The 144,179-nt window shown below is 42.2% G+C and overlaps 1 protein-coding gene across 1 annotated transcript; it reads left to right on the forward strand.

The window, feature by feature from the left end:
- Window positions 1-41,362: 41,362 nt before the first annotated feature.
- Window positions 41,363-114,785, forward strand: TXLNB (taxilin beta). The gene is made up of 10 exons (XM_072141385.1): window positions 41,363-41,488; window positions 54,961-55,395; window positions 67,143-67,234; window positions 77,936-78,106; window positions 82,597-82,791; window positions 85,174-85,293; window positions 95,063-95,137; window positions 96,868-96,960; window positions 103,115-103,210; window positions 112,960-114,785. The coding sequence occupies exons 2-10, from the start codon at window positions 54,969-54,971 to the stop codon at window positions 113,416-113,418; spliced, it is 1,728 nt and encodes a 575-aa protein (XP_071997486.1). The 5' UTR covers window positions 41,363-41,488; window positions 54,961-54,968; the 3' UTR covers window positions 113,419-114,785.
- Window positions 114,786-144,179: the final 29,394 nt, after the last annotated feature.

A 144,179-nucleotide genomic window follows, 5' to 3' on the forward strand; every position in this document is an offset into this window, starting at 1 on the left:
AACAAATCTCAAGAGCATCTAGTTTTTCAGTTAGATGCTTCACTTCAATGGTTACTTCTTTCTCATTGCCTGTCTTAAGTCTAAATAATACCACACAAAGATGTTTAGTCCCCCATGAGCACTGATCTTACCATACTTGATCTTGGGACCATGTCTATACTTTTTCTTGTCTGGCTATGGTTATTTCTCATATGTGTTTTTTGTGTATAACTTGGCCTGCAAGCCAACTGTTTCTCTTATAAAAGTGTAAAATAAAGAAAAAAAAATCACCTGTTCTAGATTGAATTATTCCACTCCATATGTACTTAGCATAAAAAACAGACAGACATCTCTTTATATAATGTATAGATAGCCAGTGATTTAACAATTGATCATACATTGATGCCTAGAACGAATGCCGAGTTGTGCTAGCAGCAAAGAGGACCACTTGGCTTTTCTTTTAGAGTATCAATGTTGATCTGTTGCCTTTATAATGACTGCAAAACCGTGCCATTAACTGTAAGGAAGCTGTTCTACAGTACTCAATACAGTGTATCATTGTGCAAATAAATACCAAACGGCTTTGGCAAGGTAATAGCATATTTCAGAGTCCTTTATACCACTCAGCAAAAATATTGATTTATTATTATTTGTTATAAAACAAAACCAGAACAATTTTATATAGCACTAGCTGTAGCTCCTGGCGTTGCCCGGGTTAGTAAATAACCGCTCTTAGCTACAACAAAATAGAATGGGTTAACAAAACATATTTCTCTCAGTGACTGTCTGCCTTTCAGCAGCAGTCTCTTTTAGTGACTGTTTGCCTGTTGGCGGCAGTCTCTTTCAGTGACTGTCTGCGTGTCGGCGCAGTCTCAGTGACTGTCTTTCAGTGACTGTCTGCCTGTCGCCAGCAGTCTCTTTCTGTGACTGTCTGCCTGTCGCCAGCAGTATCTTTATGTGACTGTCTGTCGACTGACTGTCTGAGAGGTCAAGTTTCATTTTTGCACAGCTGTTTATAAAATTACAGCTGATCTCTGATTGGTTTCCATGGGCAACTGGAACAGTTTTACCTCATGCATTTCTGATAAACCTCCCCCTATCTCTGTATCCCCATCCACCTTACCTCACACTTAAGCATCTTATGCTTATTGCCTATAGTAACCAAACACAGCTCAGATCTCATATTAATGACCTGTGGCAGAACAGCAACCAATCACGGCTCAGCTTCCAACTGCCGCAGCAGCAGACAATGGCTTCTGTATATGGTGGTTAATAAGTGGGTTTTAGAAAGCACGGGGTGAAAACTTCGGCTCTAAATCCTGGTTTAAGACAGGACATACATACATACACACACACATACACTCATCTTTTTAAATTAGATTTTGGTTAGGTTCGAATGGGAAGGGGGGGATATTTCTGATGTAATAGTTATAAGAAAAAATGTAATTTGTTTTTTCTTTTTCCTTTAGTGAACATTTCTACATTGCTTCTATTTCTTTAAAACAAGATAAAATACAAATCTTCTATATGTGTTTTGATCTGTCTGGTGGTTATAGTGTCAGGGAGATGCAATGTTCTATAAGAGAGTCTCTGAGTATTTAATTAGCAGCAGCAATTCCCATTGGAGAATATTATTAGAATCACAAGATAAACATATGTACAAAATAGCAATGAGAATATTATTATGGTATTAGAGGCTAATAAATCTAGGAAAAGCTTAACAGCGCAAATATAATTGCTTCAGCGTCTGACCTTCTTTTAATTGTTTTGTGTGTGTATGTAGATGATACTGCTATGTGTGGTTATTCTAATTCTCATATGATTCTTTATATGTTTAGAACTATTTAGCTGCCTTAAATCTACAGATTGTGCTTTTAGTATATTTTACTTATCTACTTTGTAGATGTTATTAATATACATCATTTGTGTCTAAGTCTACTCTAACCAGGGGTATGCCATAGTATAATACTATGTAATACTATACAATAAGTTTTTTAACTTGTTTTATTCTAAGTGTACAACAAATACAGTAATAAACATTAAAAACAGAAGTCCCACTGGCCTCATTACTTGTGCATAATCAATATTGAATAGCAAACTCAACAACGTAGTGCTACAAGTAAATCACATATACATCCAACTATAAGAAAAAAAAGAATAACATACAACCCACAATGACATGAGGACACAAAGTATAATGCAATTGTTATTGGAAATAAGACTCATAGATTTATTTTAGTATACAGGCAGTCCCCTACTTAAGAACACCCGACTTACAGACAACCCCTAGTTACAAACGAACCTCTGGATGTTTGGAATTTACTGTACTTTAGCTCCAGGCTACAATAAACAGCTGTAAGAGGTGCAAAGGTGTCTGCATTTAAGCTTTATTGTTAATCCTGATTCTTATGACAATCCAACAGTTTTAAAATCCAATTGTCACAGAGACCAAAACAATTTTGTCTGAGGTTACAATTATAAAATATACAGTTCTGACTCACATACAAATTCAACTTAAGAACAAACTTAAAGAACCTATCTTGGACGTAACCTGGGGACTACCTATAGTTAAAATAATAGTGTTAAGATAAATAATGTAAACATACATCTTTAACCCCTTACCAACGCACAACGTACTGATACGGCGTGCCTCGGGTCCCGTTGCATGGAGAGGACTCGCGGGCTGAGCCCTCTCCATAGCCGGTAAGTCTTTGCTGCATATCGCGGGTGTTTTCCTGCCGATCGCCGCGAGAAATCAAAGCTTACAAGAAAACGGCGCAAATGCGTTTTTTCACCATTTTTACTGCATTTCATATACATCAAAGACAGAACTACTTAAACTATAGTTAGATTTCCTGTTTTTGTCCTCAGCTGTAATAAAGAGGTTTTTTCATTAATTACCTCAACTTTTCAGGACCAGCACACCTTGAGCAAAAACAACAAATAGTATAATAGACACAAGCTTATATAAGGTAATTTGTCTTCTACATCAGTTTTTTCTTAAATGTCCTAGGTACAGTTTTTAACTTGGTATGCATGTTGTACCATGTACCATGTTACACAGCTGCAGAAAAATAGAGAATCCTGGCACTCTTCAAAACAACTTTTTTATAATAGCAGTTAAAAATTACATATCTATGCAGTACTGAAGTCAGCTCACACGTTTCGACCCATAGTCATGACTAAAGGTATTTGAATGCTCAAAACGCATAAGCTGGCTTAAGTACTGCATTAATATGTCATTTTAAGTTGTTTTAAAGAGTGCCAGGATTTTCAGTTTTTCTGCAACCGAATACCGCTAGAGGTTCAAAATGCTGCACCTTTAGGACACCACTTACAGGACAATCGGATCTATACTGTCAAACCTTGAAACATTGAAGGGGCTTGCAATATCTTACCTCATTTTTCTTTTTTGTGTGGATTTCTTAGGCAGCCTAGTGCCTATGGGGGTTCTGAGCCCTACCCAGGTATTTTTGTACAACAAACTGGCTTGTGACATCAGAGAGGTATAAAAGGCTGTCAGACTTTTCTACCAACTACTTGGCCTGTGGTTATAGTATGGAGGTTACTCCCAAGGGTGTTAAAGAAGTGAACCCTGGTACGGATAACTGGACTTTGCTGTGCCTGGGTCAAGAGATGCCTATGTAAGGTGGTAGGGGTTAGATAGAGAGTGGTCATTAGTTCTATGGTAGTTAAGAATCAGGTTAAAGGGGAGGACAGGCAACACTAATTCATAGTCTAGAGAAGCCAAGGTCATCACAAAAATAAAGGTCAGGAATTAGCCAAATATCAGAAACACCAGCAGTCAGGAATGGGGTAGTACAAAGTATCCTTGCAGCATCTAGAACATAAGGAACGTGTATGGTCATGTAACTTTCTGTGAAGGTCCTTTAATGGTATCCACATGGATTTAATATACTTACAAGCTGTTTTGTGCCCCCTGAAACAGGTTCCTTTCTTCATTTAGCTGTTAATGCCCTTTTTTTAATGAAAAAGATTTTTAATATGCAAATGATCCACGGTACGCGCCAGGGCTGCCCACTCTCTCCTCTCCTGTTTATACTTTGCATTGAACCTTTGGCCTCCATCATCCGGCAGGACCCTAATACCCATGGTATTATGGTTAGAGATAAGGAATTTAAATTGTCTTTATTCGCAGCTGATATCCTACTCACTATAACTCAGCCCCTAATCTCTCTACCCAATCTACAGGCGCGGCTACAACAGTTTGGCCGCCTCTCTGGATACAAGGTGAACACTTCAAAGACGGAGGCCCTACCTCTTAACCTTGCACAACCACTGGTAGACCAACTAAAAGCCACCTTCAAATACAATTGGAAAGCCGATGCCATTAAGTATCTAGGGATACTCTTAACCCCCTCATACAATACACTGTATGGGCAGAACTTCCCTAGCAGCTCTACTCGATAACTGGAATAGTCTCCCCCTCTCCCTTTTTGGAAGGATAGCAGCGGTTAAAATGACCATCCTAACATGGGGAGAGAAAAAGAACTGGACCGCACATCCACACATCACACAATGATCTAATGCCGCTAGGCTACATTATATAACGAACTCGAGGTTCTTAGTTACATTTTGATCAAATTGTATAAGCCCACCAACCACTTCACGGTGACCTCTTTATGGTGGGTCCCTACGCTATTTTGTGCAGCATCACATGGCGTCCACCCCCGCTGCAGCACAGCGCCGGCAGGGACCAAGACCCGGTTGCCCCCCAGTACCCATATTGGCGGGCATAGCCCCTATGGCTCCGGGCCCAGGCCCCCACCAGCACCGCACCACAGAAGCGGCGGACGCCATGCAACACCGCACCATGTGAACAGGAAAAAAGGCTCACCATGTGTGAACAGTTGTTAAACTCACCGTTCCATGTGGTCTCAGACACTGGCTGAGAGGAAGTAGGCGGCCCCTAAATGCAGTCTCCTGCTAATTTAAAAACACCTGGGTCGAATGGGGCGGAGTGCTGGTACCAGGAAAAACAAAATAAATGAAGGGATAGAATGTACTAAACCAACATGGGGAGAGAAAAAGAACTGGACCGCACATCCACACATCACACAATGATCTAATGCCGCTAGGCTACATTATATAACGAACTCGAGGTTCTTAGTTACATTTTGATCAAATTGTATAAGCCCACCAACCACTTCACGGTGACCTCTTAATGGTGGGTCCCTACGCTATTTTGTGCAGCATCACATGGCGTCCACCCCCGCTGCAGCACAGCGCCGGCAGGGACCAAGACCCGGTTGCCCCCCAGTACCCATACTGGCGGGCATAGCCCCCATGGCTCCGGGCCCAGGCCCCCACCAGCACCGCACCACAGAAGCGGCGGACGCCATGCAACACCGCACCATGTGAACAGGAAAAAAGGCTCACCATGTGTGAACAGGTGTTAAACTCACCGTTCCATGTGGTCTCAGACACTGGCTGAGAGGAAGTAGGCGGCCCCTAAATGCAGTCTCCTGCTAATTTAAAAACACCTGGGTCGAATGGGGCGGAGTGCTGGTACCAGGAAAAACAAAATAAATGAAGGGATAGAATGACCATCCTGCCTAAGCTGCTATACCTTTTTGAAACGCTGCCAGTGCTGGTTCCGTTGGGTGCTTTGAAGTCCCTACAAGCATCCATACTACATTTTATTTGGGCAAAAAAGAGACACAGGATCTCTAAGACAGTCTTAATCTCCCACAAATCTAAGGGTGGACTTTCGGTGCCAGATATAACTAGGTATTGCTGGGCAACTCATTTACGGCGTATTCCAGCATGGTCCACCTAGTTGGCATTTTCTAAGTGGATGGAGATAGGGTGAAAAGGGGCCAACCACAATTTCTCTAACTCCTATCTCTGGCCTAAAGAGGCGCCCGCGTTGCCCAATCCTCAATTAGGCCCAATTTCATTCACGATAAAAATATGGAGGGCCTGTTTGGCCAGGTTTCCACTGGTATCTCAGTGTTCTCCTCTGCAATCTTTCTTACACACCCCCTATATGCAACAGGCTGGAGTTGGACAGGAAATCAAGCCCTGGCATGAAAAGGGATTATTTAGGTTTGCAGATATCGTAGACTACCGATATAGGAAAATTTTGCCCTTTGCCGCTTTACAAGATAAATTTCACCTTCCGCATACGGCCAATCTCCACTTTATTCGCATTAGACACTTCTTACAATCTTTGGAGAGTACTGAAACGGTCTCTGTGCCCACCATGTTTGAGCATATATGTAAAACCGATACCCACACTTCTGGCCTTATTTCAGATATCTATATGATACTACTGCACCCAAGCTCAGATGAGCCTATCGCACACCTATACATGGCCAAGTGGGAGAGCATATTGGGGGGACCAATAACACAGGACACATGGCAATTGATCTGGCATAGGGCGGCGAAAACCTCCTTATGTGCTACACATAAGGAGAATCAGTACAAGCTGATGTTGCAGTGGTACCATACCCCATCTTTGCTGCACAGGTTATTTCCAGAGACGCCGGACATATGCTGGCGATGTGGCTCAGCTGGGGGAACTCTTCAACACATCTTCTGGACATGTCCACTGGTGCAGCCCTTTTGGCAGGAGGTGAAGACTCTCCTCCGGGAGGTCGTAGCGGTGGATATTTCACTCTCTCCATTGTTTTATCTATTGAATGTCTCTCCTCAACCCATGGCCAAGACAGCTACTAAACTGAGCCTGCATATACTTACAGCTGCGAGGTGCTTGATAGCGCAATTCTGGAAAAGGCAAGCCCCCCCTTCCCGAATGGACCTATTCTCTAGGGTAAGGGAGACCCGCAGTATGGAATATTTGACTGCCTCCTTGAATAATCGTATCCCATTATTTGACAAAACCTGGGAACAATGGGATCGCTTCTGGATAGAAGAGCGGGCAGGAGGGGGAGAATGATCTGGTTACCCCCTTTTGTTTTTTACCTAAGTGTTAATTGTTGTCGTGGTGAGTACGTTTGGGCGTCTTTTGTCTGTACCCCCCCCCCCACTCCCCTAGACCGAGTAGGCATATTGTTGATGCCTCCTTTGTTTATTGTTTTCATATTATGTACATATCATACTGTCAGGTCTGACCTCCTGGTACGCTAATGGATAGTTTAATCTGTTAATACCCTACGGGACAAACCTTGTCTTACAGTTGTATTATTCCTGAAAAATTTTAATGCATAATATGTACTTGACAATTTCCTGTTATGTCTTTTTTTGAAAAATAATAATAAAAATACAATTATATTAAAAAAAATATATGCAAATGATCCTTACGGGCTCCTGTGTACATTACAGATGTTCTACTGGTTCAGTCTGCTGTCACCAACTCTCTGGCAGGGGATGTGAGGGAGAAAATGGGCATAAGGAAGGTGTGAACAATTTGCAGCCGACAGAGCCAGAAGGCTCATTTGCATATTTGTAAAAGTCCTTTTTCATGAAAAATAATCCATTCACAGCTAAATGAAGAATGGATCGGATTTCAGGGAGCACACATCATAGTGTAATTATGCTTTGGTTAGAACCATTGAATCCACGTGGTTGCTTTCTTTTAGGTTAGTTTTTCACACACATCCTTGACAGGTAAGGGAGGAGGCAGAGCAAACGTGGCCATGGCAGGAGGCAGAAATACAGGAAGAGAAGGTAACTCAGCTCTGTATTTCATTTGCTCTCTATATACAATTTACTTTGGTTTTTATTTGGATTTGATTTAATAAATGAGATATTAATTTTAAAGGAAATCTACCATAAAAATCAAGCATGATAAACAAGGGACTCTTACTCATAGATCCAGGTACCACAAGTGTGGTAATCGTCTTATATTTGTTATCCATGGCCCCCTTCTAAAATCAACTTTTACAATTATGGTAATGAGACAGAAGGGCTTTGGTGGGTGTTACCAGAGCCCGTCAGTCCTCTGGATTCACTGGCTCCTTCCATGTCTCCCCTTCCCCCTCTGCTCTTTCAGCACTGCAATCCCTCCCTTAGCCTTATTTAATATCACTGCAGCTCAGGAAATTTCAGCATATAGTGGGAGGTGGTAACTCCTTGCTCACTGTAACAACCTGTGACTCATTAGCATAATTGTAAAGGTTGATTTTAGAAAGAAGGAGGCCACAGATAACAAATATAAGAAGATTTCAACAGTCATTGTGCCTGAATCAATAATAAGGTGCCCCTGGTTTATCATCCTTGATTTTGAAGTTAGATTTCCTTTAATATGCCAGGAAGGTCTGGATAAGTTGAGTGACAAAATACAGTTGATTTCACAATCAAACTGTTAACTGGCCCATTACATCTTACTCCCCATTTCTGGATTTTTCTTGATGTCCTTGCATTAAAATGCAAACCCACTATTATGTAACTAAGGCCCCTTATAATAAATTATAAAATATTATATTGTACTTCATTATGAGGGCTTTTTTATATTATAATTAATTATTGAGTTGATATACATTATGGTTGTACTATGTAAGAATAATATATACATGATGTCAAACAATTATAATATTACTATATAGTTTATTAAGGGAGTGTTATAAAGTGTATTCAGAGGGAGTATGTTGTGTTGTGTGATGGATACCTGATATTTGCTAGAGCACAGGACAGTCAGTTGTGTTTAGTAGCGCAGCGTGGGCACGTGCTACAAGGAGATAAGGTATTCTGCAGTGATAAAGCCAGTAGAAGCCACTATGAAGTTGTGGACTGGATGGAACAGATTGTTACTTATGAGTTACCCAATGCCACATCTACCTGTGTCTGATCACTGACTAACCTTCTAGTGTTAGACAATTGAATTGTGAATTGTTGATGGGCCAAGCCTGTCTTCAGAATTTTGGCCAATGACACCAGAGTGGCAGGTGTTATTAATGTTGTCAGTTTAGTTTTTGTTGGATTTTGGACTTTTTTGTGGCCTGGTAAAAATAGTTGACATGATTCAGCATCACATAAAATTATATAAGTATAGCAATCTAATGCACCCGTTATATTCATGTGGGTGGAAAGACCACTGTCCCTAATTAGCCACTTCTTTGGAAAATCTTTCCAGGACCCATGTACAAATCTATTTAATTCTTCTCTGAGCCTTTGGTTCTCTAGGTAGGAGTCCTGTACCCTTTCAACATGTCAATTAAATGGATAACAATCTGATTTACTCACTAACCGATCAGCAATCTCGCTAGAAACATTCTTATCCTTTCCAATTCCCTGAGGGAGAGTAGATTTTATGCAAAATTATAGAAATGTCTAATCAAGAGATCTTTTGCTCTTCCTTGACTTTAGAATTTTCTTAACCCTGCTAATGCTGTTACCAATTCTGGAGGTGGCAGTGAGATGCCTAAGATTATTGCACATATTGCCCAAATGCTTTATCTTCTATCTGTATCCAATGTTTAGGCAGGGCCTGCAACAACCACTGTCTGAATTGTTCCCATATGACTGCTTCATAATGTGTAGATAAACATGGTAAACCTAAATCACATTCCAATTGTGAGCCATACAAATTTTTTGCCCCTACTTGAGGTCTACCGGGAAGTCAAAATATAAGTAATTTTTGAAAGCAGCATTATTCTTTATTCCTGCTACCCTGCAAACCCAGGATATATGGGCCTTGGCATAGAGACTTAGGTCATGTTCTGCTTGGGCTAAAAGAGGGGTGTAGTTAAGCTGATAAAGCATATATGTGGGAAAAGTAAGCTGTTTACCCAAATATGGAATAGATTCAGAAGACCACTGAAAAGGGAACTACGATTTCATTTGTCCCGTTTTAGGGACCGAGATATGAATTCCCAAGTTTAGTGACTTACCTGCATTAAGATTTTAAAATGAAATTTTTCTTAACTGGTCTAAAAATGAGGAGATAGCCTCTAAAGAAGGCTGTGGGTCTGTTAATGCGATACTCACATCATCTGCAAATAAACCGATTTTATGTTCTCAGGGGCCTATTGTAATTCCATAGATATCTACAGAAGACCTAATAGCCACAAGTAGTAGTTCCATAATTAGCGGGAAACTCAAAGGCGATAATGGATACCCTTGACGGATCCCATTAGATATAGAAAAGGACTTAGAGGAGTATCCAGACATTGAGACAAAAGCGGAAGGTATGGTACATTATGCCAAAATTCCCCTCATAGCCGATGCTGAAAATCCAAATTTCTTCAAGGTAACCCCAATAAACTCGATTGAACACCTTCTCTGCATACAAAGACAGAAGCAGAGAAGGCATTTAAATATTCTCCACAAAGTTCACTAAATTGATAAAACAACGCGTCCCATCCGAGGAAACCCTCCTGACAAGCCCCACCTGATTTTCTTGTATGAGCCTAGAAAGAAGAAGGGTCCCTCTGTCTGCAATAATTTTAGAGTATAAATTAAGATCAGTATTTAGCAGAGATATAGGACAAAAGTTGGGGGGGAGCCTTACCCGTTTTTGGCAGTGTACTGATGGATGTCATAAGCATCTCCCTTGGAATTATGCCAGTAGTTTTGAGTATCTGCATGTACCTTGTAGTAACCATTGGTAAGGCCATCTGGTCCAGGGGCTTTATTATTTTTTAAAGCCTTTATTGCTTTAGAAATTTCAAAACCTATAATTAATAAAGAAAGTTATTCAGATTGCTCTATTGAGCAGGCAGATTGACCGACTCCGAGAATGCATTAATGGCTTGTTGGGAGAGTTAGGGTAAGCTAAAATAATAGTTAGCAATTACTTCAGTTGTTTGTTGAGGTTCAAATACTTTTTCATTCATGTTATTCACTACATATTTTACTCTGCACCTCTTTTTGCCCTATTGCCTAATGCGTAATGAATCGCTTTTATTTTACGAAGTGCCCTTTCAAATTTATATGCATCCAATTCTTTCCGTTAGTTCTGCAACTCATTTATCATGCTTATTTTTGTTGAGTGCATGTAAGAGAGTAAATCCCGACAGTATATACAATCTCTTATCCACTTTGTTTTTTACTAGCTGATGCTACGCTCTTAAAATGGTGGATACAGCTTTTAATACAAATATCATTGGATAATTATGGAGTGCCTTATCTCAGGACTGGATAGCTCATCATTTGGACACCCAGATCCAAGGCAGGTGGAGTACCCTATACAATCTCCAGTCATCCAACAGATTTAGGATTGATGAAAATAAAAGCATCCTTGAATACAAAGGTGCAGCTTCTGAGCCAGATAGTAATACTTCATTCAAAAAGGTAGCTCAATCAGAAGAAGTTAGGTTCAATGGCAACCTGGTCCACTTTAAAGCTCCAAATTGTTTTTCACTGAATCACCTTTACTGTGCTTCTCTGTTTGTTGACTGTTGCCTTCTCAAGCACCCAAAAGAGCAAGTTTATGTAGGGTTTTCTGCCAGTAGCAATCATTCACAGGCTAATGGCTCCATCCAGTCCCTGTAGGACTTGGAGAGGATAATGAGTTTTCCACCTCAAAGCGGCACAAGTCTTCCAACTTTGGACAGAGTTTAGCTGATGGCCTGGCAGCCAAGAGAGAGAGAGACTATTGGACAGGTTTATCTTCAGAGTCTTTTAGGGCTCTGTTCTCTGGCATTTTAGGGTCAGAAAGCCTGCAGAGGATTTCTATTACTATTACTATTCTCAAACCTTGAAAGTAGAAAGAAGATACGATTTTCTGTTTCTTCTACATATTAAACAAGGTCTAAAGCCTCCTGGGCTGTGTCTAATAAAGTGTCCTGTAGAGATTTCACCAATGTTGCTTCAAGGTTCCGATCATCTACATTTATCAAACGTTTAACTTTAGCTTAATACAAATTATGAGTACTTCAAATGTAATCTGCTTGGTATACTACTATATGTATTCATGTAAGGAACAAGTGAAGACATCTGAAAGAGGTTGTCATAAAAAAAAAGAATATATGGCGAGGGCTTAACAACTATAATCCTTTTACGCCCTCGATCTCCTGCGATAGTGCTGTCCTGACCACTGGCGCATGTCTGCTACTGCTTGAACTCTTGTTGGAGGCTTGCGCCAATGGCTGGGACTGGTCCTTTGGCCTTTCTACACAACAGAGTCCAACAGTGATGGGCCGCACCACTGGAGGAGGTGAGTATAAGTAGTTTATTACTTTTTAAAACGTCTCCCAGATATATATTAGCCATTTACAAGACCTATAATTTAAACCCCGTATGGCTTATGGCTCTGATTGAAGAGGACCATTGCCTGCCTCCACCAATCCGACAAACGGGAATTTCATTGGTTGAGTGTCAATAGTTTTGACATCAAATATGCTAATTAGTCTATCTAGCAAGAATACAACTACCACAATAGCAGTCATAACCACAGCCACAATGGGTCCCAGTATGTCAGGTGAAGGATAATGAGCAATGCTTATTTCTGGGCAATGCTTCCTTCTCAGCATAAATACTTTCTTCCAGAATAAACATCTGTTAAGGAGGGATTAGGAGGCCAACATTGTATGTGTCCTTTAACACCTAACAGTGGCCTTACACAATACGACCTTATGGAGCTGAGTTACTACTAGTTGTCAGGCTTCGCTCATTACTTGTTGTCATATAAATAACAGACACAGGCAGGCAGTTAATAGCAATTGCACACCGTGCAGCAGACATATCACAATGTACATCTCAGCCTGTGATGGAAATGCTTAGCAATGGGAGAGCCAAACAACAATATTCCTAGTTACACCACTGCTCTCTACTGTTATGCGAGTTCATCTGGGCTGTAGCAGTTAGTTTGGCACCTCCCACCTGGCTATAAATACCATGAAAGGAGTTGTCCGAGTTTAAAAATATACATATATCCAGCCAAAGGGGCTATAAACAAAACAAAATGCCTATGCTAACCTTCTCAGACGCTCCCATTGTCCTGCTCCACCACCAAAAGGTGCCGTGCCTCTATTTGTTGGCAGAGGCAGTCGCTTACATCCGACTACTTCTGGACACGAGATACAGCATTGAATCTAATGTACTGTCCAGCGTCCAGCAGTGGGCTGGTGTGTATGCCTGCCTCTGTATAAAAACAGTGGCATGGCACCGATGGGCTGTGGTGCGGGACAATGGGAATGCTGGAGACGGTAAATATCCGTTTTTTATTTTTTATAGCCACCCTGTCTGATATATATACTGTATATTTAAAACACTTTTAACATATTCAAACCAGCACAATAACTGAATTACACACAAAAATAGTGCATATGTAATGTATTTCTAATGTGTTTCTTTGTGCTTTATTCACTGGCAGGGAGTGCATCTTAAGCAAATCTCAGTATATCTGTTTTGTCCACATTTGTCTTTGTTTTCAAGACCTAGGAGGACTAAAAATAGAAATAATTGTATATATAGATAGCCTAGTTTATTTCCATTTTTATTGGTATCTCTATGGGAAAGGAGAGGTAGATTATTATGGCAGAGAAATGGGACAAGCAGCTGGGAGGAATGTATGTGCACATGTAAGTAGACACATGCACCCGACCAAGTACATCACTACAACACAAGACGTCAATTGACTCTTTGTTTGTTTGTAGGTTCAAGCTTCTGCTTTAAAAGTCTTTAGAGCACAAATATAGAATTTGCATCCGAAAACATGTTGAACAGATCAGTCTTCCCACTGATTTGCAAATCTATTGTATTGCATCACAATTAACCTGTGAGAGAGAGTTGTCTGTGACAGGGTAAACACAGTTAAGTAATGAGGCACTGCCAATCTCCAGCCTTATCCTCCCACTTGCAAATTTTCTCATTTACAGGCACTCATGGTATCCAGATGTTAGTAATGTTACACCAGTGCGACACTTCCTTAAAAGGGCATATGGTGCCAGGCACAAGTATAATAACTGCAATTATGTCTGAGCTTACTGCAGTCCCAGTCTTTTGTATGGGAATCCAGACACAATTCCCACCAGCGACTTGGCTAATATCAAATAACGGGCTTTGTTCACAGCAAAGATAACTGTCTCATTAAGCTGACCCAATGAATGAATATTGATACATGTGTATATATATATATATATATATATATATATATATATATATATATTTATATAAATTAGAGAACAACACACAATTTCCTAAAAGGTCATGGTGTAGTCTTTTGTGAATATATTCAACATGAGTAAAATAACAGCATTTTAAGCTTAATTCATAAATTTATCCTAAAGCCTAGAATAAAAATGTAAATGTGGTAATTGAAAAAAAAAGACTGATTAAAATTAGAGAACACTTTCAGATACCTGAAGGTTTTTTGGTATTAATCTGGCACTTTCATAATTTCCTAAATTATCTGACAAACCCTATTTAACTGGCGCCTATGTTCGAGTATTCATTGAGTTTGTAAAAATATTAAAATATTTGTCAACAAACTGGGGAATAGACCGATCCCAAAGTGAGTAAAGAAGTCAGTGAAAGGTGGTGGTGGAAGTGATTTGAGAAAAGTTTTCTGCAACATTAATCGGACTCATACAGCTACATAGCAGAGTAAATGCAAGTGTGTATCAGAACTACATGTGGTTCCTTCCCTGTGTTCTTCTGTCAATCAGCCAGCAATTTTCAAGCAGGACAATGGCGCCTGTCACACAGCAATATAGGTGAGGCCATTCCTTCAAACAGAAAACATTCAAACAATGAATTGGCCAGCCCAGAGTCTACACCAATTAATAAACCTCTGGAAAATCCTTGGTGACAACGTTAAGGCCACAAACTCACAACAGTTACAGAACTGTGGACCAAATATACCCTAGAGCAGTGTGAGAGACTAGTGATGTCCTGTTGTATGCATTTATACTCTACAGCCCCTCCAATCCTAATCCCCCTTGGACGGTACTTTTTGGGTGTCTTCTGACACACCCATAAACCATTGACCAATTGTCGGATAAGTGGCCTACTCTTCCTGGTATGTCGGAGAGCACCTAGGAATTGCAGAGGTGAAGAGTAAGACCAGAGCTGGTAGGTGCATTCCATGCTTGATGTGTCTTCTTATATCTCTAATATAATTTGGATTCATTCAGATTGTTTATTTCCTTAAGCAGTCTGTGCCATATAGTCAGGTGTTATAGCTAAAATATTAAAATTGATTATTTTGTTTTTCAGTTGCTGAGGGAAGGAGAATTAACTTGTTATTGATTAGACTGGAACCACCACTGAAATAAACATGTCAATGAGTAGCTTAGGCAAAGACAAACAAGACTATGTAGCAACAATCAGATGTCCTGGTGGGCTCCCTGTAGCTGCAAACCTGGAATCACCTAATACCTGAGTAATCAAAACAGATAACTCTGGTAGAAGAACAACTGTATAGGACCCTCATGTTTGACAACAGTTCAAAGCGTTTTCTGGTTATTGATAAATTTGGTTCTTTCCATGTTAAAAGAGATACTTTAGTGATCGTCATGGACCGACTGTTATCACAGGGGGGTCCATGGGGATCCTTTGTATATTTGAATGAACAAAGTGGTTGGTCATTCATATGAAGCATTCTCTAAGTGTCTACTAAAGCTATGCACTGATTTGTTAATTTATTAAATTTGTTAAATAAAAATGTACAATTTCAAATTAACCAAACCCTGGCTCATTTCTTTCAACAGTCATATCAACTTTCTTCTCTCTGAAGTAAACGAGTCAATGCACCTTCAATCACTTTTAACATCTACCCACCCCCACCCCTAACACATGCTGTCAAAAGACAAGCTGCCCTCATTCAAAATAGATTGCTATCCATTGCTACTTAGATAGGTGGGTTGGCCAACTAACCATAAAGGGTATGCTCATCTTTAAACAGATTATATAAGTACATTTGGAAAGACAACTAAATATTTCCTTCACTCTACATAAAACTATTAGATATATTGTGGCAGAATAACAAATCAATTCCTCATGAGATTGAAAGATCAACATTCAAAATAAATACATAAAGATGCATAGTTGGCAACCATTAATTGGTAAAAGTTAGGGCATTTAAATCCCACCCAAAAGTAAAGAGAAATGCCCTCCCTTAGTTGGGTTTACCTTTTTGTTTAAGGAATGAAAGCCAAAATTTGATGTGGCACAGTTTGAAAATATGCAAGAAACATAAGTAGTAAAGCTACATTCACATCTTGTTTTTTATGTATATGCTGAGTGTATGGATAGATATATAACCTTTTGCACAGTAGATGTTGTATACTGTGTAAAACACAGCATGGAAAAATGTAGTAATCTACATCTTTCCATCCTACTTCCTCCTGTTGAGCTACATATGTGTTCAAGGGAGGCCATTAGATGCATTAGATTGCATTCCTCCCCCAGCATCCCCTGAGTGTATACTAAGGGAGGTCCCCATAGATGCCACTCTCCACATAAGGACAGTGACATCAATGTGGGTAATACCCTGAACATCGGCAGCAACCAATCACTGGCTGCTTCTGATGTTCTATAAATACCTATGAATCAGAGCACCAAAATACTTCTGCAAAAACCTATCAACCTATGAGAATATACTACCTATATGTAGGAAAATGCACTTATAAACCAAACACTCAAAACAATCTTTGAGGGTACAAAAACAACAATATTTTTTATTCAATTCTTAAACTAAAAAATCACAGACTACACAGGGACAGTTTAAAATCATTTAAAAAACATACATACACAAAATCTTAAACAGGTGGACATGTGGCCGAGGGAATCAAAATAAGTATAGCACACAAATGGTCAATTTGTGTGTGAAGTGTGAAAAGCCTAATATTGTATAATCACAGCTAGCAAAACAACGTATTGTAACTTAATAGTACAAATGTGTAAACATCATTTGTAAACATCATTTGTAAACATCACTTGTAAACATCACTTGTAAACATCATTTGTAAGCATCTACACAGGATACCAGCTAGCAAAGCATATATTACAACTTAGTATTATCAAAGAGTAAACAAAACTATATAGGCATACACACCCGGCTGCATCATGGAACCAAGTCAACGGCAGCCTCCAGATAAGGATGTTAATTAGTATATCCCGGTCCACATGGCCACCAAAACCCCGACGCGCGTTTCGCCTCTTCTTCAAGGGGTGCTTCTGATGTTCACTCCTCCAATTTGTATGTGCATACAGTGGAATACGTCGTAACCTACTGGATGTTAGGATGCATTGGGAATCCTTTGATGTATCCTTACAACTTAGAGCCAAAATGATGTGAACATAACCTAACACAACTGACAACTAGCAATTAACATTATAAGGCTACATGCACACTAACCTATGCCTGCATGGCTTCGGCTGGGTGGGCATAAGTCAGCCACTATGGAGCAGAGGATGGGTGACCCGTCCCTCTCCATAGCGATCCATTGTGCACAGCCTGTAATGTGGGGATGGAAAGGACATGTCCTATCTTTTTCCCATGAATGGAGCGGTACATATCACTGCCATTGCTTTCTATGGGGGACGTATGTACGGCCGCACGCACGTACAGTCGTGTGAAAGCGGCCTATGTAAGTAACTTGCACAAGAGACTGAGCTCTACACATTTCAGTTACATTATATGACCTATAAGGATATAATCTTACAGATCTGCAGAACTGGTTCCAATGATATATAAAGAATCCGTTAACACTCAAATAACACATCACTATATGAAAGAAAATATCTTTTTAGATTTACACAATTTCCCTAACCTCCGAGCTACTTTAATAAGACCCAGAACCAATAAAGCTGTAACCTGTTATCTTTGTTAAATTGTTATCAAGGACAAGGGAAGCCTTTCCATATTATTTCATTGATTTTGCATTTGCTTATTGAAGGTTAAAATTATTGACAGGACTTCATTTACACTTAGTACTCAGCTATATTAGATCAATATAAATCCCAGAAGTTACATTGTATGTCTAACATTGATACATTAAATCAACATTGGCTATCTGATTGCTCAAGGTCTTTTTCTTTATCCCGAAGCCTGCTTTTTTTTCTTGGCACAGTTTGATTTTCTAAAGCTCAGTCAATAGAAAGCTCCAATATATTATTTGCAGGGCTGCAAGTCATTCATGAAGGCCTGTCAGCATAATCCACAGTGCGCGTGTGGGGAAAAGGATAGCGCTAATTAATCATTGTGTGACACCGCCGGGCTTCTGATGAAGTGTATGATATAGACCCTAAGAATGAGATTACATAAAGGTCTGCAGATTACATGTGCCGTTACCTGATCAGTCCTTTCTATGGGCTCTGTGCTAGCACTTAGCAGCTCTGCACAATAAGCCTCAGTGACTTTTACTGCCCTGGAAGCCATACAGTGATATAAATTGCTGTCAACAGTAAAGGCCAGCTCTTATAAAGCAAAATATTTATTCAATAATCTATTTCTGGTTACAAGACTTGGCAACAAACATATTGGACTTGAAATGTTTGATGCGTGTGCACCCCCCAGTGGATTATACAATAAAGCAAGCCATCCAGGCACACAGGAACATATGTGCAATTACAGAAATGGGATTTATCTATTGTCAAGCAAGTGTGCTGAACAAAGACATAGGAAAATATAGCAGTTAGGACATTAGACGAGCATCAAAGATAATATCGGAGAAGTCTCCAGGTTTATTCCCTCCTATAAAGGATTACAGGCTAGAGAAATCTATTTCAGGCTGACTGAGCCAATGCAAGAAGAATGCTGTGAGTGACATTACATGGCTTGTAGGCAGCTAATGTTTGGATGAAAGTGGTTAGCACATGAATATCCTGGCCTGTATTGCTGACAGCGGTTCATGGTTTAACACTAAAAACACTTATAAAAAAACAATGTCACCCAGTATGTTTAATAGAGCTTGTTTAGATTATAGTCTACAATAAACCCTTTCCCCATTGTGATACCGATCCTGTATTTCATCTAAGAAATGATTACAGCACTACAGAACTGTTTGTAGTACTGTAATCTGCAATTCTTCAAAAAAAAAAAAAAAGCTTTTGTATTATCCACTTTAATTATCAGTTTTATCCATGAATGAATCTAAAATGCCTGTGGAGATCCAGAGAAAAAAATAATCAGATCAATCCATTACCATGAATACAATAGATGAGACACATGAGTGCTCAGTCATCAGATACAATGAATGAGCGATGATTAATCAATTCAGTGGATCATCTACTGTAATAGATCCAATTGGACAGAAATCCAATAATAAAAGATACATTCGTTGATTTTAGTTAAACAATGATACAATTAACCATTTCATAAAATAGCTCTCAATAGCTCACAATCCACTCACATTTTCCACCATTGGTGTCAACTAGGTTACATATCGGAGGTCTTTAGCAGAACAGAACAAAATACTAGTCTGAACAGTATGCAGGAAGCTCCCATGCCCCATCTAGTGGCAGTATTAGGTAAACAACAAGTGTTATTTTAAAGAACTTGAGTATAATCCTTAGGATAAGTCATCAGTATCAGATTTTGGCAATATCATACTTATCACCTACACTGATCTATGTTCATAGTAGCCTCAGGTGAGGGAACTACAAAGTGGACAGAGCAGGAAAAGGAAGGCTCCATCCTCTGTGTAGTGACTTGCAGGGTAATGCAGTTCAGCATCCATTTACCTGAACACATATCCAATAATTAAAGGAAATCTCCACATTTTAAAATTACATTGGGGTTAATTTATTATGGCCTTTCAAATGGAAAACTGGCAGTGTCTTTTTTTTTCTTTGTGCGCCTCTTGCGCCTTAATTTATGAAGTGTCAGCGCCACAATATTGGTGTTTCCTGACTCTCTCGACTGGTTCTATTTTTGGGTGCAAAAGTTTGGTGCCACTTGTGAATCCAACAATTTTCTGGTGCTTCTATATATACAGTCTAGGGACTTACATCCAATTGAAAAATATAGCAGGGTTCCAATGCCGCCCTGCGCCAAAATTAATAAATGCCCATCATTGTGTCTAGATCCAAAATAATCCATCCTCATAGAGATCTGAATTTTGTGCTGTGGATCTCCAGCATAGAGAGATACTTGCCTAAGGAAAATAACAGTATGCTCCATATACCCATGCTCTCTCTACTGGCTGTTTTAGATAGAGAGACTATATAATTCTGATTATTCTTTTGGAACAGCTATTCCTAAGAACCGTCAGGTTATGGTTTCATTAAGAGTGGTTGTATTCTTTTTAATGGTGATTACAAAGCAACCTTCTTCAAATATGCACTGACAGTGGCTGTTCTGATCTTCTAACAAGAGCATTAGACTTTAAATTTCAACACGCACAACCCTTCTTATACCCAGGAGGAGATTCAAGAGGCCAAGACTTGGAGGTTTAGAGGATTTGTGTAGTTAATATATACGGGGGACTAGTTATAAAATCATTAATAGCACAGATTCAGGTCTATGGCAAGTCATACACATAAGTTTGGTATTTCTCCTGAATTCTCTATGAACATTGGCCCTTTGTTTTAATATTCTGTTTCTCTTTTCTGAAAAGAAGAAAAAAGTACATATTACATATGAAAAGGATGCCATCATTACTCTAATGTGTTTAGTTAGTATAAGGCACCATGCTCAAGAATGCCATTTTTGGATGTGTCCTTGTTACAATGTCTATGGGAATGGTTGCACACATTCCCAGTTATGTACCATATAGTTACATACATACAGCTATGGTTTCCATGTCCCTATGAATGAGCCGCAAATTATATATAGCAGGTCCTATCATGTAAGCGGACCTCATGCCAATGACAAATGGGCAATAAACAAGGGAGAGGTTTGTGTGCATTTGGGTTCTGGACACCCCTGGCCAATCACAGTTATGACTAGTAGGTAAGAGTGTCAACTTGCCTGATTGGTTGCACAGCCCCCAATCTGGCAATATATTGTGTGGCATGCACCCAAACCCCGGACCCGAACTTAAAAAGCAATCTCGGGTGCTGTCACATGTACCACTAGCGCTGCGTCTACAAACGCAGCGCTTGCATACAGGGAAGGACCTCTGTCTGATCACATTTGCGTTTCTATGAACATTTCCATAGGCACACAAATAGAACTGGGCTAATGGCCGCCTCATACACAAGCACTATATACAAACGCAGAGCTGGCAATATGTGTGACCACACCATTAAATGGGTTTTTATAGCCATAAAAAAACTGCTTAGCATGGTGTGAAAAGGTAAAAGCCATAACCTTTACTCACCCTTACCTGCTTCTATTCCAATGCAGTCCTGTCCTCTTCCAGTTTCTGCTATCTGATCCAGAGATTTGTCAACAAAGGGATCTAGTAATTATTTGTGGTCGCACCCCCTATTCTTTAAGCTTGTCACTGGGCTTGTATCAGCAATTGTAAATGGAGTGTACCTGCCTTGGATAAAGAGTTGCTTTATTGAACCAATGTTACAGAAAATAATCAAACTGTTGTTGGGCACTGTACAACCTACAGTAATTGGTACATTATCATGCTAAAGACTTTCTTAGTAGTATTATTCAAGGATTGTCAGTAAATGACATATACCTGATTTCCTAATTTTAGAAATCACAGCATGTTATCTTCTTCCTATTATATCCATCAGTTCTTTGATTGATGCTATTGAATGTATTATATGCTAATATAAAACAAATGTATTTGGCAGTGTCACTATATCTTTATTAAGTGGTACCTAATGTTCCCATAATATGCTTTATATGTGGCAAAACATAGCATTTGCTGGGTTAATCAAGTTCATTCACCCTTGAGTCATTCTATATTATTATTACAGGGAAAACTGGCAAAATTGAACATATTCATTTTCTATACCACTTAGAAGTGACATGATAATTATCATATGAGCCTCAACATGTAGAGAGCAAAATCCCATGTGAAGGCAGAGATGCAATTTAAAAATGCATAAAGCAAAATGAGCTGTTTACTAAAGACAAGAAGAGTGATCATCACGCAAGAACGCTTATTTTAATATGTGGCTTAGTATACTTAATAATGCAGGTTAACTAGCGCCACAACATACATCTTCATTACACGCACTGTATGTTCCAGCCCATTGATTCCCAATCGGTTGGTCTGGAATCACCATTAGTTTATCAAAATACCAGACTTAAGTGGGTGACACAATTCAGTGCAGATATACGAGAGGATTTGTTACAGAGGGAAAAGGTCTTTTAGAGGTCATCTGGAAACAGAGGGGGATAGCAACTGAAATATACATTACATTAGCACAGAGTATCTGCAGTTGCAATCCATATGCTTCCCTGATAGATTTTTCTAAACGAAAACAATGTTTGTCTGGTATGTTAACATTTTCTTCAATTGGATGAAAATAAATAAGCCACTGAAAAGGAGTTATATTCTGTAAAAAATATTCATCCATAGTAATTACATTGCGAATGCAGCTTTCTATCGAGCCAAATCCCTATCCTAAACTTTTCCAATTGTTTACATGTGCATCGTTTTCACAGATCCGTTTTCCATGCTATATTCTTCTCTCATTAGCTTCATGGACATAGAAGTAAACGGATCTGCAAAAAAAAAAACAGCACAATAATATCATCTGTGTGCTGTTAATTTTTTTCTCAGGTGATACTGGAGAACCAGATGTTTTGCCATTTGATTTTAGCCAACCCTTTGTTTTTTTTATGTGAAAGAAAAACATGACATAAAAAAATCCAGACTCGGATACAAAGCTGGTTTGGGGCGCCTAACTGGATACCTATTGCTCCCACTCCGCCTGAAAAAATATGTTTTCCATTATGTATACCAAGGGCCATGCCCTCTCAGTGTATGGATATTCCCAGTGCATACCCCTTCAGTACATACATAGTCCCAGAGCATGCCCCCTCAGTACATAGCTAGTTCTGGGACAGTAACATTTTTTTTAACAATAATACTCACCTTCCATTTGGCAGAGCGCAGTGTGGCATCCTCCTGTCTGTGACCCAGGCACCATCACCTAAGGAACGTTGGTTGCACTTTGGTCGTACAAAGGGTGCAGGCAGTGGAAACATTGCTGCCTGCATCCAGTGATCAGCGCTGTGTGCACCTAAAAGACGCACACAGTGTTGATCACTATTTTGGGCAGGGATGGAACAGGTGTAGTGTGACTCCTACAGGCTTGTCTTTTGATTGCAAAATGGGGGTGCCCCATAAGCACAGTCCCACTAGCCCCCCATGATGGCAGCCCTGATGTCAGTGGGTGGCAAGGGGAGTTTGGAGAGGACTCATGGGCTGAGCCCTCTCCAAGAATCCTGGTTGTTTGCTGCTGCAAACATCTATGGCTTACAACTGTAGACACGTTAAATGCTGCTGGCAAACCTTTTAGATCTCTGGATCATGTACAAGGTTGCCCTATAGTGCAATACTGTAGTATTGCAGTATATGGTAGGAGTCATCAGAACCCCACGGTTAAAGTAGAAAATGAAATTTAAAAATCATAAAAATGTTAGGTATCGATGCATCCCAAAAGTCCTGATCTATCAAAATATTTGATAAATATAATAATTTATATTTAATAATAAATATAAATGTTTGAAAAGGTCACATGGAGAAGCTGTTTCCCAAGGGTGGGGGGAAACTGCTCCTTTCCAGTTGCTCCCAAAAGGCAACTGCCTAGTCACACAGCAGATGCTAATGAAAGGTACAATATAACATATCTTTTTTTTCTGCAAAACCTATTTTTTATACAAAAACACTTTGGCAGTGTATGTACTATGCTCTGTGGGGACTGGGGGAGTGCTAAAAATGGGTCTCCTGGTGACAGGTTCCCTTTAAGAGGGCCAATACGGGTGCAATTAAATCCTCTTAGATGCTGTGGTTGCTACTGCTGATGACATTTGAATGGTTGATGACAGAGATTGCTACTCTTATCCTGCTCTCCAGCGGTGTTTGTACTTGTGGCTAATAGTCAGCAGAGTAAAACATTTTTTTTTTAAAATTAACATGAAAACACCAAGAGGATAATCAGGATATTTGTTAATGCTATTTGACAAAGAAGCAGATTTATCACGCCTTGGCTTACATGGCATGAACAAAGTCGATCCTAGGTCCTAATGTACAGAACACAGAAATATCAAAGAACACCCATTGTCTACACAACAATAAACAACTAGTAGCTATAGATAAACATCTCAACTCTTAGGTTAACGCTCTACCAGCTGTACATGTAAATACTCTTTGTTACTAACAGAGTCACAATGGTGGGTAATAATAATGAACTCTACATAGAATTTTATCTGATAGGGATAACTGGTACAGCAGCAGTCAGAAGTCAGCACTCACAAACCACACATATGTTTAATCTGGAATAAAAGTAACAAAGAGGTTATTATTTATGTAAGTTAACTTTAAATATGACTATGTACTAGTTTTGTTATATAAGCAATTATTATTATTTGTAACTTTACCATGTCTTTCTGTGTACATTTATGTAATATAGTAATAAATTATCATATAAATAAATAATAGCATACACAGTATTAGTCCTATCTAGCAGATAGTGTATGTATGTTAACTATATATGGTTAATTTTACATTTTTTTTTTTACCTCTTGAATATATTAAAACCATCATTTCTAAATGAATATTTGATCATACTGAAAGTTATATATCTGACCTAATATTCCCTGATTATTTATATGTGGCACAATCCATCACATATTTTAATCATTTTATAATATATATATTATTTGTAAGTAAATATTTTACTAAAAATATAATTTACTTATTGTGTGTTTTTTTTTTTCATTATGTAGTTACTATCCATAGGTTTATGTTGTTTTGCAATATAACTAATAATTTTTTCTCAATAAACTGACATTGTTTAGTTTTTTTAATTTTTTCTCAGCTAAATTTAAGAGACATATTATATAGTTCCAGCTACACATTCTTATGTGTCCTATGACCTGACACAAGGTTGAACTGAAAATATTATTACATAAATAAAAAAAATGAAATGCTATACAAGCGTAAAAATGTGACTTACACTTGCCTCACAATTGTTCATTTTAGGTTCAGTAAATCCTATCATACCAATGTCAATTAGCCAGCAACGCTTCATATGATTCTTGATGGTAATGATAGGTAATGATTTGTGCTGATGGCTAAAAAAACGACTCTCTGCTTTTCTCTCCTGTAACATAGGAAAATAATGTAATGTTCTTTACATACATCCGTGAATTATTGTAAAGCAATGAAATATGCTTGAATTTTACTCATTGTGAAGAAAACTGTTATGTTTTCAATACATTCTTATGTTTTTGGCATAATAAATCTTGCTATGAATTCTAGATCAATAGAAGTCCTGTCAAACATATCAAACATAAAGTTACAGTATAATTTATATTAGTATAACAAAAATAAAATTATATTGTATAACAAATGTTCTAAGCGAAAAATATTCAGATCATTTACCACTTTATACTGACCTGGTCAGTAATTTGCACTCAGTCTACAAACTGACCAACAGCAAAAAAAGGATAGTTAAACACTAGATGGCGATACACAACTAGTTTTGTAAACAAGATAATTGTTTAATAACAGATATAATTAGGGTATCAACTTAAAATTATACAAAGTTGTTTTATACACCAATTAAAATGATATATTACTATTAGAGATGAGCGAACATGCTCGTCCGAGCTTGATGCTCGGTCGAGCATTAGGGTACTCGAAACTGCTCGTTACTCGGACGAATACTTCGCCCGCTCGAGAAAATGGCAGCTCCCGCCGTTTTGCTTTTTGGCGGCCAGAAACAGAGCCAATCACAAGCCAGGAGACTCTGCACTCCACCCAGCATGACGTGGTACCCTTACACGTCGATAGCAGTGGTTGGCTGGCCAGATCAGGTGACCCTGGGATAGACTAGCCGCTGGCCGCGCTGCTCGGATCATTCTGTCTCTGGATGCCGCTAGGGAGAGAGCTGCTGCTGGTCAGGGAAAGCGTTAGGGTGTTCTATTAGCTTACTGTTAGGCAGGAGTGATTTTTAAAGAACCCAACAGCCCTTCTTAGGGCTACAATAACGTTCTACTTTTTTTATTTTAATTTGCATCTTTTACCATTTTGTGAGGAATTAGCAGGGGGACTTGCTACCGTTGTGTTTAGCTCTTAGTGGCACACATATCCATAGCAAAGACCGAAGTGGGAAAATTCAGTAGGGGTTGGATTTCTATTAGGCAATAACTCAGTGTCATCTCATCTGGCATAGTAGTGTGCTTCCTTTGATACTTGGCTAGAAAATAGCCATAGGAGAATACAAACAGCTTCTTGAAGCCTACAGTAGCGTTCTATATATTTGATTTCTGGTTGATCTGCTGGTGGCTGTAGTTTCTGCAGTGCATGTACTTGCCAATTCTGAGCAATTTGTAGTGAGACTTGCGACCGCTGTGTTCTGCGCTTAGTGGCGCACATATCCATAGCAAAGGCCGAAGTGGCAAAATTCAGTAGGGGTTGGATTTCTATTAGGCAATAACTCAGTGTCATCTCATCTGGCATAGTAGTGTGCTTCCTTTGATACTTGGCTAGAAAATAGCCATAGGAGAATACAAACAGCTTCTTGAAGCCTACAGTAGCGTTCTATATATTTGATTTCTGGTTGATCTGCTGGTGGCTGTAGTTTCTGCAGTGCATGTACTTGCCAATTCTGAGCAATTTGTAGTGAGACTTGCGACCGCTGTGTTCTGCGCTTAGTGGCGCACATATCCATAGCAAAGGCCGAAGTGGCAAAATTCAGTAGGGGTTGGATTTCTATTAGGCAATAACTCAGTGTCATCTCATCTGGCATAGTAGTGTGCTTCCTTTGATACTTGGCTAGAAAATAGCCATAGGAGAATACAAACAGCTTCTTGAAGCCTACAGTAGCGTTCTATATATTTGATTTCTGGTTGATCTGCTGGTGGCTGTAGTTTCTGCAGTGCATGTACTTGCCAATTCTGAGCAATTTGTAGTGAGACTTGCGACCGCTGTGTTCTGCGCTTAGTGGCGCACATATCCATAGCAAAGGCCGAAGTGGCAAAATTCAGTAGGGGTTGGATTTCTATTAGGCAATAACTCAGTGTCATCTCATCTGGCATAGTAGTGTGCTTCCTTTGATACTTGGCTAGAAAATAGCCATAGGAGAATACAAACAGCTTCTTGAAGCCTACAGTAGCGTTCTATATATTTGATTTCTGGTTGATCTGCTGGTGGCTGTAGTTTCTGCAGTGCATGTACTTGCCAATTCTGAGCAATTTGTAGTGAGACTTGCGACCGCTGTGTTCTGCGCTTAGTGGCGCACATATCCATAGCAAAGGCCGAAGTGGCAAAATTCAGTAGGGGTTGGATTTCTATTAGGCAATAACTCAGTGTCATCTCATCTGGCATAGTAGTGTGCTTCCTTTGATACTTGGCTAGAAAATAGCCATAGCAATAGGATAGGATTGTTTGGTTTTAAAAACTCAAAAAAAAACAAAAAACACAAAAAAAAAAAAAACACACAAAAAAACACCAAAAAAAACAAAAAGAAGTAAAAAAAAAAAAAAAGTTATAACTCTCATTTTAAAAATGTTTAACCCGAGGGCTAGGGGTAGAGGACGAGGGCGGGGACGTGGGCGTCCAACTACTGCAGGGGTCAGAGGCCGTGGTCCTGGGCGGGGTGAGACACCACCTGCTGATGAGGGAGCAGGGGAACGCCGCAGAGCTACACTCCCTAGGTTCATGTCTGAAGTTACTGGGACTCGTGGTAGAGCACTGTTGAGGCCAGAACAGTGCGAACAGGTGATGTCGTGGATTGCTGACAATGCTTCGAGCAATTTGTCCACCACCAGTCAGTCTTCCACGCAGTCCACCCATGTCACCGAAATCCCCACTCCTCCAGCTCCTGCACCTCAGCCTCCTCCCCCCCAGTCTGCCCCCTCCCAGGAAAATTTGGCATTTGAACCGGCATACTCTGAGGAACTGTTTTCTGGACCCTTCCCACAGTCACAAACCACTTGTCCGGTTGCTGCTGAGCAATTTTCCGATGCCCAGGTTTTCCAACAGTCACAGTCTGTGGGTGATGATGACCTTCTTGACGTAGTGGAAGTGTGTAAAGAGGTGTCCGACGATGAGGAGACACGGTTGTCAGACAGTGGGGAAGTTGTTGTCAGGGCAGGAAGTCCGAGGGGGGAGCAGACTGAGGGATCGGAGGATGATGAGGTGACAGACCCAAGCTGGGTTGAGAGGCCGGGTGAACACAGTGCTTCTGAGACGGAGGAGAGTCCTCGACCTGAACAGGTTGGAAGAGGCAGTGGTGGGGCCAGACGGAGAGGCAGGGCCAGAGCTGGTGCATCAGCGCCACTGTCAACTAGTGAAGCTCCCGTGGTGAGGGCTCTTGCGGCGAGGGCTAGATCTTCAGAACTGTGGAGGTTCTTTAAGGAAACACCGGATGACCGACGGACTGTGGTGTGCAACATTTGCCAAACCAGGCTCAGCAGGGGTTCCACCACTACTAGCTTAACTACCACCAGTATGCGCAGGCATATGAATGCTAAGCACCCCACTCAGTGGCAACAAGCCCGTTCACCTCCGGCCGTGCACACCACTGCTCCTTCCCCTGTGTCAGCTGCTAGTCAGCCCCCTGCCCAGGACCCTGGCACAAAAACCCCATCGTCGCCTCCACGATCCTCCACAGCATCCACCAGCGTTCAGCTCTCCATACCCCAGACGCTGGAGCGGAAACGCAAATATAGTGCAACCCACCCGCACGCCCAAGCCCTTAATGTGCACATCTCCAGATTGCTTAGCCTGGAGATGCTGCCCTATAGGCTAGTAGAGACCGAGGCCTTTCGCAACCTCATGGCGGCAGCCGCCCCTCGGTATTCGGTCCCCAGCCGCCACTACTTTTCCCGATGTGCCGTCCCAGCCCTGCACCAGCACGTGTCAGACAACATCATCCGTGCCCTGACCAACGCCGTTTCTGACAAGGTCCACCTGACCACGGACACGTGGACGAGTGCTGCCGGGCAGGGCCACTATATATCGCTGACGGCACATTGGGTTAACTTGGTGGAGGCTGGGACCGAGTCTGACCCTGGGGCTGCTCATATACTGCCGACGCCGAGGATTGCGGGGCCTACCTCGGTCCAGGTGTTTCAGGCCTACTATGCCTCCTCCTCCTCCCACCCCTCCTCCACCTCCTCCTCCGAACTACCATCCGTGGGCACGGCGCCATCAGTCGGTAGCTCTAGGCACAGCAGCAGTGCCGTCGCTAAGCGACAGCAGGCGGTGCTCAAACTGCTGAGCCTAGGCGACAAAAGGCACACCGCCCAAGAGCTATTACAGGGCATCACGGCGCAGACTGATCTGTGGCTGGCACCGCTGAACCTCAAGCCGGGAATGGTTGTGTGTGACAACGGCCGTAACCTGGTGGCGGCTCTGCAACTCGGCAGACTGACACATGTGCCATGCCTGGCCCATGTGTTAAATCTGATAGTGCAGCGTTTCCTCAAGACATACCCCAATCTGTCTGATTTGCTCACGAAGGTGCGCCGCATCTGTGCGCATTTCAGGAAGTCCAGCCCAGATGCTGCCACTCTCAGGGCAGCGCAGCGCCGCCTCCAACTGCCCGCTCACCGACTGTTGTGCGACGTGCCCACGAGGTGGAATTCAACACTGACCATGTTATCCAGAGTTTACCAGCAGCGCAGAGCGATTGTAGACTGCCAGATGTCAACTTCCACCAGAACTGGTAGTCAGGTCAGTCAGCTTCCTCAAGTCTACAATGAGGAGTGGACGTGGATGTCTGATATCTGTCAGGTGCTGAGTAACTTTGAGGAGTCAACACAGATGGTCAGTGGCGATGCCGCCATCATCAGCCTCACCATCCCGCTGCTTGGCCTGTTGAAAAACTCTCTGGTCAGCATGAAGTCGGAAGCTTTGCGCTCGTCACAAGAGACGGGGGAAGAATATTCCCTTGTTGATAGCCAAAGCACCCTGAGGTCTGTTTCTCAGCGCATATCGGAGGAGGTGGAGGTGGAGGAGGATGAGGAGGAAGAGGAGGAGAATGTTGGCGAGACACAAGAGGGGACCATTGTTGAGTCCTTCACTGTTCAGCGTGTATGGGCAGAAGAAGAGGAGTTGGAGGAGTTGGAGGAGGAGGAAATGGACAGTCAGGCCAGTGAGGGGAGTGAATTCTTACGCGTTGGTACTCTGGCGCATATGGCAGATTTCATGCTAGGCTGCCTATCCCGTGACCCTCGCGTTCAAAGAATTTATTCCAGCACCGATTACTGGGTGTTCACTCTCCTGGACCCACGGTACAAGCAAAATCTTCCCACTCTCATCCCTGGAGAGGAAAGGAGTGTGAGAATGCATGAATACCAGCAGGCCCTGGTGCACAAGCTGAAACAGTATTTCCCTTCTGACAGCGCTAGCGGCAGAGTGCGTAGTTCTGCGGGACAAGTAGCGAGGGAGAGTAGGCGAGCAGGCAGCTTGTCCAGCACTGGCAAGGGTACGCTTTACAAGGCTTTTGCCAGCTTTATGTCACCCCAGCAAGACACTGTCACCTGTCCCCAGTCTCGGCAGAGTAGGGCTGATCTTTACAGAAAGATGGTGAGGGAGTACGTAGCTGACCATACCATCGTCCTAAATGATCACACAGCTCCCTACAACTACTGGGTTTCAAAGCTGGACATGTGGCACGAACTGGCGCTGTACGCCTTGGAGGTTCTTGCCTGCCCTGCCGCTAGCGTCTTGTCCGAGCGGGTTTTCAGTGCAGCTGGTGGCATCATCACCGATAAGCGTACACGCCTGTCGACTGACAGCGCTGACAGGCTGACGCTTATTAAAATGAATAAAGGCTGGATTTCTCAGAATTTCCAATCTCCACCAGGTGAAGGAAGCTCAACCTGAATAATTGATCCACTCCTCCTCCTCCTCCTCATTTTCCTCCTTCTCCTCCTCTTTGTACAGTAAAGCAGAGGAAAATGGCTATTTTTTGACAGGGCCCACTGGCTCTTGCTATAGTACTTCATGCATTTAATTTTTCTGGAGGGCCACCTACCCGGTCCTCTGTTTGAAACAATTTTTGTGAGTGCCACATACAGGCACTCAATCTATTCCATTTTTCTGGAGGGCCACCTACCCGGTCCTCTGTTTTAAAAAATTTTTGGGACTGCCACATACAGGCACTCAATCTATTCCATTTTACTGGAGGGCCACCTACCTGCTCCTCTGGTTTGAAACATTTTTGGGACTGCCACATACAGGCACTCAATCTATTCCATTTTACTGCAGGGCCACCTACCTGCTCCTCTGGTTTGAACAATTTTTGGGACTGCCACATACAGGCACTCAATCTATTCCATTTTACTGGAGGGCCACCTACCTGCTCCTCTGGTTTGAAACATTTTTGGGACTGCCACATACAGGCACTCAATCTATTCCATTTTACTGCAGGGCCACCTACCTGCTCCTCTGGTTTGAACAATTTTTGGGACTGCCACATACAGGCACTCAATCTATTCCATTTTACTGCAGGGCCACCTACCTGCTCCTCTGGTTTGAACAATTTTTGGGACTGCCACATACAGGCACTCAATCTATTCCATTTTACTGGAGGGCCACCTACCTGCTCCTCTGGTTTGAAACATTTTTGGGACTGCCACATACAGGCACTCAATCTATCCCATTTTACTGGAGGGCCACCTACCTGCTCCTCTGGTTTGAAAAATGTTTGGGACTGCCACATACAGGCACTATCCAAATTAAATTGTCTCCATAGCAGCCTCCACACGTTGTCTCCATTGCTACCTCCAAAAGTCGTCCATATAGCTGCCTCCATACATCGTCCCTTTATCAAACGAGGTGTGTCAGGCAGAAATTTGGGTTGTTTTCATGGATTCCACATCAAAGTTGTTAACTTTGTCGCCACCCTGCTGTGTTATCCACAAAATATACTGGCAAACTTTTACCATTTAGGGATATTATTTCAGCGCTTCTTGCGCATCTGTTTACATTCCCCTCACCCGGCATATCCTAAACTTATAAGAACGCTACTACACTTGATCTTATACAAAAGGTTCTTAGAAGTGCTGTTTGGGGAGTAGCCTAGAGACAGGGGCTTGGATTGGCGAAAGCTCGCCTGGCAGCGGAACGCCAGCTCCATGCGCATCATGCGCTTCTTGCGCATCTGTTTACATTCCCCTCACCCGCCATATCCCAAACTTATAAGAACGCTACTACACTTAACTTGGTGCAGGCTGGGACCGAGTCTGACCCTGGGGCTGGTCATATACTGCCGACGCAGAGAATTGCGGGGCCTACCTCGGTCCAGGTCTCAAAGGCCTACTATACCTCCTCCCACCCCTCCTCCACCTCCTCCTCCTCCGAATTACCATCCGTGGGCATGGCGCCATCAGTCGGTAGCTCTAGGCACAGCAGCAGTGCCGTCGCTAAGCGACAGCAGGCGGTGCTGAAACTGCTGAGCCTAGGCGATAAAAGGCACACCGCCCAAGAGCTATTACAGGGCATTCCACATCAAAGTTGTTAACTTTGTCGCCACCCTGCTGTGTAATCCCCAAAATATACTTGCAAACTTTTACCATTTAGGGATATTATTTCAGCGCTTCTTGCGCATCTGTTTACATTCCCCTCACCCGCCATATCCTAAACTTATAAGAACGCTACTACACTTGATCTTATACAAAAGGTTCTTAGAAGTGCTGTTTGGGGAGTAGCCTATAGACAGGGGCTTGGATTGGCGAAAGCTCGCCTGGCAGCGGAGCGCCAGCTCCATGCCAAGATCCAACTAACATAGTTTTAACTGCAGCACCTTTAATCTACTACTAGTTCACTGCCTCCATACATGGTCCCCTTATCAAACGAGCTGTGTCAGGCAGAATTTTGGGTTGTTTTCATGGCTTCCATGTTAACTTTGTCGCCACCCTGCTGTGTAATCCACAAAATATACTGGCAAACTTTTATCATGTACCGATATTATTTGAGCGCTTCTTGCTCACCTCCTTTGGTTCCTCTCTGCCACCCATTGGTTTGAAGCCTGAGTCCATTTAGGGTATGTCGCCATGCCACTCTCTAGCCTGCCGCTGCTGCCGCTGCCTCTGCATGCCGTCCCCTATAGTGTCAGGGTCAATTATTGGATGTTTTAGATGCTATCTAGCTTCATTCTGTCACTCTGTCATGGCCATGCTGTTGGCCATAATTTTGGCATAATGGTGCGATTATGCAGCCTCAGAGGCATCCATGCATGCTGCCCCTGCTGTTTCCTGTCCATTTCCGTGGTGTTTCCATCCTTTTCTGAGGTTCCCAGGTGTTTGGCCAAGCTTCCCTGTGCAGAGCCTTGGTCCCCTTGAAAAATGCTCGAGTCTCCCATTGACTTCAATGGGGTTCGTTATTCGAGACGAGCACTCGAGCATCGGGAAAAGTTCGTCTCGAATAACGAGTACCCGAGCATTTTAGTGTTCGCTCATCTCTAATTACTATTATTACTAGAGATTGTAAGTCCCTTTTTACACCTTTTTTGTGATGTGTGAAGATTGTGCAGACACTTGATTTGTAAATGGAAATCAACAGGAAAATAAAATAATACCCAGTTAAATTTGGGGTTTTCATATTTTTCTGTACATGAGCTTTTAGGACGAATTGGCTAAGGACTGCAAAACATCTATCCTCTAGTGATGTACCACCAGTTATAGAAGACTAGGCCGGTGTTATGAAGCATGTGAAAGTGTAGGACTGCACAAAATGTATTTCTTCTGTTTATCTGACCCTTCCTCCTGTGTTTCAGTGCTGGGGCCAGAAGATCTAGCTGGCCGTATATTGGCTATGATAGCAAAATGCTGTACATGTAACAGTCTGATATTAAGGCTGCATTCACACAACTGTTATGGGGTTGTATATGCGACCAGTTGCTATGATAGTCAGGAGCCTCTTAGAGGCCATCATTATCACTATAACAGCCAGAGACAGGTTGTTATGGTGAAGCAGTATATTAGCAATAGACTGAAATACAATTGTACTGCAATATATAGAAGGATCAAACAGACCCCTATGGTTACAAACAATAGTAAAACAAAAATAGATAAATTCATGCTTAAAAAAAGGAAGAAATACATCAACCCCCCCACATCGGGGGCAGTGATCATTTGCTATGACTGGCTATATCTAGCTGGCTATGCTAGACTCCCAGGCTTACCATTCAACCTGATAACTAGCAAAACTGCCATATATACACTACCGCAGTATCGAAGTACATGCTAGAAGTTTGGGGGTGTAAAAAATTGTTAAAAAGTAAAAAAAAGGTAAAAAAAAACACGGTCATGCAAAGAAATGAACACACGTGGATGGGACGGGAAGATATGTACTGGTCATTTACCATCAGGTAATCTTTTATATCCCTAGAACTGATATAAAGATAAATAAACAAAAAAAACCTAAACATTTTCATTATCCCAAAATGCCAGGGCTATCAAACTACAAAACCAATTATTTCCACCAGTAAACCCGGTAACAGAAAATAGTGCCCAAATGTCCAAACCGCCCCTTTTCTGCAATTTTGAAACACATAAAACTTTAAATAAAAAGTGGTAAAAAGGTCATGTAGTCCGCAAAATGGCAGCAATAAAAATGTCATCTTGTCCCGCAAAATAAAAAGACACCTCACACAGGTCTGTATGCTGGAGAATGAAAAATGGGGTCAGAACATGGTGGAAGGAAGAAAAAAGTTTTCATAGAAAAGGTTTTAATTTTTAAAAATCTATTAAAACATAATAATACTTTTATAAAAAATGGGCCAAGTCATTAAAGGGGTTTTCCCATGAAAGAAAATTCTCAAATCTCTACCCCCTAGTGATGGTAATGTTAACACAATAAAGATTTTTAACCCTTTACTTCACAATTTTACTTACTTTTATTGCTGTTTTTTAAATTCGGCGGTTTTTTTGAATCCGTCGGGTTTCCGTTCGGCCATGCCCCCAGATTTCCATCACGTGCATGCCAGCGCCGATGTGCCACAATCCGATCGTGTGCGCCAAAATCCCGGGGCAATTCAGGGGAAATCGGCGCAAATCGGAAATATTTGGGTACACGTCGGGAAAACGCGAATCGGCCCTTAGTAAATGACCCCCACAATGATGCATCTACTGCTTTGGGGTAAAAATGTGGTTAGATTATCAGGGTACAGTTTATTTAGTTTATTTCACTTTAATTTAGCTTCTGAACATTGAACTAGTATCTGACACATAGACAGATCAGAGATGATGAGATCCATGAGATGCCTATTACACACTGTCAGCCCTACTACATATCTGCTATTCCACAACACACTAGATCTGCTGTGGCTTCCTACGGTGCCTCCTACCATAAATAACTTATTTTTCTGTAGCTTGTAGTACTTCTCATGCTGCTGCTGGCACAAGTATCAGTGTATGTATCAGTGAGTGAGCTCCGCCCTGGACTGCAGGGGCCTGGGCAAGAGTATAAGGAGCAGAGAGAGAAACTCAGCTGCACGGCTGTCACACAGAAATCCAAGATGGCGTCCCCGACCCTAAGTCAGAAGTTACAGGGTTGCCTAGGGGCAACTGAAATTACGTACACCAGGACTGATGGAGACAGTTTGGAATTATAGCTGTGAAATGCTGTATTTTTGTTAATAACATTGAATTAGGGAATGTGTTATTTTGTTATCCTGAGTACATTTAAGAAACTTGTCTTTGTGGGAAAACCCCCTTAATGGGTTAAGGACACAGCTCATTATCCCCTTTGGGACATAGGCTTATTTTTCAAATTTGCCATGTCTCACTATATGCATTATAGCTTTAAAATGCTTAAACTTAGCAAAGTGATTTTCAGATTGCTTTTTTCGTGACATGTTGTAGTTCACATTGGTGGTATATATTGATTGAAATATTTTGCACTTATTCATGAAAAAATTAAATTTTTTGGAAAATGAAGAAAAGTTTGTGATTTTCTCCATTCTAAATATTTTTGTGCTTTCCCAAGAGTGTATTTATCTTGTGTGCGGCCTTTATGTATTATTGATACTGAATAAAGAGTATATCCCACAAATGATGTTTCCTTGTTTATCATTGCATGTGATTTTATGTGGCATGTCGTAGGATTTTTCATTTACTTTGAGTAGTGATGGTCCTAGGTGTCTTTCTAAATGTTAAGTACTTCATACAGTTAATCTAACCACCCAAATTTAGGTCGGCTTAATTTGTTAAATCTTATGGGGCAGATTTATCAAGTGTCTGAAAGTCAGAATATTTCCAGTTGCCCATGGCAACCAATCACAGCTCAGCTTTCATTTTACTAGTGCTCATGAATATTTTAAAGGGAGCTGTGATTGGTTGCCATGGGCAACTGGAAATATTCTGACTTTCAGACACTTGATAAATCTGCCACTATGTCTGTTATTAGGATGTAAGGAGACTAACAAACAGCGATTTTCCAAATTTTGAAGTAACTCACATAAATGAAAACAATATGGTGGTTCTAGAAGAATTTTTCAGATTTTGACAATAAAATGTTTCTTTATCTCTAAAATTTACACATTAATGTCAGATAAAGGAAAAAAGTACATCTCAGATTTATGTGTATGTTGATACCAAACATGTGTATGTTATATTATGGGCCCATAAGAGGGCACAGAAGGGAAGGAGGACCATGGAGCTTTTGGAGGGCGTATTTTGGTGTCTTTGTTTTCAGGTGCTTTGACATGTTTGAAAGATCCTGTGGTACCAGAACAGTGGAAACCCCCACAAAATGGGCAAAATATCCCACATGTAATCACAAACTGCTGTAGGGACTGCTACGGTGGCTTGCATGGGAAGGAGCGTCTATTGGCTTTTGGGGGGCAGATTTTGCTGGAACAGAAAGTAGTACAGTAAAAACCTACAAAGAATAACCCCATATTGGAAACTAAACCCTTCACAGAATAAAGTATTATTTAGGTACCAATACTACATGGTTTCAACTTTTTTGGGAGGCATACAATATACAAAATTCTATTTGGTCATCGATTTTTAAATTCAATGTTTTTTGTTTTATACACTGTATATCATAGATGAAGAATCCAATGAAGCAGCACTCCACTGAAGTATGGATGCTTTATTTACCATATGAAACATGAAATGATTCAGCCCCGTCATAGAAATATTTTCACGGGAATAACTTGTGTTACATAGCAGCTATTTTTATTTTTGTGTTGTTGTTTTTTCATGATTTATTACTAATTTTTGCATAGTCCGATCCTGATCTAGTATATCGTTTTGTATGGTGTTTTTAAACAATATTTACATGATTCTCTTTTAAGTTTATCTTTAATATCCTGACTACTGCCTATATTTAATATTTAATTAACACTGGCTGGCCTTGTCCATATGTAGACCGATAACTGCAAGTGAAGTGAGAGCACAGGATGTTTAGTTTACATTTTCTGCCCGTTGCCCATGGATACCTCTCTCTTCCAGACTTTCTGTAACAGCAAGTTCCTGTTTTGAGTGTGTGATTTAGTCTTTGAGAGACATCAGGTTGAGACAACATGCTCCCTGCATACACCTCCTGGTAAGCAGGGGGGGTCATTTTATAATTCACAGTAAACGAGCTAGGACCTTTAGTTTTTGGTGTTAGGTGTTCCTCACAGGTTCTCTTTAAAGCTGTGCTCAGCTGATACTGACCTTAATAAATCAGGTGGTCATGTGAGTGGCAGCAGATCACCTAACTGGCTACATGAGAGATTTACCATTTATTTATATAGCTTTTTTATGTTAAGTTGTTTTGCGGAATAAAAACTAATTTGGAGAGAAAATTTACTTGGTGAGGGACATAACTACAGTGGTAGCAGGGGTGCACAACCCACAGCAGTCCGCATGTGGCCTGCCGACCCTCAGTCTTCTAGTGCAGCCGCAGGGCACAATCATTTTTGCCTGCGACTCGCCGGCTGCATAGAGGAGAAGCTGAAGGACCTGTGATGATGTCATCATCACATGACCCTCCGGCTTCTCCTCTATACAGCCTCCTGCAGAACAGGGCTGCTCACAGTGAGGAGAAACTATAACTGGGGCAGCAGGGGGGAATAATTAGAACTGGTGGCAGCAGAGGGGGGCAACCAGAACTGGGAGCTGTGGCAGGAGAACTAGAACTGAGGGCACCAGGGGGAGAACTAGAACTGGGGGAAGGAGGGGAGAGGGAAACTAGAACTGGGGTTAGGGGGAATAGAACTGGAGGCAGGAGTGGAGAGGGAAACTAGAAATGGTGGCAGGAGGGGAGAGGGACACTAGAACTGGGGTCAGCGGGCTGATGGGAACTAGAACTGGGGGGCAGGAGGGGAGAGAGGAACTTGAACTGGGTGCAGTAGGGGAGAGGGGAACTAGAACTGGGGGCAGGAGGGGAGAAGGGAATAGAACTGGGGCAGGAGTAGAGGGAGGAATAGAACTGGGGGCAGGAAGGGAGAGGGGAACTTAAACTGGGGGCAGGAAGAGAGGGGGGAATAGAACTGGGGGTAGGGGGAGATGGAAACTAGAAATAGGGGCAGGGGGAGAGGGAACTATAAATGGGGGCAGGAGGGGAGGAATAGAACTGGGGTAGGGGGAGAGGGTAAATAGAACTGGGGGAGGGGCACCAGAACTCGGGGCAGTGGGGAGGGGGAGGGAAACTAGACCTGGGGGCGGTATTATAGTAGTTATATTCTTCTACATAGAGGAACAGTATTATAGTAGTTATATTCTTCTACATAGAGGAACAGTATTATAGTAGTTATATTCTTGTACATAGGGGGCAGTATTTTATAGTAGTTATATTCTTGTACATAGAGAAACAGTATTATAGTAGTTATATTTTTGAACATAGGGGGCAGTATTATAGTAGTTATATTCTTGTACATAGGGGGTAGTATTATAGTAGTTATATTCTTGTACATAGGGGACAGTATTATAGTAGTTATATTCTTGTACATAGGAGCAGTATTATAGTAGTTATATTCTTGTACATAGGGGGCAGTATTATATAGTAGTTATATTCTTGTACATAGGGGGTAGTATTATAGTAGTTATATTCTTGAACATAGGGGGCAGTATTATAGAAGTTTTAATCTTGTACATAGGGGGCAGTATTATAGTAGTTATATTCCTGTACATAGGGGGCAGTGTTATAGTAGTTATATTCTTGTACATAGGGGGTAGTATTTTAGTAGTTATATTCTTGTACATAGAGGTCAGTATTATAGAAGTTTTAATCTTGTACATAGGGGGCAGTATTATAGTAGTTATATTCTTTTCACCTCAGGCAGCAAAAAGGCTACAATCGCCCTGTGAAGCAGATAATAAGGATAAATACCTGGCTGGCTGCTCTGAGGTCTATGTTACTTATTGTACAAATACCGTATGATGCACAAGTGGAACTTTGGTTTTTACAACATCTAGGTGTTTTGTTACTAGGGAGGCCCCCTGAAGGGTAGCGGTATGACAATGTGGCCTTTGGACTGAAAAAGGTTGTGCACTATATGTATGTGCATAAGTGTATAAATGTGTGATTGTAGCTTGCATATGTCAGTATACAAATATGTATATTTTTTAAGTGGGAAGGGGGTCTCCATGCAGAAGCCTGCTATGGGGCCCAGCATCTCCTAGCTACTCCACTGCATTTGGCCTTCTAGGGTGTTCATGCAATTTACTGCAATAAACTGGTCTTCTCTGCCTTTAACATCCTGTAATAGAAAATACCAATTGACAGCCACAGATACCTCCCTGAGCATCCCAACTGTCATGGCAACTATTTGGCGGCCCCAAAGTTGCAGGCAACCATGCCTTTATTGGTGCTTTGATGCAAAAAAGGGGTTAACTGGGAACAGGGGAATGGCATGTAATATGGATAAAATGGACAGCACAGAGGGTAACTTAAATGGAACCTGCCATTAAAAATTTACTAATTGAATAAACCACTGCCAGTATGTTGTCAAGCAGATGAAGACCTTCCAGATCATGTTTCTTTCATGACTCTGTGTGGTAGCATAATCCAGAAAATCAACTTTGAAGTGAGATGCAAATTGGTTGTTTAAAGTCAAGGAGGCAGAGAGTTTAACACTAAAGTCAAGTTAACTCTGAATGCCTCCTCCTCTTTGATTGAAATTGTGCATCAGACTTCGGGAGATCTGGTTAGTGATATCTCTGGATGCAGGACCATCAATTACACTAAAGGTAGCTATCTGAGGCAGGGAAAGCTTGAAATTAAAGTTAAAATCTCAACCAATTTACATCTCACTTCAAAGTAAATTTTCTGGATGATGCCACCACACTGATTTATGAAAGAAACATGATCTGGAAGGTCTTCAGCTGCTTGGCAACATACTGGTAGTGGATTATTAGGTTAATTTCTGATGACAGGTTTCCTTTAACTTGGTGTGTGGGCAATCAAAATTTATATGAAAGACATTAAGGGTCTGTGGGCTATGGCTGACCTTTCAGCTCACAGTCACTGACCTGCTGAGGACTACAGATGAGCAGCACCCTCTCTGTATCACGGAAGGTTAGGTTGAGTAAATCCTCCTTCTCCTCCTCCCTCTCCTTGCTGCTCCTCCATACTATTGGCATGTTGCAGATAGTGGCATCGATGAACAATACAGCCAGTTACTGGACAGCCAGCATCTTCACCAGAGACGCAGTGCAGCAGAACAGAGCAGACTGTAATCACTTGCTCTGTTCTACTACCAGTTCATCAGGCTAAGTCTGAACCTGCAGCCATGATGGAGGCCCCTGAGTCGTATGAAGTGGCAAATACCCTGGGGGTCCTCTCTATAATTTGGCCGTGGCAGCCCCTACAATTTGCTCTGGCATCAGAATCAACACTTTTCTGTTGTAGTGTAGTGACTGACTTGCAGTAACCTGTTGATTCTGATCTTGCACCAATCTATCCTATGGATAGGTCAGTATACAATAAATACAGTAAATAAACTGGAGAGCCCCTTTTCCAGGGGTGTAACTTGAGGGGTTGCAGAGGTTACAATTGCACCTGGGCCCAAGAGGTTTAGGGGGCCCTTATGGTGTCACTTTCCCATATGAAAAGACTATTACTATAAACTATACATTATAGTCAAGGGGCCTGGCACAGACTTTGCACTGGGGCCCATCAGCTTCTAGTTATGCCATTGTCCATTTCAGGTAAGTTAGTTGAGGTGCAACCTAGCAAAAAGAAATGTAATATAATATTAGGCCTTAATATTGGTCTACAATAAATATGCACTCATCTTTTCTCATCATTCTTCTGTATTTTGCTTGCTGAAAACAAATAATTTAGTAGATTGAACATTAGGCCTTGATTATTTTTATGTACTTTTGAAAGTTTTTATATCCATTAGGAGTTAGTAAGGGTTAATTGTTCACTATGCAGGAGCATTGTCTTGATGGATGTTCTCTCTTACAGCACATTCCCTCAGCTATCAGCTGCTAAATGGACCCTTCTAAATTTGGCATCTAGTGTGCTTCTTACACAGTGTCATCTGTTTTACACCCCCTCCTCTATAACTTTCCCAATGTCCAGCATCTAGTTCCAGTTGTCTTTTGGCTTCTCTCTATTTTGGCTTTGGTCTTAACAAGTCCCATCTCTCTGATCTCTTTCTGGTGAGTCATTTTCAATTACTTCCAAAAAACTTCAAATCTTTGATTTGATTTATATTTTTTACTATATACAGTAGTTGATGTATTTATAGCTGTACAATACATGACATCCGGCCACATCTTTCTGAATAATCAGATTATTTTAATTTAACATGGCAGTGTATAATTCATGTGCAAAATCTATGACATAAATGTATAATTATTTTACTGTCTTAAACCAAATGCACATATTGCAGTTTATGTGTCTATGGATCTTTTTTATGGAGCTTTAAAACTGTTTAATGTTCACATTGTAATGTAAAATCCAGACTTTCCATACTTTAAACTACACTTATGAAACATTCCAGTAAACCAGTGAAGTTTGCCTTATTTTACCGTGAAGATACTATATAATACAGACATATTACTGCCATATGAATGAAAACTATGTTAACTTAGAATCTCTATCCTTTTAATGTTTGTAATTCTAATACAAATATTATGTCTTCTTTGTCTTATGTATTGTAGTATAATCTGCTCGCTCTGTGATTTGTGTTGTGTTTTATATCACAGTTTAAATATATATTTTCTTTCCCCTCTATGAAACATATTTTCAGGAACAATTTTAACAAACCAGGGGCTGGATTTAAGTGTTGCCTAAAATAACTTCTGCCTGCACAACAGGTGTCATGTGTCTAATAGACGGCAGAGGAGAGAACATAGAAACACACTTGGTAACATTAGCAAGGCATACAATTGCTTAAGAGCTGGCTATGAACACTGTTTATATTAGAGCCTCTGATATTTGCATATGTAAAAATTACACTTGTCACTTCCTAATTAGAACGCACTACCCATTCAGCTAGTAAAATGTTATAGTATATGGAGATAGTTATGATTACAGCTATATCAATATACAGTTTTTATTAAGGCATAAGGAAAAGAAGGAGAATTTATCACAACTGGGCGAATTGTGTACCAGTCTTGATACTCTTCCCGTCAGTGCGCCCAATATACAAATTATATACAATATATAAAGTGGTTTAAGCCTTATGTCACCGGATTAATTCTAATCATTCTATAGTTAATGTGCCGAGCTAGAAAACTGGCACATAGGCATACAAGCCATGATAAATTCCCCACAATGACTGGTTTATTTTGTGTAAGACGATTGGAGGTGAAATTGGACAAGAGAGGGTGTACTGCACCTCATGACCATTACGCATATCATTTGCATCTAAATTTAAATGAAGATTTCTCTGGTTTGGGCTCACAGATTATGATTCAGGGCACCTCACCTATAAGGATTCATGTTTAGTTTATTGGCTCCAGAGATTTATTAATTGGCTCCAGAGATTCCTGGGACTGGGTGCACCTAAACCCTCTGCTCCTTCTCAAGTTTTGTTCTGATTAATCTTTGCAAATATATTTTAGTGGAAACGCCCCATTAAAAAATGTACCTATTACTGCAGTGTCCTTAGCTTCTTAGTGCCACAAAAAGAATAGGCTAACTCACATCATAGAAGGCTTGCGTGGCGCATAGGTCACACAAACATAGGTCACAAGGAGGTCCAAGATTTCTCTGAGAGAACAGAATGCCATCTTAAATAATGAAACAACCTCTATTTACAGTTCAAATGTCCCGCTGCTTGTCCACTGTCCACAAGTGATGATAGTGGCTGATATTCATATTTTGCATTATTTTTTTTTTTATAGAGCACAATTAATTCCATTATGATGTAAAGGCAATAAGGGATGCACAGACATTATATTAAGACAAGAACCAATGCAAGTACAAATACAAGACTACATTGATCAGGAAGTGGAAGAAGCACCATGTCTATGAGGGCTCACAATCTATATTGGAGGGTAGATGGAGACATGAGGTGAGGGAGCAGAGCAGTGCAGTTATTGTGCATTGTAGGAGACCATGAACAGGTGGGTTTTCAGGTTACATTTGAAGGTTTGGAAAGTGGTGGACAGTCTGACACATTTTGTAGAGAATTCCAGAGTATGAGGGATGCACTGGAAAAAATCTGGATACGGTAGTAGAGTGAAGCTAAAGGGGCTTTGAGGAATGAAGATTTTGTGTGGGACTTTATTGGCTGATTAGTGCAAAGATATATGGAGGGGACAGGTTGTGGATGGCTTTGTAAGTCATGGCTAGTATTATAAATTGAATTTACTGTGTAATGGGTAACCAGTAGAGTCCAAGTAGGAGAGAATGATGGACTAGCAAGAGATGTTCTTGAGATGGCGATGGCAGGTTGTAATAAGGGCCTGTATGTGAGGCTTAAAGCATAAGGCAGAGTCGAAGATGACTCCAAGGCAGCAGACTTTGAGGATCAGGGAGAGTGTGGAGTCATGGACTGTGACTGTGATGTGTTGGGTGACAGAAATATTATTAGTTCCATTTGTCCATGTTTAGTTTTAGAAAATGGGATGAGAAGAAGCAGGATATGGCTGATAGACACTTTGGAATTCTGTCTAGAAGAGAGGAAATATCTGGACCAGATATGTAGATCTGTGTGTCATCTGCATAGGAGTGGAATTAGAGACCATGGATGCGAGGTGAAAAGATAGTACATGCCTAATGTATACAATACCATATTTTCGTGAGGTATGACAAATAAGTGAGGCAGGCCAGTATGGGCAGAGAGAGAGGGGGGTAGGCAGACTAGGTCTGTAGGGATTGTCATACTTGAGCTTTGCAACATTGCTTATTTGTACCTTCATGCACCATTTTATTTGCACTTCAGCTCAATATGGTCATTCATACTCTGGTCTCTATGGTTATTGTTGTTTACATCTAGGCAGACTGAAGTAGGGGTTTTTAGGTCAATTTGGCCCTTGGCAGTCATGTACACCTTTCTGGTGTACTTTTTAAGTGTTTTTATATTTATTGTTGTCCTGTGTTGATTGTGTTTAATTTTTTGTATAAATAATAAAATCTTTGTCGCTTTTTGCCCAGCCTTGTGTACGCATCCTATCTTTTTATTGCTTTGTTTGGATTTTATAGCCTTATTAGGATGCGTTGGCTCACGTATATGTAGGTAGTTCCTGCCCTCCATATTTTTTATTTAACTATAGGCTATGATTGCTAAATTCAGGAATAAATGGTCTTACTCAGTGACTCAGATGCCAGTTTCCTCGGTCCACTCTAAACCCTGAGGAAATTGCTGTATTATTCCGAATGTGGGATGCCGCTCCCCTCTCTGCCTGCCAATCCACCCCCATTGGAGGGTACCACCACTGTAGAGCTATATATTTTATGAGGATAGACTTGATTTAGCTTTATTTTGCTGCTAACCTTTTTTATTGTTGTGGACTAATTACTCTTAGGTGGGGGCTTGTTTTTTGGGGTTTATCATTGCCCAACACAATGGGGGACATGTATTATTGTATCTGCGCCTAAAAAATGCTGGGATCTTTTGTTTTTTGGGCGCAGAATTGTTGCGGATTATTTATAATGAGTTTGAGCCAGAAAGAACAGATGTTTCCCACTATCCCGACTCTTTTTTTGGCGCAAGTGGGCATGGCCTAACTTTTCCACATTATCCGTCACATTTATGTGTATTTTGTGGGCATTTTTAGGCGCAATTTTTGGTGCACAATAGACCAAGAAAAAAATTGGTCAGAGAGCAAAATTAAAGTGCAGTCCATGTAAGATTTTTCCGCACATCTCATTTTTATGGCGCACGACTGATTATTACCTTCTACCCATTATTTACTTACAGATGTGTGCCACTTTAAAACATCGGGCTGTGCTTTCCGGAGACTGATCTCTGATGCCGACAGTCGTGCTTGCGCCAGAATTAGTAAATCCCCCCCTATGTTGTGCTTTTTGGTACTTGTGTACTATTTTAGTATAAATAAAGTGTCTGTGCCAGTTTCGTGTTGTGGCTGCACTGTTTCCGACAAGACAGAAAAAATGTGCACCAAAGGGTTAGCTAGTGCTTGGTCGGACTGTGCACCACAATTCTGTCTGACATGCACCACAATTGTGTATGCACCACAATTCTGCAGTATGAACAAAATGGTGCACGCTTCCAGAGCAGTGCAGGGGGCGCAAGATTCATAAAGAACATGGACCACAGTTCATGAATCTGGCGCACCCTGCTCACTCCACAGAAAAACAGCACATACTTTTTTTTTTCTTGTAGGATTTCCTGAATGAGAGTTATCTATCATTGATTTGTCTGGCTTTTTTGGCATAAAAAAGTCTGAAAAAAAAGTTGCATTGAGGTTTTTTGTGACTTTTCCTTGCTAAAAAGTTGCACATGACTATTTCTTCCACTTCACTATTTTGGTGTAAACATAGAACTACTGCTAGCACAGCACCGTGCAACGCCAGATTCATAACTTTTTTTTAAAAAGCTGCATAAATAGTCGCATAGTAACTCCAGTCCCCTGCTGGCATATGTGCCAAAAAATGTTATGCATTTTGCAACTTTTTGAATAAAAATCCCAAACAGTAAGTAAAGCAAAATAACATTTATTAAAGGGACTGACTGACTCCAAAGACTGACATAGAACTGTCTCAAGGAGCTGGCCTAATGATAAATGCCTTTTTTATGTCTTAGTTGTATGAGTATGTACTGTTCACCAGTGACCAGAGTATTGCTTAGTGAATAGAGCAGGAAGTGAGAGGAAATCAAAATAATCAGGGAAATTCTTAAAATTGGGGGAGATTTTTTGCAAACAAAAGTTCACAGGTTTTTTTAAAATTACACAGGCAAGGGGCCGGATTGCCCCATACCCTCCCACTCCCTCAACCGCTACACCCTCTGTGCCCTTCCACACCACAAGACGTGGAGGTGGCATAGTCGCTTCTATAATCACAAATTCTTACAGGGTACAAGAATGTGTGATTGTTTCACTGCTTCTACATTAGAAAGCTGGAGTAGAATTAGAGATAAATCTCCCCCTATATGTTTAAAGAAAATATACCATAAACAAGGGACACTTACACATATATTCAGGTGCTGTAACTGTGGTAATCTTTTTATATTTGTTGTCTATGGCCTCCTTCCTACTAAAATTAACCTTAAAATTTTGCGCAGAAGTGCTGTAGCTTCACAGGCTATTACACTGTCTCTCTCTCTCCCTCTGCTTCCTCAGCATTTCCACCTCCCTCTGCATGATGTAAACTCACTGCAGCAGAGAAAGTTTCAGTGCAAATAGGCAAGAGCTACTTGCATAGTGCAAGAGTCTGTGAAGCTATATCATGGAGGGGCTCTGTCCCCCAGAACCCATCTAGCTTATTAGCATAATTTTAAAGGTTGATTTTGAAGGAAGGATGACATGGATAATAAACATAAGAAGATTACCACTGTGCCTGGATGTATGAGTGTCATTGGTTGATCCATACTTGAAATAGATTTTCTATAATATAAAAACCTTGGGGGAGATTCATCAGAAGCATTTGAGAGCAGAACTGCTCTAGTTGCCAGTCAGAGCTCAGCTTTCATTTTCTCACAGCTATTTATAAAATGAAAGCTGAGCTCTGATTGGCTTCCATGGGCAACTAGAACTTTACCTCGGCATTTTCTCTTTTTACTGTTTCAGAATGAAATGATGTATCAAAACAGGAAAGAGATTTATATTACTGATGCATTGAGTTTAGGCGTTACAAAATTGTGACAAACTTTTACTATTACTACTGAACCCTTTCACTAGTAGTTAGCAGCAAAGGAATATTAAACACATGATAAAATATATTAAACTACAAATAAAATATACCTTTGTAATAGTGGTATTTGTGGCCTAAGAGCTCACAATCAGAGGCCTTAGTAGATCCAGCTATAAATATCTTCCTGTAGCAGATATAATCCCTAACCGCATGGAAAAAAACAACCTCTCCCTTGTTTACTTACAGCAGACGTGAAGAGGCAAGCAAGTGCTCACATAATGATGTATTCCGCCTAATTAAATATCTGACGGCTCAAAAACAAAGTCATAGGTAAACATATAATAAAGCAAACTAGGTAACAGCATATATTGTGATGGTATAAGTGGAGAATTTACTCTGTCTAATAGGTGTCATTTACAAGACATGAACTAAATAAGATGAAAACGTAATTAAAACAAATTAAAATGCATGGCTGAGAAAGCCAGCATTCAGCTTTGCTTATTTAATTTCCAATAAATTACATGCAACTTTCACTAAATTGTTTCTGTCCCCCACTGTTTTGTCAGATGGTAGAAGTGGCAGGATTTTCTACACTTCCTAGGAGGCAGACCATAACAGAACTTATATCAGTAGGTCCTTTATGCTAATATAGTTTATCTGTAAATTTATTTTGGCCGTACTATAGTGTTCTAATTATTATATTTATGTATGCCTTCCTCGTCTTTTCCTCACATTGTTTCCTTTTTTACAATCTTCCACAGGCAAAGGCACATTTTATTTCACATTATATAGCTCAGTAACCTTAGTGCTGTCACATCTCTCCTATTCCACTCTTTTGCTTAATGACCACTTCTCGCTAGCAATTCTACTTTGCTACACAAATAGGTGTGGAATAGAAATGAGCGGACCCAAAATTTAAGATCGGTGTTCAGCATTCTGGTTGGGTGATATACTGCCGAGCAGCCAATCCAGCAGATTTATGCCCCTAGCAACTATGTATGGCTAACCCCTCCTGTACTCAGTCTATTTTGGTCTCTAGGACGCAGACCCATTTTTCAAATCTGCCCTGTGTCACTATAAGTGGTTATAGCTTTGGAATGCTGTAAGATATCCAGGGGATTTTGAGATTTTTTTCTCGTGACACATTGTACTTCAAATTAGTGTAAAAATTTGGATGATATCTTTAATGTTTAGTTGTAAAAAAACAGAAATTTGACAAAAATTTGGAAAAATTCTTCATTTTCAATTTCTAAATTCTCTTCTTTTGAAGCAAATAGTCATACTTGAATGTTATGAGGCTCAGAATTTAGGTGCCATTTTTCAAATTTTTTGGAAAATCACGGAAACCTGTATTTAGATGGACCTGCTCAACTTCTAATTGACTTTGAGAGGCCTAAATAATAGTGAGACCAGTAAAATACCCCATTATGGCAACACACCTCAATGTATGAAAAAGCACTTTTAAAAAGTTTTTTAAAAAAATATTTTTTGACTATACATTCATTTTGGGTGCAAAACTAAATATTTGCAATGGATTAAATAAAAAATTCTCCACAAAGTTTGTTATCCAATTTCAGTACACTGATACCCCATATGTGGTGGTAACCTGCTGTATGGGTGCACGGCCGGGCATAGAAAGGAAGGAGGCGCCATCCAGATCAGATGTGCACTGTCAAATTGTACTATAATTTTATAGGCTATAATTTTTTTTCTTTTTTTAATGCGGACCCATAGGGATTTATTTTTTTTGCCACATAAGATGTACTTTTCTGGTACATAATTTTGGGGCATCTATAGCTAATTAGTGAGATTTTATTAACTCTTTGTTGGTGGAGGAAATGAAAATCATCAATTTTTAGGAAGATTTTTTTGGGCCGTTTACCATACCATAAAAATAGTATATTATTTTTATTCAATGGGTCGCCACAATTATGAAAATTCCTCGTTTATATAGATTTTTTATTTGTTTCCCAATTTTACTGAATAAAAAGTAATTTGGCAAAAATGTTATTTTTAGCATGTTAATTTTTAGTGGTCTTATTTTGGAGCATGTAACATTTTTAAATCACTTTTTAGAGCATTTTTTAAAGGGTATTTCTCAGGGCTGTCAAGTTTCTGGGGTAGTGAACCCCCTGGACCACCGCAGACGATGACACAAGCCAACACCTGGGACCGGAATCTAAGTGGCTCCCGGTCTTCACCAGTGCCCACCGCAAAGCAGGAAGGTCTTACTGCAGCGTGGTGCCATGAAGCCTTTCCACAGGTCCGACTTGTCCACGGTGGCAGCCAAGGTTGAGGTACACTAAGCAGGCTCGAGGTCAGGGACAGGCAGATAGTCAGGACAGGCGGCAACAGTGCGCAAACAGGAATGGAGAATGATGTCAGGGCTGGCAGCACAGGAGCAAGGTCAGGTTCAGGTCCAGGGTCACAACAAGAGGTCGGGGGGTTGCTGGGAGAAGCCGGCTTATAATGAAACACGGAAGTGGCCATAGTGAATCAGCAGCCCGCTGGCCTATGAAATCTGCGAGTGCCAGCATGTGCACGCCCCAGGGAGCCGGGACGCGCACGCTGGCAAGCCAGGACAGGAGCAGGAATGCGGAGAGGTAAGTGAGTCGGGACTGGGGTGCCACCACGGAGAGGGGCACGGGTGAGCCAGCGATCCGAGATGGATAACAAGGGCACCTGTGACAGTATTAATTAAAAATTATCTTTTTTTCAGAGCATTTTTTTTTACTGGGTTCACTGTGTGGGTCCAGTAATTATTCTGTTTTATTACGCAGATTGTCACAGATGCAGCAATACCAAATATGTGGGGGTTTTGTGTATTTTATTAATTTTCTAATGACTAAAAGCTAATTTGGAGCAAATCTTGTTTATTTTAGCATCACCATCTTTTCAGATGCATAACTTTTTTATTTTTATTATTTTTTAGCGTGAAGAGTTGTTCTTTTTAGTGGTCTTATTTTAACATTTTTATCACTTTTTAGAGCATTTTTTAAGGATATTAATCAAAAATGATCTTTTTTCGGAATGTGCTTTGTGTTTTTTTTTTTTACCTTGTTTACCCTGTGGGTTCAGTAACAATTCTGTTTTATTAAACAGATTGTTACGGTAGCGGCAATATCAAATATGTGGGTTTTTTGTGTATTTGTGGTTTTTATATTTTATTAAGTGTGTGCATGGAAAAGTGACATCATAGCAGCTTATATTTTTGTTTATTTTTTTATTTATTCTAAACTTTACTTTTTTTAACTCATACTTTTATTTTTCAAATGAGTTGTAAAATGAATAGAAAATATAGTCCAGACTTTGACAATGTTTGAAATATTTTTTTTTCATTTGAAATAATAATTTTCTCCTTCAAACTGCTTTTATCACAAAATGCTCGCTTTGCTGCAACTACAGCATTGCAGACCTCTGACATTCTAGCTGTTAATTTGCTGAAGTAATCTGCTGAAATTTCACCAAATGCTTCCAGAAGCCCCACCCACACCTCAAATTTAGATTTCTCTGCATTTAACACTTTTTTTCCAATCTTCCTCTGTCCAATAGCCTGAAGGCCAACATCCTCGAGTCGCCTCTTTACTTTAGAGGTTGGCATTGGCTTTTGGCAGGTACTATTTAATGAAGCTGCCAGTTGAGGACCTGTGAGGTGTTGGTTTCTCAAACTGGAGACTGTAATGTACTTGTCTAGCTGCTTAGTTGTGCAGTGGGACCTCCCACTTCTTTTTTTACTCTGGTATTAGAGCCTGTTTGTGCTATCCTCTGAAGGGAGAAGTACACACAGTTGTAGGAAATCTTCAGTTTCTTGGCAATTTGCCACATGTAATGGTCTTTGAATGTCGAGTTTTCTGGCCTTTGTGAGAGTTTCATAGAACAACCCAGCTCAAAGACAGGGCTTAGGGTGCGGTCACACGTCGCAGTTACAACTGCATCACAATTAGTTTTGAAATGGTTTTAGGTGCAGTTTTGTTAATTTAACAGTTGAAAGACATTAACTAAATGGGTGAATTTTATTTTGAAGGAGAAACTTGTTCAACAAATGTCATTCACCTGTTGATTTGATGTCTGTCACTTGTTAAAATAAGAAAATGCACCTAAAACCATCTCAAAACTAATTGTGATGCAGTTTTAACTGCAACTTGTGGCCGCACCCTTATAGTTTCTCTAATTAGCCAAACAGTTTTCAGCAGAGCTAGTATACTTGGATAGTGTGAGGAGCTGTCAATCACAACAGGTTAACTAAACAGATTTAATGCTGCAGGAAAGAGACTAGTAATAATCAATCCAAACAGCATAGCCAATGAACCCAGTGTTCACACTGCAGTAGTTCAGAAGACACAAACCACATACAATAAACAGAGCACAACATTGAGACAGATGTTACGCGTTTACCGCATGCGTTTAAAAAAGCATTGCAACAGCTGAAGAGAGATTTGCCTAAATAAACAGCTATTAACACTTGCGTTTACAAAAGGCAAATGTTAACGCAAGTGTTAATGCATGCATTAACATCGAGTTGACACAAGGTTAACACATGCGTTAAAAATGCGTTAATTGTTGTGTTTTATAAACACAAGTGTTAACAGCTGTTTCAATAGGCAAATCTCTCTTCATCTGTTGCAATGCATTTTTAAACGCATGCGTTAAAGCGGAGTGTGACCACACCCTCATAATTATCTCAAATACACAATTTGGGACTTTGACGGTTTCACATATGATGGATAGTGCAGCTTAGTGCTTAGTGCAGCTGCTGTCCTCTCTCATGATGTTGATTTTCTTAATCTGAAAGCGCAGTCACTATGATCTGCCCTACTGAGGTAAACAGAAGGTCAGAAGGTCTTAGTTTACTGCTTTGAACGTCTTTTCTGACATCACTTTTGTTTCTAGCAGATAAAGCAAGGCACTTGATGAAGCAGCCCAGTAATTCATTGTTAGAATTTATACCCTTTCTATAATAAATGGCAAAAGATCTTTTTGTTTTGAAGAGAACTCACAGATGAATCAGTCATTTTTTATCCTTTCCAGGGGTCATCATCATCTCAGCCACTAAGTCCCCAGCCACAGATAATGCCTCCTTGCCTATAGCACACCCACATTTTTAAATTTCTTCTTTGACTCTTTTATTTATTTCCTATCCCGACAATTTAATGCACTTCATTTTTGTACCCCAACTACTCACATTGTGACCCCTTTCCTTTTCCTTTCATTGTGACCTTTCTTCCCCTGTACATTGTTGCCCTCTCCTTCTCCTCCTTCTGGCCCTCACATTATGGCCCCTCTACCTCTTACATTGTGGTCTCTCTCCTCCCCCTCATATTGTAAGAAGGACCCTTCCTCCTTCTTACATCCCCTCCTTCTCTTCATTTTCACTTTGTGGCCTACTCATCCTCTTCCTTATATAGTGGCCCTCTCTTTCTCCTAACATTGTAGTCCCCTCCTCCTCAAATTAGAGCCCCGCTGCTTCTCCCTGCAGTGTGGCTACATTGTTCCTTCTATTATGCACCCCCTTCCTCTCCCAAAATAAACATGGTTACTTACCTTTCCTTTTTCCCCTGCACCAGTCCTGCTTCCTCTTCTGCTGCGCAGAACTGAAGCCAGTGATGACATCATCTCATCATTCAAGCCAGCCGCTTCTGTATAAAGACATGGTATAGGCTCAGGCCAACAGTCCCCTGCATCATCAATGTATTCAACTTTATCTGGGTCCTACAGACGCAGGTAGAGTTTCAGCCTGGAACATATCTCCCGCTGCCCGGGACAGCAGGAGAATGGATAGGGGGGAATCCAGGACCCTTTCATGGCTGGGCCCATGACTGGAGTCTCAGCATTCTCCCTTTATGGCAGCCTTACACAGTATCTACTGATGATTACACTTCTTACACACAGTTAAAAAGAAAAAGATGACTGCTAACTGATGACTTGGAAATGGGATCTGGGTGTCTCATCTCAGCTGCATAAAATGTTCCCCTTGGCCTCTGCAATCTGCTGGAAATGTGATGCCACCCAGGTGCTCTCCTACACCTCTTTTGTGTTCCAGGTTACTGCCTTTTTGGGACATGTTTTTTTTCTATTCATTTGCCATATTCTCTTGCATTTTATATGCCCCAGTACTCGGATCTGCTGACTTAAACTTACAGGAAATTTTGTGACACCTTCTAAGTGCTGTTCTGTATTCTGGCTTGTTTGCCAGAATACCCCAACAGTTCCACAATAAATCTATAGAGATGAGAATGTCCAGTAGATTGAGTGGTTATCTGATCCTATCCATGTTAAGATCGCAGACTGGACTGCTCCCTTTTTCAGTTGCAATTGTTGCCATTTATGTGATATGTAGATGCACGAGTATACTTAGCTCCACATACAGTGAAGGAAATAATTATTTTATCCCTTTCTGATTTTGTAAGTTTGCTCACTGACAAAGACAAAGGCTATAATTCTAAGGATATAAAATCCAGGAAATTACATTGTATAAATTATAGAAATGTATTTGCATTTTGCAGTGATCCCGCTGGTAAACAAAACTTAATACTTGGTGGTAAAACCCTTGTTGGCAAGCTACTCCTCTTTGCAGATCATCTCAAAATCATTAAGATTTTATTAAATTACAGATTAGATTTATTAGACTACATTAGACCTTAATGTGCTTATTTTTCATCCACTCCTTTGTTGCCTTTGCTGTAAGCTTTGGGTCATTGTCTTGCTGTAAGACCCAGCCACAACCCATCTTTAATGTCCTGGTAGAGGGAAGGAGGTTGCTTGTTACTCAGGATTTTATGGTACATGGCTCTATCCATTCTCCTATTGATGCAGGGAAGTAGTTTGGTACCCTTAGTTGCAAACACCCCCAAAACATAAAGTTTCCACCTCCATACAGTATGGATGGTGTTCTTTGGGTCATAGGCAGCATTTCTCAGCATGAGATGTTTTGTCTCATCTGACAACAGTACTTTGCATTGGCAAACATCAGATAGGCCTGCACATGTATTTTCTTGAGCAGGGGAAAACACAGGGGAAGAAGACACTGCAGGATTTTAAACCATTACCATGTAATGTGTTACCAGTGGTTTTCTTGGTGACTGGGGTCCCAATTGACTTGAGATTATTAACAAGTTTAGTATAGATTTTGCATGGTGCTCCATATCAATGTCATTTTGCATTTCTTCCATTCTATTACTATTGCACCAACAGTTGAGTGAGCCATGATTGCGGATGTTCAATCTGTTAAATGACGCAGTCAGCGCATTTAAATAAATGCTGCAGCATTTAAATTGCCTTTCGGGGGTTGCTGATCATTTCTATGACAGCCCTGAGGTCCGCTCAAAACCCCAGGGCTGCCCACAGGCAGTACTTGTAATATCCTGTCTGTGATCTTACAAGCCCTCTAGGTTGCATGAGACAAAGGAGCTCTGAATGCTTGCTTGTTCAATAAACTGCAAAACAACTGTATTGCAATATATTGGCAATGGACTGGCAGGGCTATTAAAGATCCTGCTTTAAGAGCCATTGGATCCTCAGCAAGGGTCACAACTATAATTGCACCTGCCTAAAACCCTGATAACTTCAATGAGATAGGGGGACCTATGCCCACTATCATTTAAGTGCTGTAGCTCTTAAATGGCTAACATATCTTTATTGGTCAATTGGTACTGGTGCCTAATGATTACCTTTGACATTCCAAATAACTTTAAGATCATTAATAAAAATGTATGTCCTTTCTGTAGAGAAATAACCAATCTTATACCCCACAAGGAGTGACAACAAAAATGGTCACCCTTAACATTTTAATAGTTAGCTCCAATATAAGTTGAAAATAGAATGTATGTTGAGATAAATTTAATAACTTATTGCTTCTTTTCTTTAGGTAACACTATGCAGAACAACAATGATGCCAAAGAGAACTGCACTGATACACCAAAAAATCAGAATTTAGTGGGTGACAACCCAGTTTCTCCTGATCTCAATGGCTTACCTCTAGATAAAGTGTCACCACAGGTAACTGATTTGCAGCCTGGTAAAGAAGATAGTTGTGGACAAGCTGAACCCGACATTTCAGAGGAGCTGAGCAGGCAGCTGGAAGACATAATTCAGACATATGCGTCATCTGATTCTGTGAGTGTTGAGAATCAGACGGATGGCTTGCTAACCAAAGAAGAACAATCAAATGATGACATAGAAACAGAAGATGCAAATACAGATGAGCCAAAAGAACCAGTTTCTTCATCGGATGCTTCACCAACCAAAGACTCTAATTCAAATAAAGACCAAAAAGTGGATAAGAAAATGTTAAAAAGTTTAGGTGAGATTTTCAACACTTTTATATATTTTAAATAAATATGCATTAGAAACAGGAATACATGAAATGCAATATAAAAAAGAGTAAAAAGAGGACAATATTTATGGAAATTATATTTTATACCAAAGTCTTCCAGCTACTTTAGTGCAATGTTTATCCCCTACTCGGGATGCCATATGTTGTGCAGAAAGGATACCGTCTGTAGATACCGTCTCACAGATGATATTAGGTGCGGAAACTCTGAGAGAATGAGAAAAGGTAAGAAGGAGGGGGGACACTCAAGGCTGTAGAGTGCGGGGTGCCCTAGTAGACCCTAGTATTAGAGATGAGAGGTCCCAGTCCGACCCTTCAAACCTCAACACGGAGCTGCAGCCCTAGATGGCTGCCACCCCGTCAGGAACCTGTCCCTGCCAACGGCCCTCTAACCCTAATACAGGGGAGGGGAGGAGGGAGAAGGGAGGTATCCAGAAAAAAGTCTCTTGTGATGCAACAGGTACCCAATCTATCTAGAGGGGGAAAATAGATGTGTCCTCTATTGTAAAGATAGTGGGTATTAATGGCAATAGGCAGGTAAAGAATTTATAGCTGCAGGGTCACATCTGGTCTTGAGAACCCTACATGTCATATTTTGCCTCTTCAATTGGGCTCATCAGGGGCAAAGGAGACCTGGTTGAGAAAGTCACATAGGAGAAGTTTGTAATAGCCTTCCACAGTGGGACTACAAGCCTGCATGCTAAAACATATATAGATATATATATTCTTACCAGAATAACCTGCTTCAAAAGCCTATGTAGATGTGTCGGCTAAGGTCAGCAAAGTGATATTATATAATCTGTAACAAAGTGCATCAAAATATTTAAGGGAAGATGATCAGTCAGTGCAGACACTTGTTGTACTAATGATGATTGCAAACAGATGTGGTCCGCAGCGAGATCAGTCTTACCTTGAAATGAATCAGGGCAATGGCCGGATCGAGATGGTCCGTTCCAGAAAATGGTTGGCGTGGACCGTAGTGGCCTGGACTTAGAAGCACCAAATGCTGCGCTTAGCGTCCGGCGTGGTGCCGGAGATGTCAGTGGAACACACAAGGCACAATCGAGCACTGGTGAGTGAGAGGCCCGCCCTTTTATTGGGGGGAAGCGTCATCACCACGCCCCTAAGGGGTGGGATCTGTGTGCCTGATTTGGGCTACAGAAAAATGGCGCCCAGAGCGGACATGCGCAGAACGGGCGCAGGGGAGACCGCGACGGAAACTAGGAATCAAAAGCACAAAAGATATTACATTACAAAATTGTAGACATTTTCATTAATAAAAGTGGTTAAGTGATTGAAGTCTTTGTATATAGTCCTAAGGCACTTTTTATTTACTGGAGGTCATATAAACTCCTACTTTGTAGAAAATTAGAAAATATCAGCATCTGGCAAGCCAGACAAGTACTTTAAGGTTACTGTATGTTCATACATAAATGGGGTCTTCTGCTGTCCTTCATTATAAGAGCGGAGCAATAGAATTGTCTGTGATTCCAGAAGAAGCCACCAGCAATCTTGAACAGAGCCACCAACATATGCATTTACAGTATTGAAAGTTGCCTTAATTTAGTTTAGGGCTAAGCTGTAATATTAGAAACAAGCCAATGACAGGTGTGGCATTGTTTCTGAAATAATACAGTCATGTTTTTTATGCTATACATAATACTTGAGTAACAGTTAAGACAGAGATATAATGCTTAGTGCAAAGCAGCAGAAAGTGCATTCATCAAAGAGACCCAAAGAATACCCGAGACAAAATCTCTAAACCATGCACCAAGAGTCATGCACCACCCTGAGACATAGCAAAAGACATGGCACTGTTTATCAGTTTTAAAGAGTGTTTTGTGCTATTTTATTGTCCCTCTCGCTGTATACCTAAATTTAATACAGTTTTTATCTTTCCTAAATTTACTGTTTAATGATCACTTACTTGTTCGGAAAATACATTTAGTTTCCTTAACACCTTACCGACATGTAACATACCTGTATGTCACAGTGCCGTCAAGGATGTTTGAAGGGGGCTGTCCTCTCCAATACAAGCATCTAATGCAATACAATAGTATTAATAGGTTAAAGTACCCCATGGGGTCTATAAACACAGTATACGGTAACATTTAAAAAAAAATATAAAAAAAATTAGAAAAAACACCTTGCTTTCCCTAGAACTCTTCTAAAAATAAACAAAAAATCATAACGTTACAGTATGTATCATAATAGTCTATCATAATATAAAAACAGCAGTGAACCCTGTAACCACCAATTTCTCCAATTTTTCAACTCATAAAAGTTGTAATTGAAAGCAACCAAAACGTTATAGTCTTAAAAATGTTAAAAATGAAAGCGTCCCTCAAAATAATTCATTATAAGACAAGTATTTTTTCGTACAAAAGGTATTCATTTTTAAAAATCTATTAAAATCCAATATAACCTATATAAATTAGTTTTTTCCGTGATTACACCGGCAAACATACATTGTTTCCTCAATTTCATTGCTTTTTAAATTGTTTTCCTGCATCCTAGTACATGGCATGGAACATTTAATACTGCCACTAGGAAGTACAATTTGTTATACAGAAAACAAGCCCTCATAAAGTTACATACACAGAGAAATAAAAAAGCTAAGTATTTTTAAAGGGGGAGGAGCTAAAAATAAAAATGCAAAACTGAAAAAGGCCATTGACGGGAAGGGGTTAAAATTAAAAACCAAAGAAAAATCTTTAATCCGTAATATTAACATTGACTTAAAATTATAGCGAAGAATCAAGAAGACATTTTATATGGCAAAACTGCTATTTCCTTCCTTCTGTTCCCATATCGAATGAGGTTTTATATAATTGAGAGAAAGCGAATGTAATATTAGAAACAGAAGCCTTAGAGGAATGTAGAGTTAATCTCTGTCACTGTGTTTTGTCGAGAGACCTCCTTGCATTTTTTCTGGGAATCTTTTTTTATGCTTGATAATCATAGCCCATTATGAAGACTCAAGTTATAAACATTTCTAGCACATATTCAGCAGATGTGAGTCTTTTTTATGCCTGCTCATTAGATTTGCAAATGAATCCATGGATTACCCAAATTCATGGTTTCCATGGGTATGGTAATAAGGCTTTTTCTTCCTTTCTTCTGCAAAGCTAAATAGTTAGAGCACTGTATTCTTCGATATGTCACAGTAAGTGGAATAATTGATTTCATTCATGCAGCACCGGAGCATGTGTGTATATTTTCCAAAATGGGCCTGCAAAATCTAAAATACATTACCAATGATTATTGATACATAATACCGAAATAGAAAATATGTTTTAATTTAGCTTTTTTATTTAAAATTTATGGTCATGCCTATACATTGACATTACCTATATTACTCATTTAGTACACATTAACATATGTACATTTGTGTGTTTTAATACTAATATTGTGCACTTTGTGTTTTTTTCATTTGTAATACCTCCTTTTGCTATCATACATTTCTGATTCCTATTAATTTGCCTCCTGCGACCAGCTACAATATAAGCATTATGTGCTTCCTTTACATGGTAACAGCTAATTCATAATTTATTAGGCCTCCACTGCACATGTCTAAGCACCACTGCATAGATGTAGGGAATATCTTTTAGACATTTTACATATTTAAAGGTGGTTTACCCTCCCTACTAACACTTCCAATTAAACTTCCATTTAAACTGAGCCCATCATACATAAATATATATATGAGAATCATCAGGTCTAAGGAACTGCCCAAGGAGATAAGAGGCAGAATTGTGGCAAGGAAATGATCTGACCAAGGTTAGATAAGAATTTCTGCAGCACTCAAGGTTCCTAAGAGTATAGTGCCCTCCATAATCCATAATCTCCATAATCCTTAAATGGTAGTTTGGTATGACCACAACTCTTCCTTGACCAGCCAAACTAAGCAATTTAGGGAGGAAAAACCTTGGTGAGAGAGGTAAAGAAGAACCCCAAGATCATTGTGACTGAGCTCCAAAGTCAACTATCACGGAAGCCCTCCACCACTCTGGGCTTTATGGCAGAGTGCAGACATGTAGATGGAATAGGTGATTTTCATTAAAGATCAACTGAGACTTATCATTTAAATAATGATTTTGATAATGCTACCATGCAGGGCCATAAAATAGACATGAACTGGTAGTTGTTTAACTGCTTGACAACATACTGGTAGTGGTTTATTAGGTCATTTTCTACTGACAGTTTCCCTATAAAGATATATTCTGAATCTATGCGAGGAGTCCAGGATCAGTCTGTAAGTCCTTACCTAGCAGTGGCGGTGGTAGAAGCCTTCCCTTCATTTTCTTGAAAGATCCAGATAATGTAATTAAAAGGAACAATGATTCTAACCAAACAAATGATATACATGTTCCATTGTCGGGGTCGTAATCGACAAATAAATGGTCCGGTCAGTCACCTCAAATTAGACAGAGCAAGTGTGCCCATTCTCAAGAAAGAATCTGATATAAAGTTCAGTCTCGAACTTTCAGTCTCGAGACAAGCTCGTATTGCCCAGCACAACAAGACTAACTTTATTTCCGTGTTAGCAAATTTTATACAGAAGAGAAAGGTGTGGTTATACATCATATAGCATCATAGTGGGCAAGGGTTAAGCAAATTCAGTCTAACATCTGGTGCACTCCAATTGGTCAGTTCCAGTATCTGGGCAGATAATGTCCTGGGCGTTGTCAAAACCTTAAGTTTCAATATGAGTGATGAAGCCTTCTTGGAATTGGGCATGTTAGTTACGTTGTGTCAGCAGATGTCGGTGCCATCTTAAGTAACATATCTAAGCATGTTGTTGAGGAGGAAAAACTTTAGTATTTGCCAGCTATATAAAAGTATAAAAATATAAAACTATAAACTCATATACAAATATTCCCCTTCATGTATAAAACTATAAAACTATAAAGCTCATGTACAGATATTCCCCATCACACCATAATATACTATTTCTAAAACATTCTAGAACTAGCTCTGTTGTGCTGATAACTTCAGAAAAATGATGAAAAGGAAAACCTATTACTTTATAATCTTTATATTTTATAAATTATGATTTTACCTGCCATGTGTCTCATTACCCATAGTATCTTCATTTTATTATATTTACAATACACAGTTGCTCTGAAACTAAACAGAATTAGGAAAAAAATATTCTAGCAAGCACTGTTGTCTTACAAGATACACCAAAAATGCATAATATATAATACAGGCAGTCCCTGGGTTAAGTACAAGATACATAAGGTTCTGTAGGTTTGTTCTTAAGTTGAATTTGTATGTAAGTCGAAACTGTAACCGCAGAAAGAATTTTTTTGGTCTCTGTGACAATTCGATTTTAATGTTGGATTGTCGTAAGAACCAGGATTAACAATAAACCTTAAAGGAAACCTACCACATGATATGGTAGGTGTATGATGGAAATACCGAGCACCAGCTCAGGGTGAGATGGTGCCGGAGCTTATTTTTGTTAGTGTCCTAAACCGCTGCATCACGATTTAAAACACTTTTTAATCTTTATAGCTGAAGCTGCTTCGGCGCACCAAGCGTGCGACCGTGCGTGCGTGACGTCACTAGCTCTTCTTCACTTCCTATGTAGGCGCGAGCACGGTCGCTCGCTTGGTGTGCTGAAGCAGCTTCAGCTATAAAGATTAAAAAGTGTTTTAAACCGTGATGCAGCGGTTTAGGACACTAACAAAAATAAGCTCCGGCACCATCTCACCCTGAGCTGGTGCTCGGTATTTCCATCTTACACCTACCATATCATGTGGTAGGTTTCCTTTAATTGCAGACTCTGTTGGTAATGATTAAAGCTGTTTATTGTAGTCTAAGGCTAAAGTAAATAACTAACATCCAGAGGTCCGTTTGTAACAAGGGGTCGTCTGTAAGTCGGGTGTTCTTAAGTAGGGGATTGCCTGTACATGAAGGTTCAACAAATGCAAGTCCTATCTCTATCCACCATTTCATACTATGTAATAAGTCCAGCATTCTGAGGGACTAAGAGTATTTTGTTAGAGAAAGTGCTGAGGGTGGTGATTTTCTCATGGTCTATTATAGGTAACTATTTGAAATTATAACACCCATGTGATAAATCAGGACAACTAAAGGAAGAGTGTCTGTCCGCACCCCCTTATAATGGGGTTCATAACAGCAAACAATCTCAGAAAACACAATACCTGATGTTTTACTGTTAAATAAACATATTAGACAATATTCACAGGATCCACCCCCAAGGATCATGACAACATTTGTTGACAACTTTGTTGTACTTAGATAAATAGAATAGCCAGTCACATATACACCTTGCTGCTCTATTCAAATCTATGACAGAGGTAGATAGCCGTATAAGGTGCTCAACTATCTCCGTCATTTCTAATTCTCCAACTAGCTGCTTCATTCTTTTAGACTGCAACAGGGGTACAATGTACCTCCATTCTTGTGATCTGTGGGGATCTCATCACTGAGACCCAAGCCAATCAGCAAGTTAGACTAAATCCTGTGGATAGGGGCTAACTTGTTGTCGCTGGACAACCCATTTAAGGACAGAAATGAATGTATCTTTTTAACACCAACAATCTACAGCTTACAAAATAATAAGTAATTGCCACTTAACATATTTAAATAAAATTATGTTGAATTAGTAGTGAACTGCAGACTAAATGGCAAAAGCAAAGAGTAAATTACAAAGTGATAAGAACACACAAGGTGGACTTTTCTTCTCTTCCTCAATGGAGATATCACTACACTGATGAAATACAAATGCAGCAGCTTTGCTTCTTTCCTGAATCCACATACAGTAATATATGCAGATAAGAAAAGTCTGAGGATGGCTGATGTCATGTTTCCTAATTCTCTAGTGAATCCTTTCAGCCAGAAGATGTTACTTATTTTACACCAGGCAAAAAAACTATTGGCTTCAACATAACCTCAATTATTTTCAACCCTAATCTATTAAATAATATCTGGACTATTAAAGAATTATCCAAATAAAACCTACTATCAATTCAGATGTACAAACACATATCATTGGGCACATATACACAAGCTAGGCAATAGTCAAATGCAACATGCGGGTGACACAATTTCTAAAGCTGTATGTTTTGCCATATGCCTTTAAACTGGTGTCCCCAGAAATGTCATTGCAAATCCCCTCAGGTACCAAGGTCTTCTTGTAACTACATCCTAAAATACAAACTGAAAGGAAACCTGCCCCCAGGAATGTCTATTTTAACTGGTGACAGATTCCAATATATTAGGCTAGTCTAGGCTATAAAAATGCATTTATCAGCATTAAGAAAGTTTCAGTACTTTATATTACCTGGCTCCCTGCCAGCAGTGACCTCCCTCCCCTCCCTACTCAATGCACATGACAGAAGTGGGGAGGGGTGAGAAAGTTGGATGACTGTGGAAGAGAGGAGACTGACACAGGCACACACAGGCACACATAGGCAGGGATCCTAAACCTTAGTTGAGGCATGAAAGAGGACAGTTAAAGAGGACCTGTCACCACGAAAAATTACCCCCACAAAAAGTGCCCCCCCATACTCCTGACCCCAGCCCCTTTCTACCCAGACATTTTTTTAAAAAATGTATTTGTGGTAAATTGCTTTAAAGCGATCTGACCTCTTACCAAATAAGAGGTTGGATTCTCCTATCTTGTGCCCAGGCAGTGAGAAAGGGGCTGGAGTGAGGAGTATGGGGGGGCACATTTTTTGGGGGTCATTTTCAGGGTGACAGGTCCTCTTTAAACTAATAGCGGTAAATAAATGGGTGGCAAATTAAAAAAATAGCAGGAAACTAAAGTTCCAAGATGTCAAAGGGTGCACTCAACTTATAAGGGGTTAACTAGATTTTGGTAGGTTGGGAATGTTGCCTGAGGTCCAGTGGACTCTTGTTACCCCACTGAAGTTAGGTAATGTGAATTGAACTATTAGAAAGTACTGAAAAGATTCAGAATGCTGCCAAAGGCATTTTTAAAATCAGCAGAGCACAAGCTAATGGAACCTGTCACCACCTGAAAAGGACATTCCTGGTGTCAAAAATAATTGTAATTTTAATAAAAAATTATCAAAATTCCCAAATGGTATCAGCGAAAATGTTGACTCATCCCACCAAAAATGACACCGTTGTCAGAATATGGCTATACAGAGAACTTTTTATTTGTGCAAAGTTTTTATACTATTTAATTTGACCCAAATGATTAAAAAGAGTTGTGTCATCTGGACTGCACAATTAAAGACATACATGAAAGCAGAAGAATAGGTTACAGATTTGTATGTACAAAAAGGATAATATTTATTAAAATAAAAACTATAATAAAATTCATACCTTGTATAGAATATATTACTGTAATTCAATACATTTTTACAAATAAATGCATGTAACACTTAATTCATTAATCCTACAATTATTCAATAAAAATTCATCTGTGAATAATAAACACTATGTTGAGAAAGTTAAGATTGAAAAGAAATATAAAAAAATCCTCCTCATTTTTATCATTCATTTTAGCAAACTTAACATACTTTTATATTGTACTAATATTATCTGTTTTTCTGCTCACCTACCATCCATCTATACCAGTGGTGGCGAACCTATGGCACTGGTGCCAGAGGTGGCACTCGGAGCCCTCTCTGTGGGCACCCAGGCCTTCACCCGAGCATGAAGTTCACCAGACAGCACTCAAAGAATCTTCCTATAGAATCTTCCTACAATGATAGGCGAATTTGCCCTCCTCCTTTCAACTGCGTTGGTGTCTTTAGGAGGCTGAGCGATTGAAAGTTGTCAAAGAACAAGGAGAAATAAATTACTGCTTAAATTGCTGCGCTGGCACTTTGCAATAAACAAATGGTTTTTGGTTGAAGTTTGGGCACTCGGGCTCTAAAAGGTTCGCCATCACTGATCTATACCCTCAGTGCCCTCCATCCACATCAGCCATTCCTTCACCACTGTATACTCTCATGCAATCTATGTTTTATTTCACCACTCCATTCCACCTCATTCTTCTGCAAAGTTGAGAAAACCCTCCAAGTCCCTAAACCATCTCCTTTCTCTGTCTATTCTCCTCCTACTAGCAGCAGGTGATATCTCTCCTAACCCTGGTCCTTTTTCTTTTAGTGGCAAACTTTCCACTACTCACAGAAACCCTGAAAACCTCATCAATATCCAGTGCATCCCATCTTCTCCCCTTCCCATCTCTCTACCTCCTACAGCTCCTTTGGAATGTGCCCTCTGGAATGCCCGCTCTGTGTGCAATAAACTTGAATCTGTTTATGATCTGTTTCTTTCATCACTGATCCAGCAGGGCCACACTGCAACCCCTTCTCTGTGTTTTAGTGACTTGCAATTCTCTCACTCCTCTAGACATGACAATAGGCAGGGAGGAGGGGTATCAATACAGGGTCCACACCCTGAGGATTTTCTGCCCATTCTCCCTTCATGTGGCTATAGTATACCGTCCTCCTGGCTCACTCTACCAGTTTCTCGACCACTTGGCTTCCTCATTTTCTATCCTGTGTTATTCCAACGCTTATCATGGGAGACTGTAACATTCCTATAAACATCCCCATCTCCCCTTCGGCTTCTTAAATTTTATCACTAACTTCGTCTTTAGGACTCTCACAACTCTGATTTTTTTTACTCACCAGGTCAACCCTCTACAATCTCTGACTTCACTAATACTGCCTTTCCACTCTTAGACCATAACCTTCTCTCTTTTACCGTTAATAGTTGCTCTCCTTTACAGAACCTGCCCACCTATTACACTTACTAGAACCCACGTACCATTAATACTCAACGTCTCTTCGCAGTCATCACTTTCCCCCATCTCCTCTCTCTCATTATAATCACAACCTTAAAAGCGCCCTGGATGAAGTGGCACCTCCCTCAGTCCAAACAATTCAACACAGTCAAGATAAAACAAAATGTACCTGCGCCAAACACTCTAACAAGTGAACAATCCCTACTATATCACCATACACGAATCTCCTACCATGTATATATAAAAAATGTGGTATTTTGGGGTCTAGATGGCAATTTGCTATTAAATATAAGTGGATACCTGGTGATGGTGGAAACCGGACCTCCTGGTCTAAAGTGGATACAGTTCCTTTTCGTGCTGGAATCCGGAAATATGGTAAAGTCCACGATTATGGTTGTCCAGAAGGGTTTCTTTCCACAGGTAATCCAAACTGGATGTTCATAGACTTGAGGATCGCTAGTGTTTGCACGTGGAGTAGAGCCCCGGCCGGTGGCTACTTCTCCATACACAGTTCTGATTGCAATCTGTGTGGTGACGTCACTCGGTACGGTAAGTCCAGAAAGACAAAACTTCTTCCTACGTGTTTCGAAGGCTGCTGCCTTCTTCGTCAGGGAATTTCCATATTTCCGGATTCCAGCACGAAAAGGGACTGTATCCACTTTAGACCAGGAGGTCCGGTTTCCACCATCACCAAGTATCCACTTATATTTAATAGCAAATTACCATCTAGACCCCAAAATACCACATTTTTTTATATATACATGGTAGGAGATTCGTGTATGGTGATATAGTAGGGATTGTTCACTTGTTAGAGTGTTTGGAGCAGGTACATTTTGTTTCATCTTGTTTTTAGTAGCTCCACTAGTTGGATCTATACTCAAGTTGGGGTGCAGGTCACCACCTTTGTTACCAGCGACTTCAGCCTATTGTCCAGTGTTTGCGCTGACTCATTTCTGTTATTAATTAAACACAGTCGTCGCCAACCTTGGCACACTCCCCAAACCCATTTCCTTTGGCAGTGCTCAAGGAGTGCCAGATGTCTGTGGAGAAAATAGTGCACACCTGCAGACTTTCTGTACTTCAAATTCTTGCTTAGAACTTATAACACCGGCCTCCATCTCGCCAAACATGTCTATTTCACTAATCTAATATCCTCTCTCTTACAATCCTAAAATGCTCTTCGATACTCCTTACTACAGCCAAAGGTTAGGCCACCTGTTACAAACCTGTTATAAAACTAAATATTGAAAATTGTTTATTGTAAGAATTTGTAGAATAAAGGTAAATTTTATTTATATAAAATGCTGTGAATTGTATAGCATTTAAAAAAAAACAAAAATTGTGCCAGAATAGTGTTTTTGCCATCCTCCTACAGGAATGGTTAATTACAAGTTTTTACAAATATACAGACAGTCCCCAGGTTACATACAAGATAGGTTCTTTAGGTTTTTACTTAAGTTGAATTTGTATTTAAGTCAAAACAGGTATATTTTATAACTGTAGCATTTTTTGTCCCTGTGACAATTAGATATTCAAAATTCTGTGCTGTCATGGGAACAAGGCTTATCAATAAAACTTCCTTACAGACACCATACAGCTAATCATTGCAGGATGGGACTAAGTAAAGCATCCAGAGACCTTCACCAGAGGTCACAGTGGTCAGAGAGGTCCGTCTGTAACTAGGGGTCATCTGTAAGTCAGGTGTTCTTTAGTCGGGGACCGCCTGTATTAAATAATATGTATCCAAAAGGCAGTTCAAAAATGCAAGTTGCATGCTTAGGATAGGGACATTCAAACAATGTGTAACAGACACAGTTAATCCTAATGGTCAAAAACATGCTGGCCCTGAGCGTTTAATGTGTTTGACACAAATGATTTCACCTAATTAATTTGTAGTGAAACATACAACATGCCTGGATAAATATATGACCTCTATAATACATTCATTTTTTACTTTAAGGTAAAGAGGCTGCTCTGCTTCTACAGAACTTAAACAAGCTGAACACCCCTGAGCAGAAGCTGGATGCTATGACAAAGAAGTATGCAGAACTGGTTAGTAGTGCATGAATATGGGCTATGGATTTCATTACAGTGCAGCCCATGTATGTGTTCTTCTGTAAATAATGACAAATTCATTAAAACACAATTTATTACAGCAAAGTCAAATGTGGTGACTGCTTCTTAAAGGAAACCTACCACTTAAAAGTGGTAGTTTTTACACACATATACATGGCACCAGCTCAGGGTGAGCTGGTGCCGGAGCATATTTTTATTAGTAGAATAAAGCCCCTATCGCCGATTTATAAGTTATATTAACTTATATCTCGGCGCACCGCACTAGGGCACGGCGCACCATGCGTGCGCCTGTGTGTGCGGCGGATTCTGAAGTGCTGGAGAGCCGGTGACATCACCGAGCTCTCCAGGCACATGCACGCCTGCGCAACTTAGCACGGCCTGTTTCCCTGTGCTAAGTTGCGCCGGCGCGCGTGTGCCGGAGAGCTCGGTGACGCCACCGGCTCTCCAGCACTTCAGAATCCGCTGCATGCACGGGCGCGCGCATGGTGCGCCATGCCCTAGTGCGGTGCGCCGAGATATAAGTTAATATAACTTACAAATCGGCGATAGGGGCTTTATTCTACTAATAAAAATATGCCCCGGCACCAGCTCACCCTGAGCTGGTGCCATGTATATGTGTGTAAAAACTACCACTTTTAAGTGGTAGGTTTCCTTCAAACTCTAATACCAAAGACAGTTTCAAAATGAATTGCACATGACATATGATAAGCATTAGGTGCAATAAACTAGGTTACCATTCCATTGAGTTATGTTTTACTGATAGTTGTTTTTCTAAGTGAAGTAGTCCATATGGCTACTGAATATAGTTAAATAAAATATACCACCAGGATAAAGGATTATAAATAATTATGCAAAAGAGCATTAGGGGCTCCAGCCTCTATACCTGTTAATTGAGCCGTGGAGCCCCTCTGGCTTATTTGCACCCTTTTAACGCCCTTTTTCCATAAAAACAAGGGCATAAGAAGATAAAAGAAGAGCAGATCCTGCCAGAAGGGGCACACACCAGCATGTAAGTGTGCTCAGTTTACAATCCTTTATCGTGGTGGTAAATTATTGAGTGCTAGACAATTAAAAATAGATAGCCGAACTATACCCTGTGTAGGAGGAGGTAGGCCTTAGTAATAAAGGGAATGTTTTAAGTAGCGAGACATGTTATAAATAGAGATGAGCGAACATGCTCGTCCGAGCTTGATGCTCGGTCGAGCATTAGGGTACTCGAAACTGCTCGTTGCTCGGACGAATACTTCGCCCGCTCGAGAAAATGGCAGCTCCCGCCGTTTTGCTTTTTGGCGGCCAGAAACAGAGCCAATCACAAGCCAGGAGACTCTGCACTCCACCCAGCATGACGTGGTACCCTTACACGTCGATAGCAGTGGTTGGCTGGCCAGATCAGGTGACCCTGGGATAGACTAGCCGCTGCCCGCGCTGCTCGGATCATTCTGTGTCTGGATGCCGCTAGGGAGAGAGCTGCTGCTGGTCAGGGAAAGCGTTAGGGTGTTCTATTAGCTTACTGTTAGGCAGGAGTGATTCTCAAAGAACCCAACAGCCCTTCTTAGGGCTACAATAACGTTCTACTTTTTTTATTTTAATTTGCATCTAGTACCATTTTGTGAGGAATTAGCAGGGGGACTTGCTACCGTTGTGTTTAGCTCTTAGTGGCACACATATCCATAGCAAAGACCGAAGTGGGAAAATTTAGTAGGGGTTGGATTTCAATTAGGCACTAACTCAGTGTCATCTCATCTGACAGTAGTGTGCTTTGATACTTGGCTAGAAAATAGCCATAGGAGAATACAAAGAGCTTACTTACGCATACAGTAGCGTTCTATATATTTGATTTCTGGTTGATCTGCTGGTGGCTGTACTTTCTGCAGTGCATGTACTAGCCAATTCTGAGCAATTTGTAGTGAGACTTGCGACCGCTGTGTTCTGCGCTTAGTGACGCACATATCCATAGCAAAGACCGAAGTGGGAAAATTTAGTAGGGGTTGGATTTCAATTAGGCACTAACTCAGTGTCATCTCATCTGACAGTAGTGTGCTTTGATACTTGGCTAGAAAATAGCCATAGGAGAATACAAAGAGCTTACTTACGCATACAGTAGCGTTCTATATATTTGATTTCTGGTTGATCTGCTGGTGGCTGTACTTTCTGCAGTGCATGTACTAGCCAATTCTGAGCAATTTGTAGTGAGACTTGCGACCGCTGTGTTCTGCGCTTAGTGACGCACATATCCATAGCAAAGACCGAAGTGGGAAAATTTAGTAGGGGTTGGATTTCAATTAGGCACTAACTCAGTGTCATCTCATCTGACAGTAGTGTGCTTTGATACTTGGCTAGAAAATAGCCATAGGAGAATACAAAGAGCTTACTTACGCATACAGTAGCGTTCTATATATTTGATTTCTGGTTGATCTGCTGGTGGCTGTACTTTCTGCAGTGCATGTACTAGCCAATTCTGAGCAATTTGTAGTGAGACTTGCGACCGCTGTGTTCTGCGCTTAGTGACGCACATATCCATAGCAAAGACCGAAGTGGGAAAATTTTGTAGGGGTTGGATTTCAATTAGGCACTAACTCAGTGTCATCTCATCTGACAGTAGTGTGCTTTGATACTTGGCTAGAAAATAGCCATAGGAGAATACAAAGAGCTTACTTACGCATACAGTAGCGTTCTATATATTTGATTTCTGGTTGATCTGCTGGTGGCTGTACTTTCTGCAGTGCATGTACTAGCCAATTCTGAGCAATTTGTAGTGAGACTTGCGACCGCTGTGTTCTGCGCTTAGTGACGCACATATCCATAGCAAAGACCGAAGTGGGAAAATTTAGTAGGGGTTGGATTTCAATTAGGCACTAACTCAGTGTCATCTCATCTGACAGTAGTGTGCTTTGATACTTGGCTAGAAAATAGCCATAGGAGAATACAAAGAGCTTACTTACGCATACAGTAGCGTTCTATATATTTGATTTCTGGTTGATCTGCTGGTGGCTGTACTTTCTGCAGTGCATGTACTAGCCAATTCTGAGCAATTTGTAGTGAGACTTGCGACCGCTGTGTTCTGCGCTTAGTGACGCACATATCCATAGCAAAGACCGAAGTGGGAAAATTTAGTAGGGGTTGGATTTCAATTAGGCACTAACTCAGTGTCATCTCATCTGGCATAGTAGTGTGCTTTGATACTTGGCTAGAAAATAGCCATAGCAATAGGATAGCATTGTTTGGTTTTAAAAACTCAAAAAAAAACAAAAAACACAAAAAAAAAAAAAACACACAAAAAAAAACAAAAAAAAGTAAAAAAAAAAAAAAAGTTATAACTCTCATTTTAAAAATGTTTAACCCGAGGGCTAGGGGTAGAGGACGAGGGCGGGGACGTGGGCGTCCAACTACTGCAGGGGTCAGAGGCCGTGGTCCTGGGCGGGGTGAGACACCACCTGCTGATGAGGGAGCAGGGGAACGCCGCAGAGCTACACTCCCTAGGTTCATGTCTGAAGTTACTGGGACTCGTGGTAGAGCACTGTTGAGGCCAGAACAGTGCGAACAGGTGATGTCGTGGATTGCTGACAATGCTTCGAGCAATTTGTCCACCACCAGTCAGTCTTCCACGCAGTCCACCCATGTCACCGAAATCGCCACTCCTCCAGCTCCTGCACCTCAGCCTCCTCCCCCCCAGTCTGCCCCCTCCCAGGAAAATTTGGCATTTGAACCGGCATACTCTGAGGAACTGTTTTCTGGACCCTTCCCACAGTCACAAACCACTTGTCCGGTTGCTGCTGAGCAATTTTCCGATGCCCAGGTTTTCCAACAGTCACAGTCTGTGGGTGATGATGACCTTCTTGACGTAGTGGAAGTGTGTAAAGAGGTGTCCGACGATGAGGAGACACGGTTGTCAGACAGTGGGGAAGTTGTTGTCAGGGCAGGAAGTCCGAGGGGGGAGCAGACTGAGGGATCGGAGGATGATGAGGTGACAGACCCAAGCTGGGTTGAGAGGCCGGGTGAACACAGTGCTTCTGAGACGGAGGAGAGTCCTCGACCAGAACAGGTTGGAAGAGGCAGTGGTGGGGCCAGACGGAGAGGCAGGGCCAGAGCTGGTGCATCAGCGCCAAATGTGTCAACTAGTGAAGCTCCCGTGGCGAGGGCTCCTGCGGCGAGGGCTAGATCTTCAGAAGTCTGGAGGTTCTTTAAGGAAACACCGGATGACCGACGGACTGTGGTGTGCAACATTTGCCAAACCAGGCTCAGCAGGGGTTCCACCACTACTAGCTTAACTACCACCAGTATGCGCAGGCATATGAATGCTAAACACCCCACTCAGTGGCAACAAGCCCGTTCACCTCCGGCCGTGCACACCACTGCTCCTTCCCCTGTGTCAGCTGCTAGTCAGCCCCCTGCCCAGGACCCTGCCACAAAAACCCCATCGTCGCCTCCACGATCCTCCACAGCATCCACCAGCGTTCAGCTCTCCATACCCCAGACGCTGGAGCGGAAACGCAAATATAGTGCAACCCACCCGCACGCCCAAGCCCTTAATGTGCACATCTCCAGATTGCTTAGCCTGGAGATGCTGCCCTATAGGCTAGTAGAGACCGAGGCCTTTCGCAACCTCATGGCGGCGGCCGCCCCTCGGTATTCGGTCCCCAGCCGCCACTACTTTTCCCGATGTGCCGTCCCAGCCCTGCACCAGCACGTGTCAGACAACATCATCCGTGCCCTGACCAACGCCGTTTCTGACAAGGTCCACCTGACCACGGACACGTGGACGAGTGCTGCCGGGCAGGGCCACTATATATCGCTGACGGCACATTGGGTTAACTTGGTGGAGGCTGGGACCGAGTCTGACACTGGGGCTGCTCATATACTGCCGACGCCGAGGATTGCGGGGCCTACCTCGGTCCAGGTGTTTCAGGCCTACTATGCCTCCTCCTCCTCCCACCCCTCCTCCACCTCCTCCTCCGAACTACCATCCGTGGGCACGGCGCCATCAGTCGGTAGCTCTAGGCACAGCAGCAGTGCCGTCGCTAAGCGACAGCAGGCGGTGCTCAAACTGCTGAGCCTAGGCGACAAAAGGCACACCGCCCAAGAGCTATTACAGGGCATCACGGCGCAGACTGATCTGTGGCTGGCACCGCTGAACCTCAAGCCGGGAATGGTTGTGTGTGACAACGGCCGTAACCTGGTGGCGGCTCTGCAACTCGGCAGACTGACACATGTGCCATGCCTGGCCCATGTGTTAAATCTGATAGTTCAGCGTTTCCTCAAGACATACCCCAATCTGTCTGATTTGCTCACGAAGGTGAGCCGCATCTGTGCGCATTTCAGGAAGTCCAGCCCAGATGCTGCCACTCTCAGGGCAGCGCAGCGCCGCCTCCAACTGCCCGCTCACCGACTGTTGTGCGACGTGCCCACGAGGTGGAATTCAACACTGACCATGTTATCCAGAGTTTACCAGCAGCGCAGAGCGATTGTAGACTGCCAGATGTCAACTTCCACCAGAACTGGTAGTCAGGTCAGTCAGCTTCCTCAAGTCTACAATGAGGAGTGGACGTGGATGTCTGATATCTGTCAGGTGCTGAGTAACTTTGAGGAGTCAACACAGATGGTCAGTGGCGATGCCGCCATCATCAGCCTCACCATCCCGCTGCTTGGCCTGTTGAAAAACTCTCTGGTCAGCATGAAGTCGGAAGCTTTGCGCTCGTCACAAGAGACAGGGGAAGAATATTCCCTTGTTGATAGCCAAAGCACCCTCAGGTCTGTTTCTCAGCGCATATCGGAGGAGGTGGAGGTGGAGGAGGATGAGGAGGAAGAGGAGGAGAATGTTGGTGAGACACAAGAGGGGACCATTGTTGAGTCCTTTACTGTTCAGCGTGTATGGGCAGAAGAAGAGGAGTTGGAGGAGTTGGAGGAGGAGGAAATGGACAGTCAGGCCAGTGAGGGGAGTGAATTCTTACGCGTTGGTACTCTGGCGCATATGGCAGATTTCATGCTAGGCTGCCTATCCCGTGACCCTCGCGTTCAAAGAATTTATTCCAGCACCGATTACTGGGTGTTCACTCTCCTGGACCCACGGTACAAGCAAAATCTTTCCACTCTCATCCCTGCAGAGGAAAGGAGTGTGAGAATGCATGAATACCAGCAGGCCCTGGTGCACAAGCTGAAACAGTATTTCCCTTCTGACAGCGCTAGCGGCAGAGTGCGTAGTTCTGCGGGACAAGTAGCGAGGGAGAGTAGGCGAGCAGGCAGCTTGTCCAGCACTGGCAAGGGTACGCTTTACAAGGCTTTTGCCAGCTTTATGTCACCCCAGCAAGACACTGTCACCTGTCCCCAGTCTCGGCAGAGTAGGGCTGATCTTTACAGAAAGATGGTGAGGGAGTACGTAGCTGACCATACCATCGTCCTAAATGATCACACAGCTCCCTACAACTACTGGGTTTCAAAGCTGGACATGTGGCACGAACTGGCGCTGTACGCCTTGGAGGTTCTTGCCTGCCCTGCCGCTAGCGTCTTGTCCGAGCGGGTTTTCAGTGCAGCTGGTGGCATCATCACCGATAAGCGTACACGCCTGTCGACTGACAGCGCTGACAGGCTGACGCTTATTAAAATGAATAAAGGCTGGATTTCTCAGAATTTCCAATCTCCACCAGGTGAAGGAAGCTCAACCTGAATAATTGATCCACTCCTCCTCCTCCTCATTTTCCTCCTTCTCCTCCTCTTTGTACAGTAAAGCAGAGGAAAATGGCTATTTTTTGACAGGGCCCACTGGCTCTTGCTATAGTACTTCATGCATTTAATTTTTCTGGAGGGCCACCTACCCGGTCCTCTGTTTGAAACAATTTTTGTGAGTGCCACATACAGGCACTCAATCTATTCCATTTTACTGCAGGGCCACCTACCTGCTCCTCTGGTTTGAAACATTTTTGGGACTGCCACATACAGGCACTCAATCTATTCCATTTTACTGGAGGGCCACCTACCTGCTCCTCTGGTTTGAAAAATTTTTGGGACTGCCACATACAGGCACTCAATCTATTCCATTTTACTGCAGGGCCACCTACCTGCTCCTCTGGTTTGAAACATTTTTGGGACTGCCACATACAGGCACTCAATCTATTCCATTTTACTGGAGGGCCACCTACCTGCTCCTCTGGTTTGAAAAATTTTTGGGACTGCCACATACAGGCACTCAATCTATTCCATTTTACTGCAGGGCCACCTACCTGCTCCTCTGGTTTGAAACATTTTTGGGACTGCCACATACAGGCACTCAATCTATTCCATTTTACTGGAGGGCCACCTACCTGCTCCTCTGGTTTGAAAAATTTTTGGGACTGCCACATACAGGCACTCAATCTATTCCATTTTACTGCAGGGCCACCTACCTGCTCCTCTGGTTTGAAACATTTTTGGGACTGCCACATACAGGCACTCAATCTATTCCATTTTACTGGAGGGCCACCTACCTGCTCCTCTGGTTTGAAAAATGTTTGGGACTGCCACATACAGGCACTATCCAAATTAAATTGTCTCCATAGCAGCCTCCACACGTTGTCTCCATTGCTACCTCCAAAAGTCGTCCATATAGCTGCCTCCATACATCGTCCCTTTATCAAACGAGGTGTGTCAGGCAGAAATTTGGGTTGTTTTCATGGATTACACATCAAAGTTGTTAACTTTGTCGCCACCCTGCTGTGTTATCCACAAAATATACTGGCAAACTTTTACCATTTAGGGATATTATTTCAGCGCTTCTTGCGCATCTGTTTACATTCCCCTCACCCGCCATATCCTAAACTTATAAGAACGCTACTACACTTGATCTTATACAAAAGGTTCTTAGAAGTGCTGTTTGGGGAGTAGCCTAGAGACAGGGGCTTGAATTGGCGAAAGCTCGCCTGGCAGCGGAGCGCCAGCTCCATGCGCATCATGCGCTTCTTGCGCATCTGTTTACATTCCCCTCACCCGCCATATCCCAAACTTATAAGAACGCTACTACACTTAACTTGGTGCAGGCTGGGACCGAGTCTGACCCTGGGGCTGGTCATATACTGCCGACGCAGAGAATTGCGGGGCCTACCTCGGTCCAGGTCTCAAAGGCCTACTATACCTCCTCCCACCCCTCCTCCACCTCCTCCTCCTCCGAATTACCATCCGTGGGCATGGCGCCATCAGTCGGTAGCTCTAGGCACAGCAGCAGTGCCGTCGCTAAGCGACAGCAGGCGGTGCTGAAACTGCTGAGCCTAGGCGATAAAAGGCACACCGCCCAAGAGCTATTACAGGGCATTCCACATCAAAGTTGTTAACTTTGTCGCCACCCTGCTGTGTAATCCACAAAATATACTTGCAAACTTTTACCATTTAGGGATATTATTTCAGCGCTTCTTGCGCATCTGTTTACATTCCCCTCACCCGCCATATCCTAAACTTATAAGAACGCTACTACACTTGATCTTATACAAAAGGTTCTTAGAAGTGCTGTTTGGGGAGTAGCCTAGAGACAGGGGCTTGGATTGGCAAAAGCTTGCCTGGCTGCAGAGCGCCAGCTCCATCCCAAGATCCAACTAACATAGTTGCAGCACCTTTAATCTACTACTAGTTCACTGCCTCCATAATAATAATAATAATAATCTTTATTTATATAGCGCCATCATATTCCGTAGCGCTTTACAAATCATAGGAAACAAATACAAATGTATTGTAACAGAGCACAACATTTGTATGGAACAACAGGAGTGAGGTCCCTGCTCGCCAGAGCTTACGGTTTATGAAGATGATGGGGTAACACGAGGTAAAAGAATATTTAACGGTCAAGCCATTCTTCTTAGGGAATAGAACAAAATATAATAAATGGAATTGCTGTCGCTTGAACCACTCAGCCGTCATCTTATATACCAGGTCCAGGGTGAATGGGACTGCAGAGAAGTCTGGTGCCTGTTGGTTGCTGGATAACAGATGGGAGGACGACACAGGACGGGTTAGTAGAAGAGTTAAAACTTCATGCAGTTAATGAGTGTTATAGGCTTGCCTAAAGAAATGGGTTTTAAGAGCACGTTTGAAACTTTGGAGGTTAGGTATTAGTCTGATAGTCCAGGGCAGAGCATTCCATAGAATTGGTGCAGCTCTAGAGAAGTCTTGGAGACGCGAGTGGGAGGTCCGCACTAGGGTAGAGGTTAATCTAAGATCACTGGCGGATCTAAGAGCACGGGTTGGGCGATAGACTGAGATAAGAGAGGAGAGGTAGGGGGGTGCAGCATTATACAGAGCTTTATGGATGAGGGTTATTATTATTTTAAACTGTATTCGAAAGGAGACTGGCAGCCAGTGCAGCGACTGGCATGAACTGTAAGCATACATGGTCCCCTTATCAAACGAGCTGTGTCAGGCAGAATTTTGGGTTGTTTTCATGGCTTCCATGTTAACTTTGTCGCCACCCTGCTGTGTAATCCACAAAATATACTGGCAAACTTTTATCATGTACCGATATTATTTGAGCGCTTCTTGCTCACCTCCTTTGGTTCCTCTCTGACACCCATTGGTTTGAAGCCTGAGTCCAATTAGGGTATGTCGCCATGCCACTCTCTAGCCTGCTGCCGCTGCCTCTGCCTCTGCATGCCGTCCCCTATAGTGTCAGGGTCAATTATTGGATGTTTTACATGCTATCTAGCTTCATTCTGTCACTCTGTCATGGCCATGCTGTTGCCCATAATTTCGGCATAATGGTGCGATTAAGCAGCCTCAGAGGCATCCATGCATGCTGCCCCTGCTGTTTCCTGTCCATTTCCGTGGTGTTTCCATCCTTTTCTGAGGTTCCCAGGTGTTTGGCCAAGCTTCCCTGTGCAGAGCCTTGGTCCCCTTGAAAAATGCTCGAGTCTCCCATTGACTTCAATGGGGTTCGTTATTCGAGACGAGCACTCGAGCATCGGGAAAAGTTCGTCTCGAATAACGAGTACCCGAGCATTTTAGTGTTCGCTCATCTCTAGTTATAAACTTGGGGATATTCAGTTTGTATAAAAGATGGCTACAGATTGACCAAATGTACATATTGAATAGTTGAATTTTTCTAATAATCCTTTGGCACCTTCACTTGTAACAATGACAAGGGGAAATCCTCCCTGTCTGGAGGAAAGATGAGTGAAATTACAGTACTGTATAAGCATTTACACTATAGAATTCACTGCCACTATAGAATTTCATGTTTTAATAGGTGATTGATTGTACAAGATCAAGAGTTGCCTGTATGCCCTTTATAAAAGATTTTGGACTCCATGCATTTACTCTGATATATTTAAATATATTATTCTGATATTGTTATGGTTGTAAAAAATGGTCTCTTAGTACAAAGATGGCTTCTGGGTCACCATTTTACTTCTGCCCATCAAGTGACATCACTGGTGGTACCTTTCACCTTATTAGGCTACCTGCACATGAAAGCACTTAGTGGAACGCACCCATGCCCGGGTCAGATCCCAAGGACAAAGCACAAGGTAGTGGACGGGAGTCCTTGCATCATAAAGACATATATATGATGGAAGGAGTACCTGTCTTCTGGCTATCTTTTTTATAAATCATGTTACAATTATTACATTATAGATTTAAGTTTTGAGTAGGCTAAAATACTGCAGGATATATTTTGCGTCTGTTGTCATAGCTGTCATATAAAATGTCAATCATGTTTTTGTGCAGCTTGAAGAACATCGCATTGAGCAAAAGCAAATGAAGCAAATGCAAAAACGCCAAGTCCAACTTATAAAAGAAAAAGACCTACTACAGAGCGAGCATAACAAAGCTATCCTTGCTCGGAGCAAACTTGAAAGTCTGTGCCGGGAGCTGCAGAGACATAACAAAACACTTAAGGTAAATATGACATATTTTCTTCATATATCGTTACCATGTAAAATATTCAACAGCAAATTATATTCCTTGTTTTAACTGCTAGATTCTACCACGCTGCCTTTTCAAATCCTAAATAGTTACAAATATAGGACAGGAAAAATCAGAAAATTATTCGCTTTAGGAGTGCTATTTCCAGATGAAAACTAACCTGCCAAGTTCTTCATTCCTCTAGCCTTTGCTGGCACCCCACATCACCATCCCGGGGTGCCCTCTTTCTACAAAGACATCTGAGGAGCCATATAAAGGACGGCAGATATGCCTTATATCAGTGCATTAGACTTCCTGGCATTATATAATACACTGCTATATATGAGAAGTAAAAGAAACTAAAAAGAATATGTCTGAAAGCTAAAAAAAAATTAAAAAAATAATCATATTTGATAATGTTATATCGTTTGCAACCTGACATAAGTTGCAATATACAAAATAATGACATGTATGTTGCAATATATTTAGACCCCATGTTAACAGCCTTTAAAAAAGTGCCAATTTTTGTTTTCCCACAGCACAAAAAAAAAAAGAAAAAATTCTAAAAAAAGATAAATTCCAAAATTATTATGGGTCTTGAAATAAGGTGTCAAACATTTTTTGGGAAAGACTTTGTTCATTATGCAAGAGTCATATTTAAAGTTTTCATGCAAATTTGGTATCTCCAGAATTGCAATTATTTCCTAATTTTCCCTCAATGAAGGAGAAAGGTTTCCAATAAATTGTATTTAATCCAAAATTATGCCATTAAGAAAAGTTCTAATCAAATTGCAAAAAAGAGCCTGTCATATGGCTACAATAAAGAGAAACTTAAATAGTTATGGCATTTGGAAGGAGTGGGTGAAAAAAGGTTCAAAGCAAAAAACATCATTTATTCCCAAAACAGACTTGACACTAGGGAGTTTATTTACTATCTAAATTACATTACATTTCAGGTTAAATTTTTAACTCCTTAAGGACGTAGACTTTTAAAATATTTTCTCTCCCTATCTTCAAAAATCTATAACTTTAACTATAAAATTTATTAGTTAACTATAGTTAACTATAACTATAATTTTTCTGTGTACTGAGCTTATTTCTACATAGCACATTATACTCTATTATTCCATACCTTGTACTGGAAATCGGGGAAAAAATTCCAAATGTGGTGAAATCAGTGAAAAAACACATTTGCATCATCTACTTTATTCTTTGGTTCGGTACAATCACGGGGATACTAAATTTATTCAGGTTTTATTGTGTTTTAACACATTTTTAAAAATGTAAACCTTCGATACAAAAAATTTTTTTTTTGTTTTGCCATCTTCTGACTTGTTTATGATTTCACTTATTTATTTATTTTACATCAGTCTTTGGAGGTAATTTATCTTAGGCTTATCTATTTTTTTCTTTTATATTTGCCATTTTCTTGAGCCAAAATTTGTGACTTTTCTACTCATGCAGCAAAGTTAGAAAAGCAAGATTTTTTTCAGTGTGCACAACATATCTTTTAAATCCAGATGTGAATGTTAAAAAGTCGCAATTTTGATGCAAATCACAGGAAAATGGCACAATTTGGTGTAAACCAACTATTCTTTCTCCTGAGCAGGCAATAGATTAAAAAGGGGGTTCGCAAAAGAATTTGCGGCTTTTGTGCAACTTTTTACAGAAAAACACATTAGACACACATGTCTGATATATTACCTTCTCAGATAAATGAAACAAGTCCAAAACCCAGAAAAAAGCAAGAAAAGACACTGACAAGTGTTTTTACTAAAGATAAATGACCCCCTTTATGTCAGTCATGATATATAGTGCAGTAAGTATATGGTATACTTGCTACCCACAATGATATAATTTCTTCTAATTGAAACAGGTACACAGCGTTTTAATGAATTCATTTTTGTTTGACATTGAAATTTAATATTAAAATTGTCTTTTTCTTGGCTTACTAATGGATTTTGACAGCAAGGAAAACAGTTGACATTTGTATCTAATTTTATGTGCTTTTCAATCAGCCGTACTCATCAAAAGCTAGAGATAAGCCACTATTTAAATAATAAAAACACGTTACTTAGAAATACATTTCATATGTTGTGTCTAGGTTTCTAATAGAAAAATAAATCAGACATGCCTGGATACTGATCTCCATCTTAATTCTGTCTATTTTTCCCCTGCTATTCTGTTCTATAAAACCATTTAAACACTATTGTCAGGATCAGCGGTAGTGGATCCTCTGGACCACCGAGGAGGATGAGGTAAATCGACACCTGGGACTATAGTTTAAGTGGCACCCGATTTTCAGCTGCATCTTAAAGGGGTTAAATTAAGCTAAACTAAGCTAATTATATACATAACAAGGCATAGTAGATGGCTTTTAAAAATATGTGCCAGTGAAAATTTATTATTACTGGATCATGAGAATGCAGGTCCTGTCCTCATTAATGGGTGGAGCGGCAATCTGAACATTCACCTTGGTGCTCCATTCCATTCTATGAGACTGCTGGCAATATAACCAAGAGCTTTTCTCAGTTATCTTCGGCACTCACATATTCAGTGACTGGAGCAGCAGAATGCAGGCCCATCCTACCGCTAAATTAATTAGTGAGAACTGGATACTGGTTTTCGGGGGTCTTGTTATTGTATGAATGGTGAGGGTCCCAGCAGTCCCCATTTATGTGGATAATGGATGACCACTAAACTTCAAACCATAGGACAACCCCTTTAATATATGTAGTCTGGGCTGTATGAGAAGCAGATACAAACAGCATATAGGGGAGAGGATATTACAGTTTGAGCTAGCAAGTACAATGCAGATAAAGTGTATGTACTATGTAATAATAACTTTATGTTACTAAATTAGAACGAAGAAAAGGTTCTTAGTACAATTACTCGTGCTATGAAAGTGAAAAATTCACAAAGGGCCTGCTCCTGGCAAGCCTTGTGTTGTTTCTATTAACTAAGAACATTTTCCAGTAATCTTCTAAACTATAAGGCAAGTCTACTTATTTGGCAAGTATCAAAATACAGAGCAATTAGGGCACATTTACTAAGGGCTTTGCACCCCACTTTTGTCGGACTGTTCATGTTCATCATGGCTAAGACGACTTGCACAGGTATTTAAGAAGTGTCTGCGCTGCAATTGTTTTGCACACAATCCATTTGTGGCGCAGCCGCGCTGGTCTCCATACGACACAAAATAGGGGGTGTGCCGTTGGTCGGTCCGACTGATTTAAACAAAGCGCCGTATTTAACTTTCAAATTGTGTCGCATGGCCTATGTTAAAGGTGAACCACAAAAAAGATGGTGAACTCTGTCGGACTTGAGCGGAGAAGCGACACATTCATGATTTCTGGCGCACAATCTTAGTGAAATGTCGCATGCAGCATTATACACAGACAATGCACTTTTAGTGAACTCTAGTAACTTTATAAGTAATTGTGCCCGATTATATCAACGGTGCCAAAAAGAAAGACAGGTTCTAGCTATTCTATCAGATCCACGCATTCCATGGAAACATGAACAAACAAAGAAACAGTTGGATGCGTACAACGGACTAGCAAATATTATATAGATTTTTTTAAGCAATTTATCAAACAATATACTCAAATGATATATGGGACAATAGGATAAAAACACTTAAAATGGGCACACTACAGGTACATAAAGACTACTTAGGGCCAGTAAAAGGCCCTCTAACACCTTTCTTCAACCTGCCAAAAATGCTAATTAAATAAGTAAACAGATATGTCCAGTAGCGTGTACTAATAGTAGACACCAGAATTGGTACAACAAATTATAAATGAGGAACATATACGTGCATCACCAATAAATGTATGCCTGCAGCACTGATCACAAAATACAATACCCGACTGGGTCTGTACGGCTGCATTCAGAGGGCGCTCTGCATGGGCACAGAGAAGGGGAGATGAGCAGACCCATGGGACTCCATATTTATAATTCGTTGGACTAAATCTGGTGTCTACTATTAGTACACGCTACTGGACATATCTGTTTACTTATTTTATTGGCATTTTTGGTAGGTTGAAGCAGGGGGTAGAGGGCCTTTTAACAGCCCTACGTAGTCTTTGTGCACCTGTAGTGTGCACGGTTTAAGTGTTTTTATCCCATTGTCCAGTACATGATTTGTTTATATTGTTTGTACTTGCTTAATAAAATCTATGTATTTTTTTCTAGTCTGTTGTACGCAACCAACTGTTTTTTTGTTTGTTCACAGAGCAATTATATACCATCTATCTATGGACAACAAAAATCATTATAAATACATACACAAGAACCGTAACGAACCGTAACAGCAAGTGTTGATATGTGTGCAACTTGCATATTTACAAGGAAGCAAATTTGTGTCTCAGGGTAAAAATCGTACTAATGACCAAATGTAAATATTCACTTACATATAATAACATCCAATTAAAGCCAAATACTTTCCTGAGAGTTATGTCACTTGTAAATGTTGTTTTCAGGAGGAGACTATTCAACGAGCTCGAGAAGATGAGGAAAAGCGGAAAGAAATCACTAACCATTTCCAGATAACACTGGCAGATATCCAGAGTCAGATAGAGCAGCAGAGTGAGAGAAATTCTAAGCTGTGCCAGGAAAATGCCGAGCTGGCAGAGAAACTCAAGAGCATTGTTGGCCAGTATGAAGTCAGAGAAGAGGTAAGGTAGAACAGCTGCCATAGCTGTCAATCTTCCTTGAAAACAAGCAAACCTGTAAAGGGAGGCAATAAAACGCTTTACAGTCCACATGCAGTTTTATATTGATATCACCGGATTTATGACCACAACAGGTGCACTATACAATTATGCCAAACACTGCTAGTTATGTAATGGAAATAAATGACTTCCATATGAAGACTATTAACTGAATGTAACTGGCTCTACTAACACAGTCAAATATTGATATATTGCAAGATTGTGAAATAATTGTTTATGTGTATTACCCAATGGATGTCGTTTGCTGGACATTACTTTCATTTATTGCATTTCAAAAATTTTCTTTGCATATGGAAATAATCTAGGATTTAGAGATTCTGCAGTGTGGATAGCATACCAAATAAAATGCTGGCTATGAATGTAAATCCAAAGAGATTTTACTATTGAAATTGGATAGTGATAGACAATATTTTATAGTTATTTACAGATGTGTCCATAATTTATAATTCTTATTTTAAAATGTCATACATTGATGGTCCATCCTTACATTGGAGGTCAAACCCTTAACTGCCAGTCAGAAAAACAAAGAAGCGCTGGCCTTCGATTTAATAGAGCAAAGCTTTATTAGCAGGACAGCCGATGAAAGCAGCAATGGAGCCTCTGAATGTGGTTCCTGAGGTCACATCCCTACAGATCACATATGATGGCCATCAGTGTGTATTTATATAGCTTTTCAAATAAATCCTTAATATGGATTTTCCACCGTAAACTGACCCCAACTGCCTTAAGAAATTAACTATACTTTAGTGACTCATAGTTAGCTTTCTGATGCTAAAAAGTCAAGTTATAAACTTTAAAAACCTCTTATTAGCCTATGCAAATTTACCTTAACTAGTCAGGGGGCCTGGGAGTAGCTTTATTTTGTCATGAAGTTTAGAACAACAGTACTTGTGAAATGGACCGTTTCCCAGCAGTTCTGTTGTTCTACCTATGTACACTCAATAAAGCCTGGATTTACCGTCGATGAATGTCACAACTTCATCTTTATTTTTATTAATTGATCTTTGCTTGTCATTGAGTACAACCAGCTTGAATAGGCTTACCTAGTGTTTTATACTGAGTCCTTGATATAAACTGCTGTGTGCCATCTTCCACTGGGTGAAGACTGATGGGGTAATGCCAGTAGCACATTGTACTTGTATTTTTTACTTTTTAAAATATCCACTGTAAAGTGTATACATAGACCTAGAAAGGGCACTTTGGCGCAACTGCTTCATAATTGGTCAATGTTTGCAGAGAATTATCTTTGGATTCTTAATAAATTTAAATGTTAACTAATTTTTCAACTAATTGTGTATAAAACAATGCTACTGGTAGCATAAAAAATATTTTTTAAAATTTTCAAAGAAAAAGTTCCCTGGATGATTTTCATCTAAAATTTATTGGGGACTTAAAAGGGTTTGCCACTAATAACAATCTTTACCAGGGTAAGTACAAGACTCTAATAGAGCCACGTATACCTTAAGTGGTTCTTTATTAGGAGCTGGGAGCAGGACTTCCTATGACATCCCATGTCCTGCTGGCCTCTGGCGGATGCAAGGAATGTGCAGTCATTACTATATTAACACTCCCTCTGTGAACACAAATCCCATATTAATGTTGGGAGTGTCCTTGGAATATCCCTACAGCTACTGACATGAGAGTGGTTATTACAGAGAGGGTATGCATACAGTAATGAGTGCATGACCTCCTTCCCATGACCCGCGGCTCCTGTAGATTTCAGACAAATATTACCAGGATAAGTACTATATGGGGAACCTATTACCCTGGCAAAGTTTCTTGTTAGTGTCCAACTCCTTTAAGTTTAAATTGAACATTGAAAGATACAATTAATTGGATTAGGATTATATCATTTATTTATGAAAAAAATTAATTATGATATGTAACAAATAAAAGATAAACTGAACATAATCGGTTGCATTTAAATTGTCATTGAGATAAGCTACTTTCATGTTACATTCTTTAGAGTGAGTCTGAACTTACCATTTGGGGGATTTTCCAACAAAAAACCCAGAAATAAACAATTGGCACAGGCCTGTTATTGGCATCGGTAACATACTGGATGCCCATGTATGAAATAATGTAGTCTGAGGTGCTATTACATATAGGAAAAATTGACAGCCTGGAAAAAGGATACTACCTAGGCCTCATCAAACTGTGTGACTAAAATGAAGACTAGGACAAAGAATTGCAAAAGGAAACAGATAGTATAGATGGCCCATGTATTATAATTTTGGTTAGGAGAGATATTAGTACCAGGAGATATTAAAACAGGACTAGATGTTTTCCTGTTCATGATCTCATATCTGTTCTGTATTGTTACAGCACCTGGATCAAATATTTAAACAGAGAGAACTCCAGCAGAAATTGGTGGATGCCAGGCTAGAGCAGGCCCAAGGGCTGATGAAAGAATCTGAAGAAAAGCATAAACGGGAGAAAGAGTTTGTAAGTAGTATTACTATGTCTATAGGTATTATGTTATGCCATGTCAAAATCTTACTTAAAATCTAGCTAACACAACAGACCTACCAACTTACCGTTCCCTGTGTGCAGTGATGGTCTACAGTACATGAGGGTTAACACCTCAGTTGTTAACTCTTTCCCATTAGCCTTAATCCCGGGCCAGAGATGGTATATTCTGTTACCCACCAATGACTGTTGGGCTGCAAACAATGATCCATGGGACCAGTGTATGCAACCTAAGGAACTAAACATGTTGTGTGCAAGTATGATCAGAACCAGCATTGGGCTTCCTCATTCAAGGGACATACATAATTTGCATGCTTTGTTTGAGTGGTATGTATGAATTTGATCAAGTCTTTTTATGGATCCTAAGGAAATGGCACAACATAAAGTCTGATGTTATCATTAACATGACATCACATCTGAAAGACAAATAGCAATAAGATCAACTATGGGCAAAAAATGTTTATCTGTTGGATTAGTTTCTCTATTCCTGTTTTCCCATAAAGATCAAATGTGTTGTTGGCCAAGGTTTACTGTTTGATATAACTGTGATTAAACATGTGCTACAACCACCCTATGATGTGTTTTCCAATCTTAACATATTAAACTTCTATAGGTATAATGATTTTGTTATAGAATAAAATGAGGGTGTTATTTCTATTTAGTAATTGGAGATAACAACACTGGCAGCTCAAGATCATCATATTTTTATCCAGCTAGACACATCCCTCAGGCATTGCCATCTGTCTATACCAGCTATCCATATACTCTTCCTAAACAATTTGATTAAGGAGGCAGCTGTTCCACTTTGCTGTCTTTCTCTATTACTTGGCAGCTGCAACTTCTATTTATTATTGCTTAGTTTTACAATTCATACCCAGATGCTTATTAAAACCTAATGTTCTTTTAGCTGAAGAGTTGTATCTATTGACCGAAATAATAATATATCACGAGGAAACATATTTTCTTTAAAAAATCTCTCCATATATATTTGCCAACTGAGAAATGTTCTCATATAAAAACATATTTTTGTAACATAGTCATTTGATAAGCTTTCTAGTTTTACTTTGGAGACTGTGACATGTAAACATTATAGAGCCTATGCCTCTGCAAATACATCTACTTGACTATCTACAGTTCTGTGTTAATGCATATATTTAGTATATACCAAATTCTAGACACATTTAGATTTTTAAACCAAAAGCATTCAAAACCTGCTTAGTTGGCACAAAACACTGCTTCTTAAGATCTTTAAGACTTTGATCTAAAAGTAAGTATTAAATATTGCAAATGTCTTTTTTATTTGATATAACTGGTACTTTTCATTTAGTATGAAAAATTACATTTGACAATAAAAATAACATATTAATAGAAACTGTTTTGATCCCCCAATTTTTTATCAGTGTATGAGGGCTTTTCTATGGGATGAGTTGCAGTTTGTATGGATATTCTGTTTTAAAAAAGGTGAAGATAATACAAAACAAAGACAATAGAACATGTAAAGTAACAGATTCCAACAAATTTGAGAGCAGTGTATATCATCATGATAGCTATTATCCACAAGGGAGCAGATCACCTGCTTATATCTAGTTTAACAGGCAGTAAACAAGAAACAACTTTTCTGAGGAAGGGTTAAATTGAGCCCAAAAATCTGTTGAAACTACACATTAAGTAAAACCTAGAAATAAGTAGGTAGCATCAAAGATAGAAGAGTGGCAGAAAAGGAGAGAAGAGTCAATAGGAAAAGACAAGAAAAAGGGATGGAGGAAAGATACAGCAAGGGTTAGGACATTGGCTATAGTGAACCATCCACACCTCTGATTGTAGTGGCGAAGTAAACAATTCTTGGTTCCCGTAGGAGCAAACTTTTACAACAGGTAAGTTTCCCAAAAGAATCAAAACTAAATCAAAAGTCTCTCCACTTCTTTCAGCATTCAAAGTCATGGTTAAGTCTCACCACTTTCAAGAATACTGGAGTGGGTGGCGGTTGCGGCCTAGGGCAGCTGATGTCACGGTGCCTGGTATGGAGACCGGAGGGCTGTCCTACAGCCTGGCAGGTCTCCAGCAGGTGGTGTATGCAAGAAAAGGTAGAGGGACAGGCTCATGTACTGAATCTCCCTGGGGCAACCCCTTTAATGTCTGTAGTATGAGTCCCTGGGTAATGGATGGGGCACCCTTGGTGCTACAGCCATATCCAGGGAACAGATAGAGTCAACGTTGTGCAAAATAATTCACAGATCTTGTTACAGATGCCAGCTTGTTGGAGATTCCGGATTACTGGAGTGGTCATGGAGAGTGGAGGAGTAGATTCACCAGCCCGATAGTAGGTGCAGGCTGGGAGGTAGCTGTGTCTAGATATTGAAGCTGCAGCTTTGTCGTGAGTGTTCTTTGTGTAGCACGGAAGGTGTGTCACACTATCTCCCTGTATGCTCCTATGGATGATGTGCTCTCCAAGAGAGCTAGATTCCAAGACCCTTGCCCCTTCCTGTCCAGGGGGTTTTGTTAAACCCTGGTCAGGTGGTGGCTAACTCTCCAATCACACTCCAGTTCACATGAAGGAATACAATTGGACAATACTTTAGAAAGCTTAACTCTTGCCTGTATAGGCAGTATCTACAGCTGCTAATTACCTTACAATCACTGTATTACCCTAAAAGTGAGTTGATCAGACTCCTATAGAGGGATCCTACAGGTAGAAGGCCTTATTCGCAAGCACTCCCTTGCCTATACGTCGGCAGGGGTGTTGCACGTGTATCCTTGAGTAACATTGGCCACACTGTATCCCTTCTAAACAAGTCCAAAACCAACTTTATTCTTTGGGTCATGTGATCAGGGGGATACCAAACCTACATATGCTTTATAATGTTTTCATACATTTACAAAAATTAAAACCTCTGCAACAAAAAAAAAAGTTCTTCATTTTGCATCCTCTGCCACTAATAACTTTCCCATACTTCAGTGTACGTTTGATGACGTTTTCAATGCTATCATTCTGAGGACTGTACGGATTTTTTATCACTTTTTAAAGAATTTTTAATATTTTCCAAAATGGCAAAAAAAGTGGCATTTTGACTCTGGGAGCTATTTCCCGTTAAGGGTTGAAATGCTGGGAATAATGGGGATTTACCACATCATCAAATTGCGCATTGTAATGAATGAGTTAAAACAGGACAACCTTGGGTATTTGTATGTCTTGAGGCTCTCATGTTAACAGATCGCCACACCCCGATGATGTCATGGAGAGCAATAAACTAATTCAATTTAGTGGCATCTATGCGAAAACTGCGATCGAGGGGTTAACACCCACAATCAGCGTTACTGGTGGGTGTTTGCTGCAATATGACACCTTTTATGGAGAGGGCTCAGCCCGTAAACGATCTCCATACAGTGGCAGCCAACATAAAACTTCACATTTCACAATAAATTTATATATTTCTCTTAATATTATATCCTAATTCATAGCATTCTGACAGAAATGCATTTGCATAACTTAAGCTTCACATTTCCTAAAATATCCATCAAATCACCCACTCCGCCTTGAGGCGGAGCGGAGAGGCGGAATAAGGGGTGGAGTTGTACCTAGTCTAAAAATATGGAGCATTGCAGCCAATCACAGAACATAGCAGACCTGAAGGAAAACTAAACAGTGTAGCAACAATTGATGTACAGAGATGAACCTAATGGAGAGCTACTTCCATTCTCTTACACCTGACTTGAAGGCAGGGGGTGGAGCCAGACATTAATGGCACCCAATCACAAACCGAATAGAACAAACAGGATTCAAAACATGCAGGAGTCAGTGTTATTAGTCTGTATATCACATAACGATATCCCATCTCCCCAACCCCTCCATATTTCATGAGAAACATATATGATTCCACTCTTTAACTCCTACTTTCCTAACTAAATAACAACATATACTCATTAGAACCGAATTACAGAAAATAATTCAAATCAAAATCCAGATTTAAACCGTGAGGTTGTAATGTTCTCAGCTGGTAAATCTAGAAGGTTTCCCTTTGATTCAATTTTTTCTCTAAATCTTCACCCCTCCGATTACCCTTAACTATTTCAATACCAAAATATCTAATATCGTTCTGCGCATGATTATATTGAAAATGTGCTGGGACTTTGTGTAATAAGACCCTTTCGAATGTTTCTAATATGTTCCCCAATATGTGTCTTAAGTTTTCTCCCTGTTCTACCAATGTACAATAGCCCACATGGGCCTTATGGTCATCTTTACTATAATTTGTAGTGTAAATAGGGTCTATACCCCTTTTCAAAACCTTACTCGTTCCTAATCCATTATCTTCTCTAAAGTTTTTTTTCATAGGAATTGTCAATGATTTGAGTACTATATCCTCTCTCTTCAAACCTATTCTTAATAATATTAGCCGCACTAATATGGCCACACTCCTCTAAGCCGCACAGACCGCCATCCCTCTATGGCAGCGCTATCGTTGCTATAAGCAACCTTCCTCATCTAACATTACTTAGACAAACTGAGTTTGATAAAGGTCTATTGTTGACCGAAACATCACGTGTTGTTTGTGTCAATAAAATTTCCTTGCAACCAATGCGGTGTGACTGGAGTCCAAGATTTTCCTACACTATATGGGATTGGGACCCTCTCCGGAACACCTGCACCGAATATTGATTACAGTGTGCTGCCAAAATCCAATTTTTTACTTAAAATAAGTTTTGATCAAAATATTCTCTTCCTCCTTAAAATTTCCAAATCCCAAATTATTTGCCAGTGTCGGAAATTCCTTCATTATAACAGTTGAAAAATAATTGAGAAAAGGGCGCTCCTATAGTGCAGTAACCTCCTTTTGAGAGTGTGAAAAAAGTAGTATTAAAACTACTAACCTGATGGGGTTGTGCAAACGGCAACAACTCCAAATATCGCTTATGTCTTTTTTTGGCGTCCTCCTGCAGCCACGCTCTTGGGGCAGTTCCTTCTCTAGATTGGAAAAACCAGGGTAAAACTTACAATAGTGCTTTTCTGTTCATGATGAGCATTTGAAGGGCACTCAATGACTCCAAATACCAGATGACAAAGTTCCAGGAGGGGTCGGGGCATTGTGATATTCATAACATTGTCAATTAAGCAGATAAAAGGCATGTAGTTGATTTGTGTTGTGGCACTTGCATTAGTTATAGTTCACTGTGAAGAAAACATGGGGTCAAAGGAGCTCTCTATGCAGGGGAAACAAGCTACTCTTAAAGTGGTTTTCCCACAAAGGAAAGTTAGGCCCGTGGATAGGGCGTAACTTCCCTTCATGGGAAAACCCCTTTAAGCTGCGAAAACAGGGGAAAAAAACATCCAAAACAATATGAGGAGTGGCAAAATCTACATCCTGAGAAAGAAAGCAATGGTGATGAATTCATCAATGCAAAAAAACCTTCACACTCATGGAAGACAACAGTGGTCTATGATAGCAGACTAATTTCCATGGTGAAGAGAAACTCCTCCACAACAGCTATCCAAGTGAACAGCACTCTCCAGGTTGTAGGTGTATCTATACCAAAATCAACTATAAAGAGCAGACTAATACTGAGGGTTCACAGCACTGTGCAAGCCACTCATAAGCCTCAAGAAAAAAAAGCTAAAAAAATAGATTTGACTTTGCTATAAAAGAACATCTAAAAAAGTCAGCACAGTTTTGGAAAAACCTTCTTTGGAAAGATGAAATCAAGATCAATCTTAACCGAGATAATGGAAAAAAAAAAGTATGGGGAAGGTGTAGTGCAGCTCAAGATCCAAGGCATACCAACTCATCTGGAAAACACAGTGGAGGTAGTGTGATGGCTTGGACATACATGGCTGTCTGAGGCACTGGGTCACTAGTGTTTATTGATGATGTGCAGTGGCATAACTTGAAGCTGATGGGCCCCGATGTTAAATCTGTTCCAAGCCCCCAACTGTAATGTATTGTTTATAGCACTAGTCTTCTCATATGGGAAAGTGACACATTATTGTCCCCTCATGCCTCTTGGGCCTAGTTGCGACCACTCTCCCTCAAGTTATGTCCTTGATGATGTGGACAGAAGTAGCTAGATTAATTCTGAGATATTCAGAGGCAACTTATGAGTTTATTAAAGCAAAGAAGTGGAATATTCTTAAATGTCAAAGTCATTCACCAGATCTCAAACCACTTTAGCTGCATTTCACTTGTTAAAGACTATACTTCAGGCAGAAAGGTCCACAAACAAAAGACTTTAGGCGGTAGTCGTTGACAAAATGGTTTTCTACCAAGTATTAGAAACTAACATTTTATTTACAACTATTTTGTTTGACCAATTACTTTTGAGCCCCTGAAATGAAGGCATTGTAGCACATTTACTTAGACCCTTGCGCCAATTTTCTGTCAAACTTTGCATGTTTTTTCTTGTGCAAACTGCGTGCACATGTATTTAAGAAGTGTCTGAAACACATATGTGTAGCACTCAACTCATCTGTGTTGTGGCTGCACTTTATCCAATGCAACACTAATTTCTGCACATATAGGGGCATTTTGGTGCACAGTCGGACCATACACCACATTTAACATGCAGAGTCCAACAGAATTGTGTTGCATGCCCTGTGTTAAAAGTGCACCAAAAAATAAGGAGTGCCAGATTCATGCAAGGAGCGCCAGATTCATGCAGAACATGCACCACAATTCATGAATCTGGCGCTCTCTGCACAAAACACAGGCAAACTGCACAAAGTCCAGTTTGCAAAGTTTTTGATCAATGTGCTCCATTGTGTTTAACCCCTTCCTGCACCCTGACATAATTCTACGTAATAGGATGACGCCGTGGTCATAGTGAACGTGGCGTCTATAGTGCATTGGAGTGGTGATGCACGGAAGTGCCGATTGTTGCCATGGCAACCCTGCAGTCCAATAAGGACCCCAGGGCTGCCTAAAGTAGCAGCCTGTTAGGATTGTGATTATCGCGCTTGTCACTGAACCGGTACGGTGAATGGTGTTAAAAAAAACGCCAAAAAAAATTATGACATTTTCACATCATAAATAGCGCATAAAGAGTGATCAAAAAGTAACATTTCACCCGACATGATACCAAGAAAAAGCACAGCTTGTCCCACAAAAAATAAGCTCCAAAACAGCTCTGTAAACAAAAAAATATAAACGTTATGTTTATATTGGAATGCTTATTACATTAAAACAATGGGGCTCATTTACTAATGGTCCGAACGCTGCACTTACGTCGGATTTCCCGAATATTTCTTTTTTGCCCTGAATTGCCCCGGGTTTTTGGCGCACGCAATCGGATTGTGGTGCATCGGCGCCGGCTTGCATGCAACAGAAATCAGGGGGTGTGGCCGTCAGGCAATGCGACGGATTCGGACAAACTGTGAAATTTGAAAAACGGAAATGTGTCGCAAGATCAAGCACTCACATGCACCAGGAAGAAGCTGGTGAACTCCGGCGGACCTCGGCGCAGAAGTGGCACACGTAGGAACTCGGACGCACGATCTTAGTGAATCGCGCCGGACCCGAATCCTCATCGGACAACGCACTGCGGGATTGACCAGGTAAGTAAATCTGCCCCAATGAATCCACACAGGGTAGACTTAATTTTTCACATTAATATGTCTTTTAATAACTGCATATGACACAATGAAAAAATAATTGCTTAGGTATATATATATTTTCTGCTCACTTTGTGTGGAATTTGTGCATTTAGTTTTTCAATTTTTATTCCAAAACTGCATAACATATAGAGACCTTGGTAATAAAACTGAAAACATGTTGTGAAAGAATGCTCTAACTGCAATCAATTAATATTACATTTACAGGTTGTTCAAAATAACACTACAAATAACAATTTTCTCTATTAAAATGAATACACCATTACATTTGGCACAATAGGCATTGTTTTATTACTGCAATCCATCCGAGAGAACACTGCAATAGAAAAATTCTTACTCCCAATTTATTGCTGCCATCTGGTGGTTAGAATGAGGCATGAACAGTTGTAGTAAACTATTGGATGCTTATTTTCATTTAGTTTACTCAAGTTACATTTCTCATAAAAGTCACATATGCCATTAACCCCTTAAGGATGCAGCCATTTTGTAACTTAAGGATCAGCCCAATTTTTTGTAATTTGAAATTTCTCTTTATATGGTGATAACTTTTGAACACTTTATCTTGTCATATAGACATTGTTTTTTGTAGCATGTTGTACTTCATATTAATGGCAAATTTTGACATGTTTCACATTTATTTATTTTACAAAATAAAATATGGCAACATTTTTGAAAAGTTTGCCATTTTCAAAATTATATTTAATAGTTTTACCACCCAAATTAGTAACTAACATTTCCCTTATGTCTGCTTAATGTTTTCATAATTTTTAAAATGTCTTGATATTTTATTACGACGTCACATGGCTTACAAATCGAAAATCAGTTTTCCATATTTTAAAGGAGATTTCAGGGTTGACTTTTTGGGGATCACTTTTGTTTTTAATAAGCTCTGAAACATATAATATTAGAATCACCTCTATGAATCACCCTGTTTTCAAATCTGCACCCTTCACACTATTCAATATTACTTTTAGGGAAATTGTTAACCCTTTGAGATCTCCATAGTAATTAAAACAGTATAAAGGCCAAATTTAGAATCATCTAATTTTGTTGCTAATGCATACATTTGACCCTAAACATTCACAAAAGATAAAGAGAAAATCCCCATTTTAAAATTTGTTATGCAATTTCTCCCAAGTATGGAAATATCCCACATGTTTACCATACTAGTTGTATGGGCACACAACAAGGCACAGGAGGAAAGAGGGGCCATGCATTACTCAGTTAGGCTTTATACAGAAGATAGTGGCTAACTTGCCGGTCTGAATGATGAGACCCCACAGATCACGAGAATGGGGTTCCGATGGAGTCCAAGGTAACTCTGTCTGAACCCTTTGTCGCTTCCCAAGATAAGCGGAGCAGACGGCTGCACATTTCCTTTCTGCTCCATTCATCTCTATGGAACAGATGAATATTGCCGAGCCTGGTACTTTTTCTTTTTGTTCACTGTATACCCTATGTAACATGTTATCTTTATTCTATTGGTCAGTACAATTATGGTGATGTGTCTTATATATATTTCTATATTTTCCCTTATATTTTGCTAATTTTGTAGGATAATACTGTGGGGAAAACCCCCATAATATTTGCATTGCCATTTTGCAAGTGGCATAACACTTTTAAATTGTGGTCTATGGGGCTGGTTGAGAGCTTGTTTTTTGCAGGACATGTTGTAGTATACAATAACCATTTTTGTATGGCTGCTTGTTTGATCACTTTTTATTGAATTTTCTGTGGGACAAGATTGGTAAATAAACTCACACTCGGACCCAAACTTTGGGTACACTTAAAGGGGTATGCATAAAGGGTTATTCCCACGAAGACAAGATTCTTAAATATACAGAACATTACTCCTATTTACCAACAGTATATAAAATGGCCCCAAGGCATATTATTGTGTCTAGTAAAGTTTTACAGGGAAAGTCTGTAAAACAGAGAATGCTTGTTAGTGCCAGTGCATGGCCGTAGCCCTTGAAATGGCGCTGGTAATTTTGCGGAATTCAGACCCGAACCCGAGGTCCACTCAAAACTATTCTCCTTTTATGACTTTTTAACTGTCATTTATGTATGGCAGAATTTTATTTTATCAACTTACCCCAATTATTGATATAAGTTCTACAAATGATTGTCATTATTTTTTTTCAGTTGCTTACCCAGGCTGCAGAATGGAAGTTACAGACCAAAATGTTGAAAGATCAAGAAACTGTACTAAAAACACAGGTAATCTCAGATAATACTAGAATATTCAATTTACTCACCTAACTAGAAATGCAGAATGGGTAATGTAAAATAAAAAAAAATTGTTTTAAGTTAAAAAATAATATGCCCAATGATCAAAATCAAACTTAATAAACCTGGGGCACTCCAAGGCACTGTGACTGTGGTAATCTTCTAATATTTCTTATCCATGGCCTCTTTCCTTCTAAATTCTACTTTAATGCTTATGCTAATGAATCTGATGGGCTCCTGGGAGTGTTACCAGAGCCACTCAGTACTGCAGCTTCACAGGCTGTTGCACTGTGCAAGGAGCATTACCCCCTCCCCCATGTCAGATTGCAGCTAGAGGGAAGGGGGAAGGGCAGAGGATGCCAGGTTTATCATGGTTGACGTTGACGCTAAAGTTCCTTTAAAACTTTGCCAACACCTGTTGGATGTGGCAATATAAGAATCCACAGCTAAAGTCTAGACCAACAAAGTCATTAAGCCACTTTGATCATGTCAGTATTTTGGTAATTATTATTTCAATATTACCTCAGTATGTTTATACTACAAACATAACGTGGCTTACAAATGATAATGCAAAGTATTGCCCAAAATATGCACTATGATTAAGGCCTTAAAGAGCTTATTCCGAATCTGCGATTAGGCATTATTGGGTTATGCATAGTTAAAAAGGTGCCTATGACCTTCCAAGAGCAATGCCACCCTGATATGCAGGTTGTGTGTGGTATTGCAGCTCAGATATTTCGATCCGGATGGAACTAAGCTGCAATAGTACACATAATCTGTAGATAGATGTGCTGCTTTTTACAGAAGAAAACATATTTTTTAAAGTCCACACTTTGCAGTTTTCACACAGCTTTTTTACACATTTTATGCTTCTACGTCAAAGAGTAGGTCCTAAGAGGGGAAGTAAATTGTTCTCCCTAGTTTCAAATGCATGTTTTGTTGTGGCTGGTGAATATGCCTTATAGGGGTTGTCCAAGACTGTATATTAATAAAACCTATTTACTTACCTCCCGGTATCCCGCACTGCCATCTCTGGTCTGTACCCCATGTAAACAAACAGGGGCACAGAAGCGGCACTGCGTTTATCTTCTGGCCAGCTGAGGTGGTCGGCCATGCCCACCAGTCCCGCATTTGTTTTACAGTCTCGGACAACCCCTTTGAAAAGCAAATCTTCTAAGCTCTTTGCAAATCATGACTTTCCAATAATTAATATTTATTCTAGTGTAGACATTTCAATACTAGTGTCATTAATAATAATCTTATTTTTATTATAGCAGCATGCAAGAGACAATTGTTACGTTCTAGAGGATACAAAGCTTATCCAGATCTGCCACATAATCATTTGATGAGGCTTCCCAATGATATTTCCTTCCTTTTAAGAACTGTGTTCTTAAAATCTTCTTGCTTCTACATCTACATTGAATATTACAGCATAAAATAAACTAAAGCAGGAGAAAATGAACTCCGAATACATTGAAACGTCTAGTGACAATCTTGAATGGATATGTTAATTATGATTTCCGAACAGCATATGTGATCATTAAAATGCTAAATAGGGGAAATTTCACCAATGTTTGACAAAACAGTTATGAAAAATGTTACAATTTAGATTTGCCTGCATTGATTTATAACACTGATATTTCGAAATGAATCTGATTTACACAAAAGCAAGTACCATTTATCAACATCCTGCTAATTATTCTCAATTTCTTCTCTGGCAGATTGCGCTGTACTCAGAGAGGTTTGATGAGTTCCAGAGTTCATTGTCGAAAAGCAATGAGGTTTTTACAACTTTCAAAAAGGAAATGGATAAGGTGAATATTTTTCCTTTGTATTTAGATGCAATGTTGTTCAATAAAGGGTCACTAGTTGAAATTTGACTTTTGTAGAATATAAATTCTTGGGATCAGGTGTTTAAAGAGGCAATTAATACACAATCACTCTCCATAAGTGAGACAGTGGGGGAAGGGGGAAAATCAGCCACAGACGTGAATATGGCTGTTTTCATAGGATAACTTCTGCCTTTTATATGAATGCGGAACAATTAAATCCCTGACATCTGATTTCTAGTCATCAGGACAATTACATGTAAATGTCATATGTTCAACACACTGAGCTGCACTCAACATCCAGTTATAGGGGGAGATATATCACAGGCTGGTACTCGTGCTCCAGTGTATAATGGAAGCCCCATCCCTCCAATGCCGCAAAAAACCTTGCAAACATTAAAGGTGAATATAAAAAGGCAGTAGATCTGGAGTTTTGAGGAGCCTAATTTCCTCAGAGGTGCTCCTTGCTGCGCTCCCTGATATCAAAGATACAGCCATTAAAGGTAAATGTTTGCATAGTCTATTGATCAGAATAAGCCAACTCTGCTGCTGGACGCACCCCTTCCATGCCCATGTGGCGTGGAAATGGAGTGAAGGGAAAAAAGCTGTGATAGGTAATATGATATGATGAACACTGTTGTGCTAGCAGAACTGAAGGAAGCCACCTATCTAGGCTAAAAAATACACACACTAATGTGTGGTTCAGCAATGACATGGACTAGCTGAGTTAGAAACACGTCCAGTCACTCCATTGACCGCAGTAATCCATGGGGGGGAATATGCTCTTTGCTCGCATGCCTCCCATTCTATATTCGTGAATAGGGAGTCAACTGTGAGGTGTCACTGCAACCCACACTGATCACTATTGGGGATGTAATGTTACCACGAGGCTTTGTCTGAAGAGCACTGTGAGGAATGACTAGTAGTCCTACATTTTTCCCCAATGAGCCTAAACTTTACACGAAAAATGTCATGTGGGCATGATCTGAAAGTGTTATATCCCATATATGTTGGTTAACTGCTGTATGGGCACACGACAGGGCATAGAATGGAAGGAGGTGCCATTCAGGGCTGATTTGCATTGCCACATTTTACAGGCTATAAAATGTTAGTTTTTTTTGTATTGTGGACATATGAAGGCTTTTTTTACAGTATGAGATCCACTTTTCAGCTCTATTATTAAGGGGGATTACATAGCTAATTTATGAGATTTTATTAACTCTTTCTTGGTGGGGATAAAAAAATCATTTAAATTCTGGTTTAGGCTTTTTTTTGGTGTCTGTTCATAATACCATACCAATAATATGTTATCTTTATTCTATGGGTCACCACGATTACGACTAGAACCATTTTACATATCTTTTTATGCTTGACTTGTTTTGCAGAGTATAGGACTCATTTGGTGAGATATTTCCTTGTTTTTGCAACACCATGTTCAAAGAAGCATGAGAATTTAATTTTTTTGTATACGGAGCTGTTTAGGGCTTTTTTTGCGGGGGAAGCTATACTTTTTATTGGCGTCATGTTATTTTCTTTCCATTTTTTTGAGGTTGGATGTGAAAATATTATAATTGTTTGCATGTTTTTATTTTATTTATTTTTTTACGCTGGTCATAGAATAGGTTCATTTTATTTATTTTTTTATTGGTTGCTACGGGCATAGACAATATGTATTGTTTGTGTGGTGGTTTTCCTTGTCATATCTAGATTTCAGTTACCGAGATTTTCATGGGGCATTAGCATATCTTTATTCTTTTTTTATTCTATTTTATTTTTTATTTACACTTTTTTGAATACATTTTTACGGTTATACAATGTCCCAGTGTGGGATATAAACAAGTGATCATTTGATCACTTGTTCAATGTACCATACTACAATACTGCTGTATTGCAGCATATAGGCATAGGCTGACAAACACACTGTTAGATCACACACTGTGCTTTCAGTTTGTGCTTTCAGCATGATCCAAAAGGCATGACCCCAGGGCTGCCATGGGAGTGGTCAGCACGGATAGCTAGGACGTATATGCAATTCAGTATTTGGCAACAGACTGTATTTCCCAACATATGTGTACGTCTAAATGCAAGGGGTAAAGGGCCTCTGGATATTCAGACCCAGTAAGTTATTCTCTCTGCATTAAATGAAGCAATGGGAAACCACAAACCCTACCTCTCACTGTGGTTGAAGCCCCTCTGGGTGTTTAGAACCAGTAATTCTGTCACGGGTGCTCCCGCGATCCATGTTGTACACCCATGCCCCTCTCGGTGGTGTGGTCCCCGCTGCCGTGGTTCCTGCTGCCCCAGTCCCAGGCCAATATTCACCACTCCACGCTCCTGCTCCGGATCCATCTAGGCCGCACGCATCCCCGTTCCTAGGGCGTGCACGCCAGCTCTTCAAGACTTAAAGGGCCAGTTTCCTCCTGATTGGCGCTGGTTAATCCGGCTCAGCCTTATAATCCGGCACCTCCCTTCGTGCCTTCCCGGATCTTCAGCATCATTTCCTGCTAAGCGAAAGCCCTCCAGTGTTCCCTGTATTTCCAGTGTTCCTCCGTGTTCCTGTGATTCCAGTGTTCCACTGTGTTCCAGTCTTCCGTTCCTGCCTGCTTGTACCGTGTGCCAGCTCCTGTGTTCCTGCCGTGAGTTCCAGGGTATTCTTCCAAGCTGTTCTCCTGCTGTCAACAGGCTTGGACTGTGTCCTGCATTTCCATACTACCTGCTTTGTGGCAGGCTCTGGTAAAGACCAGGTGCCACTGGTCCCGGGTGTCGGCATGTACCATCATCTTCCGTGGTGGTCCAGAGGGTCCACTGACTATTTCCTCCTGGTACTCCCTAGTACCCTCCGTGACCCCAACAGTTGTCCCTACGAACTGTCAATGAAATCCATTGTGACATATTCAAATGCAGAATAATATTTGAATTTGAAGCTCCATTAATGCGGAATTGAAAAAAATTTGAATTTGAAGTTCCTTTAATCCAGTATTGAAACAGCAGCTGTGAGCTGCTCTGGGTATTACCCAACTACTCCCTCTACTCCTCATCCCTATCCTCCTGCTCCAAAACTGTTCCTTGACTGGACAGTGCAGTAGCAGACCAGTCGCAGACCACTCCAACCTACGAGCCTTTTGTGGAGTAGCCTGGCACTTGTTTCTCCTCTTCTTCCTCTTCTGCCACTATTATATCCTCTGTCATGACCTGGAGAATATTTTCTAGCAGGCGAAAGACCGGGATGGTGGAGCTGACAGTGGGATCATCAGCAGTGACCATATTGGATGCATATTGGAAGTAGTGCAGCTCTGATAAAAATGTCCCTTATGGAGGTCTAGTTGGTGGTGTTAAAGTGCTGCAGGTCCCTACTTTGGTGTTTTGTAGCTGGAATTCCACAATTGCTTGCTGCTGCTAACACACACTTTCCAGGATATGTAAAGTGTAATTCCACCTAGCTGGTACATGACCTATGAGGGAGTGGGTGGGGAGGCCAAACTTCTTCTGCAGTGCAGCAGCCAAAGTTGCCCAAAGCTTCTACAAGTTTCCGTCCATTGTCACACACTACCCTCTGTGTGCTCTTGGACCCTAGTTCACAGCTTCCCATGGTGTGTGGTCTTTCATTCAGAGGAGTTTTAGCATGGCATTCTGTTGTTTCCCCATGGTTTTGCTAAAAGTGGTACTATGGGCGCTCGGGACCAGCCACCACTACATTAACCCAGTGGGCAGTTAAGGAGATGTAACATCCTTATCCGTGTTTACTGGTCCACATGACACTTGTGAGGTGTACCTGGGGAATAATAGCATTGAGCAGTGCACATTTTATCTTGTCCAAAACCTATTGGTGCGGGGACTGCCTCCCAGGAAAATTTGTGGTGGCTGGGAACTTCATACTAAGGGATATCTGCGACCATCAGATCTTTAAAGCTGTCCATCTCCACCAGCCTGCATGGGAGCATTTTAAAGGCCAGCAGTTTGGAAATTCTCATATTCAAGCTTGTGCTTGCGATAAGCCAAACTTTCACTTTCTCTCCATGATTTGGAGGATGGAGAATTGAACAGATGGTGTGAACAGGCTTGGTGATCGTAGTGCTGCTGGTGGTGGCAATGGCATCACATCCCATGGAAGTTGATGCACTGTCTTTCATGTAATTGACTAATGCCTCAACTTTTTGTGGCCTGTCGGGGCCTACCAGTACACGTTGGTACCTGGTACCGACTTGCACAAAAGATACTTGGAGCAGGTAGAACACGTCCTCTCCCTGCAGCACCAGCTATCATCTATCATCTTATATCAGCTACACCACAGCCATGTCCTTGTCCCTTAAATTCTCTCCTCATTTTAAAAGACCTGCAGTACCAAACAATACTGTGACAACACCTTTACAATCAAGGTATTACTGGACGCTATTCACTGACAATAAGACTTCCCAAGTATTTTGGTGCGCCATTCTCACTGACCACACTTTTCTGAACTAGGTAGAAAATTGCAATATTCTCTGACAACATTACTTTTCTGAACCAGGTAGAAAAAAAACGCAATATTCCTGACAAGAAGACTTCTGAAATAGGTAGAAAAGGGAAATATTCTCTGACAACGAGACTTCTGTACTAGGCAGAAAAGTGCAATTTTCTCTGACAATTTTCTCTTTTCTAAACTTGGTATTTGTTTGTTTTCTGTGACTGAGCACTAGACAAAGACAGGATCTTCAAGAACTTGCTGGATGATGCAGTAAATGCTAATAATCAGGTCTATCAGGAATATCCCTGCACTGATGCAATTCTTCGCAGTGCTGTTATAAGGACAATTATTTCCGATTTCCCTAATTATAGGAGCCTCTTATTTACACCTCAGTGGCCTGACAAGGGTTAATTGCTCCTGTTTCACAAGTCCCTGCCTAGCTGACTCTCCCTATGAGGAGTAGAAATCCCTCCCTGGTTGTCTTCCATGTGTAATGGCGTCTGAACTGATGCAGAGGCACAGGTCCATCCCAGCCAATCAGATATGCCTACAGCAGACATGTCTTTGGTTATTAAGGGGCTTTAAGATGTTTGATTAGCTGCCTCTCCAGTCAATCAAGCAGTTTCACACTTTTTTCCTGAACTATTCCACTTGTCCCAACCAAGCCCCTGCCAAAGGGTGAAGGAGGAAAAAGCGTAGACGGCATTGTTTTGTCTGGGTCGGGTCTCTTCAGTACATCATAGGGAACTGGTTTGGCTGAGTGAGAGGCCTGTGACTAGGGTCGGGAAGTAAGAGTTCTCCTTACGGAGACTGACAATTAAGGCCGCCATTTAGCCGTGCAGAGTCTTATAGCCATGGACAACCCACTGGGGGATTCTGGGAAAATATAGATTTTTTAGGATGGGATAAGGAAAACCACACCTCTTTTAGCTACCTTGTAAGGCAGCTCCCTAGACATCAAGCATTACCTGCAAGAGGTCTTATGACATGATGTGGGTAAGACAGCTAAGGCTTTCTTTGTGGCTTTTCTATATGGACACTTTACATGTTCAGTCTTGTCCATTGGTTTTTGCCATTTTGCTTAGATTCTTTTTCTCTTCCCCTTGATTTCAAGATTGACCCTCTTTTTCTTGATTTGATTTTAATAGGACACTCACTTATAGGGAAAGTAGTTAGGTGTTCATACAAAGGTTTGACTCTAGACGGTTGAATATATATGCACTTTTCAGCATTTTTTGCATTTTTTACACTTCACAAATACTTGATAACTTGTGTTGCTCTATCACATAAAATATGAAATTTATAGATGCAAGTTTGTGGTTGAAAAATGGTGGATGAATACTCACTGTAATTTACTCACTGTAGATGTAGCACATTAATTCAGTATTGTGGAACGTGTTTTATAGCATAGGTTTATTTTGGTTTAATATTTTACCAAACAAAAGTATTGCTTTTAATGCAGGATAAATTATTTCTGCTCCCCAAGACCTGACAACCTTATAAAATATTAATGTCATAATAAATTCACTCTTTGAACAGTAGACAGAAATGTAATTACCTTTGTTTAAAATACAGTGATCACTTTGTCGCTCTGACAATTCTTTCTTGAACACTTTGTTCATTTTATGTCTGCGGCATCCAGGTCTTTGTTTTTATGATTATGTGCTAACTGTAATTTGTGTTGTGAATTTCTAGATGACAAAGAAGATAAAGAAACTAGAAAAAGACACAAACACCTGGAAAACGAGATTTGAAAATTGTAATAAAGCTCTGCTGGACATGATTGAAGAGGTGAGAGATGTTCTATCAAATCATTGCTGGACAGTATTACAGTGGATTGCTAGGTTTTTTCTTCAACCTTTGTATTTTGACAGTTTCAATTATTTATCTATTGTCAAAACAAACTTTACTCGACCCTGACAAGTACCAAACACTTCCAAACGATCAATCTGGTAAAGAAACAACATAAATCTGAAATGAAAGTGGTTTTCCTACCAATGGTATTTATATCCACAGTCCTTGTCAGATTTGGCATTTCATTCCCCTAAACAAAAGATAAAACGAGGTATTCCCAGTTTGGGTATTAACCCAAACACAGCTAATTTTCACCTTTAGGACACCAACCGATTTTTTAAATCTGCCATGTGTCACAATGTAAAGTTTTAACCAGAGTCGTAACTAGGAGAGGCTGGGCCCCGTAGCAGATTTCTGCATGGGGCCCCCCTTCCCCTTAAAAAAATATATACAAATTTAGGCTGCATTCACATAAACATGTGCCCGCATGGCTATAGCCCGACAGGCACACGTCTGGCATGCTGGAGAGAAGGAGAGGTGATCGCGGTCATTTTTACGGCCAAAGATAGAGCATGCTCTCTCTCTTTTGCGGCTATGACTCGAAACAGTGAGTATTCGTTGTTCTCACCGTACCGAGCCCAGTTCCTACAGACGCCTATGAGGGAAGTATATCCGGCAGCAAAGTTGCAGCCAAATATACGCCCCCCATATGTTCTTGTGAATGTACCATTCTACAGACATGTTTATAAAATTACACACATTTATACACTGATATATACACACCTTTATTTACTCATATACACAGACATAAAGTTCTACGCTTGTATGCTCGCACCCATGTACATACGAGTATACAATTATACACACACATTTATGCACTCATATACAATTTGGTACGGGTGCTCCCGCGATCCCTGTCTCGGATCGCGGGCGCATCCGTGCTCCTCCATGTGCCCCCGCTGCAGCCCGGTCTTCTCACTCACCTCTCCCGGCTCCTGCTCTTCCCCGGACTGCGCGCGCCCTAGGAGGCGGGGACACGCGCGCGGCTCCGGACGAAAATTTAAAGGGCCAGTGCACCGCTAATTGGTGCACTGGCTGAACACCTCACCTTTAAGTATCCTGCCTCTTCCTGTGTCCCCTGCCGGATCTTTGTGCCTCACAGCCTAATAGAAAGCTTCCTGGTGATTATTCCTGCGTTCCTGTGTATTCCTGCGTTCCTGTGTATTCCTGCGTTCCTGTGTAACCAGGTGCCACTTGGATTCTGGTCCCAGGTGTCGGCTAGTTCCATCTCCCGCGGTGGTCCAGAGGATCCACTGATCCTGACAGTAAGATCCGGCCAGAGATCCCGCCGAGGCTCCTCCTCCCAGTCAGCCTGATCCACCAGTCCCGGCAGATTGCAGCACAGCGGAATCAGCTAGAGCAAGTCACCGCCATGCTACAACAGCTACTAGCTACCCACCGCTTCTCCTGAAGTGGCCGCTGCGACTCCTGCTACCCCGGCTTATCTTCCTACTGTTGAACCCAGGCAATGCCTCTCTTTGCCCTTGCACATAGGACTCATGCCGTCGCAATTTGCCACAGAGTGGTCCAAGGTTGCATTTGTCCTCAGCCTTCTTTCCGGGAAAGCCCTGGCCTGGGCTACTCCGCTTTGGGAGAGAGAGGACCCGGTTATGTCTAGCCTCACCACGTTTCTGTCAGAGTTCCGGTCAGTCTTCGTGGAACCAGCACGAGCCTCCTCTGCGGAGTTTGTATTGTTGAACCTGCATCAGTGCAACTCATCTGTGGGAGAGTACGCAGTTCAATTCCGCACCCTGGCTTCCGAACTTGCTTGGAACGATGCAGCCCTCATCGCAACATTTAAGAAAGGGCTCTCTTCGCAGGTCAAGGACGCACTGGCAGCTCGGGACCTTCCATCTACCCTGAGTGGCCTCATCACCTTGGCCACTCGAATTGACGTTCGGTTTAAGGAGCGCGCTGAAGAACCACGCTCCGAATATCCCCAAGGATGTGTTAGACGCCTTCCTCGCCTGGCACCAGTCTTCCAAAGCCGCTCCAGCCCCTGGCAGAATCTTCTGCTGAGGAACCCATGCAGGTTGACCGAACCTGGCTCACTCTACAAGAGCATCCAGACGACGTCAGGAGAACTTGTGCATGTATTGTGCCAGCCCACAGCACTTCGCCCAGGAAATGCCAGCACCTAGCACCTAACGCCAGCACCTTCTCAGGAGAAACGTCCCTAGGTGTGAATAAAGCTTCTCCACGCCTGATTTTCCCCGTGCTCCTCAGCATTGGCACCGGTACTCCGGTCCAGGACTCGGGCTCCACAGCGAACTTTGTAGATGCTGCCCTGGTCACCGTGCATTACTTCCCGGTGGTTCGTCTTGAGAAGCCCTTGTCCATTCCCTCAGACAGTGTCCAGAGTCTCTCTGTGCCCATCTGGTTTCGCACTGAACCGCTGCTCCTTCAAGTTGGTGTGTTACATAAAGAGAGACTCTCCTTTTATGTGTTGTCACAGTGCACTTCCACTATCCTGCTGGGTCTCCCCTGGTTGCAGCATCATGCCCCTGTTCTGGACTGGTCTTCTGGGGAGATTCTCCGTTGGGGTCCAGATTGTTCCTCACGCTGCATGACGTTTCCACATCCGCTCCCTGTCAGGACTGCTACCTTGTCTCCAAGCCTCTGGAGGGACTTCCAGCTCTGTACCGGGACTTTGCAGATGTGTTTTCTAAAAATCAAGCCGAGACCCTTCCTCCACATCATCCCTATGATTGCCCCATTGACCTGCTGCCTGGATCTTCTCCACCAAGGGGTCGGGTGTATCCGCTCTTGGTTCCTGAGACTGCCACTATGTCGGAATATGTTAAGGAAAATCTGCAAAGAGGTCTCATCCGCAAATCCTCCTCACCAGCTGGCTGGTTTCTTTTTTGTCACTAAAAAAGATGGCTCTCTCCGCCCCTGTATAGACTATCGCGGTCTTAACAAGGTCACCGTTAAGAATCGCTATCCTCTGCCGCTTATCACGGAGCTATTTGATCATCTGCGGGGTGCAAGAATTTTTTCCAAATTAGATCTTTGTGGGGCCTACAACCTCATCCGCATCAGGAAGGGTGACGAGTGGAAGACCGCCTTTAACACCCGTGATGGGCATTTTGAATATCTAGTTATGCCCTTCGGACTTTGTAATGCGCCAGCCGTTTTCCAGGAATTTGTGAACGATATTTTCCGGGACTTATTGTACAGTTGTGTTGTGGATTACCTGGATGATATCCTTGTGTATTCTGCTGATCTGGAGTCCCACCAGTCTCATGTACGGCAAGTTCTCAGCCGCCTCAGGATGAACCACCTCTATGCCAAGCTGAAGAAGTGCCAGTTTCATCAGAAGAGCCTTCCATTCCTCGGCTACATAATTTCTGATAAAGGTTTGCAGATGGATCCTGCCAAGTTATCTGCGGTACTTCAGTGGCCACGGCCAGTGGGACTGCGAGCTATACAAAGATTTCTGGGCTTTGCTAATTATTATAGACAATTTATCCCACATTTCTCATCTCTGGTGGCGCTTACGAAAAAGGGTGCTAATCCCCGTGTCTGGCCACCAGCGGCAGAAGAAGCCTTCACGAAATTAAAAACTGCTTTTTCCTCCGCTTCAGTCCTTACTCAACCGGATACTGAAAAGCCGCTCCTGGTGGAGGTTGATGCCTCCTCCGTGGGCGCTGGGGCAGTCCTTACCAAGAAGGGGCCTAGGGGCCAAACATTCACTTGTGGTTTCTTCTCCAAAACCTTCTCCTCCGCGGAGAGAAATTATTCCATTGGAGATCGGGAGCTTCTAGCCATCAAGCTGGCTTTGGAAGAGTGGTGTCATCTGCTGGAGGGAGCCCAATTTCCAGTCAGCATTTTCACGGACCACAAAAACCTTCAGTATCTACAGACGGCTCAGCGTTTGAATCCACGTCAAGCCCGGTGGTCCCTCTTCTTTTTTCGCTTTGACTTCCGAATCCATTTTCGTCCTGCAGAGAAAAAGATCAAGGCTAACGCCTTGTCCCATGCTTCTGATGTTATGGGGGAGGACTCTGCTCCGAGGCATATTGTTCCTCCAGAGAGACTTGTGCTTGCCGCGCCGGTGGACCTCCGGCAGCTGCCTCCCAGCAAGACTTATGTTCGACCTGGTCTCCGAAAGAGGATCCTGACCTGGGGACATTCTTCTCGGGTGGCTGAGCAACCTGGGGCCTTAATTTCCCAGTATTCTACTGGTGGCCTGATTTGGTCAAGGACGTTCGGGATTTTGTGGGTTCCTGTGCCTCTTGTGCCCGCAACAAGCCCTCACGACTAAAACCTGCTAGTCTTCTGTTGCCGTTACCTGCCTACCAGCCCATGGTCTCATGTGGCTATGGACTTTGTTACGGATCTACCGCCATCTTCTGGCAACACCGTTATCTGGGTGGTGACTGACCGCTTTTCGAAGATGTATCACTTTGTCCCTCTACCAGGTTTGCCTTCTGCTCCACGTCTCTCCAGCCACTTCTTCCAGCATATTTTCCGGCTTCATGGTCTACCTCGGCACATCGTCTTGGATCGAGGTGTTCAGTTTGTGTCCAAATTCTGGAGATCTCTGTGCAACCAGTTGCAGGTGAACTTGGACTTCTCTTCTGCCTATCACCCACAGACTAACGGCCAAGTGGAGAGGGTGAATCAGACTTTAGGTTGCTATCTCCGCCACTTTGTCTCTGCCCGTCAGGACGACTGGGCCTCTCTTCTACCATGGACAGAGTTCGCTTACAATTGCCTGGACTCCACTTCTGCCTGTTCTGCTCCCTTTTTTATTAACTACGGACTGCATCCTCGGCCTACTCTTCCGTTACCCATGTCTGCAGATGTTCCTGCTGTGGAGGACCTGGTACGTGATCTGAAAGCCACCTGGGAGCAAGTCCACACCTCATTGCTCCAAGCTACAGCCCAGACCAAGCGTCAAGCACACAAAAGACGCCAACCATTTCCTGTTTTAGCTCCTGGTGACAGGGTCTGGCTGTCCGCCAAGTATGTTCGGCTGAAGATCCCAAGCTATAAATTGGGACCCACGTTTGAATGTCATTAGGCGCAGCAAAACATCTGGATTGGTAAGATAGATGAGGGAAATTTTTTGGTTATTTTTGCTGCGTGGCTAGTTTGGCGTTTAGTCGCAAACATGGCGCAAAAACGGTGCGCCTGAATGAAAAGGCGCAAAAACAACAGAAAAAACGAGTGATACATGTGGCCCCATATGTTGACATAATTTTTTATATTTTTAATTTTATTAGGATGTTAGGAGGCTTTCAATTCGAACAGCGATTTTCCAATTATTTTAGAGGGCAATTCATTTTTTTTAAGGGTTTACAAAGCTCTATTTATTAGAAACTTCCGACAAATCACCCCATTTTTAAGACTGGGCCCCTCAAGCTACTCAAAACAGCCCTTGTTAAGCTTGTTAATCCTTTAAGAATCTCACAAGAATTAAAACAAAAAGGAGGTGCTATTTGAATTATTTTAATTTTGACAATAAAATGATTACAGGCAGTCCCCGGGTTACGTACAAGATAGGTTCTGTAGGTTTGTTCTTAAAGGGAACCTACCACCACGATTCTACCTATAAAGGTATAATGGGTGGTAGGTGGATGTAAGGGACGTGGGGATAGCTCTTTTTAAAGCTAATCCTCACGTCCCCGCTAATTTTTGGTAAACTTTATTGAACTAATATGTAAATTTAGTTATGCGGCTAGTGGGGCGTGGAGTAGCTGGGCGGAGTAGCCGGGCGGAGATGCGCGCCACACACAACAGGGTAGGAGGAGTAACGTGGCTACTGGGGCGTGGCGTAGCCGCTCCGTGTAGCCTCGTGCCTGGCTACTCCACGCCCCAGTAGCCGCATAACTAAATTTACATAATAGTTCAATAAAGTTTACCAAAAGTTACTGGGGATGTGAGGATTAGCTCTAAAAAGAGCTATCCTCACATCCCTTACATCATCCTACCACCCGTTCTACCTTTATAGGTCGAATCGTGGTGGTAGATTCCCTTTAAGTTCAATTTGTATGTAAGTCCGAACTGTATATTTTATAATTGTAACCTCAGCCAATTTTTTGGGGGGGTCTCTAACAATTGAATTTTAAAAATGTTGGGTTGTCATCAGAACCAGAATAAACAATAAAGCTTAATTACAGACATCTGTGATAACTGTAAAAGCTGTTTATTGTAACCTGGGACTAAATTACAGTAAATTACATTAAGTACATTAAATTAACATCCAGAGGTTGGTTTGTAACTAGGGGTCGTCTGTAAGTCAGGTGTTCTTAAGTATGGGACTGTCTTAACCCTGAAATGTACACATTCATGCAGGATAAAATGGGAAAACACATCTCAGATTTTATTGTAAAGTTTCTTATAACTAGAGCAATACACCGCATGTGAATGTAAACTACTTTAGAAGCCCACAATTGGGCACAGTGCTGAAGGAGCCATTGAGCTTTTGGGGGGCAGATTTAAATGACGTTGTTTTCAGGCACCATTATGCATTTTACAAGCTGCTGAGGTACTAGAACAGTTTACCCCCCTCCCTCAAATGATCCTATTTTGGAAACTACACCACAGATGTTTTATGTTAACCAGTTTCTCTATTATGCCCCACACATGATCTCTAACTGCTGTAGGGGCGCACTGTGGGGCTCAGAAGAGTGGGCGTGTCTATTGGCTTTTAAAAGGTGGATTTTGCTGGAACACATTTCAGGTGCTATCTCCTATTTATAAAAGCCTCCAAAGAGTGGACACATTTTGAAAACTAGACACCTCAAGGAAAATAGGCACAATACACTGTTGTTTAACCTTTATTAGCTTTTTATGGGGAAAGATGAAAAAAAGTATTCTGTCTGATTTTTCCCTTTTTTCGTGGTTTATATACCAAATAGCATAGCTAACATGTTACTTATGTTCTATGGGTGAGTACGATTACGGTGATATCTCATTTGTATAGCTCTTTTATGTTTAATACTTATTTGGAGAGAATTTTTTTTTCTTTTAGCTGTTTTAGGGTTGCCAATTGCCGGTTGAGAGGTTGATAAGCCCTTTAGATGCTGCAGCCAAGTTTGACCACGGTGACTAAATGGTTAAACAGCCATGCAGAGGCTCAGCTGTCACATACAGCTGGCCTTCTGCTCAGATTGAAGGGCTCTGCTCCTGAGCCAGTGCGATCTCCATGACAGTGGAGAACGTAATGGTGTGCTAAGTACACACTCATCATTTACTACCCGCTCTTGGACTGAAGAAAGAGGTTCCACCACATGCAGGACCACCTCCTAGCACACAATTCTGTTCTAATGAACAGTCTATTTTTCCCTACTGTTGAATAGCTTTAACAAGTTATGCCACCATGACTTTGGGAAATGTCATGGTGAGCTTCTGTTTGGGCCACCATGATGTTCCATAACGTCATGTGGATCACACAAGCTCAGAATCAGAGCCTGTTTGATCCGTGCAATAGGTCGGCTGTATGTTACAGCCGAGCCTCTGCACGAGCAGCCGGGATCGCGATAGTTGCAATTCCAGATTCAGATTTTTGTGCATTCAACCAAACAAAAAAAAACCCATAAAAAGAGATCAAAAAGTCATATTCAGCCCTGCATGATACCAATAATAAGTACTACTCATCCTGCAAAAAATAAGGCCTAAAACATCTCAATCAACAAAATAATAAAAATATTACGACGCTTAATAGACGGCAATGCAAAATCAAGGAATTTTGCTCTCCAAATGAGATTTTACTTTGTAGAACAAGTCAATCAAAAAGAAGATAAATAAATGGGATATCACCGTAATTGTACTGACCCAAAGAAAATAGGTAACATGCTATGTATGCTATTTGGTGTATAAAACACAAAAAAATGTAAATCAATCACTGAATACATTTTCTTTTGCAACCCCAGCCAGAAAAAAACTAATAAAGGTTAAAAGATGGGGTATGGCTCCCCCAAATATAGTGTTACTGCAATCTTTGAGGGGTCTAGTTTTTAAAATGTGTCCACCCTTTGGAAATTTCTACTTCCCTACTATCTTAGGGGCTCAGCCAATAGGACATAGCACCTAAAGTCTGTTCCAGCAAAATCTGCCAATAGATGCTCCTTCCCTTCCAATCCCTGCAGTGCACCCATACAGCAGTTTGTGATCACATATGGGATACTACTGCATTCAGTAGAAACTGGGTAACAAACTATGGGGTGCATTTACTTATTTAACCCCTTCTAAAAATAAAAATTTAGGGGCCAAAGTAAGTTTTTTTGGAAAAGGATTTTCACTTGCACAAGCCAATGTAATAACTTTCTATAAAACATCTGTGGTGGTAAAAAGTTTCCAAAATAAGATCATTTATGGGTGGTTTACTGTTCTTGTAGCTCAGGAACTTTTCAAATATATAATGGCACCTCACAACGCCATCAAAATTTGCCCTCTAAAAGCTCAATGTCTCCTTCCATTCTGCATTGGCCCCTAAAGTAGTTTACATTGACATGTGGGGTATTGCCCTACTCGTAAGAAACTGAAAAAACACATCTGAGATGTTTTTTCTCATTTTATCCTGCATGAATGTGTACATTTTTATGACTAAATAATTATTTTGTCAAAATGTAAAAATTACAAATAGAACCTCCATTTTGTTTTAATTCATGTGAGATGCTTAAAGGGTTAACATGCTTAACAAAAGCTGTTTTGAATAGTTTGAGGGGTGCAGTTTTACAAATGGGGTGCTTTGTATGGAGTTTCTTATAAATAGAACTTTGAAAACGCTTACAAAGATGAATTGTTCTCTAAAAATAATGAATCTAAAATGTACTTGAAAATTGAAAATCGCTGTTTGAACTGTAAGCCTCCTAACGTCGTGATAAAATAAATTAACATATAAAAAATTAAGTCATCATAAAGCAGTCATCTGGTCAATGTTAGTTAGCAACCAATTTGGCCTATTAGACTAACGGTATGATGAGTATAACATTTAGAAATCAGAAAAATAAGACAATTTTTAAAATTTTCACCAAACTTCCATTTTTTACAAATAAGTGCAATATAAAATATAGCATTAATATGAAGTACAACATGTCCTGTAAAAAGAGTCTGAAAATAAAATCGGTAAGTTAAAGTGTTCCAAAGTTATAACTGCATATCTTGATACACGCAGGGTTAAAATGAGCTTAATCCTTAATGGGTTAAATAGCTTGCACGCAGCAGCATGTGGTGGGATACTGATTAGCATCCTTTGTTTAGTCTCTAGTTTCTCTAGTTGTGAACAAGTCTTCTAGGTCATCTAGTTCCCCCGGATTGGCTTTTTCTTTAACTGGTTCTGGGACTCAAGATTGCGGGCAAGAATGGGGGGTCACAAGTGCCACTGAGCTCATTGCGAGGGTTACAGGGTTGGAAGGGGGAAGGGTCCAGGAGTTCTATATGTACCAGGAATTATCTTGTGATTTTTAAGAACTAATGGTGGAGCTGCTGTTAATTTCTGATGCTTATATGAATTTTTGATGCACTTGTCATGTAATGTCCAATAGGTTTATCACTTAAAATGTTCAGTTAATTTCTATACATTTTTTATATATAAAATTGATGACATGAGTATTATACAGTACAAGTCAGTATGGCGTTTGTTACTAGACTTCTCATTATTGTTGGAAGTGGGATTTTATTATAGGCAATGTTACTTTCTTACTATTTTATCTTGTCACCCCGTTTTTCTGCAGAAAGCCATGCGGGCTAAGGAATATGAATGCTTTGTTGTTAAAATTGAGAGGCTGGAGAAGCTTTGCAGAGCACTACAGGAGGAAAGAATTGAACTATACAAAAGAATTAAAGATGCCAAGACAAGGGATGAGGAGGAGGAGGAAGAAGAAACTGCACCTGAGGTCCTGGATTCTGCTACAGCGGCTGCTGATGAAAAGTCTGCCACAGAGTCTTCTGTAATAGATGAAAAAATCATCAGAGATCTGGAAACTGCTTTTATGGTGACCCACACCCTCAAGGAACAAGAAGAAAGCAATCCTCAATGTCTACAATCAGAAGCCTGCAAATTGGCCACTACAGGGGAAAATCCTGCCCGGTCATTACAAGATGTAGCCAGCTCAGAATCTACAGAGCAGAAAGCTGCAGAAACAGAAGTACAACCTGTATCACCAAACAATGATATGGAGGATGTAGACTAAACTAGTTCTTAAAGTTATGTTGTGTTAGGTTTCTGTAAAATGTAGCTAGTTGGTTTCTTCATCAACATATTAAATATACATTCTTAAAAATGAATTTTCTGGAATTATATAAAATGCCCTTCTTTTCTGTGTCTGGCAATGTGCTTTTTGTGGATCTAATGAGGATTCATTAAAAATAAAAGCTACTTTGCCAGACACAGACCATAGAAAAGATTTTTAATCCTAATCCTTTGCCAAAACATGGACTAAAATAGACAACCGTGATAAGTCAGCCAATCATAGACTGTGCACTGGCTGGATTTCACCTTCTGACCAAAGTGCAGGACTCTGTGTATCATAGCAATATATTTTACAAGAAGTCCCAGCTTCCACCCAAAACACCAGCACCAAACTGAAATCATGATTATTCGGCACTGCAGTTCTGCAGAGAAGAAAGGAACGTTTGCTTCATATATCAGCACTGTGGTCAGTCCATGAAGTCCAGCCACTGCACTGTCTCTCGTCAGAAAGAGCCCATATACAGTGAAACAGTGTAGAAGTCACAAAATTATACAATAACGAGAGCCCATAAATACTACTATTGATTGTATAATAAGCTTGAAATTGTAGCCACGGGAGTAGAAATACAAAAGCTCCTGCCATGAGGGTCAGTGTTGGTCCTTCTAAGGGCTCATCCACAAGGCTGAGGGCTCAGAAGGTCGCCATAGACATCTATGGCCCTGTGCTTGCCCAGGATCTAGTCCAGGCAAGCACATCTGAAAGAACCCCAACACTGATTAGTTATTCACTATATCTGCCACTCATCCCTTAAGACTGTCCATACATCTCTCAACCTCCTCAGTTGGACAAGTCGGAAAATGGATAAAAACTGGTCTAAAAAGCCTTGATAAATGTTGTGTAAGGCTTTTCACACTGTTTTTTGGCGCAAAAACACCAGAATTGTGGCGCAAGTGCGTTAATACATCCCCCCCCCCCAATGAATTAGAATACTCCACAGATCATTTTCAGCTTGATACCTATTACAGAATCCAGAGCTCCAATCTTTAATTCTGTATTTGTGTGGTGGAAGCTCTGTGCCTTTACTTATTTAACCATTTGTTGGCATTTAATGTGTGGGTTTAAAATACTTGAAACCCATCACAGTGTCATTTTAAATCTATAACTAATTAAGAAAAAAATTAAGCTAAATTGTGTCTGGTTGTATACAGATCCTTGAATATATTGCCCTGTCTCTACCAGACATAAGGGGACATGTATCTTTATATCTGCTAGTTAAATTGTCTCATTTATGTGACTTTTGTATTTTTTGCGACTTTTCACTGCAACTTTTGCTGTTGTTTTTCAAATACACCATTGTCTGTACCTTATGCAGTGTGCCTTATGTATCTTTATTTTCCAGATGTTCCGTTTGACGTTTCACTTATGTATCACTTTTTTTTACTTATTTTTGCAACTTTTTAGGCGCAAATCTTCACCTGGTCCAGGGCAGGTGTAAAGGAAGTATTTTTTTATGGCCCCTGTTTTAACATGTACATTGGAATTATTTAACATACTTTAAATCTTTAAAAATTTTGCACATTAACCTGATTTTTTTTAAATTCATACATTTTTTCATTTACTTTTTTTTAAATGTATTAGTTACTTCTAAGGGTGAGGTCACACGTGACATTTTGTTGTGTTTTGATAGGTATTACAAAAGCTGAGGAGAGGTGATTTGCCTAATTACATTACTGTTAACATTTGGATTTACAAAACGTGATGTTAACACAAATATTAACATTATGGTAACACATGTGTTAACAGTTTTGTTAACTGTTGTAAATGCAAATGTTAACAGTAATGTAATTAGGTAAATCACCTCTCCTCAGTGGTTGTAATGTCTTTCAAAACACGATGAAAACGCAACCAAAACACCACGTGTGACCAAAGCCTCATATGTCATCATCTCCCTGGAGAGTGATGAGAGTGGTTAAAAATTCTGGACACGGCCTCAAATCCCAAATTTACAGTAGTTTACGCTCCCTCACATGGCTTGTGTCCATGTGGATTTGGGACATTTGCAACAAACGTCTCAAAAAGAAGCCAAAATTTGCGCCTGCCAGGATAGGAAAAACTGAACATGTATCACAAGTAAAAAGACATGATCATACATAAGGCGCAGAAAAACCATATGACTCAATTATGCACCAAAGAAAAAAAATATGATACATGTCCCCTATAGTGTAGTTTGCGGGTATTATTACGATTTTCATAAGTCATGAATACATCTTAGCCCTTATTATAATCTAATAATAGGAAATAGCTTTATGCTGTCGTGCATCTTCCCTATATGCCTTTTCCTGCATGTTCTGATTCTTCCTCCTTCCCACTAGTCAATAAAATTGTCTAAATATTCAGAAAAGTTTAATTAATAAAACGGATGGCTTGTTTTATGCTGCCACCTCTAACCAGCCAGACAATCCCTTTAACAGTAACAATAACTTTAGATGACAGTGTGAAACATATAGGAACACCTACCGAAAAAAAGACAAAGGATGGTGCCCAGACACTGAGTATGCAAGGTTGCCAGGAAATGGTAAAAGTCATGTTTAATGGAATTGGAGGTGTATTATTGAATAACCATTGTAAAATATCAAAGCTGATGTTTTTGTGTCTAATGCGGATGTATTTTACAGTCTGCATGGCATTCAAACATCTGTCAAAATTGTATGAGGCTGCATGGCACATTCTGGAATCAGTCATCAATATTTTAGGCACAGCTGGTAACAGCTAGTTTCCACCATGGTTTCCAGCCATGATTTTAGTGTGGCCTCCCCAAGCTTCCATCATTTGCATTGCAACAGAATCTGCATTGGTAATTGACAAGCCTCATATTCAAACCCAAAATGCCAGAAATCTTATGCTTACATTTTTTTACGCAGAGTAGACAGGATTTTAAATTGGGTTTCAAATTCAAATTTTGCAATAAGAAACCTGAAGTATTTTTGAGTAAGACCCCAGACTAAGGGCCTGTATACTGTTTTTGTCTCAGTATACTATCTGTAGTTTTCATGGATAGTTTATTGACCATTTTTAAATGTTTTTTTTACAATTTCAATGGATCTGAAAAAAAAATCTGATGACATCTGTGTGCAGTCTATTATTTTTCACTTATGATGCTGGGGAACAAGGTGTTTTGCTGTCTAATTGTTGCAAAATATCAATTTTCTTTTTAATAAGCCCAAATGCTAGTCATTCAGATGTGATGTATGTTAAGCTGACATCAAATTCTTCCTACTCCACCAAAAATATATTTACATAGCTAGGCTGAGTGTGCATGTTTAGTTAATGGGGTGTGACTACTTTGGCTGCAGTTTGGGAAGCTAGGGACTGGGCATATTGGAATAGCCACACATCTTTAAGCACCACTCACTTATATGTTAGGTACTAAGGTTTTCTTTGGCAATTTAATGCTAGTTACAAATTACTTCTTGACAAGATTTGTTAAGTTGCAGTTGTTTCTGGCTATGACTACCATGACAGAAGGCTAAAAGTGTTTTTTATTACATTAGAAAACAAAAAATAAAGTAAATCACAAACCTATTATGTTTAACAGACTTATTATTTTGTTGCATTAGTGTATTGTTGACTCCTATTTAGAAAAAGAAAAATTGCTGTACATTAATTTTATAGAGGGAACTCGTATATTAATAGGATATTATCAGTTCAAGGTGGGGAGAGGGTAGTAAGCTCTGATATGAAACTCCCCAGTAACCCGGCCTACTTGACAACTGCTATACAAGATTCCCCAGCTCGGCAACTAGCTAATGTGAGGTATATGGAAAAAAAAAAGCATAAGACAAGGTCAGCATGCAGAGTCAAACATAGTTAAAGATAAAATCATAGTGTAGAAAATTGTCAGAGTAGCCATCTTAGGCTACATTGAAACGACTGTTGGGGGACGTATATACTGCTGCAAGCTGGCAGCCATATATACGTCTCCTATAGGCTGGCAATGAGCAAACGGAACGGTGCAGATTGTTACGCACCATACCGCTCTGTACCCAGGGAAAAGATAGGACATGTCCAATCTTTCCCTGTCTTATGGCGCCGTGCTCCATGTATCTCTATGGAGAGGGACGGGTGAGAGCAGCGCTCACCCCCTCCTCCTCTCCCATGTGCTGACGTGTGCCCACCGTGATAAGGATGAATGTATCCTAACACACTCTCTGAGGCTTGCTCTGAGAGCATAGTGGAATCAGGAACTTACAGTGTGTTAGAGTGGTTGGTGCAGGCTGAAGGGGCTTGGGGTCATTATTATATGGAGAGTTGTTAGTATAGGTGCTAGATGATGCAATGGATAAGACTAAATGGCATTGGGAGCAGGAGGTCCTTTTTATAGAGGAATGGGGGGGAGCGACAACATCCCTAGAGGTCTTGTCCATGAATGTAGCTAAGAGGAGGTCGCAGTTATCTTTATTGCACAGGGTATATCAGACTCTTGAACATATAAATAAAAAAGAAAATAGTTCAGCTCACCACTCTTGTATGCCCATATTACTTCTTTGTGCCGATGCACGGACGTGCTGTGCGGGGACCAGAGATAATGTGCAACAATTCGAAATGGATATGGAGGAAAAGTTCATCATTGGAATATAAAATTCCACTTTGTTAGAAAAAATCTTTAAAAACTTATAAGACATCCTATGGCATGGCAAGTCTATATCAGACTTTGGTGGTGCTCAGGAGAATGGGATTGAGGGAGAATGCAGATTACCCCCATTATAGAAACTACACCCCTGAACATATGATAAAGCAACTTTAACAAGTGTGTTACCTCTTTCCCAGGGGTTAAAACAAAATGGAGGTGATTTTTTTGGACAATACACTAATTTTGGCCCCAACATTCACAATGGATTAAATGATGAAAAGGCTCCACAAAGTTTAATACCTAATTTCTCCCAAGTATGACAATACCTGATATGTGGTGGTAAACTGCTGTATGGACACACGGCCGGGCATAGAATGAAAGGAGCACCATTCAAAGTAGATACACATTGTCATATTTTACAGGCTATAAAATGTTTATATTTTTTATGTGGTTTAAATAGCTAATTGATTAGATTTCATGAAATCTGTCTTGGTGGGAATAAAGTTTTTAGATTATTTTTACTGGCCGTTCACCATACCATAAAAATAATATCTTACCTTTATTCTATGGGTCACCACTAGAGATGGGCAAATTTATCAAAATTAGATTCGACCCGATTTGCCGAAATTTCAGAGAAAATTTGTTTTGAACTGAATCAAATCATAACGAATCACCGCATGTATGGTATGTCAGGGCCGGACTGGGGTGCCTGGGGCCCACCAGTAAAATTGATTTTGGGGGCCCACCTACTACTACATAGAAATATTCTGGGATAAGGGAATTTCTAAGCACTAGCGGGGGCAGTGAAATAAAGGATAAGCTAATCCCTTTCTCCCTCCCTCTTTGCTAGAGCTCGGCTCTTGTTTTGTGTACAGGGGCTGCAGTGGTGACGTTACCTCAGGGCATTAATGTTAGGTATAGTATAAGAGTTACCCCTGGTGTCCCGGGCTTTCTGCTGGTGTCCAGGACTGTGGTTAGGGATGTAAGTGTTCGCACTCCACCAACCTTCCAATAAGGAAATGCTGAAAACCTTTACAAGAACTGATGACAATAACTCTACTCTGGCGTCCCCGCACCACACAGACAAGTCACACCTGTCTCTCTGACCCTATAGATATAATAGTACATAAGCTGAGAGCTGTCTCACACTAGAAGGTTAGTCAGTGACTACAATACTGATTTCACACAGGCAGAAGTGTGCTCTAGTACCTGACAGGTGACTTGTCTTCTCCTTCACGTCCAGAATCGTCGTAAAATCTGGTTGCAGAATTTTCTGGCAGATGTGCTCAGCTCTTTGAAGCAGATCCCCATCCCTGCGCCCCTAAAAATACCACAGTTACATACAGTATAATGTCCCACATTGTACTTCTAAAGAAGCTACATAAGAAACCCCTCTGTGCCCCCAGCATATCAAAAATTACCAAAAATGTGTTATATAACAATCTACTTATTATTTTATACAAAATGTACTGATACGTTTTTATACCGTGTTCTAATTTTTAGTATACATATAATCCCCTCCAAATTATAAGGAAGCATATAGCATCCCTTCAATTATACATTTCTACAACTTGCCTCCTATTTTTTCATTTACACATAGTATCTGCACATTATTTATTATTCTATTATCACTGTATATACTCAAGTATAAGCTGAGACCCCTAATTTTAACACAAAAAAATTGGAAAAACCTATTGACTTGAGTATAAGCCGAGGGTGGAAAATGCATTGGTCACAGCCTCCCCAGTATATAGCCAGTCAGCCCCTGTAGTGTATAGCATGACAGCCCCCATGTAGTATACAGCCTGCCAGCCCCCATGTAGTATACAGCCTGCCAGCCCCCCTGAAGTATACAGCCTGCCAGCCCCCATGTAGTATACAGCCTGCCAGCCCCCCTGAAGTATACAGCCTGCCAGGCCCCCTGAAGTATACAGCCTGCCAAGCCCCCTGAAGTATACAGCCTGCCAGGCCCCATGTATACAGCCTGCCAGCCCCCCTGAAATATACAGCCTGCCAGCCCCCCTAAAATATACAGCCTGCCAGCCCCCCTAAAATATACAGCCTGCCAGCCCCCCTGTAGTATACAGCCTGCCAGCCACCCTGAATTATACAGCCTGCCAGCCCCCCTGAATTATACAGCCTGCCAGCCCCCCAGTAGTATACAGCCTGCCAGCCCCCCAGTAGTATACAGCCTGCCAGCCCCCCAGTAGAATACAGCCTGCCAGCCCCCCAGTAGTATACAGCCTGCCAGCCCCACAGTAGAATACAGCCTGCCAGCCCCCCTGAAGTATACAGCCTGCCAGCCCCCCAGTAGAATACAGCCTGCCAGCCCCCCAGTAGAATACAGCCTGCCAGCCCCCCTAAAGTATACAGCCTGCCAGCCCCCCTGTAGTATACAGCCTGCCAGCCCCCCTGAGGTATATAGCCTGCCAGCCCCCCCCCCCCCAGTAGTATACAGCCTGCCAGCTCCCCAGTAGAATACAGCCTGCCAGCCCCCCTGAAGTATACAGCCTGTCAGCCCCCCAGTAGTATACAGCCTGCCAGCCCCTCAGTAGTATACAGCCTGCCAGCCCCCCAGTAGTATACAGCCTGCCAGCCCCCTGAAGTATACAGCCTGCCAGCCCCCCAGTAGAATACAGCCTGCCAGCCCCCCAGTAGTATTCAGCCTGCCAGCCCCCCAGTAGTATACAGCCTGCCAGCCCCTCAGTAGTATACAGCCTGCCAGCCCCCCAGTAGTATACAGCCTGCCAGCCCCCCTGAAGTGTATAGCCTGCCAGCCCCCCAGTAGTATACAGCCTGCCAGCCCCCCAGTAGAATACAGCCTGCCAGCCCCCCAGTAGTATACAGCCTGCCAGCCCCCCAGTAGAATACAGCCTGCCAGCCCCCCTGGAGTATATAGCCTGCCAGCCCCCAGTAGTATACAGCCTGCCAGCCCCCCAGTAGAATACAGCCTACCAGCCCCCCTGAAGTATATAGCCTGCCAGCCCCCCAGTAGAATACAGCCTGCCAGCCCCCCTGAAGTATATAGCCTGCCAGCCCCCAGTAGTATACAGCCTGCCAGCCCCCCAGTAGAATACAGGCTGCCAGCCCCACAGTAGAATACAGCCTGCCAGCCCCCCAGGAGAATACAGCCTGCTAGCCCCCCAGTAGTATACAGCCTGCCAGCCCCCTGAAGTATATAGCCTGCCAGCCCCCCAGTAGAATACAGCCTGCCAGCCCCCCTAAAAATTAAATTAATGTCCTGTCAATTAAAAAAGAAACTTTCATGCTCACCTGTCTTCTTTTATCTTCTCTCCTCTTCTGGCTGCGCGGGATCGAGTCGCGGTGACGTCATCACACCGCGTCTCCGGCTCCCAGGACTGTACTCAGCTGGTAGAAGCAGGGGACGCGGTGTAATGACGTCACCGTGTCTCCTGCTATTTGCAGTGAAGAACGGAGCTTATGGCTCCGCTCTCCACTGCAGCACCCACTTCTATCTGTGTCCGGAAGGGAAGCAGATAGAGGTGAGAGAGGGGTGAGGGCTCGGACCTCGGGCTGCAGTTATAGTACTCGAGCGGCTGTCCCGGCCGCATCGAGTGCTATTACAGCCACTGGCAGGGGCCTCCGGTGGATCCATCGGAGGCCCCTGCCATAGTGCCATGTATCGGGGCCCACCGGGGGTTTTCCCGGCCCCCCGGCGGGCCAGACCGAGCCTGTGGTATGTGATGTCACATACGTCACATGCCGGGTGCGGGTGCACAAAGAGGGCCCATGGGCTGAACTCTCTCCAAAGCCGGTAAGTCTTTGCTGCATATTGCAGCAAAGGCTTACCGGTGACACCCGCGGTCAGTGCTAGCACCGATCACGGATGTTAACCCGCAGATCACTTGCGGCTTAAAAAAAAAAATGAGCCGCCATCTTGCCGTCGATCGTCACTGCCCTTGACGTCTTCGGGGAGCCTCGGTTTAACCCCTTCATTACAATGTGCAATCAGGATGTAATGTAATGAATGAGGAGGGAAATCCCCATATACTGCCATACTGTAGTATGGCAGTATATGATAGGGTCGATCAGACAACCTAGAGTTAAAGCACCCCAGGGAGTCTGAAAAATAGTAAAAATATAAATAAAAATTTTTTTTTTAAAAAATCATAAAAAAACCTAAAAATTCTAATCACCCCCCTTTCCCTAGAACTGATATAAAAATAAATAAACAGTAAAAATCATAAACCCATTAGTTATCGCCATGTCTGGAAATGCCCAATCTATCAAAATATAATAACACTTTTTCCCTGCATTTAACCACGTAACAGAAAATAGTGCCCAAAGTCGAAAAATGCCACTTTTTTTACCATTTTGAAAAATATTAAAAATTCTATAAAAAATTATCAAAAGGTCATATAGTCTTTAAAATAATAGCCAAAAAATTACACCATCCACAGCTCCGTACACCAAAGTAAAAAAAAAGTTATTAGCACCAGAAGATATTTTATTTATTTTTTTTGTCTTAATTTTTGTAAATGTATGAAAACAATATAAAACCTATACAATTTTGGTATCCCTACCCCCATACAGCGAGGAACACTACTACCATACAGTGAGGAACACTACCACCATACAGTGAGGGACACTAACTCCATATAGTGAAGAATACTGCCATACAGTGAGGAACACTTACGCCATACAGTAAGGGACACTACCACCATACAGTGAGGAATACTACCACCATACAGTGAAGAACACTACCACCATACAGTGAGGAATACTACCACCATACAGTGAGGAACAGTACCGCCACACAATGAGGAACACTATTGCCATACAGTGAGGAACACTACCGCCATACAGCGAGGAACACTACCGCCACACAATGAGGAACACTATTGCCATACAGTGAGGGACACTACCTCCATATAATGAAGAATACTGCCAGACAGTGAGGAACACTACCCCCATACAGTGAGGGACACTACCGCCTTACAGTGAGGAACACTACTGTCATACAGCAAGGAACACTACTGCCATACAGTGAGGAACACTACCGCCATACAGTGAGGGACACTACCTCCATATAATGAAGAATACTGCCATACAGTGAGGAACACTACCCCCATACAGTGAGGAACACTACCACCATACAGCGAGGAACACTACCTCCACACAATGAGGAACACTATTGCCATACAGTGAGGAACACTACCGTTATACAGTGAGGAATACTAACCCCCATACAGTGCGGGACACTACCGCCATACAGTAAGGGACATTACAGCCATACAGTGAGGGACACTAACGCCATACAGTGAGGAACATTATCGCCATTAAGTGAGGAACACTATCACGATATAGTGAGGGACACTACTGCCATACAGTGAGGGACACTACCCCCATACAGTGAGGAACATTATCTCCATTAATTGAGGAACACTACCGCCATACAGTGAGGAACACTACCGGAATACAGTGAGGGAAACTACCGCCATACAGTGGGGGACACTAATGCCATACAGTGAGGGACACTTACGCCATACAGTGAGGGACACTACTGCCATACAGTGAGGGACACTTACACCATACAGTGAGGGACACTACCTCCATATAATAAAGAATACTGCCATACAGTGAGGAACACTACCCCCATAATACAGTGAGGAACACTACCACCATACAGCGAGGAACACTACCGCCACACAATGAGGAACACTATTGCCATACAGTGAGGGACACTACTGCCATACAGTGAGGAACACTACCGTTGTACAGTGAGGAATACTAACCCCCATACAGTGCGGGAAACTACCGCCATACAGTGAGGGACATTACAGCTATACATTGAGGAACAGTACCGCCATACAGTGAGGAACACTACGGCCATACAGTGAGGGACACTACCGCCATACAGTGAGGAACACTACGGCCATACAGTGAGGGACACTACCGCCATACAGTGAGGAACATTATCGCCATTAAGTGAGGAACACTATCACCATATAGTGAGGGACACTACTGCCATACAGTGAGGGACACTACCTCCATATAGTGAAGAATACTGCCATACAGTGAGGAACACTAACGCCATACAGTAAGGGACACTACCCCCATACAGTGAGGAACATTATAGCCATTAATTGAGGGACACTACAGCTATACAGTGAGGAACACTACCGCTATACAGTGAGGAACACTACCAGAATACAGTGAGGGACACTACCGCCATACAGTGGGGGACACTAATGCCATACAGTGAGGGACACTTACGCCATACAGTGAGGGACACTAATGCCATATAGTGAGGTACACTTACGCCATACAGTGAGGGACACTAATGCCATACAGTGAGGAACACTACCGCCATACAGTGAGGAACACTACAGCCATACTGTGAATAACACTAGCACCATACAGTGAAGAACACTACCCCCATACAGTGAAGAATACTACCCCAATACAGTGAGGAACACTACCGCCATACAGTGAGGAACACTACCCCCATACAGTGACGGACACTAGTACCATACAGCGAGGAACACTACCGCCATACAGTGAGGAATATTACCTCCATACAGTGAGGAACACTACCTCAATACAGTGAGGAACACTACTGTCATACTGTGAGTAACACTAGCACCATACAGTGAGGAACACTACCCCCATACAGTGAGGAATACTACCCCAATACAGTGAGGAACACAACCTCCGTACAGTGAGAAACACTACCTACGTACAGTGAGAAACACTAGTGCCATACAGCGAGGAACACTACCGCCATACAGTGAGGAATATTACCTCCATACAGTGAGGAACACTACCTCCATACAGTGAGGAACACTACTGTCATACAGTGAGGGACACTACTGCGCTACAGTGAGGAATACTACCACCATACAGTGAGGAACACTACCGCCACACAATGAGGAACACTATTGCCATACAGTGAGGAACACTACCGCCATACAGCGAGGAACAATAATGCCATACAGTGAGGAACACTACTGCCATACAGCGAGGAACAATAATGCCATACAGTGAGGAACACTACCGCCATACAGCGAGGAACACTACTCCCATACAGTGAGGAACACTACCGCCATACAGTGAGGGACACTACCTCCATATAATGAAGAATACTGCCATACAGTGAGGAACACTACCGCCATACAGTGAGGAACACTACCACCATACAGTGAGGAACACTACCACCACACAATGAGGAACACTATTGCAATACAGTGAGGGACACTACTGCCATACAGTGAGGAACACTACCGTTATACAGTGAGGAATACTAACCCCCATACAGTGCGGGACACTACTGCCATACAGTGAGGGACATTACAGCTATACATTGAGGAACAGTACCGCCATACAGTGAGGAACACTATGGCCATACAGTGAGGAACATTATCGCCATTAAGTGAGGAACACTATCACCATATAGTGAGGGACGCTACTGCCATACAGTGAGGGACACTACCCCCATACAGTGAGGAACATTATCGCCATTAAGTGAGGGACACTACCGCCATACAGTGAGGAACACTACCAGAATACAGTGAGGGACACTACCGCCATAAAGTGAGGGACACTAATGCCATACAGTGCGGGACACTTACGCCATACAGTGAGGGACACTAATGCCATACAGTGAGGAACACTTACGCTATACTGTGAGGGACACTTACGCCATACAGTGAGGGACACTACCGCCATACAGTAAGGGACACTACCGCCATAAAGTGAGGGACACTTACGCCATACAGTGAGGGACACTTACGCCATACAGTGAGGGCAGGGGTGTACCAAGCCTGTCTGCTGCCTGAGGCGAGCCATAGAGAGACGCCCCCCCCCCCCGCCCATATATGTAATATTTCAGGGAGTGTCAGGACCAGATCCATCATATTGGTTTGGTGTGAAAATAAAGCAATGCAAAAATGCATACAGAGTACCGCCCTGTAGTATTTAATGCATACAGCATGCCGCCATGTAGTATAAAATGCATACAGCATACCACCATGTAGTATAAAATGCATACAGCATACCACCATGTAGTATAAAATGCATACAGCATACCACCATGTAGTATAAAATGCATACAGCATACCGCCATGTAGTATTAAATGCATACAGAATATTGCCATGTGGTATAAAATACATACAGCGTCCCCCCATGTAGTATAAAATGCATACAGCATCCCCCCCATGTAGTATAAAATACATACATAATATTGCTATGTAGTGTAAAATGCATACAGCGTATACGGCATGTAGTAAAAAATACATACAGAATATTGCCATGTAGTATAAAATGCATACAGCGTATCGCCATGTAGTGTAAAATACATACAGTGTACCACCATGTAGTATAAAATGTATACAGCATATCGCCATGTGGTATAAAATGCATACAGAATATCGCCATGTACTATATAATGCATACAGAATATCGCCATGTAGTATAAAATGTATACAGCATATCGCCATGTGGTATAAAATGCATACAGCATATCGCCATGTAGTATAACATGCATACAGAATATCGCCATGTACTATATAATGCATACAGCATATCGCCATGTAGTATAAAATGAATACAGAATATCGCCATGTACTATATAATGCATACAGCATATCGCCATGTAGTATAAAATGAATACAGAATATTGCCATGTGGTATATAATGCATACAGCATATCGCCATGTAGTATAAAATGGATACAACGTACCACCATGTAGAATAAAATGGATACAGCTTACTACCATGTAGTATAAAATACATACAGCATATCGCCACATAGTATAAAATGCATGTAGTGTATCGCCATGTAGAATAAAACGCATACAACGTGCCACCATGTAGTATAAAATGCATACGGAATACATATATACACATATAAACACGTACATATACACATACACATCACATACATATACACATACAAATCACATACATATACACATTACATACACAAATCACATACATGTACACATATACACACATACATGTACACAAACATATACATATACATATATACATTACATACACACATCACATACATATACACATATACACACATACATAGACACATATATATACATTACATACACACATCACATACATATAAACAGATAAACTTACTTTATTTTCTTGTATTTTCCAGGAAGGTTCTCCAGGAGCGGGGGAGGGGGGGCTTGGGCGTACAAGGGGGGGGGGGGAGCCGAGCGGAGGAGGGGGGGGGAGCCGAGCGGAGGGGGGGGAGCGGAGCGGAGGAGGCCGGGAGCGGAGCAGAGTGGAGGAGAAGGGGGGGCCGAGCGGAGGAGGCCGGGAGCGGAGCAGAGTGGAGGAGAAGGGGGGGGGCGAGCGGAGGAGGCCGGGAGCGGAGCAGAGTGGAGGAGAAGGGGGGGGGCGAGCGGAGGAGGCCTGGAGCGGAGCAGAGTGGAGGAGAAGGGGGGGCCGAGCGGAGGAGGGGGGGAGCGGAGCGGAGCAGAGTGGAGGAGAAGGGGGGGCCGAGCGGAGGAGGCCTGGAGCGGAGCAGAGTGGAGGAGAAGGGGGGGCCGAGCGGAGGAGGGGGGGAGCGGAGCGGAGGAGGCCGGGAGCGGAGCAGAGTGAAGGGGGGGGGCCGAGCGGAGGAGGCCTGGAGCGGAGCAGAGTGGAGGAGAAGGGGGGGCCGAGCGGAGGAGGGGGGGAGCGGAGCGGAGGAGGCCGGGAGCGGAGCAGAGTGGAGGAGAAGGGGGGGCCGAGCGGAGGAGGCCGGTAGCGGAGCAGAGTGGAGGAGAGGGGGAGGACTGAGCGGAGGAGGACGGAGCGGAGCATAGTGGAGGAAGCGGAGAAGAAAGGGACAGAAGGAGCGGAGCAGAGTGGAGGAGAAGGGGGAGCCGAGCGGAGGAGGGGGGGAGCAGAGCAGAGTGGAGGAGAAGGGGGAGCCGAGCAGAGGAGGGGGAGAGCGGATATGAACGGGACAGAGGGAGCGGAGCAGAGTGGAGGAGAGGGGGGGCGGAGCAGAGGAGGGGGAGAGCGGATATGAACGGGACAGAGGGAGCGGAACGGAGCAGAGTGGAGGAGAGGGGGGGAGCGGCGCGGAACAGAGCAGAGGAGGGGGAGAGCGGCGGGGGGGGGGGGGGTGTCAGCCTGGGATCCTGGGATGGTGGTCAGGTGGACGGCAGGACAGGCCGGCGGGCGGCAGCAAGGTCCGGTTGGCGGCAGCACGGGTGGGGGTTCCAGCGGCAGCATAGGCAGACTAGCGGGTGGTAGCATGGACGGCCGGGGGCACAATGCCGCCCCTCGTCCAGCAGGTGGCGCGCCACCTGAGGCTAGATTCTCAACTCGCCTCATGGCAGGTGCGCCCTTGAGTGAGGGACACTACCGCCATACAGTGAGGGACACTACCACCATACAGTGAGGGACACTTACGCCATACAGTGAGGGACACTAATGCCATACAGTGAGGAACACTACTCCCATACAGTGAGGGACACTACCGCCATACAGCGAGGAACAATAATGCCATACAGTGAGGAACACTACTGCCATACAGCGAGGAACACTACTGCCATACAGTGAGGAACACTACCGCCATACAGTGAGGGACACTACCTCCATATAATGAAGAATACTGCCATACAGTGAGGAACACTACCCCCATACAGTGCGGGACACTACCGCCATACAGTGAGGGACATTACAGCTATACATTGAGGAACACCACGGCCATACCGTGAGGAACATTATAGCCATTAAGTGAGGAACACTATCACCATATAGTGAGGGACACTACTGCCATACAGTGAGGGACACTACCCCCATACAGTGAGGAACATTATCGCCATTAAGTGAGGGACACCACCAGAATACAGTGAGGGAAGCTACCGCCATACAGTGAGGGACACTAATGCCATACAGTGAGGGACACTTACGCCATACAGTGAGGGACACTAATGCCATACAGTGAGGAACACTTACGCCATACAGTGAGGGACACTAATGCCATACAGTGAGGGACACTACCGCCATACAGTGAGGGACACTACCGCCATACAGTGAGGAACACTTACGCCATACAGTGAGGGACACTTACGCCATACAGTGAGGGACACTACTGCCATACAGTGAGGGACACTACCGCCATACAGTGAGGGACACTTATGCCATACAGTGAGGGACACTAATGCCATACAGTGAGGAACACTACTCCCATACAGTGAGGAACACTACCGCCATACAGCGAGGAACAATAATGCCATACAGTGAGGAACACTACTGCCATACAGTGAGGAACACTACCCCCATACAGTGAGGAACACTACCACCATACAGTGAGGAACACTACCACCACACAATGAGGAGCACTATTGCCATACAGTGAGGGACACTACTGCCATACAGTGAGGAACACTACCGTTATACAGTGAGGAATACTAACCCCCATACAGTGCGGGACACTACCGCCATACAGTGAGGGACATTACAGCTACAGCTACATGATGATGATGATGATGACGAGCAGCAGTTCCCACCTGGCGGCCTGCAGGAAGATCAGCAGGCCTCGTGCAGTGGGCCCCCTGCAGGACAGCCAGCAGTAACACCTCGCTCGGGGGAGGACAGTGACACCGGCAGCCAGGGAGGGGCGCTCATGGCAGAGATCCGGCTGCTCGAGTCCCCAGTGCACATGGAGAACTTTTCTTTTGGTGACGAACTCCCAGAGGAAGCCGCTGGGGGGAGCAGCCGGAGGAAGAGTAAGAAGACCAGGCCAAAGCAGCAAGAAGAGGTACGTTTCATCTTTACCCCCCTCCCTGTACACCCCCCGGGCAAAGCGCAGGGTCAGCTCACTGTGCAAGCCCTGCTACCCAAACCCCCTCGAGTTCTGCTGTGGACGCGGTGCAAAGGTGCAGGGAGATTACAGGTGTGACATCTGATGTGGCGATGGGCTCCGTCTCTGTTTGTGGTAACAGTGGGGGAGCAGGGGAGGCATCGGCCGCAAGGCCGGACAGTCAGGGCGGCTCGGCAGTGGCGATAACATCAAAATCCAGTGCTGTGCTGCGTCCCCTGGTGGGAGGGGGGGATAGCCCAGCACTGGTGGCAGCTTCCGGTGCCTCGGCGCCTCTTCATGCTGTTGCCGCTGATCACTTAGTTGAGGGGCGGCGGCAGTGTGGAGGGGTCGCTGAGGCTGAGGGCTCCGGACCTCCCAGACAAAAAGTGTTAATTTGCGTTGGTGTTGGGGATAATTTGAATTCTGTGGAAATTGAAGATCAGCGGCGCCTCACATCGGCTAAAGAGCAGCGGCGAATGTTACCAAGCCCCAGGAGAAGTAAAATAACATCTGCTACCGATGATGCGGAGGGCACAAGTGTGACAAGAGTTGTGGTCCCCTCTGAGCCATGCTCTGCGGGGGGACCCCCGTCCCTTGTGCCTGAAGATGCGGAGGTGGTCATGTACCCTAATGTTGTTGCTGGTCCAGACAGTGTGAGTGGTGTCAGTAATGTTGTGGTGGCTAGTGTGAATGGTGTGAGTGGTGGAGAATCTTTTCCAGCTTTGGGGGTGGGTGATGGAGTGACTGGTGGTGTGGGTGGCGCGGCTGAGTGTAACATGCAGGTGGGTAGTGTTAATGTGGTGGGTGCAGGGGTTGGTCAGGTTGCTCCCCCAGTGGCGGCCCCCGTTAAGAGCTATGCCAGTGTCGCTGCTGGGGGAAGTAGGGTTCCATCATCCTCGTCTCTGGGCTCTGGGGACGGCTTTTTGCAACGGCGCCTCCTGCAGGCCTTACAGAAGGGAGAAAGGACGATCAATGTAGCGGGGCAGGAGGTTGATTTGTCGTTTTGGATAGAGAGGCACGGCCTGTCTACCTTCTGAGAGCAAAAAGGCAGGGAGACATCATGGTCGCTCCCGACAACGGGGCCGGGTGCTAACCGTAGGAATGTGGTCCGTCTTCGGTGGCGTGGCAGTGATGTGTGTCCCCTTCGGGCACGGGTAGTTGAGCTGCTGCTGAAGATGGATTTCAAGGCAGCTGACATCTTTGCCTTGATCCATCCCTATGGTACATCTGAGTTTGATGTCAGCTTTGTTCGGCCGGAGGGGCTTGAGCTCTTCTGGTCCAACTATGAGCTGAGATACAACGAGCCCGAGTGGCGGGACTTTGCTGTGCAAGCAGTGTCCCGCCAGAGCGAACTCAAGAAAGTGACCGTTCTTACCCGTAACGAATCACTATCTTGCTTTGACATCATGACCTGGATGAATCGTTATGGAGAGGTGCTAGGATTACCCGAGAAAAATCGTGACAAGTATGGTATCTGGTAAAAAAACCCAGAGTCTGGAGACGAGGATGAGGGGGCAGGTCCTGGATCTGCCCCTGAAGCATCAGAGGTGCGGGAGATGGACACCACAATATGTCTAAAAAGGGGGTGTTCATTTCCCGAGGGTGGTGGCAAGATGGGTAAAAAGAAAGCCGTCTAACTCAATCACTCATGATGGCGGCACCCACTCCGTTGACGCTGGCGTCCATTAATGTCGCCAGCATTAAGTCTGATGCGGCCAGATTTGCGGCTTTTGATTTTCTCGGCCGTGTTGAAGCCGACATTTTATTTTTGCAGGAGACCAGGCTACCAGATTTGGCGGCCGTGTTTAAAGCTAAGAGGGAATGGAGACACGGGCCTTCCTATTGGTCTCTTGCGGCCGAGCCGTATAGCGGAGTGGCGGTCCTTTTTACCGCACCGGTAGAATGCCGACGAGTTATTGAGTTAGAAATGGGGAGGTGCCTGATCCTGGATGTCCTCATGAAGGGACAAGAACTTCGCCTAATTAACATCTATGGTCCCCAGTCCAAGTGGGACAGGAAGTGTCTCTTTATGAGGATCAAGCCCTACCTTTTTACAAGTCGGCAGGTGGTTTTTGGAGGGGACTTCAATGCTGTCACGAGGTCCCAGGATAGGGGAGGTTCCAGAGACAAGCTGACTTATGATAGCGTCGCTCTTAATAGCATAGCTAGTGAGGCTCGCCTGGTGGATGTCCACATCCGGAACACTCCAGGCCACACGGGGTTCACCTATTATAGGGGTAGCTGTAGGTCTAGAATAGACAGGTTTTATTTAAAGGAGGAAGCCATTTCTTCACCAGTTTCTGTTGTTGAGGTGGAGTTCTCCGATCACTGTTTAATTTTGTTTTCTCTGAATGTTACAGAGACCCCCCGGATGGGAAGAGGCTACTGGAAGCTCAAAAAAAGGGTGGCGAGATTCTTCCGCCAGCTCTCGAGCTTCAGGAGCCTGGACAGGTACCGCCTGTATCAGGGCCTGAGGAGGAAACTCGAGCATCTCGTCTCGACTGGAGGTAGTCGTGAGGACATCTCCAGAGTGAAATCCTTGCTGAAGAGGTGTCAGTACGATAGCATCTTTGGTTTTTCAGAGGGATTACGGGAAATACCGCTCGCCCGACCCTTACAGAAACTGCAAGATGTCAGTGAATGGTAAAGTTGTCACGGGACTGGTTGACAGTACGGGATCCCTGAAAAGGTCCAGATCAGGGATTCTGGAGGTCGTCAGATCCTTCTACTCGCACCTCTTGGGCAGGAAGGATCTAGATCGGGATGTGATGTCGGCTTTCCAGGCTGAAACTGTCCCTGAGCCAGGAGTAGACCCCTCTCTTGATGTTTTGACCGAAGTGATCAGGGAAGAGGAAGTCAGCCTGGCGATTGAAGGGCTCGCCCTCAAGAAATCGCCAGGTCCGGATGGCTTAACATCCGAGTTTTATAAGACCTTTAAGGACGCCTTGGTTCCCCTCTTGACTGAGGTATTCAATGAGTGTCTTTCCTCGGGCGCTCTGCCGAAGTCAATGAGGAGGTCAGCCCTGATCATTCTGTCAAAAGGTAAGGACCGATCTCGTGTTGAGAACTGGCGTCCCATAGCGCTTCTCAATACGGACAGAAAGGTTTTGGCAAAGGTGCTGTTTAATCGGCTGGTGCAGTTTGCACCCCGGCTCCTTTCGGGGACCCAGCACTGCTCTGTTCCAGGCCGCAGTACATTTAGTGCTGTGCTTTGTGTCCGGGAGGCAGTGGAGCAGGGCAGGGCTGGTAACTGGAAGGGGTACTTGCTGTCCTTGGATCAGGCAAAAGTGTTTGATCGTGTTAACCACGAGTATCTCTGGTCTGTCCTTCTGAGGTATGGCCTGCCGGGGGAGTTTGTCAATTGGCTGAAAGTTTTGTACGCAGGGGCAGAGAGTTTCCCGCTTGTGAATGGTTGGATTGGCCGCTCTTTTGAGGTCGGGTCTGGTGTTCGCCAGGGTTGTCCTCTGAGCCCACTACTGTGCGTGTTCGCGATCGACCCATTCCTTAGGAGGGTTGATCGTGGGCCGTTGGTGGGAGTCGGGATGGATCGGGCAGCACCGGAAGCCTCTCTTAGAGTGGTAGCGTATGCCGATGATGTCACTGTTTTCGTGTCCTCGGGAGGGGAGGCACAATGGGTGATGTCAGAGGTTGACCGCTACTCAGAGGCTTCTGGGTCCAAGATCAACCGGGATAAGTGTGAGAGTCTCTGGCTGGGAGAGGGAGGTCCAGGCTTTGATCTCCCGGACACTCTTCCAGGGCCCCAGGACTCTGCCAAAGTTCTCGGCATCGAATTTGGCAAGGGGGATTACCCCATGCAAAACTGGGACGGCAGGCTTAAGATCGCCGCCCAGAAGGTGGACCAGTGGAAGGGTTGGTCTTTGACCCTCAGAGAAAGGGTTAATCTGATCAAAACCTACCTGCTCCCGTTACTGATTTATCTGGGCAGTGTGTGCATGTTGCCAGAACCCCTCTGGACTCGGGTCTACAGTCTGTTCTTCCAGCTGTTATGGGGTAATAGGCTGAACCTAATCAAGAGGGAGGTTACTTACCGCACGAGGAGACAAGGAGGGTTGTGTATGGTCAACCCTGTGGTGTTCCTAGTGAATACCTTAAGATCAATGTAGCAAACCTCTGGAAAGAGAGGGCTCCTCCGTGGGTATACTCCTGCAGGGGATGGTTTAGGCCTTTCTTCCAGGAATGGGAGACAGGAGGGCAAGTGAAGGATCTTCGCACACCGCATGGGCATCTTCCGGCTTACGCTACCCCGGTTCTGAAGGTGATTCGCCGGTGGGGTCTGGGAATGTGGGAGATCAGGACCATGTCGAGAAAAGTCCTTGACAAGAGGGTTCTGTTGACCCATTTCCAGAAGCCTCTGGCCCTCAGGGATTGCCCAAGTCGGGATCTGGGGGTGGGTTTGAGTTTATTGAATTCCATCAGGATCCCCTTGAAGTTTTGGGACGTGACTTGCCGCTGCTTCCATGGAAAGCTGTGTGTGAGGGACAATCTGAAGTGTAGGAGCTCTGAGGAAAGGGGTTGTCCCCGGGAGGAGTGTGGTGGCCTGCTGGAGAGCATGGACCACTTCCTTGCTTCATTGTCCCTTTAACACAGAGGTATACAACCGGGTGGGCGCTTCCATCCATTGGCCCGGGTTGGCCGGTCTCTCCTATGCGGAGTGGGCCTATGGAGCATTCAGAGGCCTGGGTGGCCGGGACCGCTGCACGTTATTCCTAGTTAGCCTAGTGGTCAGGTACCACACGTGGAACGCACGGTGTTTAGTATCGACGCAGCGTAAAATCCTCCCGGTGGATGAGGTGGTTAGGAACATTCTGGGTGACCTGGTGAAGGTGCGCTCTCTGGAGTATGAGAGGCTGGGCACGGGGAGGGCCTCTCTCCTTTGGAGGGGGTTCTCCTTTAGTGTCCCTTAGTCTGTCATCTCCTCTCCTGGTGTGGGGCTGATGCTGCACTGTAGATTTTTGTTTTATATCTGAGCATGTAGTGATGTAGGGGCTTGCAGGCGCCGAACCTGGGCTTTATGTGGTTTGTATTTATGTTGTTTAGACTTTATTTGTATTCTGTTTTCTTTGTTATGTTGTAAATACTGTATATATTGTATATATTGTATATAGTGGGGTTTGGGACATAGCGTTAGGTTGGGAGGGGGGTGATAGTGGTGGGACTTATGAACTGACCTTGGACACTGGTCTGGACTACTTAACGCAAACTTTGGACGTTAGACCAGTGTCTGGGGGGAAGGGGAGGGTGCGGGCGAGGGATCTAGTTTATTTATTATGTGTTTGTTATTATATATTTATAAAAAAAAATGGGTGTGGGGTGGTTTGTTATTAGAGGGTGTGGGGTGGGTTTATGTATATTTATAGTCATTTATGTTTATTTGTGGGTGTGGCTTGTCTTATTGTTTATTGGTTTGGTTGAGGGTGTGACAATCGGTTGGGTGGGGGTTGTAGTATTTGGTGTTTATACATTTTGGTGTATTTTAAATTATTATATTTGCTAGGAGTGAATGTGGCTGGACCAGCAGGTAAGATATTGTATATATTTTGTATATATTATATATTATGTTTGGTTTGTATTGTTATGTTTTTTACTTTTATATAAAATAAAAGATCTACAGCTATACATTGAGGAACAGTACCGCCATACAGTGAGGAACACTACGGCCATACAGTGAGGAACATTATCGCCATTAAGTGAGGAACACTATCACCATATAGTGAGGGACACTACTGCCAGAATACAGTGAGGGACACTACTGCCAGAATACAGTGAGGGACACTACTGCCAGAATACAGTGAGGAACACTACCCCCATACAGTGAGGAACATTATCGCCATTAAGTGAGGGACACTACCGCCATACAGTGAGGAACACTACCAGAATACAGTGAGGGACACTACCGCCATACAGTGAGGGAGACTTACGCCATACAGTGAGGGACACTAATGCCATACAGTGAGGGACACTACAGCCATACAGTGAGGGACACTACCGCCATACAGTGAGGGACACCTACGCCATACAGTGAGGGACACTACCACCATACAGTGAGGGACACTACCACCATACAGTGAGGGACACTTACGCCATACAGTGAGGGACACTAATGCCATACAGTGAGGAACACTACTCCCATACAGTGAGGAACACTACCGCCATACAGCGAAGAACAATAATGCCATACAGTGAGGAACACTACTGCCATACAGTGCATGCTCCCTGTTCTGTAAATGCTGAAAACTTTACTAACAATTAACATCCTCACAGGCAGCTCCCTGACACTGTGTGACTGGCTACAGGTTCTGGGGGTCATTAGTGGTATCTAGTACCTTGTAGATGAATATCTCTTCCATCAGGAGGACTTTATTCCAGGTTCTCCAATCCATGACGTATCACAGGTGAATTCGCGGCCGGATGTCTTCAACTCCGTGCAGCATCTCAACCCGGCGTCCCTAAAAATACCACAGTCACTTACAGTATGAAGTCTCCTGGATAACAACACTGTGCTCCTAAAAGACATATACCCCTCACAACACAACTGGCCACATGATCCACACATATAAAACATCCCTTCATTATATATATATATATATATATATATATATATATATATAGTCTACTGGAATTATAGCATGCACAACCACCACTCAATATACAACACCCCTAATTTATTAATACAGACCCCCCCCCAACATTTGTTTTACATGATGCAAAGTAATCTGTATCCTATAACTAATATATCCCACCCTGCTATTATTTTACATGTGACAGTATAAACAGTATCCTGCCCCATATAAATATACACCCCCCCCCCAGGAAAATAAGAATGTGGCCCCATATAAATATATACAGCCCCCCAGAATAAACAGAATCTGGCCCCATATAAATATATACAGCCCCCCAGAATAAACAGAGTATGGCCCCCCATATAATATATACAGCCCCCCAGAATAAACAGAATATGGCCCCCTATATAAATATATGCAGCCCCCCTAGAATAAACACAATCTGGCCCCCATATAAATATATACAGCCGCCCTAGAATAAACACAATCTGGCTTCCATATAAATATATACAGCCCCCCTAGAATAAATAGAATCTGTCCCCCATATAAATATATACAGCCCCCCCCCCATGAAAAATGGGATCTGGCCCCTTATAAATGTACACAGCCTCCCCAGTAAAAAAAAGAAAATCTGGCCTCATATAAGTATACATAGAAGACCCCCCCCTTTACAGCAGAAATCGCCCCCTAATATATGTATGGCCACATTTTATTAATTGGACAGTAAAAATAGTGAAGCCTATACTTACCCCTCGCAGCAGGGTGCTCCCATGGCGCACGTCTCCCGTCTCCCCGCAGCTCTTCTGGCAGCCGCGGCTCCGCTGAGTGACACAGGCGGCGTGGCGCCATGATCCGGCGCCTGTGTCACTGCATTGTACGGAGCGACGCCAGCAGCCGGAAAGGCGCTGTGTCGCTCCGCGTGTAAATTTTAAGAAACTTTAAGAAACAGGTGCGATTTATCTGGAGGGCGATTCGGGCGCCCACATTGGAGATGCAAAATGCCGCTTTTAAAGAGGCCCGCATTATGCCGCCCAAGGCGTGATTTTCATCTCGCCTCATGGCAGATGCGGCCCTGCTCAAGAGCCACATAAACACCCCCTTCCTGAGATTCTCCTCTCCTTGGGGGGTCACACAGTATGGACTGTATGCCTTGTCTCTGATTGGTGGATCAGTAATCATACGCTCAGTATTGATCTGCAGGAAATCTTGCAATTGAACAGATTTGACTCTTTTAGTAACAAAAAAGTACACAAAGTTCAATCGTGCAATCCTAATCAAAAAGTCCTTTTATTTATTATTTCCCTTTCAAAATTTCTGACCTTTTGGACTTACAGTTTGCTGAACTACTACATGTGAACTACTATGTGAAATAAAGTGCTGTTGATATATACAACATGGCTTGTCTGCTAATATAGCAATGTTGACCTTCTCTTTTAATCAGAATAAAGACTACTCATGTCACAATGGAGCGTGGATCAAAATAGACCATAATCTCCCTATGCTCACAACTGAAAGGCCAAAGACTCATTGTAATCTTGATTAAAATCCAGATCAAGACAGCTTTGACTCAGGGTCAGCGGTTCTATTTAAAGTCACATTCTGTGTATTTTAAACTCCACTCCTACCATAAACTCACCTAAAAGGTGTATGTAAGCTTAATGTATGTGGGTTATAAAATGGTCTATACATATACAGTTTTTATAAATTTGCACTAAATGATATATCTGGATCAACATTATTATGCAGATTATACAGAGACACATTATAAATAGAAACATTACGAGGAAGCAAGATTAAGCCATATCTTATCTGCACAAGTTTGTAGTATCCATCTTCTAATATGGTATATTCAGTGAACTTGTTAAAAAGAAGTGTCTACAACTAAAAGTCAGTCCCATTTAGGGCCAGTTCATATCTGTGTTTGGGAGCTCCATTACACTTTTGTTATAGGAGTGTCACGGATGCCCCCGCGATCCATGTATGTTCCTGTGGCGTTCCTGTGTTCCTGTGGCGTTCCTGTGTTCCTGTGGCGTTCCTGTGTTCCTGTGGCGTTCCTATGTTCCTGTGGCGGTCCTGTGTTCATGTGGCGGTCCTGTGTTCCTGTGGCGGTCCTGTGTTCCTGTGGCGGTCCTGTGTTCCTATGGCGGTCCTGTGTTCCTGTGGCGGTCCTGTGTTCCTGTGGCGTTCCTGTGGCGGTCCTTTACTCCTGTGGCGGTCCCTTGTTCCTGTGGCGGTCTTGTATCCCAGTGGCCATCCTGAGGTCCTGTCTTCCCCGTGTCCCTACAAGGGCTGCCATCACGGGACTAGTCAAACCTGTGGAGCGACCTGGTGGCTCCCGGCCGCAGCAAGACCATCCCACTTTGCGTCAAGCTCAGGCGAAACCAGGGGTCCACTTAGACTCCACTCCCGGATTGTGGTTAGTACCATCATCCCACGTGGTGGTCCAGGGAGTCCACTGACTTTTGCCCCAAGAGTCTCTCCCACACCCCTGTGTGTCACAAGGCGAATGTAAAGAAACAACATACTGAAGGTGAATGGAAGGTCTTACATTTACCTTCCATTCCCCATCTATCTACAGGAGGGATGCTCTTCCATGCTCTTCCACTATTTAAAATCAGCTTACGTTCACATATTCAAAACACAGATATGAAGTCAGCCTTGTCTGAAAACATGTTTTAGCAGGGAAAATAGTGCTTGTGAAAAACCCATTCAGATTATTGGGATTCTTGACAAAATTCCTACAGCCTATGTAACAAACAGAAGGATGACGCTGGTGGAAGTGGAAAGGTTGGCAGTGACGCATGGCACCAAAGGACAGGTAGAGGACAAAGTCAGGGAACAAACCCAATGTCAGGGCAGGAAGAGTTCATGTGCAGTCAATGTCTAGGCGGCAACAGATTAGTGATGGCAGAGCAGATACAGAAGTCCAATGAGAAAATATAGGAAATAGTTCCAGCATCATTGATAAAAAAAATCCAGCTTTTATGTCTTCTTATGTTAAAAAAAATCCAAGGAATATCCATGGCACACAGGATAAATGAGAATACAGCATCAGCCAAGTGACGCGTTTCGAACTGCCAGGTGCTTTGTGAAGCAAGCTAAAGTCACATAACAAAAATAAAAAATATGAAAAATACACAGTAAAAAGATAAAGTGCAAAGAAAGAAGTTTTCAGCTCACCAACAGTAAAGAAGCAATTTCTGACTGCCTATGGTAGCCAGGTACACTTAATCCAAGAACACAGGTCTGCCTACGGGGATGGATATCCAAGGAAAAAATCTGTTTAAGTGGTAGGATCCTGTGGAATTGTATTTTATTCCAAAAATCCAGAAAAAGTTAAAAGATCACTGACAATGATCATGGTGGACAACAACATGCAAAGTACATGAAAAAAAGGGAAAAATAGCGGGTATTGTATTTCAGACTATACAAAATCCTAGTCCAGTGATGGCGAACCTTTTAGAGACCGAGTGCCCAAAATACAACAAAGACCCGCTTATTTATCGCAAAGTGCCAACACAGAAATTCAATTTGTGATTTATACTCCCTTCTCTGTCACAGTTTTCATTGATACAAGCACCCTGAGGACACCAATAAAGCAGAAAATAGTCCCAGGTTGAGCTGTCACTTTAAAATAGCTCTATGCACAGCAAGACCTGGGCTGTCTGGGACTGCAGGAAGATACCTGGAGTCATCTCTGGTGATGGCCTGGGTGCCCACAGAAAGGGCTCCGAGTGCCACCTCTGGCACCAGTGCCATAGGTTAGCCATCACTGTCCTAGTCCTTACTCATATCTGAATATTAACAAACTCCACACTAATTTATATAGTAACTTACTCTCAATGAAGGAGGCATGTTGGATTGTGTGACTGCAATTTTGAAAAGATGGACAGTAAATCACTTGGCTGGTTAAACAATAATGTGAAAGAATGTCAGGTCTTGTAGAATGCTCTTAAGAGTGGGTTCGTGATGAAGAATAGGTAGATATCTTCTGATAATCTGTACAAATGAGGATACTGGGTACTGTACCGTGTTCTAAATGACAATCTAGAAGTATTGGGAACACATGCACTTTTTTTCTCCTTGGCCATTAACAAACTAAATATAGGCTTATTTGTCACAATATTCACTCCTTTTTACATTATCCAGAATTGTAACCTCTTTTAAGTCTTTTCTGTGTTGTGTTTCCAGCATGTTTACCACATTTCCATGTAGTTATACATCCAAGAAGGAGATTTCAGTTGTAGGAAAATGTAAAATTTAGATTAAGAGGGTTATTGTTGAGATATTGTACAAAACCTACAACTGTCTCCTGGCTGGAGTTCCAAACCATAAGACAGTCGTCAATATATCTTCCATACCACTGTACTGAATTCAAAATGGAGTTATGTGCTGTATAGGTGGTTTTCTTCCCAAAAACTAGGGGTTGTAAGATTTTATTAAGCCACATATCCAATTGTTCATTTGGGGGAATTGATGCTAGATATAATTGGTTTCAAGGTGGTTGGGAATTTATTTTTGTGTATTTCAAGGAAGGCATAAAATGGTGGATATTCAGAATATTAAGGTATGAGGTAATTCCCTATCTCTTTGTTAAAGATACCCAAATATATGCCCTAACCAGTCAAAGCTTGTAAAGCTTGGGTGGCTTGGATCAAGGTTGGACCAACAGCCGACCTCATATAGCATCATGTAACATAATTTCAATTTCTTTCTGGTAGAGAACTTGTCAAGTAAAAAAATGGAACCGATTTCAACTAAAGGGGAAATGCAAATCTGTGGATTAAATTTAAAGGGGTTTGTCCATGAAAAAGGTTCTCAAATTTTAATCCCCTAATGATGTTTACACAATAAGGATCATTTTTAACCCCCTTACTTTACAATTTTACTCAGTTTTATTGCTGTGTTAGCTCCTATAATTCAGTGGTTTTATTTAGCTTCATTCTACTAATATCTGACACATAGAAAAAGAGAGATGAGACAGATCAAAGATGAGAGATGATGAGATCCATGAGATGGATATAAAACACAATGACACTCTCAGCTATGCTAACTCACCTATAAAACACAGAGAGACAGCTCTGCTATATGCCTCTCTCCCCTGCATAAAGATCTTATCTGTCCGTAGCTTTTAGAGTAAGCCTCTGGACACTACTATTTGCTGGCCTGTGTCTGAGTCCTGTAATACAGGGGGGGGGCAGAGAACACTGCATGGTTCAGACAAGAGAAGCTATTCATGAGAAGAATCCAACCATAGTCAGAAGATTCACAGTCAGACCCAGGGTCAACCAAATTGTATACAGTAGGACTGATAGTGACAGGGTGGTGTCAGGCTCCAGAGGTAGTGGACCCAGTGGACCACCACAGACAATGACGTAAGCCAACACCTGGGACCAGAATTTAAGTGGTACTTGGTTTTCACCAGAGCGGGTTGCACTTGCTGTGGCATGGTACCACCAGGTCGTTCCACAGGTGCAACTTTGTTTGCGGTGGCAGCCAAGGCAGGTTACACAGACGTTAGGCAGAATTGTAGTCAGGGACAGGCAGGAGGTCAGGAAAGGCAGCACTCTGAAGTCCCTGAAGATGCCATTGATGAACTCCTGAAAGACGGCTGGTGCATTACAGAGTCCGAACAGAATAGCCAGATACTCAAAGTGCCCATCGTAATTGTTAAGGGCGGTCTTCCATTAGTCACCTTCGCGGATTCTAATGAGGTTGTAGGCCCCAGAAAGGTCCAGTTTGGAGAAGACCCTGGCTCCACGTAGGTGGTCGAACAGTTCAATGATCCATGGCAAAGGATAGTGGTTCTTAACGGTGACATTGTTAAGACCGTGATAGTCTATACATGTACGCAGTGACACATCCTTTTTGGTCACAAAGAAGAAGCCTGCACCAGCCAGAGAAGAGGATTTACATATGAAACCACTCTGCAGGTTCTCTTTCATGTAGTCCAACAATGCTGCGGTTTTAGGCACAGAGAGTCAGAACACCTGACCCAGAGGAGGAGACGTACCCAGCAGCAGATCAACAGGGCATTTGTAGGGACGGTGTGGTGGCAAAGCCTCGGCTTGCTTCTTCAAAAGGATGTCTGCAAAGTCTTCATAGAAAGCTGGGAGACCCTCCAGAGGCTTGGAGACCACAGAAGAAACCATGACAGGCACTGGGTGAGGAACCACCATACAGCAAGCCTGGCAATCTGGTCCCCAATGAAGAATCTCCCCCGTCTTTCAGTTGAGCACAGGCGCGTGGAGCAACCACGGAAGACCCAAAAGGAGGGAAGATGTGGACCAAGGTAGCATATAGAAAGACAGTCTCTCTTTATGTAGTGCTTCGACTTGCAGTAACAAAGGCTTAGTGCGGTACCAAACCGGATCGGAGAGGATTTGGCCAATAACGGAGGAGATGACCTGGGGTTTCTCGAGGCGAACCACAGGGATTTGATGCTGAGAGACCAGAGCAGCATGACGTTTCCTGCAGAACCAGAGTCCAAGAAGGCAGAAACCCGAAACAGGCTACCTGAGCCAGAGCTAAGCAGAACTGGGATGTTCAGACGTGGAGAAGCTTTGATGATGAATGTCACCTTAGACGTCCCGACTCATGTTACCTGCAGAACCTGTGGGTCGGCATAAGCTCAATGTGCAGGGAGCACTGGGTGATTAAGCCCTTCCTCAACTTGGTGTCCCCACTACATTTTGATGGCATGGAAAGTCTTAGCCTAGGTTCAGTGGCAGGCAGACCGCAGTAGCAGGAGAAGCCGCAGGAATCTGGAGCTGTTGCTGATTAGCCATCAACTCCTGCAGCATGGCGGTGACTTGTCCGTGCTGTTCACCTTGCGTGGCAATCTGCTGGGACTGTTGGACCACAACGGTAGTAAGATTAGCCAGTGTAGGTAGCGGAACTATGGTGGGGTCCTTGGCCGGATCTTACTGTCAGGCTCCAGAGGTAGTGGAATCTAAGTAGTACCCGGTTTTCACCGGAGCCTGCCGCAAAGCAAGTTGGACTTGCTGCAGTGTGTTACCACCAGGTTATTCCACAGGTGCGACTTTGTCACCGGTGGTAGCCAAGGCGAGGTACAGACGTTAGGCAGAATCGTAGTCGGGGACAAAGCAACAGGTCAGGGCGGGCGGAACAGGATCAAAGTCAAATATGGAACCGGGGTCACAACAGGAAATCGCTCGAAGAACACAGGGCATCAGGGAACAAGCTTTTTCAATGGCACTAGGCACGAAGATCCAGCGGGATTTGTAGGAAGAGGCTGGAATGTAAGGGATTCTGGGGGGAACCAGCACCAATCAGCAGTGCGCTGTCCCCTTAAATCTTCACGAGCCAGCGCACGCACCCTAGGAGTTGGGAACGTGCACGTGTATGTTATTTTGTTATCCAAAGTATATTTAAGAATCTTGTCTTCATGGAAATACCCTTTAAGTTGTCGTACAGCTTGAAGTTAATTATTAAACATGTTTTGGTGAATTTTGGTGAAAGTCTGATGTGTTCACTTCTTGAGTTGTGGTATAGATTGCAGAGTCCATTTGAGGCATCTTCATTAAAGAGGCGTGTTCCAAAAAAGTCCCAAAGAATTTGTTTGACTGGAGAGTGGATTACCACTTACAGTACGTAGTTCTTGAGATGAATTTTAAAAAATGTTGTTGATGTTGGTATAAAATGTAGTCCTCTTGATGAGATACTATTGTAGTAGACATGTTAACAATTCTGGAGTAAAAATCATAATTAGTTGATGGAGAAAAGATATTATCATTACTAGTGTCA

The sequence above is a fragment of the Engystomops pustulosus genome, chromosome 3 (genome assembly GCF_040894005.1).
Source record: "Engystomops pustulosus chromosome 3, aEngPut4.maternal, whole genome shotgun sequence".
Taxonomy (NCBI): Eukaryota; Metazoa; Chordata; class Amphibia; order Anura; family Leptodactylidae; genus Engystomops; species Engystomops pustulosus.

Excerpts from the sequence above, each read along its gene's own strand:
- TXLNB (XM_072141385.1), top strand. The coding sequence starts at position 54,969 with ATGCAGAACAACAATGATGCCAAAGAGAACTGCACTGATACACCAAAA. Across the intron at positions 67,235-77,935 it reads CAAAGAAGTATGCAGAACTG|CTTGAAGAACATCGCATTGA; the intron begins GTTAGTAGTGCA and ends GTTTTTGTGCAG. Across the intron at positions 85,294-95,062 it reads ATAAACGGGAGAAAGAGTTT|TTGCTTACCCAGGCTGCAGA; the intron begins GTAAGTAGTATT and ends ATTTTTTTTCAG.